A 120940-nucleotide genomic window follows, 5' to 3' on the forward strand; every position below is an offset into this window, starting at 1 on the left:
CAGTCGGACATCCCCCGAGGGGTCCCAGATTGAAGAGGGTGCAGGCCGGGCTGAGGGACCCCCCCCCCACTCCCATGCACAAATTTCATGCACTGGGCCTCTAGTATACTTATATGCATGGCCCATGGACACAGGCAATACTATAGTGAAGACCTTGGGCGGGGGGAGATAAGGGGCTAGGAGGGGGGGGGAATGGGAGACATATGTAACACTATCAACAATAAAAATATAAAAATAAAATTTAAAAAGACAAATAACCCACTTTAAAAATGGACAGACTCTGAATAGATATTTTTTCCAAAGAAGATATGCAAATGGTCACTGAACACATTAACAGATGCCCAACATCATTAGCCACTAAAGAAATGCAAATCAAAACCACAATGAGATTCTACTTCACACCCACAAGAATGGCTATCATAAAAAAAAACACAAAAAAACGCCTGACAGCTTTCATGGCTCAGCGGTTGAACAAGGACATATGAACCAGGAGGTCACAGTTCCATTCCTGGTCAGGGTATATGCCCGGGTTGCAGGCTCAATCCCCAGTGGTGGTGGTGGAGGGGGGAGCGGGGAGGGAGACGGTTTACAGGAGTCAGCCGATCAGTGATTCTCTCTCATCATTGATGCTTCTGTCTCTCTCTCCCTCTTCCTTCCTCTCTGAAATCAATAAAAATATGTTTTAAAAACAAAACACAAATAACAAGTGTTGGTGATGATACAGAGAAATTGGAACCCTCATACACTCCTGGTGGTAATGCAATATGGTGAAGCTGCTGTGGAGAACAGTCTGGCAGTTCCTCAAATGGTTAAACATGCAGTTATCTTATGACCCATATGACTAAGAATGACATACTACAAAATGCACAGATCTCAAGTGTCCATTGATAAGTCCTAAAAATGAATGCATTCCTGCAACCAACATAACAATCATAACATAGAAAATCGCCCTCACCCTATAAAATTCTCTCATGCCCTTTCCTAGCCAATCTCCTCTGTGAAATCCTAGAGGTAATCATTATTCTGGCTTCTAGCTCCATGGAACAGTATTGCAAAAACAAAATTGTTTTTGAAATTCACCTAAGTGGGATAATCTAGTATTGTGACATTGTCCTTTTATCTTAATGCACAATTGTATCCCTATTAAATGTAGTCATGCTGATTTCAGTCTTTCCATACAGCTTGTTGTGAGCATTTTCATCTTGATTCCATCATCCACATCCGCTAATTCCCCCAACTTCAAGCCGTCTATACATTTGATAACTTTTTGTGTCCTTAATCCAACATAACGCAAGAACAAAAATAGAGTCCAGCGGCGCTTAAGTAGAAACCTCCCTTCCAGGCTTAGGAGATGAGAAGCATGGTGGAGGCGCTGGTCAAATGGAGGTGGGCGTCGGGGTGGGGAGAAAAACTGTGTTAATGGAGAGGCCCGAGTTCTGCCTGGAATGGTTGAAAGAGGGAGCTGGTGGCCGGCTGTCCTAGTGGGGATGTGTGCTGGGGAGAGGGCAGGGCTGCAGGGGAAAGGCTGAGAGTCACATGCATAGGAATGAGCATGAGGTAGAGGGAGGGAAAGAGGTCCCCTGGGAAGAACCAAGGGCCAGTCAGTCACCGGCGGTGGGTAACATGAGGTAGGGAATATTGTTCCCATTGTCACATGGGCACACTGAAGCTCAGAGACTGCGTTGAACACCTAATTGGGTGATCCCCTACTTTTTTCTCTTCTCCGAGACCCTTCCACCCACCCACCTATGTGGGCTGTGGCTGGCATGTTGGTACCAAGCATACACCACCACTCCTCGGGCCAGGGTGGACACCTGACCCTGTGCGTGAGGTTGGGTTCCGTTTCTCAGAAAAGTAGATTTGGGTACAGAGACACTTGTCCTCGCTGATAGCCCTTCCTCAAGGTGGGGCGGTAGCACAGAGTGCGGCCGTGTGTGCCGGGCAGGCCAGCTGCGAAAGGAGAAAGGACAGCTGAGCTGAGCGAAGCAGCAGCAGAGAGCGTCGCCCCTTCCGGGAAGAAGAGGAGGAAAGAGGCTCTCCCACCAGCTCCTGGGTCCTCTGAGAACCTCTTAGTCCTCCGCTTAAGTACTCGATTTTGATTAAGATAAATCAAGTGGCTTTCAATGATCGGTGACCAAAGGCGCTTGACTCAGAGAAGTTAAGTAACTTCGCTGATGCCACGTAGCTCCAGAAGGGTGGAGCTGGAGCTGCAAAGCCCACACATTATTGCAACTGCCCCAGCGCTCAGACGGTGCCTTCCTCCCCGAGGCCGGCAGGCAGGGGGAAGGCATGCCCTACCAGGTCACTCCATCTCCGTGTCCCTTCTTTCACACCCAATCCACGTTCCCCAGGAAGCTCCAGGGCAGCCTCAAATGAGAAAATACGTTACTTAACGATGAGAATGTCTAGGAAGGGCAGCACCATTTCGGTGGGTGGGATGGGGCACCAGGGGGCAAGTTCTTGTTTTTACCAAGTCCTGGGTCTCTGCAGGAGCAGGTGGAGCCGTCTCTTTCCCTCCCTGAGACCTGGCTAAGCACATGGCTCGGGCGAGGAGGGGAGAGGCCAGGGAGGAATGGGGACAGGTTATCATTTGGAGAGGGGACTTTGTCCAGGAGGCCTCCGGGCCCACGTCCCTCAAGGGAACGGCATTTAGATTTGCCCCAAATGTGCAGTCCAGCCAGGTGAAGCCCGAAGAAAAGTGGGTCAAGCCTTCTCCGGGCAGATCCATTAGAGGTAGCTGCTCCCTCGGAGCCACTTGAAGTCTGCAGCTCCTGGAGCTCCGTTTATTGACTCTGTTTATTTCTCTAATTTGTCAAGGACTGTCTGCGAGCACGAGCTTGCCTCCTAAGCGCTCAGCTTCCACCCCGCCTTGCAGGCTTCACCGATTTGATTAGCATACTCTGCACTCCATCTTTAGAGTCATTAATGAAAACCCTGATGAACACTGGGCATAAGTCAGATCCCCGGGAGGCTCTCCTCGGCGGCAACCTCTTCTTGCCAAACTAACAACCTAGCAGGGATGGCCCTTCTGTTCAGGCCACTTTGGCCCATTGTTCAAGAACGTCTGTCCCCTCTTTTCATCCATTTACGTATTCAATCACTCATTCATTCATTGTGCTGGGGCTAGAGGTTTACCACAATTCCTGGCAAATGCAAATTCATGGAAAATGCTTTATGAATGCAAGTTATTATAACCGTGAGGTGTTGTGGGGAAGCAAAGATGCACAGGGCAGACCCCAGCCCTCAACAGTAAGCATAGGGATAAGAATAATAGCTTCATCCAGCTGTTGTGGCTCAGTGGCTGAGCATAGACCTATGAATCAGGAGGCCACAGTTCGATTCCCTGTCAGTGCACATGCCCAGGTTGTAGGCTCTATCCCCAGTATATGTTTCTATATCTCTCCCCCTTTCCCTTCTTCTCTGAAATCAATAAAAAAATATATACACTGAGTGGCCAGATTATTATGATCTCTGAACACATAATAATCTGGCCACTCAGTGTGTGTGCGTGTGTGTGTGTGTGTGTGTGTGTGTGTGTGTGTGTGTGTATATTAGAGGCCCGGTGCATGAATTCGTGTATGGGTGGGGTCCGGCCAGCCTGGCCAGGGGGAGGGGACATGGGCGGTTGGCCGGCCTGCCTGCTGGTCGAACTCCTGGTCGTGGGGACAATTTGCATATTAGCCTTTTATTATATAGGATATACACTGAGTGGCAAGATTATTATGCATTCAGAGATCATAATAATCTGGCCACTCAGTGTGTGTGTATATATATATATTTTTTAAGATAATAGCTTCCATTTGCCAGTGCTGGACTAAGTAGTATGCAGATATTGTTCACCCTGTGGTGGAGATTAGCAACTCTAGGGAGGCAGCTCTTGCTAATCATTAAGAGTAAAAATTCTTACATTTTTAGATTTGCCTTCTTGCAAACTGCTGGTGGGAATAAACTTACCTCCTAGGGTTGTTCTAAGGGTTTACGTTATTAAAGAAGTTAATATGGAAAAGGCACTTGGAGCATTTCTTAGCACATAATGAGCACTCAGTAAATGCTCGCTATTACTACTATTTCATGCAATACAACTACCCAATATGAGGATTATTACCCATGTTTTCCAAGCAAGGAAGCAGAGGGTTAGGAGGGTAAGTAATTTGCCCAAAGTACATCAGCCAATAATGGAACCAGGGTCCAAGACCAAGTCTGTTTGATGCCAAATCCCATTTGCATTATTATCATAACCTCAAAAAAAAGAAAATATGCATAAATACTATTTTATAAGATAGAAAAGCAAATGAGACTGTAAAGTGCAGTATATTTTCACCACCCAGAGTAGATTCTCAACAAATTCTACCAAATGATGATGACAAAATTATAAGCACCATACTGAAGTTTTAGGGGAAAAAGTGTTTTAGGGTACCAGAGGAAAGAGAGATCATTTCTGAGCAGGGGAATAGTTGGAGACTTTCATGGAGAAGGTACCATTTGAGTAGGCCTTAGCAGATGAGTGTGAGTTGGACTAAGAGAGAAAAGAATGTGAACCCCAAGAAGAAATCTGTCAAAATGGGATCTTGTGGCTACCTGGGCCCAAATTCATAACCAGAGTCTAGTGGCCACGGCTGAAAGCGGCTCTCACAGAGTCTGCATTTCAGGAAAAGCCAGAGACTGAACTCTCAACCTCCTGTAGCATGCTCCTGCCATCTGAGTCAATTATAAGGGCGTTCCTGGTTTTGTCATTTCACCAGTGGACTGACACCTGCCCTGTCCAATCAGAATTCACAATTATATCCTCATTTGCATCTAAACTGACCAGTCAGAACTGCACTATAAAGACCAATTAGAACGCACAATACTGACTAGTCAGAACTGCATAATTCGAACCAATCAGGACTGCACAAATTTGGAAACCACATTTGCATACAACTGAACCAATCAGGAACCTGGGTGGGAAATTTCTCTATAAAAGGTGGCCTCCCCGTGGTCTCCGTGGAAGGCACTTGTTGTTTCCACCAAGGCTGCATTTCCCTGGTTTGCAAACTGCTGGCGGGGATAACGTTTCTCCTTTTTCTGCATCTCTGGGAATTTTTGTCAACAAAAAAAAGAAGACACTCTTTACAGAGGAAACTGCGTGAGCAAAGGCATGAAGATGGGAGTGTTTAGGGTGTGTTTGAAGGGGAAAAAAAAGTAACAAGAAGTTCCATTTAGATGGTATGTGATATATTTAAGGAACTAGTTGGGAATGCATTAGAAAGTATTGGTAAATGAGGTCTTGACCAAAGCACTGGCTGAAGTAGAGAGATTTCCCATACTCCGAGAGTCTCCTAAAAACACCAGGGAAAGCACCATAGAAGGGGGTTCGGGGATGAGGAAGGGGATTTCTTTAATATTCAGGCAAGAGTAATTGCCAGAACTGTGCAATGGGGCTTAAGTTTGAGGCAGGGGCAAAGCAGGGCTGACATTCAGCCGATACATGGGTGTAAATATGAATTGTTAAAATACTAAAGTGTGTTGAACCTTGAGGACATTATGCTAAGCTATATAAGCCAGTCACAAAAGGACAAATACTATATGCTTCCATTCATATAAAGTATCTAAAGTAGTCAACATTATAGCAACAGAAAGTAGAAAGGTTGCTGCCAAAGGCTGAAGGGAGAAAGAAGGGGGAATTATTGCTCAGTGGGTATAGAGTTTCAGTTTTGCAAGATGGAAAAGTCTTAAGAGATCAGTTGCACAACAATGCAAATATACTTCGCACTACTGAACTAAGCTCCTAGAAATGGTTAAGATGGTGAATTTAATGTTTTGTGTTTTTTACAATAAAGGAAAAGTGACACACACACACCCCCAAAAAAAAAAAAAAACACACACACACACACATTAAAGTGCTTTCCATCCAGCTGGCAAATGGCACTGCCCTGGGCCACCCAAGGCCCCTTCTCCTGGACCCTGGACTCCTTGACATCCTGCTATGAAAGGATTAATGTTTGGCACTATTTTGAAAATCACCCCTGGGGCTATGGGACTTGGCTGGAAGAAGCCTTTGCACAGCATTTTTCTTAAGATGGAAAAACACCACAACTGTATCAATGAAGTAGGGAGGCGGGGGGAGTGTGGCTGAAGAGTGTTGGGAAAGCAAACAGACCAACCACTGCACTCTGGCCTCGTATTCCTCAGGCAGGATCCCTGCGAGAGAGTGCGCATTGCGGGAACTCTCTGCTGAGTCACTGGGCGCAGCCCTGCCCACCGTGAGACTGCTATGTGGAGTCTGGAGGTACCGACCCCGAGAGTCCCTTCCTGGCCCCCGGGGACCACAAGAGTCCATCCACATCAGGACATCGGGCACTGCCACCGCGCTAGGCACACACTGACTGTCCACTTTGTGGACACTGGGTTTTCCTGCTGCCCTCAGCATCAGATTGCCCTAATCTCTCCACAAGCTTGGCAGTGCTGCGGAAAGTGCCAGAAAAAAACAATCCTAGAGAGTTGGTTCTTGGCAGCGTTGGCTCAGTCATTTCTCTTCCTGATGAGCCAGTGGAGAGCTGGATCTGTTGGTACTGGGCCGCTCCTTGCCCAGCGCCCGATTCACCGTCTGTGAGGCGGTCGGGCTTCCTGCAAGTGACAGGAGGGAAGGGGAGGTGGAAGCTTGGGGCCTGCTGTCCCTTCTGCTGCCACTTTCCTCTGCCTGCCCCAAGCAGTGGCCCCGCTCAGCCCTGCATTTCTGCCCGATTACTCCACTCCCCATAGTCACCTCCCTCCTACCCCCGCCCTTAAAGGAAAAGTGACACCCGCCCCCCCCCCCCCATATATTAAAGTGCTTTCCATCCAGCTGCTAATTGGCACTGCCCTGGCCACCCAAGGCCCCTTCTCCTGGGCCCTGGACTCCTTGAAGTCAGGGCCTCCCCTCCCTCCCAAGTAGAGAAAACTTAGAAGACACCCGAAGCCTTTTGCAAGGGGTCTCTCCTGGCAGGGGAGAGGAGAGCCCAAGAAGGGCGGGGAGGGCCTGAACAAGGGAGGGCAGGGGCGGGGGGAGAATGTAGGGGACGGGTTGTGACGATTAAAATGGTCTTTATTGGCATGTCAGCCCTCCACATGCAGCGAGTGGCCACCCGTCCCAGCAGGTTCCTGAGGAAACATATGTGTCCGTCTTGGCCATTTGAACGCCCCCTGCAACAGCACGTGCTCTCTGCTCTGCCCTCGCTGGCCTGGTGCTCACCCCGGAGTCCACCGAGGGCCGGAATGACCGCACCTGTCTGTGTGGAACCCACCTTCCCTTCCCTACCTCGGCGCCTCTCTCCACAGCGCTCCCAGGTCTCGGGTTGCCTGTGTTCACTTGGGAATTTGTTCCAGCCTCTCCTGGGCATCACCAATGTTGGCCTGGCCACCCCCGTAGCCTGGTCACCCCGGGATGGCCCTTTAGTCAGCTTGCCATGGCTGAAAGGGGCCTCTCCTACATGCAGAGAGCTCTTAGCCACACTTCACCAATTCATATTTTCATGGATAACAGCACCTAAGTTTCATAAAACGCCTCAAGTGCCAGGCAGGTGTTTGTATGCGTCACTCACTTACTCCTCACAATTCCACGAGGTCTATGCTTCTGTTAGCCCTGATCGACAGGCCCAGGAAACTGGAGCATAAACATCTGGAAACATACCCAAAGCCGCATGTTAAGGACCAGAGCCCAGATTCCAACGCAAGCCATGAAACTCCAGAGCGCGGGCATATCCCAAAACATCCTGCCAGGAGGCCGCCAGAGTACACAGGACTGGGACCCAGGCCTTTCCTGGAACAGGTGGTGATGGGATGCACGGAGAAGCGCATGAGGAGGCAGCTACCTGAACGAGGGAGGGGGAAGAACACGGAAAGGGGACTGGAGCCCAAGGCCACAGAGGAACTGGGACTCGCTCTCCGTGTTCTCCAGGAGCCGGCTCTGACGAATGGCATGGTGTGGGTGCGAGTGAGGAGAAGAGGAATCTAAGCAGGTGGAAAGAGAGTAAGTGAGCAGAGGGCACCTAGAGGCGAGAAATGGGAGACAGATACAGGTCAGGGAAGCACAATGGGCCCTGTCCAGGTAGCTCAGTTGGTTAGAGCATCATCCTGATAAGCCAAGGTTGGGGGTTCGATTCCTGGTCAGGGTAGATACAGTAAACAACCAATGAGTGCACGAATGAGCGGGACAACAAATCACCCTTTCTCTCTTCCTCTCTCTATATCAGTGATGGCGAACCTATGACACGCGTAGCCATTTCTGATGACACGCGGCCACTGAGGCGGCCGCATGCCGAGGATGAAACATTTGCTGCTCCTGAGGATGAAACATTTGCGAAATAATGTTTTTTCCTCAAAGTGACACACTACCCGAGTTATGCTCAGTTTTTTGGCGAAGTTTGACACACCAAGCTCAAAAGGTTGCCCATCACTGCTCTATATAAAACAACTTCAGAATTAAAGAAGCACAGTGGGTGGTGGAACCAGAGAGCCGGCATCACCCTGGAGTTGCTGACCCCGTGTCCGGATCGCTGACTCGGTGCCGACCAGGCAGTTGCCAACTTTGGCTCTGAGACCTGAAAGCAATCAGTTCATCAGGGCAGGCTTCTTCTAGACCGAGGTTTCCCAAGGGTGCCCCAGGTTCTGGGGAAGAGAGGGCCGGGGAGGCCAGGAGGGAAACCAGGCACTAGCTTTGCCAGCAGGGTCAGAACATGCCTGGCAATGCCGTCCCCTGGCCCCACAGGCTGCCAGGACAGGCCCAGGCCGGGGTGAGGAAAGGGAGGGAGGCCACCCCAAGGCCCCGGGGACGCCCTGTCAACAGGCCAGTGTTCTTTGGAAACACTCCAGACCCAACAGCAGCAGTGAGACAAAGGGTTTCCTTCCTCCTCTGGCATGTCACCAATTCCCTCGGGTTCTTCGGAGCCACGGGTCTGTCTTCATAAGAATCCTAGTCAGACTTTTTCATCCACCCTGCGAGCAGGAAATGGGGAAGGAAGCAAGATTGAAAAGATGTGTCAGCCCTAGCTGGCTTGGCTCAGTGGATAGGGAGTCAGCCTGCGGACTGAAGGGTCTCGGGTTCCATTCCGGTCCAGGGCACATGCCCAGGTTTCGGGCTTGATCCCCAGTACGGGGCATGCAGGAGGCAGCCGTTCAATGATTCTCTCTTATCATTGATGTTTCCATCTCTCTCTCTCCCTCTCCCTTCCTCTCTGAAATTAATAAAAATATAGTAAAAAATAAAAAGATGTGTCAGCGCCTGTCCTGTTGCTGTGGTCTTCCAAGCAGGCTAGACTTCGTTACCGAGCAGAGTGGGGTCAAGGCCACAGCCTGGGGCAAGGCTGTCCAAGACCATTCCTGCCCTGCGGTATCCTCCCACTGTCTGAGGGCTGGTAGAGCTGGGAGAGACTTCGTGCTCATGGTACCTGTAGAACCTGGGCCCAGGGAGGGGAAGTGATTGCCCGAGATCACACAGTAAGTTACTGGCAACGGAGGTGCCAGAGGCTTAAGTGTTCAGTGATCAAACCTACTGTTGTGGAGCAAAGGCGAGTGAATGACCACTGGAGCCCAGACCAAATTAAAATTTAGGGAGCCTTTATTAGTCGGCCAGCCAACCGGGCAACTGCTCTGCCATTCTCCACGCAGGGAGACCAGAGAGCAGCAGCGACCCTTTGTGTAGGACCACTTTTAAGCACATTAACCACATCCTGTTTTTTCAGAGCAAGCAACCCAAGACAAAACAGTTTTTCCTAAGCAACGTCAGGATTATGCCATTGACGATCATGTTATTCACAGGGTCATCCTGTTCCTCAGAAAGCTGACAGTGTTCTATGAAAGAAGGCCTACGTGCTGGGAAGGGGCCATGAGACCCTATCCCAAGGCCTGGCCTGGTGTCAGCACTGACAACTCTATCTGGGGCATAGTCCACAGCCTCAGTAGTGCTCAAAAATTCCCACTCTCCAACACTACCCTCTCATTGCTACATGCACCACGCTGACTCCTGAGGACAGGGGACACTTCCAGAATGGCAGGTTTCAGAGGGAGGGGCAGGTGCACGGGGAGAAGGGGCAGACAGACCGCCAGGGTCTCGCGCTGTGTGATTTAGTAGAGCCGTGGCTGCGGGCCCTGTGTCCTGTGTGTGTTGTCGGGGTTCAGAGTGCGGGCTCTGGGCTCGAACAAATAAGGACCTGAATTCTGTGTGACCCGGGATAGGTGACTCAATTCTCTAAGCCTCAGGTTCTTCTTGTGAAAAATGAAGATGAAAAGAATACCTCCTAGGATCTGGGAGAGGATTAAGTAAAATAATCCACGTAAAGCGCTTAGGACATTTGAAAGCTGGCCCTGGGCAGGTCTGCCTAGGGCCAGCTGGGAGTGTGTGGGTTCTTGATTTCGTGTAGGAAAGATTTCACAACACGAGTCCAGGTGACGATGAGGGAACGTTTATTAAAGCTGGGGACAGTGAGACAAGGAAGGGCCTAGCATAGAAGAAGCAACAGCAGGGAGCCTAGCTGGGCTGCCTTAGCTCACTGGAAAGTCAGAGAAAAGGGGGCCAAGGGATTAGCCCCGGTTAGAGCTGCCGCTCCCCATTGCTCCCCTGGTTGCAAGTCTCCTGGAAACCCTTAGAGTTTAGGAGATGCATGCCCACGGGGGAAATGTTGGGGAAGATGAAGGGAATGTGCAGGCTGCTCCCCAGAGGGAGAGCATGAGCTGGCTCCTTTGGCTTGAGGCTTTTGTCTCTCTTGCAGGCAGGAATCTTAGGGGAGGCCTCAGGAGGGTTTCAGCAGACTATTCATCCGTTTTCTAGGTGTGCTCTTTCATGGTTGTGGCCTCTCCTGATTGGTCAGTGCCTGGGCAGGGGGTCAGCAGTCACTGCAGCTGGTCTTGGCATCGCCCACCTGGCTTTGCTGCTTTTCTGGGCCTCGAGCTGATATACAACTGGGGCCTAGATGTCATCGCTATGGAGGTGACCTCTGCCTCTGCTGTAAATGCCAGCGTGTAGAGCTATCTGTCTCAGCTCCCCTGTCCCCCCGTCCTGGCTGACTGGTCTGTCTATGCCAGCTCTGGGCTCAAACAAGTGTGGACTGGAATTCTGTGTGACCCTGGGTAGGTGAGTCAACTTCTCTAAGCCTCAGGTTCCTCTTCTGTAAAATGAAGATAAAAAGGATACCTCCTAGGGCTTGGGAGAGGATTAAGTAAAATAATCCACATAAAGCACTTAGCACATTTGAAAACTGGCACTGAATAAGCACTTGATCTATGTTGGATCTTGATCTATGTTTTATCTACAGCAGTTATCTGATTTAATTCTCACACCTTTCTTTTAAAAAAGGGAGGATGTAGGCTCAGAAAGGCAATATAATTGTTCAAATTTATCTATCCATTCAGAGTCCTTAAACTCATTCCAAGAGCCAGACACTGTTCTAGACGTGGGATACAGCAGTGAGCAACACCAACAAGAGTCCCTGCCCTCATGGCGCAAAATGTGGCCCACAGCCACGGTTTCCGGGCTGGGTTGGGCTGTGGGCAGCATTTTGCGCCATGGGGTCTTGGTAGTGTTGGCTGCAATTTGGTGGGGTGTCGCTCCGGGACATTAGTGTCCCAGTACACGGATTCATGCACATTGAAAGGAAATTACTTAGAAGAAATATTTTAATATCGCTATTCACCCTTTCTCTATAATAGAAGTGTCAACCAAATTCACGATAAACAATGACAGATCGAAACACACGCATGCAATTGGCACCAGTGAGAGCTTTATATGTATTGTGCATGCACAAGTCAACTTAGCCTTTTATAGATATAGATAAACTTGCTTAATTAGACCTGCTTTCTGGTTTAGCTAAACTTTTTCCAGCCCAGTGAAGCACCCCAACTTCTTTTTTTTTTTTTCCAACTTCTTTTTCAGGTAATTGTCAGCAACACAGCAGTAAATATCAACACGAAGCAGATTATTATTGTAGATCAGGCAGGGAGAAAAAAGGGTAAAATATTGAACTGTAGTAGTGTTTGACTATATTCTGTGCAGTGAGAAAACCTGAAGTCATTTTCAAGTTCCACCATTTCTTACTTCTTTTCAGTCAGGTCAAGTTTCTAAACTTTCTAAATCTCGGTTGTCTTGCTAATGAAAAGAAAACAGGATTCTACTAAGTCTCCTATCTACCTACTCCAGGACTTTTGTGAGGATCAAATGAGATGAGGCACAGGAAAACACTTCACAGACATTTGGTGGAACTGTAAAATGTTTGCACCTGGCAATAAAGCAAGTCGGGTTCCTGGGCTGAAGAAACTCCAAGGAGGCTAGTCACTAGGGAGAGGAAGCAGGGCATTGCTACGTGACATTATTACCCAGCGCCCACAGCGACTGTTTCCAGGCTGGGCTGGGCTGTGGGCCACATTTTTCACCATGGGGTCTCAGCAGCATCGGCTACGATTTGGTGGGGTGTTGCTCCGTGGTGGTGGCGGGGCCTGTGTCCCACTTGGGGGAAGCCAAGTGTTGGTTTGTTGGTGCCAGGTTCGTGGTGCTGTTTATTTTTAAATAGCCAGTGCACATCATGGCAGCTCCTGTGTTGAGTGTCTGCCTCCTGGTGGTCAGTGTGCATCATAGCTACTGGTTGGAGGGAAGGATGGACATTTAGCCTTTTATATATATAGATAGCACAAGACCTGCAGCTATGTTACCTTTATCCACCTCTTCTAAGGAGCACCTGAGAAACTCCTTCCCTGCCTGGCGAGGGGGAAACTGGGCCTCTTTAAAATCCTCCATCTGCTGCAGTAGCAGTGAGGTCCAAATGGGCGGGTGCAGGAGGGGTGGGCCCAGAGGCCTGGAGAGCTGGTCCTGACTTCGGGTCACTCTCGGGAACCTCCGAGGTGCTTCATGGGCTTCCACCCCAGCTCCCCACCTCTGAGGACATTGCTGGGAAGGACCAAAGACAACCGTTTGGAAGGGCTGGCTCCCATTGCAGATAACTGCCAGGTAAACACACAGGCCCACGGCCTTCGGCCTCCGTGATGTAATGGGCCTGCGCTGGCAGAGCGAGGAGATGGCTCACTGTGGGGAGGGGCAGGCTCTCTTCCAGGCCATGATGGTCCACGAAGTGAGTTGCCTTTGCCAAGGTGAAACGGTTCCCTCGTGACTGGAAAAGAGAACTGTCTTCTACTATTTCATAAAGCATTTCAGTTACCTGCGCTGGCACTCCTCTCGCCATGAAACCTCTGCGGCAGAGTTACCATGCTTCTGGGAAAACAGCAGGCATTTCAAAGAAGGTGGGGACTCATGTCAAAGGCGGGGTGGGTGCAGAAGAGGCTGCTGCATAGCTACATGGGGACTCGGGATTTTATCCGAGAGGACCCTGTGCCCAGGTTCCAGACCTGGTGATTTCCTGATCTCACCCATCAGCTGAGAGACCCTGAGCAAGTCAGTCATGACTCTGGCCCTCACATTTAAAAAGATGTTTTTTAATTGATTTTGAGAGAGAGAGAGGAAAGGAGGAGGGGAGGGGGGGGGGGAGAGAGAGAGAGAAACATCAATGTGAGAGCAGACAGAAACATCGATCGGCTGCTTCTTGCACGTCCCCTACCAGGGATTGAGCCTGCAACCTGGGCACGTGCCCTGACAGGGAATCAAACCAGCAACCTTTTGGTGCCGGCCACACCGGCCAGGGCTGGCCCTCAGGTTTCTCATATATAAAATGGGAAGGTAATTGTAAAGTTCACATTCAGCTCCAAAATTCTGTGATTCTCAGTAGAAGAGTTTGCACGGGGCATTTGTAATGTCTGGGATGGCTCACGATTGGGCTCAATGATCCACCTTTGTTTTAGGCCCAGGAACCCCTTCTGAACATTATTGCTGCAAGCCAGACTGAGGCCAAGACAGGGATTTTCACATAGGCAGCAAAATAACAACAACAAAAAACAACAACCCCAACCCCCCCCCCCCACACACACACACACATTAAGGGGGGTGGGGTGGGGGCGGTCATTTTCGCTTGGAGGCCCAGAAGAAAAACTCACAAGATTAAGGCTAGGGACACACACACACACTCAGCCCCTGACTTTTAATATCAGAAGATCACTCTCATAAGCTCCACCAGCAACTTAGCATCCCACTTGGTGCCAACTAAGCCTTCTCACTTAATGACATGCCTAGAGCACTGCAATTTAAAACCCTGGCAACCATGTCCTGTGCCATTAAAAACACACCAACACACAGGCCTTCCTTGAGCCCCTAATATTTTGTTGGAGTTTGCCCCCGCTGTTCCCCCACCCGCTTAGTAACACAAGGCTCTTCACCACACGGCTCAGTCCCCGGATCCTGAATGCCTGCTCATCACTCTCCAGCCTCCGACAAGAGGCCCAAGGTCAGGTTCCATTCACACCCACAGTTTTGCTGACTCCCACCCGAGTTTCCAGGTCACGGTGCTTCCACTGTTCCCCGTCTAACTGCAGTGTGTGAATATGTTTGTGTTCTTGTTTGCATGCTCTCATGCTCCACCAGGTTAGAGACCACGCATGCCTTGTTCAGCTTTGCTGCCTCCGCACCTGTCACTTAGTAGGTGATTAGTTGTTGTAGTGTAACCCCCATCTTACAAAGGACGCCTCAAAAAAGTCAAATTATGGAGTCATTTATTAAAGGCCGGTAGCATACGAGGGGGCTAAAGCTCCAAATCTCGCAGCTCCGAACAGTTTGCCACATCTGGCTTATATTGGCAGAATATCACAAAGGTATCGATTACATCTTTGGGTCTGGAATGAGGAACCTGTTTCGCGAAAAGCATTTTACAGAAGTGAAACTGAGCAAGTTAGTTATCTAAAGTATCTACGAATCACTGAATCCACAGAGACACATTATCTGGGATCGACCACCTGGACAATTTAGAATAATTGTGCTGTCCAGATTCTGGGACCACTGAGTCAACAGGAATGCACTATCTGTAGCTACTGAGGCAATTTAGGATAATTGAACTGTCTTGGGTCCCAGGAATGTGCTTCGATGACCAGTGAGATCACAATCAATGGGATATTCAAACCATCATCAATGGAGTATTGGGATAGCATACATAAGTTCAGAAAATCAAAATAACTTTCTATTGTTTTAGCAAACAAATAAGTACAGAACCCATACTACCATACTTCATAGTAAATATTCGTGGAAATAAGAAGGGCAAGAAGGTAGGGAAGGAGGGAAGGAAAAAGGGCAGTCAGGAGGAAACAGTATCCCCACCCACTCTTTCTGAGCCTCTGGCTGTATCATTCCCGCCTTCATCTTCAGATGGAAAACCTGTCATTCCACTTGGCCAATCGCAGGGATAGTTTTACTAGAGAATAAGCTCAGTGAACTTTGAAACATTTAAAAAAGTCTGTGGTGAAGGGGCGGCATGATGATGTCTAGATTTCTTCAGTATTGACTTTGCGTTTTTCAGACAAGTCCCACTGAGGGTAGGAAGCAGGTCTCCTAGTATTTCAGTCTCTACTGTCGACCCAGCGCTCAGGATAGTTCCCAGGTGAATGAATGACTAAATATCAGAGGGGAACACGTAAACCCCAGCCTCCTTACACCCACTTCTCTAGCACCTCCTAAATCCATTCAGAGACCCAGCCCCTAGCCCCCCACCCCTCCACCCCCACCCCCGCACACACACCTTTTAGACACTAGCTCCTTTTATTGCTGGCCCAGTAAAAACTTCACTTCTGGAAAAAGACTCCTCTCCTTTGTCAGCTGTTTCAGACTGCCCTTGAAGGAAAAATAAGTTTGGCTTCAACTTTTCCCAATGCCCACTTATAGTTCCTCACACAAAGCCCAGACATGTATACTATTTTGTCTTCCAATGGCCAGCTAATTCTCTCAAAGGTAACCTGCTCTCCACCCCCACCCCAACGACTCCACCCCACTACCTCCTCCCCCACTCAGCTTCCAGGGGCCTATGGGAACGAGCCGCTGACTGTGAGCTTTCTACAGTGCACTCCTTAATGGAATAAATCTGCCTAAATTTCACTCTTAAACCCGAGAGATTAATGTTATCTTATTAGCAACACAAAATGGAAAGGACTGGGCTCTTTCAGTGTAATCTGCTTAGTTGCCGAGGCTGCAGGGAGCTTCTCCAAGGAATGTGCTTGGCTTTTGTTAGAGGAAGGGGGCAAAGTCCAACATATTATTTGGCATAAATCTGCCCATCTAATTTAGATTGTGAAAACCCAACTGATTAAGCCCTGGGCCTGTCTTTTTTTTTTTCCTATAGAGTCTACAAATATCATTGTTATTAGGAAATCTCATACCATAAAACTCACTATTGCAAATTTTATTCTCTCTCTCCCTCTCTCTCTCTCTCTCTCTCTCTCTCTCTCTCTCTCTCTCTCTCTCTCTCTCTCTCTCTCTCTCTCTCGCACACACACACACAGCTGCTCTTTATTCTCATCAGCGCCATCTGGTGGTGATTCAAATCCCTACTACTTTTAAAAATATTGATTCCAGAGTGCCTGTGTACTATGCATACATGTTGTATCTATCTTATTTATCTATTGTATTCAAAAATAAAACCTAGAAATTTAAAAAAATAACCATAGTAAACCCATTACATGTTTAACAAACATTTTAATAAAAAATAACCGTATGTTCCAAAACAAAAAATATATATGAAAAAAGAGTGTCATTATTTTACATTTTTGCTCATCCCTTTAATGTCTGGCTTAATAAGAGACAGCCAAATTCTCATATCTGTTTCTGCACTCAATCTGTTTCAATATCTTGTTTTTGGTCGAAACATATGAAGAATATCTGGCCTTGAGGGGTCCCTTGAGCTATAAAAGAAGCTGCGTGGCCACCTCCTCTCCCAGTGCCCCTGGATCTGTCTCTTGCTTCTCTAGTGTTTGGACAAAACAGACCCAGGGACACCCCTTCTTCCAGCCTCCTACCATCTCCCAACCGCTTTTCCAGTCACCACATTGGGAACCACCTCAGTCATGCTCAGCGTCCTCAGACATGCTCAGCATCCGACCAGCCAACAACATTTTTTGAGCTTAACTCCCAGAGAAGAAGCATGAGGGAGCCCAGCGTCTCTTAAAGATGCAAGCATCTCCCCTGTGCCACCCCGGCTTCGACTGCACAGGTGCCTATATCTCCCCTTTTCCCCCCTAACAATCCTTACCCGATGGGGGAGGGAGGGTGTTAATCCCCTTGGAGAGACAATGCTGTGTGAAGCTCTAGCTTCCTGGTGACGCTTCCCAGGTGACCATGCTCACAGTGTCTGACTTCCTTTTGCTTTCCTTCCTTTGTTCATATTACCTAGCTAATCGTGACGATAACAATATCATTTGCTCCGAGATCGGGTCAAGAGAAAGATCCCCATACCCAGAACCCATCCCCCAAAGCCTCACCCCACCTGTTCCTTTCCATGGCTGTGTCCTTTCCTAGAAAGTCTCCTGAGAGACGCAGTTTTTCTCACCACAGAGCAGACCTCCACCTCCCACCTAGACTCACATTTATTTTTTCTCTTTCTCTCCCAGTTATCACCTAACTCTAACACTTATGAAAAAGAAAAGACTTCAAGAAAAAAGCATCCTATGAGGTGAGAAATGCAAGATAAGCAAACTGGCAGAGGATAAAAATCCCCTTTGCATGGGCTGCTTGCAATACTTGGAATCCCCACAACCATGACCACCCAGTGACTATATCCATCTTAGTCATCTTTCAGGTCTCAACATAGACCTCTTTCTTCCTTCCTTCCTTCCTTCCTTCCTTCCTTCCTTCCTTCCTTCCTTCCTTCTTTCTTTCTTTCTTTCTTTCTTTCTCTCTTTCTTTCAATCTATCTTCATCTAGATAGATAGATTGAGATAGAGATGGTGCTAGAAAGATGAGTCAGCAGCAGAATATAGATATAGGTACATAGATACATACACGTAGACAGTCTCTGGTGCCTTAATTGGTTGTTGCCTTACCTGATTTTCCCCCACTAGATGGTAAACTCCAAAAAGGCAATACTTTTCAATCTCAATCACTCTCAGGGGTTTTAAAACATAGGGGGGGATGGTTTACAGATTGTGTGTGTGTGTGTGTGTGTGTGTGTGTGCATTCTTTTTTAAGCGGGTATGGGGCATGCCTCTCCATTGGACACAGTCTCCCCTGCAACCCCCCGCCCCTCCAGTTGTTATAAGAATGCATCCCTCATTGACCTGCCTGGCCCTGAGTGAAGTGAACATTTTCAGCCACACTGCTACCCCAACCAGAGTAGGCCCTCCATAGGTGTTTATCAGGGGAGTGGTCCTGTTCCCTCAGGCTGGGTAAGCTTCTTGAACCGGATGGGAGTCCATGCTTCTTGAACTGACCATCCTTCACTAACCATGGCCCCCAGGACTGCCTTTATTTGCAGGAATCCCTTTGTGCTTGGTCAACTGCTCCAGTGCATCCCAGCATAGGAGGTCTTACCAGGGAGTCTGTGACCTAGAGGGCAGAATCCAAGTCTCTCTTCCTTTCTTCTCTTTCCCTCTTTCTCTTGCCTAATTCTCCCTTGCCTCTTCCTACCTTAATTCAACCACTTACTTTTCAACCACTTAATTAGGTTATACTCAGCTTAGACACCTGGGTAAGTAGCAGAGTGTCTGCTCATAAAGAAGTTGCCTGGCCGGTGTGCTCAGTGGTTGATAATCAACCTATGAACCAGGAGGTCACGGTTGATTCCCATTCAAGGCACAATGCCTGGGTTTTGGGCCTGATTCCCAGGAGGGGGCGTGCAGGAGGCAGCTGATGGATGTTTCTCTCTCCCTCAGCCTCTTCCTCTCCCTTCCTCTCTCTGAAATCAATTTTAAAAAGAGAGAGAGAAGATAACTCTCTCAAGCTAGAGGCCTCTGCTCCTGGAAGATCAATCAGGTCTTATAGGAAATAGGGAAGTGTACAGTCTAATGGGAGGGAAAGGGCAGGGGGGCGGGGACATTGCGGTAGGAGTTTGGGAAGGTAAGCTGGGATCTGATCAGGTTGGGCCCTCCAGGCCGTGCTAAAGAATGCATACCTTTTCTACAGACACTGGGGTAGCATGATCCGACCTGTGTTCCATGGGCCTATTTTCTAGGGCTAATCTTCTATCCCAACCCTTCCCTTTCCCCCCTTATCACAGAGGCGGCTCAGGTGCCTGCCACTGAGACTGCTTAAGGACCCCTCCTGATTGGGTGGCTGCAGTGTGACCATGTCTGAGAGGGGGAACAGGGCAGAGCCACAGAGGCCCACCCTCACCACCACCCCACTTTCCTATGCCAAAACACATTCTCCAACTTGAGCTGGTCGGACTAGATTGGGTGGGGACCAGAGAGGATTAGCACATCAGTCCCAGGCTTAAAGAAGCACATTCCATAGTCAAGTAAACAGGGTGTGGGTGCGTAGGCCTCGCCCCGCTCGGAGGAGAGTGAGCCTGTGTTGCCCTCTAGGAGACCTCGCTGGTACTTCCTCTCTTAGAATGTCCGCTGCCTGTGCCCTCACTAGAGAAGGGGTCAGGGGGAGAGCCCATTAGGACTGGAAGCTGGACCTGGCCCGGGCCCCAATTCTCCCTTCTAAGGCCTGGGCTTCTGGAACATCTGCAGAGGAACCTGGCATCTTTGGAAAGTATCCCCAAACTGCTGTATTCACCATCGTTTTGCTCAGTGTAACAGTAACACGCATTCATTCTTAAAAAGAAAAGTCTTAAAAATTCCAAAAGCAAAAAACATTTTTAGATCATCCATCATACCTTTCCATAAAGATAGCAATGACTGGCTTTCTACCTTTTTCTTATGCCTATCAAGTGTATATATTTTTTAAAGGTGGGAAGAAAAGGAAATAGATTTTCTGCATATAATTAGGATAAAATTGTTTTTGAAATTTTTATATTCTGCCTTTTAACTTATGAACATTTCCTTAATTATTCTTGAACAATCTAATTTCAATGGCTACATAACACCATATACACTGAGTGGCCAGATTATTATGATCTCTGAACGCATAATACTCTGGCCACTCAGTGTGTGTGTGTGTGTGTGTGTGTGTGTGTGTGTGTGTGTATATATATATATATATATATATATATATATATATATATATATTAATTAGAGGCCCGGTGCATGAATTCATGCATGGGTGGGGTCCCGCCAGCCTGGCCAGGGGGAGGGGACATGGGCGGTTGGCTGGCCTGCCTGCTGGTCAAACTTCTGGTCGAGGGGATAATTTGCATATTAGCCTTTTATTGTATAGGATATACACTGAGTGGCCAGATTATTATGCGTTCAGAGATCCTAATAATCTGGCCACTCAGTGTATGGTTGTATCACAAAACTAGAAACAGGAACCCAGCATGAGGCATCACCAGCCATCCCTTCACAAAGGAGACAGACCCTGCGGCTGGGTATGAGAGGGCATCATCTCCTGTCTTCATGCCTTTGCACCCCTCCATCCCTTAGGACTCAGCTCAGGTGCTGTAGCCTCCAGGCAGCCTGTGGATCCCCAGCTCAGGCTGATGCCAATCCAAGATGACCCCCTATCTCCACCATAGCACCGACCACATGATATTAAACAGATTTCTGTATATTTCAATCTCTCCCATCAGACCATAGTGTCTCTGAGACCTGGGCCCCATCTGGACAAGCTGTGACCCTCCTGTGTCCAGCTGGTGTGTGGCACATAGAAGACAATAAATGCCGTGCAGAGAAGCAATGTGTAAGCAGCCTCCTGTGGGTAGGCATTTAGAAGTTTCCTAATTTGTGAAGAGAGCTCCCATGCTCTCACTTTCTCAGATTCTACGTTGACTGAGGGGAGAGGGCGGAAGAAGACCCCAAAAAATTTCATTTGGGTCCTTGGTGGTCACTTGAACCCTCCTGTAATTAATGTTGGGATGACCTGTAGATGAATCTTTGTTTGTATCTGACTCATCCTCATGATACACGTGTAAATCCCAGCCCTTGCTATTGGATAGTGTGGCCTTGGGCATGTCACTTGACTCTGATCCTCATTTTCCTCATGTAACGTGGAGATAATAATGAGACATACTCTCAAGGATGCTGAGATGTTGTAAATGAGATGAGGTAGATCAAGTCCTAGTACGTCATAGCTAATTTTTATTACTAAATGGCGTTTCTGGGCCCATGTTAGAAAATGAATGCTGCATGGCCACACTGCTTTCCAGAAACATGGAACAACGTATACACGGGCATACGGCATGTGGCACTTTCCACAGTGTCTTCTTCAGCAGGGAGTTTGGTCAGTTTTTCATCGCTGCCCAATCTGCTTTACAAAGGTTTGTGGGCCCTGGACAAACCTACCTTGAAATTCAGCGAAAGGTCCTCTTTCTCCTCATAGGCTAAGCATCTGGCACTGTCACCCCTCCCGGGTGCAGAGGAAAGGTATGGAGTGAAATGAAAGGTCACGGCATGAGGGTGTCAGTATTGAAATTCAGAAGCCATTTTTCCACATGCAGCTGAATGATAAAAAGGGGGACTAAAGAGGCGAAGAATGGCCCCAAACAAAATGCTTCCTGTCTGTTTTCACTCATATTCATCTACAGGTCATCCCAACATTAATTATAGGAGGGTTCAAGTGACCACCAAGGACCCAAATGAAATTTTTTGGGGTCTTCTTCCGCCCTCTCCCCACCCAGCCCTCAATCATTCAAAGTTAGAGCACAACGGCAGTGCTGTGATCAGCTTGCTGCAGAAGTGGCCCAGAGAGGTTAAGCATCTTGCCCAAGGTCACACAGCTCATAAGTGTCATTAAGACTCTCAAGACCACAAGGAATCCATGACTCAGAGCCAACAAATCTTGTCTCTAAGTGTGAAACTCCATCTGTGTTTGTCCTCTTAACCCCATTCACAACTCACCAGCAGAGAATGAGAGACAACACACACTTGCTAAGGGCTCTGAAAGCCAAAACCCATGACCTGTGCCAAAGTCAGTTATGAGAAGAGACTGAATCACCTGGACAGACGTCATTCAGCGCCATGCTTCAGCACCGTTCAGCTGGGGGTGCTAGGACCTTCGGGGGGCCTCCTCTCCCACCTCTTTCCTGCACCGTATCCATTTCTCTCTGATTATGTTTTCCCTACATGTGGAAATTCCCCCAGAAACAGCCAGTTACTTGGACATCTTATTTAATTACAAAGAAAAAGAGGGGCAAGGACGAATTTATAAAGCACCACGGTAGACCAGAAGTCATTGCTATACCAGTTTTATTCAAGTTTGTGTGTGCTCTGGCGGTGAGACCAGGCTGAGACCAGCATTGCACTGTAATACGATAAGAGGTTTAGCCATTGAACCAAGCCTGCTTGGCATCCTTAGTCAACAATTTACAGTACCTGGAAAACAAGAAGCCAAAGGAAAGAACATGGAAAGTTTCCTTCAGGACTTTTCTATTTTTAAATATTGTTGACGAATTAACAATAACTTAAATCCCAAAGCAAGAGGGAACTCAAGGACACAGGGTCAGGACACATGGACAGGACATGGACCAGAGAAGACCTAGGAACGAAAATTGGTAGCTAGTGACAGAGGAGCAAAACAAGCACGTGTGCAACCTTTCACCTTACCCAGACTCAAAGGCTCGAACGGGGGGCAAATCCCAAAGAAAGCGAGATAAAACCCATCTCCAGCTCCTTTCCTTCATCCTCTGCAGACAGACACAGCGTCAGACTAAATGTTCGTGTGAGCCAGCGCGCATGTGAGTGTATGTGTGCAGGGTGGGTGATGAAAAGAATTAGAGGAAATTGACAAGTTCATCAGCTCCCTTCTTTGCTACAACTGGGTACCAAGGACACATGGCTCTCAATGCAACAAAAAGCAAAGCCTGACTTCAAATTCCCAATGAGGAGCTACAGTAAGGCTTCCAAACTCGAAAGACTAGGAGGGACGGGGGTGGAAGCTGTGGCAAAGGGCAGTCATGGGGCCCCTGGGGCTGACAACACAGGAGCGAGGCCCACAGGCCTTCGGTGGTGCGGGGAGAATGGCTACGGGATTGGTGCCTTCAACCCCTGCGTGGAACAAACCCCTGCAAAATGGTGGAAACGGTGGAGAGAGCAGCCAGGAGCAGAGAGGAAGTCGGCTGAGCTGGGAGGTTGCAGGTCCTGCTGGGTGAGCCCAGGGACAAAGGCTGATGGATTAGCCACAGGACACGCTCCCCCTTGGACACAGAGCCATCTCAAAGCTCAGGCGGCCTACGCTAGGCCCGTCTTATCCCAGGGCTTCTCCACCGTGGCCTAAAATGTGCTCAGAGGAAAATGAGAGACAACTTTGGAGCCAAGCGGTTCAGTAATGTTGCTTCCTAGCTGTGTGACCTTGGGCACGTTATAGAATTATCTGAGCCTCAGTTTACACATCCTCAGATGGGGGTCATACCTTCCCTCCCAGGATTATTGAATCAAAATAATAATAATAACGGTAATAATAATACCTCTAGGACACCACCGCCCACATAGAGGAAACGTATGGTTTCTTATTCCTTGTTAGCCATGCGGAGACCAGGCTAAGTCTATGCTTCACTCTGACAGGGAGGAAAAGAGCCACGGCCAGCATGGCCCTGGCACAGGAGGTAGAGATAAACGATGAGAGTGAAACAAAGGTGGCAGAAGGATAATGGCCGTGAAAAGGAGGCGATGGCTGGCATGAGGAAGGCTCGTGGGGACCCAGGCACAGCGTAGTGCACTGAACACCTCCAGGCATGCAAGGGCGTGAGGACCCCTCCACCCACCTCAGTCCTTTCTGAAATCTGGGAGAGAACGAGTACGATTTATTCACATCTCCAAGAGTTCCAGGATGTCCCAAAGAGATGCTAGGTGAGAATCAAAAAGGCCCGCTCTCCTGGAATCACAGACCTTGCCCCTAAAACACACACATACCTCTAAGTGGCCTCAGGGTTTTCGGGAGGCTGAAAGGAAGCTGGAGAACTTCAAGGAAAAGTCACCCCCAACTGTAAGTCCAAAGATGAAATCTGCCCTAAGATGACAGTCAGCATGTTCCTATTTAAACGCCAATACGACCAGAAAACTACCTCCTCACGCGGGATGTAGAGCAAGGGCAACCAGGGAAAACAAAACACATCCTAACACCAACTTCAGTTCTGCCTGAGCGGCTGCGCAGACCCAGCTGAGGTGCTCCCGTTGGATGGAAAATTTAAGGGGGCACCCAGGACTCAGTTAGCAAGATAAATCGTATTTCAATGCCGTATTTTAAAAAACTAAAATTAATGGGGAAAACAATCCACGTTGAGCACAATATCAGGATTTTAAATAAAGCCAGGATCTGTCCATGCAGGAGCTTAGGGATGTGGGCAACACATTCCCTCTGAAACTTGGTCTTAGCCTCCAGCAAGTGCAGGCAAGTGCCAATATCCACGCCCCACCCCCACTCTCCTTCATCAATCCCAGCTGACCTCTGGGCCCAGGATTCCTGGATGTCAGCCTCGTGTGCGATCGTAGAAAAGGGCTGGAATGTACTCCAGTGTCTTGTCCTGAGACACCTGTCTAGTTGTCAGGTCCACGCCTGCCAATCCGTGTAGTAAAACTAGGTCATGGGTGTCTGCAGGGAGGGTCAGACCAGTCAGGAGGGAAGATGGGTCAGGAGAAAGGTGGGTGTTTCCAAGAGAAACAAAGAGAGACGTGGAAAAGCTCCTGGCTCTGGGAACCCACTGGGCCCTTCTCTATTCATTCTCTCTCTTTTTTTAGAGAGAGAGAGAAAAAAAAAACATTGATCGGTTGCCTCCTGTAACACACCACATCCGGAGATTGAATCCACAACCTGGGTATGTGCCCTGACCAGGAATCAAACCCCACCACCTTTTGGTGTATGGAGCAATGCTCCAACCATCTGAACCACAACAGCCAGGGCTCATTCTCGATTCCTAGCTGCAGTTGTGAGCTCGAGACCTACAGCAAGGCTCTGGGCAGGGGATGCAGGGAAGCAGAGACCGTGAGAATCAGGAAGGACCAGTCCTACTGGCTCCAGATTAAGGAGGGAGCCCAACCTTTGGAAGAGCAAATGCCAGGGCTCCCTCAGAAGCCCAGAGGCCAGGCTGCTTCCAGGGCCCAAGCCTGGAGATGGACAAAGGCGGGGGTGGGGCCTGTCCCATCTCCTCAGGACAAAAGGAAAACACTCAGTCAACCATCGGAGCAGTCTAGGCTAGGAGGGGCTCACCTGGCCTGCACAGCCAGCCCAAGGCCCAGGGCTGGGCCAGTTAATTAGGCACCTGAGCCCTGTTAATTAGCCTTAATCAGCCAGGACTCCAATTTCTGCCTCCCACCTTTCAACACAGGTGCCTGAGTTGGTGAGCTCCCAGGCAGCCAGGCCAGGAGCAAGCCTCGGACTGAGGAAGCAGCAGTGGGTTGTCCTTTCAGACGTGGATTTTTATTCATTTGAATTGCTGATCTAAGAAAACAATGATTCGTCTGAAGGAAGAGAGGCACATTTGGGAATGTGTGACTACAACTGTAGCTTCACAGGACATCATCCTCAGGCCTGAAGCCATGGAGAGAGGCCGGTGGTCTAGTAGGTGGAAGCATATGAAATTGCTTATTTCCCTATTTTATTTTATTTTTTTTACCTACAACCACTTCCCCCCTCCCCCAACACGTATATAATTTTCTCCACAAAGAGAAGCAATCTAGCAAGGTGAGACTTATCAGCGCTGGCCTGGGACTCCAGGACCACACATTTTAAAGTTAGAAGGGCTTCGTGCTTCGGTAGGGGCGGCACTGTCCTCAGCTCAAGGCTGGGCTGAGGCCCACGGACTAGAAGCGACATCTGCAACCTCACGCGCCTAGTATATGGGCAGCTCAGATCTCCGCATTCCTGCGGCCTCCCTCACTTCCCATCACAACCACCAGCTGCAGGCTGTCCTCTCCTCTGACCCAGGGGTGCAGTCTCTGACAGGCCTCAGGAAAAGCCCGGCCCTCCCGAAACTCAGCACCTGCTTCTTCCCCCAATCCTTCAAGAGGCAATGGATGTATAACCCACGGACTCGGCCTGGGGCAGGGGGTGGGAGGGGGGAGAAAGGGGCACCAGGGTTGGGTCCAGGGTGAAGGGAGTCAATGGGGAAAAAAGGGGACATCTGCAATATTTTCAGCAATAAAGATTAATTTTTTAAAAAATTGGCAATGGAGTGTTCTGACCTGCCTGAGGATGCTACACACCTGAGTCAAAGGCTTAATGAGAGGAAAAGGGCCCGCTCTGCTTTCTGAGGGGCCTGCCAGAAGTGACATTCACAGCCATCCCATCTTCAGTACCCACTGCTCTGTGCTTTGTTAATAGCAAGCTTGAAGAGTTAGGGATGCTCAGGAGGTGCTTCCCTCCTTGTAGGGGAGGGGCGGGCAATGTGTGGACTGTGGAGCAAGAGTGTTGACAAGAAGTCAGGCCTTGCCCAGCTGGCTGGCCTAGCTCAGTGGTTGAGCATCGACTTATGAACCAGGAGGTCACAGTTCGATTCCCAGTCGGGGTACATGCCCAGATTTTGAGCTCAATCCTCTGTGTGTGCAGGAGGCAGCCGATCGATGTTTCTCTCTCATCATTGATGTTTCTATCTCTCTCTCTCTCTCTCCCTCTCCCTTCCTCTCTGAAATCAATTAAAAAAAAAAAATCAGGCCTCGCTGCCCTTGGGTGTCCCACCACGTCCCTGAGCAGTCGTGGTCTGAGGGAAAAGGGCTGTGTGAGGAAGAAGCCCATACCGTGACACATGTCCCACAGGCCAGCTGACCCTGTCCCGAAGATGCTTCCAGGATTTGGCCTGATTCCAGTCTCTAAACAAGTAAGACTCTGGGAGTGACTCCAAGAAATCAGAGACCCCACGCTGTCATTCCGATGCTGGCCCCAGCCACTTCCTCCTCGGTGAGACACGAGTGGTGGGGACACGTTAAGTGGGGGAATTTGGAAGGCGGCTTGTGAACATCAGGTGCTACATAAATGCAGGAGAACAGCACGGGCCTGACCCTGGGCCCTATTAATCGCGCAAAGCCAGCTTCCAACCACTCCTCTTCCAGAAGACAGAGGAGGAGACAGCAGGCGAGTCCCTAGAAGTAAAGGGTGAGAACCACTGCCAACCTCAGCAGTCCGTCCTCACTGACCTGCGGATACTTGTGCTCACTGCCCTTGGGAGGGAAGCAAGCGACGGCGGCCTTTGCAGGGAGGAAATCTGAGAGTGAAGAGACAAGCCCGAGGTCAGACGGCAGAAGCAGAGTGAGGAACACAGCCAACTTGTTCAGGCCTCAGAGCCTGGTGCCCGACTCAGAAATCCAACCGAGCAGCTTTTTCATTCCTCTTCACTTGAACCTTTGTCTTTAAGCCTTTCCCCTTCTCTACCAGCAAGGACATCAAAGGGAGAAGGAAAGTGATGTAATTCTGTACTAGGTCAGGACGAAAGGTTAGCATTATTCCGAGTCATGCCAATATAAGATAGCACCACCATCGTCGTCATCATCATAACTGCCAAACCCTCAGGATACTAAAGGGTGGGAAGTTAAGAGCATTCACCAACGTCTCTTAGAAATAACATATGAGGACATCCAGGACAGCTACTCAGCCCCGGCAGTGGCCTGGATGCCCAAGGGGGTAAATGAAGGATAATCTCTGTTCAGCATCAGTGGGAAGGAGCCAAAGGATCTAAGGATAAGGAGCAGAGAACAGGGTCTGTTTCCGATCAGCATCTTCCATGTAGGAGCACTGGCCAGGAGTAAGGGGAAGTCTCTGAGGAGAGAGGAAAGGGGAAAGGGGAAAGGGGAAAGGGAGGCCCCCTGGTCCCCAGGTTCAAGACCTGAGCCTGACCATGGCCACAGAGGCCAGGGAACCTGAGTGGACAGAAAGTACCTCAAACCTGCTACCCTATAGGATCCTTATCCCAGGGGCCCATCAGAGAGAGACGGTAACTCCATCATCATGGAAACTCACAGAAGCATTTTCAGAATAACCCTGCTTCTGCCTCTGGCAGTTATAGTTCTTCCCTCCGCAGAGACCCAGCCTCTGGCTCCCTCCTGGATGGAGGAGTAAGAACGGCGTTCAACTGCCACTCAATGGCAAGTGACCGTCATTCGGTTTATGCTATGCCGGTTACACTTCCAAGAAAGATGGCTACTGCCTAACAACATGGCAAAAGGTAGAACATGATTGACAGAAACATCCCTGCCTCACACCACAGAGCACCATCCAGAGTCAGCATGGTTTGGCTCACGCTGCAGGCTGCACCCCACATCCCCCAGAGAGCCACTTAGTGGCTTACAGATGTGTTAGTGGCTGAGACTGAAGCTATGCAGAGTCCAGGGAGGGACACAGAACAGACCACCTGTGTCCCTCTCCCCACCAGGAATGAAGAGGAGTCCTGGCTGGAACTGCTGACAGGACTCACAGTTTATCCCCGCCTAGCTAAGGAGTGGGGAATCCGGGCAAAAATAATCTCCTACATGTAGGCTTCACTGAACAAAGACAAGGAGAGGATGAGATGCAAGAGCAAACCCTGGCCACAAAACCAATAGTGCCTCCCCAGCCAAGACTAGGTGGGGCCCTTGAACCAAAGTGCCAGTGGACTCATAAAACAAGGAACGATTTGAAAGCCAAGGTCACCCCTTTTGCCATCCCCATGGCAGGGTGTCTGTCACAGGTGCAGAGAGAGCAGTGAGCGTATTTATCACTTGGACCTGCTTCACCGCTCTCCCCATTCTGACATTCAGACAGCAAGAGCAAGGAGCCTGCAGGCTGGCCACCAGCATCTCCAGAGGAACGTTCCAGGATAAAAGGCGGTGGTGCAACATACAGAGTCTTGAGGGGGGAGGAGCAGGACCTAAGGACTCTACCCCCAATCAAGCTGTTATCCCCACTGTTCCCACGGACGCAGGAGGCCTCACAGTGAGTGGAGTAGTGAAGACGCGCAAGAGAAAGTTCCAGAAGAAGCTCAACATTCAAGTCTAGGAATCAAATTCCAGAAAAGTCAGGGTTGGCCACTGTTGTCCTTCCTACCTGGCTCCAGAGTCCAGCATTGAGGCCATCTGTGCACAGAGACAAGGGTCCTTGGCCAGTGTCCAGTGCCTGGGGCTTGGAGGCTACTGTACACGGGTGGCTCACTAAGCACCTTACAGTCATCGCCGCCGCACTACATCCAGCCACGGAAGGTACTTCCAAGGGCTCTGTTTTACTTCACGGGCATTTCAGAGTGGATGGCCTGGCTGAGAAGGGACACCCTTGCCCAGTTCCAACCCCCAGTGTCGAGGACCCTCCACCCCAACGCCATATGCTATTCTGCTGCAATGCAGAGATATCTACCAACCAAATACACAACCCAAAGTCCACTACTTCCAGGGACTGGAGGAACGCTCGCGGGAAGTGAATGACACATAAAGATCAGACAACAAAAGGGACAAACGGAGGAACTTTGTCTCTGGCATCCCAAGAAATGAATCACGGGATGAGCTTTTGTTTGTATCAGAACCTGGCCTGACCATAGGTGGACCCCAGGGAGGAGATGGGTGCCCAAAGGGACAAGGACAGACAGACTCCGTTACCCTCTTTACTGCAGCTGAACTGTATTTTCCCTAACACCCTCCCCGCCCCCCCAGTTCTCACTGAGGCAGCTCCCCTACCACCGGCAGGCTCAAATCAATAGGTGGGCACCTGAAAGTACAGGGAGGTAGTGCTGGGTCCATCTGTCCCACAGCTGGCATGAAAGGGCTTAGGACTCAGAAAAGCTCACATCCAACAAGACTCTGGTTCGTGGGTGTTGGGGAAGAATGTGGAAGAGGAATAAAATCAATCACAGAACATCCAATACTGATGCGTGGGAAGGCTGAACTCAGAGCTAACAGAGGGCCCCCAGGACAGGCTCTGGGCATACCCAGGGGGGCTGAGGAGAGGGAGCAGCAGACAGATTTGGCTGAGTGACGCCGCCGGGTCACCCTAAAGGCGAGGAAGACTGTGGAGGGTGGGGGACATGCACGCACCCCCCCATCCCCCACAACCAGAGCTGACAGCCACAGCCCCTCCAGTGGACACGGGTAAAGGCCCTGCAGGGACACAGCCCCTCTGAAGTGGCTCTGCCTCCACCCCTCTGTCTTCAAAGTGCATTATCAGTGCAAGAAGCGGGCCTGGGTCTCAGGGGTCCACCTCTGAGCAAGGGCTGTGCCAGCCAGCTCCCCCATCTCCGCCTGCGTCCCCCTTGCCCACCCCGGAGCCTCTTCAGGCTAAGACCAGAACTCTTGCTGGATCTCATAAGGGGCAGGCCTGTGTGCGCTCAGTTCAGCTCTACACAGGGGCACAGTGCTGTCCTGACTCTGGCCCTCTGCGTCCAGGTCCAAAAGCGTCCGCTCGGTGGGGGGCAGCGGCCCCGCCTGGAAGGGGAGCAGAGCTGGGAGCCCAGGCCGCTCCTCCAAAGTGCTGCTGCTGCTAGCAAGGCAGGAGTCCAGGTTGCTGGGCGTCTCGGTGCTGGAGCTGTTGGCCGGGGAGGCGCTACGGGCGTGGCTGGGGGACACAAACCACCAGGGGTCCAGCCGCTGCCGGTTGGCAGAAGGACGTGGCCGAGGCAGGAACTCCAGGGTCTTGGGTCTCTCCAATGTAGAGTCCTGCTGTGTGTTCCAGCGCCTTGGGGTTGGGGGGAAAACTACATTGGGGTCAGGGAGACGGGGGAATTCACCTGGGTCTCGGCTGGGGCTGGGGGTTTTCAACATTCCTGGTCAAAAAGACAAAGGGAGAGGCATCAGATGAGAGTCCCTTGTTTCTGGGCCAGGTACACTCAGCTCCATCCCCACCTTGCCAAGGCCCTACTCACTTGGGATCACACAAACAACAAGTACTTAATGAGCACCTACTATGTACCATGCAGTGTGTTGGGAGGTACTGGAAAATACAATAGTGAACTAGAAGGCCATGGCCACTATATCTGACAACAATAATGGGACATATGGGGGTTAGCCTCTATAATAAAGAGGTAATATGCAAATTAACCCTCATGCCCTCACAATATGGCTGCCTACAACCAGGCCGGCAGGGGGGTTAGTGAGGGATGACCAAATGACTGAACAGCAGGCTGCGTGGGCCAACCAGGCCGGCAGGGGGGTCAGTGAGGGACGACCAAATGACTAAACAGCAGGCTGCGTGGGCCAACCAGGCTGGTAGGGGGGTTAGTGAGGGACAACCAAATGATTAAACAGCAGGCAGCGTGGGGTGACCAGGCCAGCGGGGGTGGGGGGCAGTTGGGGGCAACCAGGCCGGCAGGGGGGGGCAGTTAGTGGCGACCAGGCTGGCGGGGGGGGGGGGTGCAGTTGGGGGCGACCAGGCCAGTGGGGGGGGGGGGCAGTTAGGGGCGACCAGGCCAGCAGAGGGGGACAGTTGTGGGCAACCAGGCCAGCAGGGGGGGCAGTAAGGGGTGACCAGGCCAGTGGGGCAGGGCAGTTAGGAGCGACCAGGCCAGCAGGGAGGGGGCAGTAGGGGGTGACCTGGCCGGCAGCGGGGGGCAGTTAGGGGCGACCAGGCCGGCAGGGGGGGTGAGTGAGGGACGACCAAATGATTGAACAGCAGGCTGCATGGGGCGACCAGGCTGGTGGGGGGCAGTTAGGGGCAACCAGGCAGACAGGCAGGTGAGCGCAGTGGTCCAGGACTGTGAGAGGGATCCCAGATTGGAGAGAGTGCAGGCTGGGCTGAGGGGACCCCTCCCTCCCCGTGCATAAATTTCATGCACCAGGCCTCTATTATCTATAATAAAATGACTTAAGGCAGATGTTGGCAAACTACAACTCACAGGTCAGCCACCTGTGTTTGTCAATAAAGTTTTATTGGAACAGAACCACACCAACTGCCTGCTTTCCCACTGCAGCAGTGGAGGTGAGCAGTTACAACAGAAACTGTATGACCCACCAAGCCTAAAATATGGATCATCTGGCCCTTTACCAAAAATGTTTGCTGACCCATGACTTAAGGAAATGTCTGTATAAACACGGGATGAGAACAAAGCTAGGTGTCAGAAATCTAAAAAAGATGAGTAATATAGGGAGAGGTCACATATTTATGTTTAACAAAAAAATCTAGAGAGGGGAGGGACAGCTGAGAGGTTGAATACAATGATCATTTACAGGCAAATCCCCTTGAAAAGTACTGCATCGTGTCTCCTACGGGATTAGAGGCGGCTTCCACTCAGACCCAGGTCTTCCAGGGAGGAAGGGCTAGTGATGGGAAAGACTGGGAAGGGCGCAGGCATGCCCAGGTGTCACAGGTGTCAGATGGAGAAGGCAGGCCTATGCGCAAGCACAGCGATTTACCTGGACACACCTCCACTTCCGGAAAGTCAGGCATGAGTAAGGGGTGAGTGGTGAAGGGCACGAGGCCTGGGTGGAAGCTTGCCTTATGAGTGTGCCTGTACTCATGCTATAATGAGAGGCGAGAGCACAGCTACATGGCAAAAAACACCCTAGTTCAGGGCAGGTTCCTTCCGGTAACTGCAATCTCTTCCGCAGGGAACAAGCAGAACTAGACTCCCGCCCTCCTGTACCTTGACGCTGGCCCTCTGCATCCAGGCCCAGAGCACTGCCCTGTGCTCTCCCAGGCCCAGGGCCCCAACATCCACAGGAGCCGAAGCCCCGGCTCTGGTCCTTCCTAGAACCTGCCTGTCTTCTTTTGCTCCTCAGGGGAAGACCCCCTGAGGCACAGGACAGATCAGCCATCTGGATTGGCTGAGTCAGAGGAGGAATGGAGTTCACTCCAACATCCCTACTCCTGGGGAGGCACAAAGGCAGGAAAGAGAAGAGAGGAGGGGGCAGGACTCACCTGCTCCAGGGCCGGGGCTCAGCCCGTTGCTGGAGGGGCTCCTGCTGGCCAGGAGAGCCGCTGGCTTGAGGGCCCCGTCAGAAGGGGTCCGCCGGTGACCACTGGGCTGCGTGGGGGCTGTGAGGGTGACGTGGGTGGGAGTCAGAGATTGGTTAGGGTCCCGTTTGAAGCGCTCCACTCGGATGTTGACCAAGGGGTTGTGGGTGCAAGGGGTCGGGGGTGGGGCCTCCACCGGGCTGACAGGCATCTCATACACCACGATCTCATCGCTGTCCGAACGCAGCAGGGAGCGTGTGGAGTTGCACTCGGAGATGGAGGAGAGAGACAGCAGTGTTAGGGAGGCAGAGGGGTCGCCTAGCAACAGCATGGGCTCTTCCTTCTTGAAGAGCTTCCGGGATGGGGGGCTGGTGCTCCGTCGAGGACGACTGGCCCTCTGAAACAGTCCCTCGCGCCTCTTCTTCTCCTCCCGGGCTGGTGGCTCCGGCTCCTCTGGGAGAGGCAGCTGGCACTTGCCAGCTTCCAGCAGGTCAAACCCTAGGCCTGTGGCTGCGAGAACAGCCCCACAGCCAAGCAGAGCCACCTCACAGCGGCGGTGGTGGGTGCCGCCCCGCTTGAGGCTGTTGGTTGGCGTCAGCTGAGGGGTACTGGTGGCTGAGTTGACTGGGGTGGGCTCCTCGTGGGCTCCGTCACTGGGGGGGCCATCCCCATCCTCTCCACGAGGGAATGGGATACAGAGGTAGGACTGGTTGGGTGAATGCTGTAGACGACTCTCCCCACTCCCGGGGCCTTCGCTGTCCTCATCCTCTGTGAAGTTGAGAGTAGACGGGAAATAGGAAATGGGAATGCAGCAGCAACAGTAAGATGCTGGTCCTTCTCCCCAACCCAGGCCTCCTGGCTCAGTGTCAGGGACACAGAGGTCAAATAGTCAGATGGGCGAGATGGGGGACTGGGCATTGAACTAATAGGGCTTTCCCCCTCCACACTCAACTGTGACCAGCGAGAAGTCACTCTCCATTCCAGAGCTGTTTCCCTACTTGCAGAAGCAGATTTGCTAATTTTCTACTTCTTTCCTAGGGACCCTCAACACAAGAAGAGCAGCGAGTTTCCTAGAACAATGGATAGACAGAAACATCCCTAATTTTTTTTTGCACTTTGGAATTGCAAGGGACCTTGGATTTCTAGAATGACAGCCTAGAGATCTGTCTGAAGACTGGGCTCTTGCAAAGGATTAGAATCCCCTACATGGGTGAAGGCCAACCTACTCTATAGACTGACCTACTATGACTTTGGAAATCTACAGAGATAAATAAGAGGATGACTATCTGAGAGAGAGCCTGGAGAAGGCCTTACCCATTCAGTGAGCTCCCTTAAGAGGAAGACTGCGCAGCCTCTGCCACCATCTCCTGTTTTATGGACATCCTACACTGAAATATGAGGAAACAGACCCAGAAAAGGGAAATGCCTGATTTAAGGCCTCACCCTTCCGCACTGCCCTAAGGAGACTCTCACTGGCCCCTTGGGACAGAAGGCCAAGGGCAGGCTCCATGGCAGCAGTAGTGACTTGGGAAGATTCAATGAAATGGGAATAGGGCAAACGAAGAGGGACTCGGGTGGGGGACCAGGATTTGAATAAAAGAGGGGACGACCCCAGGAAGTAATACTGAGGGCCCTACCCAGTCCTAGAAGCTTGGCAAGAATTCCCTGGGGGAACATGGGGAGAGTATAGACAAGGGCAATGCTTACCCATCTCCGTAAGGCTGGTGAACCCTGGCAGCGCTGGGCTACTCCGAGGACCCTTCCCCAGGTTGGGGGCACTGGACGACCACTGTTTGTATCCATCTACCAGGGACTTGAGGCTAAAGAAGGGGAAAGGAGGAAACCGTTAATACTGGTTCCTATCCTTACTCCACCCTCAGTTCCATGGGCCTGTGGAAATGTGTCTCCCTTCATTACACCAGAGCCCTACAGAGCCTTGGGGAACAGGCAACAAACCTTACTGAGCCCACCGGCTTCATGAACAAAAGCGCACATGCTCCAGGGAGAGAAAAGCAGTGGCATGACCCACCCCCTTCGCATGCTGCTAAGGGCTGTGGAAGGATCTGATGGGCAGGCCGGGAAGAGGACAGAAGGAATAAGGACTGCCCAGCACCGGCCAGGGTCTTGCCTGAGCCCATCTTAAGGGAGAGGCCATCCATCCACAGACACTGAATACAACGCACTGGTGACACCAGAAACACTGCAATGCCATGCGAGCCAAGCCCCGGGCAGAGGAGCAGGCACAGACGGCCAGGTCGCTCCACTCACATCATTTCTCCGTTTCTCCGTCCAAGCTTATGGCATGCTCAGGCACCTTTCAAAGCCATTCACTTTCCAAAATCAAAAATCAACCAACACAGCTGCTCCAACCCAGTGCACTTTGGGACAGACCTATGTGGGGAGTACGTAACGCTGTATTCGGGCCCTCCGTTTGTCTGGGACTGGAGAGCAAAAGGACAGGAGCTCGCTTTCATCCCTGGAATCAGCTCACACTAGCAAGCCAGCAACTCCAGACACAGACTGGGAAGCCCACCAACCCCCTTACAGGTGTGTGTGTGTGGGGGGGGGGGGGCCGGGGGGCGGAGTCGGGGGCCCAGAAGCACTGGCCTTTCCCTTGAGGACAATGAGAGGAAGGACAGGAATCTATGCTATGGGTGCCTAAGACAGTGGTCGGCAAACTGCGGCTCACGAGGCACATGCGGCTCTTTGGCCCCTTGAGTGTTCTAACACCACTTCTTCAAAATAGACCCGCCCAGGCCGAAAACCGACTTCTGCGCATGGGCCACAAAGTTTCAATCGCACTGTGCATGCGTGCACACATGTGGTATTTTGTGGAAGAGCCACACTCGAGGGGCCAAAGAGCCGCATGTGGCTCGCGAGCTGCGGTTTGCCAACTACTGGCCTAAGAGATACCAGGATTAGAACCTGAAATGGCTCTCATTTGGGGGCTAGAAAGAGCCATTCAACGAAAGCCCACTCTTCCCAGCTTATCTTGAGGGAGAGAGAAGAACCAACTTTTTCCATGACTTCAGATCTGTTTCATGTGCTATCACAAATACCAATGGATTAGAATACATTCTAGCCACCAGTGGTGTGAACCAAAATACACCGCCAGAGATAAGCAAGCTGCTAGAACCCCTAGCCTGGGACTTCTGCCCGATAATCTTAGGACAACACTGCCTCCAGCTCTGGGTCCAAGGAAATCCAGGTTAGCATAGTCAGAGCCAGAGCTGCAGACCAAAGGATGCATACTACGGTCTCCCTAACACTAAGGGTACTACCAGGAGAACCCCAATAACCGGAGTGATCAGGGAAGTGAAGAACAAGGTAAAGTCAGACCAACACAGGAATTTTCCCAAGGTGCACGATGGTACTGCTTGAAAAATAATAAATAAATAAATAAATAAATAAATAAATAAATAAATAAATAAATAAAAGGTCAGCACAGCTTGGCAATAATGAGGCTGGATTCTATGAGGCGCACTGTGAGAACAAGGAAATGGAAGGGGGATTATTGCCAATACATTTGAAAGGGTGACGATTAGACTCACCCCAAGTGGAAATGTGGAGATTCTGATGGGGTACTTAACCCGTTAGCTTTCTCACGTCTCTGAGGGGATCTTCAATGAACACAGAGAATCAGTAGAGGGCCGAGCAGGTATATCCAGCTCAGCCTCTCCCAGAGGAGACCCCTAAAGGCTGGACTCGAGCTACGTCACCAGCCACCCTCCCCTTGTCCGGTCAGCAAAGCCCACACCATAGAAGGATCTTAAGAAGATGGCCCAGCTTGAGCTGCTACACATCAGGACCGCCCAGTCCCTGGGACAAAGGTCCCTGGGCAGCCACAGCATCATTCCACGGGGCCTTCGAACTCCAGATACCCAAGCTGTCGACAGACAAGTGTATATGTTCCCTACAAATGTGGACTATTATATTTTTAAAATATAGAGATGCAAATTCACTTAACATTACTAAATTCAATATAGCTTTATGTCTATATATTTTCTTTAGCTGACAGGGAACAAACTTAGTAATACTGTCATATAGAGGCTCTCAAAAATTGCTGACATTAAAGAGGGTTGTTTTTTTTTAATTCAAGACTGGGTAGAATCTATTTTATTTCTTAAATAGGAATTGAGAATCATGAAAAATGAAGTCACATATTTTGAACTGCTTCAAGAGTTTTGAGGGTAGCCCTGGCCGGGTAGTTTATCTGGTTAGATCATGTCCCCCATACGCCAAGGTTACAGGTTCAATCTCCAGTTGGGGCATATATAAGAATCAGCCATTGAATGCATAAAACAGTAGAAAAACAAATCGATGCTTCTCTTTCTCTCCCCTCCCCCTCTAAAAACAAAACAAAAAACTAGCCAGGTGGCTCAATTTGTTGGAGCATCATTCCACACACCAAAAAGGGTGCAGGTTCAATTCCTGGTCAGGACACATACCTTAGTTGGAGGCTCGATCCCCGGTTGGGGCACGTACAAGAGGCAACTGATCAATGTTTTTCTCCACATCAATGTAACTCCCTACCCCCCTTTCCTCTCTCTCAAAAATCAATGAAGGCATATCCTCGAGTGAGGATTGGAAAAAAATATATTTAAAAAGAAAGTTTTGTGGGCAAATGTATATAAGGAGGAAGAAAATTCCAAAGTTAATATTTTATACTGCTAAGTAAACTTAATCTATTAGCAAGGGAAAAAAAAATCTTTAAATGAAGCCAAACCACAGAAACAATTGGGATCCTTAGCCAACCTGGTAAGTCCTATCTGTAATCACACTAATGTCAGAAATATCATGGGATTCAGAGGGACTGAGTTTCTTCTCTCCAGCCCAGGGCGCAGAGGACAGACCAAGGGGCTCCTGCTCCTGTGAACTTAGTGCAGCAGAGCAACTTGCCATCCCAGGGGGTCCAGTCCGCACAGCTTAAGTATTTAAATTTTCTATTCCAAGGTAGCTAGCAATCTCCAAAGCCTGGCTTCAAATAGTCAATCCTTTATGAACCAAAGCATTTTCACATTCGGCTCAGATCTGACATAGCGAACTAGATTTTGGACGCAAAATCTTAGTGTTTGGAGGAACACGAAGGCCAATTATAGGTTGAGGGCACCTATAAGTCTACTATTCAACCTTGGAAGCTCTTCGGAAAGCCACTAGAAAGGGTGAGGCAGGTTGCTGCTTATACTCACTCTAGGAAAAGTAAAAAAGCATGGTTCCAGATTCTCACACCAAGAATAAGAAGTATAAACCATCATGTTTGTTCTTCAGGTATGAAATAGAATTGCATTAAAGCATGGGAGAAGCATAGCAAATTTTGCACCTGCTTACGATGAGCCAGCTAATCTCTGGCACTTCACAAAGATGAGCTTATTTGCTCCTCCATCAACTCCATGAGACGGGTATGGATATAATCCCCATTTTATAGATAAGAAAACATAAGGTTCCACAGCTAGGCATGGTGGAGCCAGGATTCGAACCCAGGGAGCTCAGGGTCAGCATCCAAGCTCTTTACTAGTACACTACAAATGCCTGGCCTCTGAAGGACAAGGACCGGGAGAATGTGAGTCCTAAGCCACAAGCCCACAGAGCACACACAAGCGCACCTAAGGCACCAAGACGTGCTTTGTGCTTTGTCCAGAGGGGGCGCTCACACCCATCGGAGTGCCTATGGAGTGGGGCCCAAAAGAAGTTCTAGTGGCCCTGAGTTCTACCTAACTGCTCTACCAGGGCTGGATTATTCTGCCTGCCCCAGCTTCCGGATGAGTCTCCAGTCAAGAGGGCCCCCTAATCCGCTCTTCCTTCTTTCCCCTGAGCAGTTGTGTTGGGGAAGAGCCAGGTTCAATTAAAATGCTCCAGCAGAACTCTGTCCACCTGGCTCAGCCTCAGGGGACGTGCTACTCTGAGTAGCGCTCCTCTGGCGGTCGGTGAACGGTCACTCGTGGTCTACCTCCTGCCCACTACCTCTTCTTCACTTAGGTCTCGTCCATGCTCTGTGGCTGCTTCTGCACTGCCACGGAGAAACTGAGCAGTTACCATAGACACCACACGGCCCACAAAGCCTAAAATATTGATTACCTGGCCCTTTGTGGAAAAAGTATGCCGACCCCTATCTTAGGTGGTTCCAGGGAAAAAGGAAATTGGCAAACTCTGTTGTAAAGATCAAGAAGCTCATAATTTCTGAGGAAGAAGTGAAACACGCACAATAGAGAAAAAGGTACTTCACACAGTAGATTTAAAAGGTGCCCCGCCTTTAAATGAGAATTTCCCATCATCTGGCTCTTACCCTTCGTCGCCCGAGGCAAGCTCCTTCTGGCCCAGTGTACCTGGCCCCCACGTCCGTCCCTTCTTCTTGGAAGCCCGCTTCTCCTCCTCCTCCCCTTCCTCCTTTGGGATGACTGAGCTCCGGCCCCAGGTTTTGCTGCTTTCACCTGGTGTCACTGTGAATAACAAAGGTTGGATGGGATCTGGAAACAGATGGACAGCGCCCCCCACCTGCCCCCTAAACCAGCCTCTACGCGAACCACACACACACACACACACACACACACACACACACACACACACACACAGAGTTGGAGCTCCTGGGAAGAAGTCACACGTCCTTAAAAACTCTGCCCAAGTGGATCCTTCCAGGAAAGTAACGGAGTTCTCAGCCCCCACTCACTTAGCATTCTCAAAGTACCCAACGTGGAAGCCCTTCCTAGCTTCTCATGGGTCCAACGAAAAGCTGGAGCGCAGGCCAGCCAGAGCTCAGCGTTCCAAACAGATCTGACTGAGCCATTTGTTTGGTTGGGTGGAACTAGAGTGTGGGGTGGGCGGGGATAAGGGGCAACGGAGGTGTGGAAGTGCAGGAATTTTTGTAAGAAAAGCAGTGGAAAGGAAGCAAATGAGGGTTTCGAGGCTCCGGAAAAGGCAGTTCAGGGGAAAGGAACAGAAATAGAAGAGATAAGAGGGGAGGAACACTCTTCTGAGCATGGGCTGAAACCCACCTGCTTCAGAGACTTGGCTTATTCCACAAATGAGTGAAGTGAGCCAGTTGCCAAAAAATAAGCAGTTGAGGGAACTGAGGCAAAACACGGAGCATGTGGAAGCCACCGTGGGTTCCGGCCAACTGCGGCCACATGCAAAAGGGAGTCCACTGATGTGATCTGATTTTTCAAGGAAAGCCAGAAATCCAGGATTTTTTTTTTAATGAAATCTCTTAAATCAGGGAAACTAGTTCATTCATACATATATACACACACATGCATGTAACATATATATGTTTGTGTATATATCAATTCTTTTTAATAAGCACTGCCATAAAATTGAAATCAGTCCCCATCTGGCCTATCGTAAAATACTTGGCAAGCTTTCTTAAGACCTACACTTTGAAAACACCCTTCCCTGGGAAGCATGAACAAAAGGCAGACAATGACGCCTCAAATACGGCAGAGCGCACAAGGTGCCCAGGCCACGGTACCAGCCTGTATCTACATCACACACCAAAATGCTTTGTACCCACAGAACCCACAGACCCCTTTGCTGGTATCTGACTATGAGGAAGAGGAAGAGGAGGCAGCAGTAAAGCTAACGGAGGGAGACAAGGGGAGGCTGAGGTTTGCGTACATATGTGCATGTATATACACATTGTCGAGGAGAAGTGGCAGGAGCTATGGACGGTGCAAGCCTGGACCAGTCGGTGGCTGGACAGAGTAGGGGACAGGTGCCCCCGATGTTCTGGCCCCAACTAATTTGGGAAACAGTCTCACACTGGATGGCTCGAAGGCGAGGGATGATGGTGGGGCTTGCAGGAGGGCTGGAGCGGCTGCTGATGAGGCTCTTCCTTTTATCCATGGTGGGGGAGGCCTGGACCGTGAACTTGTGCTGGAAATCTGCTTGGAGAAAGATTAAACACACATGCATTAGCATTTCCCCACAACCAAGTTCCTCCTAGAAAACACACACTTCCTGGCAGGCTTGAGGGACAGGCCCCGTTTCCTAAGAAACTCCTTGTTCACCTGGGAAATGTTCTCTTTCAGAATCATCTCTTTCCCCACAAAAAAAGATGGCAGGATGGCAAGATGAACATACAAGGAGAAGGAAAATTCCTTATGCCAGTGAAAGTCATGAGACAGTGTTCATAAATGGACACAGGTGTAGCAATTACACATTTAGAATAGTCCTTTTTAGATCCTGAGAGTTGTGGACTATTCTAGGAAGTCTAACTTGAAATTCTCCGTTTCATATAATCTATTAGTACACACCCCTCTTCTCAGGGACCCCAGCAGGCAGACTAATGCTTCTCACCAAGTGCAGGCAGAGCAGGGGAATAAGAACGAACCCTTGGTGGGAACCTAGGGACGTGAGGGCCATGGAGCTAATGGTCCGAATTCTGATGCGTTTCAAAGGCGGTTACGGCTCGGCCTAAGCAATGGAAAACGTACAGCTCTGAACTTCTGAGTGTTACTCTCCTCATCGATCAAAGAGGTCTAATAATCACAGCTGCACGTGGACACCTAAGTCTGCCCCCTGGACTGTGATCTCCCTGAGGTGGGAACGATCGCTTCCCCGCACGCAGCAGTGTGCTGGCACATGCCGGAGGCTCAGAGGTGCTTAGGGACTGTGTCGCCTGCAAAGAAAACAAATGCACAAGGAAACCAGCAGGCAGGTCCCATGAACACATTCACTGGCTTTCACTGACTGAATTCCCTTGTCTCTGCGTACGCCTCCATCCTCGTGCTCCAGACCACCCACTACTGCTCCTACAGGGCCCTGTTCCCCGCGTTCCCTGACTTCCAATAAGCTTGCTTCCTGGGGCCTTAAGGACTCGGATTACAGTGAACTTTCTCATCTACATAAACACACACTTGAGCGTTCACCTCCCTCCGTGGGTACCGTGCCCCCCACAGGATTCTAATGCCTCGTTTGCTATTTCTTTGCATTTTCCCGAGTCTGTGCATACCACAAAGGTACCTGTACTCAGCCGACGTGTTTCTGAAAGGATAGGTGTAAATCAGGTTCTTACACGTTAGTCCTAATCTCAACTGCACGCAGTGAACTAATTATTTAAAGGAACCCTGAGACGAGTGATTTTGCAGAGGCAAGAGTTCTCTTTCTCACACATACATACTCCGGAATCTCTGTTCCCCACCATGACACGCTTCCTTCGCCAGATGTGCCTAAGGTAGGATGTGCGTACGTGAGCGGCCATGCTTCTAGCAGCCGGACCGGGCTTGCCCGTCAGGACCACCGCCAGTGTGTCTTCCCTTCACATTCTGTGCCTAGTCACCCTCACAAAGTGCCCGGGACTGGAGTAGCTTTTCAGCAGGCCAGTTCAGCCAGTTTACGGAATGGCCCATTCCAGGCCGGCTCCATGTGGAGACTTCAGGGTGCCGTGTGTCCAGCTCAGCCCCTGGCTCCCGCCCACCCCTGGCCACCCCAGCCCCTCACCCAGTGCCCACATCCCAGTGGGTCCCCGGCCACCCACCCGAAGGGAGGCTGATGCGGTTCCCATCCTTGAGCTTCAGCCGGTTCTTGCGGAACTTGCCCTTGCGTTTCTTCACCCGCGGCTTCTCCTGGCACAGCTGGTGGATGATGATGTTGAGCTCGCGGCCCAGGATGTCGATCTCCCGCTCGGCCAGCTCCTGCTCGCGGCGTCGCAGCAGCTCCTCCTGGTTCTTCTGCTGCAGCGCAGCCCGCGTCAGCTCCTCCTCCCAGGTGCGGAGCTCCTGGGGGCGGCAGGACCCAGAACCATGAGTAGGAGTGGGTGTCAGTGCAGAAAGGTGAGGCCTGAGGGCTGGAGGCTGGTGCTCAGGGTCATCTGCAGAGCGCCCCTTTAATGCCCCCTACATCCAGTCCCCAGCAGAGATGGCAGCACCATAGTTAGCTGGTAAACGAACATCTGACCACCTGGATGGTGGAGAAAGGCAAGCTCAGAACAGTCAGACTGAGGACACAGCTAGAGGAGCCAGAGGCCAAGCTATGGACTGAGAGTTCCCAGCAGTTCCTTGATTATTGATTAAGATTGCTTACGAGTTAGGGAAAAAATTCAGGGTTGGGTAGAAAATATATGTACTTACATTTTACAGATGTGATTCTACTTTAAATTTTTCCATCATGTAAAAATGTGTTTTTTTAAACCAGAGCCAACTTAACGTGCTCTACCTTAAAATGTGCCCACTCTAAATGAATCGCCCTGCCAGCACACCTAAAACATTCAAATAAAAAAAACAGCCCTAGCTGGTTTGGCTCAGTGAATAGAGTGTTGGTCTGCGGACTGAAGGGTCCCAGGTTCGATTCCAGTCAAGGGCACATACCTGGGTTGTGGGCTCAATCTCCAGTGGGAGGCATGCAGGAGGCAGCCAATCAATGATTCTCTCTCATCACTGATGTTTCTCTCTCTCCCTTCTCCCTTCCTCTCGGAAATCAATTAAAAAATATTTTAGAAACACACACAGATTTCCAGAGTGGCTGTTGCAGAGGTAGGGGAGGCATGCTCACTAGGTGAGTGAGTCAGCTGAGGCATGTGGTCGGAACGCTCCTCTTATCTTAAAGGACAGCCATTTGCTCTGGAAGGATGGCGACAGTGCAGCCAAGAGAAGAGAGAACATTTCCTGACATCTTTGCCAGGCACTTGCTCTAGAACCACTGCCACATTAGGTGGGCAGAACCCCCTTTTCCTTCTGCGTGAATTTATCAATGAACCCAGCACGGAGTCCTGGGAAGAGGTGGGAGACATGGAATCAGGAAATAGGAAAGAGAACAAAGCATGTGCATAAAATTTTAAAATATGGAATCTAAACTTTTCACACTGGATACTCCAGGCCTAGGACTGAAGGGGGTGAGGATAAGGGGAAATTTAAGAAAGCTCTCATGTCAATAACCTAGGAGAACCATGTGTACAAAGTGGAATGCTTCTTTAATAAAGAAGCCAGAGCAACACTTCTGTGGTCAAAACTTAAAATTCTCAATGACATGCTCCACTAGAAGGAGTCATTCCGGACAAAAACAAAATACTGTAGATAAGAAACTTATAGAGCTTTTAAAAAAAAGTATGAGAGCACGTATTGGGGAAGCTGAGCAGCAGGTAGAAAGCAGAAGAGAGCACAGAGACGGGAATAAAATGTTCTGGTGGGAGGAGCTTTTTATCCGACTAGTCTTCCATTCTCAAGAGAAGATAAAAATAACCATAAAAGTAATAGAATGAGAAATGAGAAGAGGATTAGCCCCTAGGAAACTGTCTGGTATATGGCAGGTGCTCAATAGTTGCTGAATAACTGCTGGGTCCATGAATGAATGAGTGAATGAGAAAGAAGAAGGAGGCAGAAGACATTTTTATAAATGCAATCCTCCTTTATGGGAACATAGACTCATCATAAGTATCTACGAGATGAGCTTGAACTTTTGAGCTTCTACTTTGATGAAATAAGCTCCAAAGAGGTCAATGGTGCACCTTCCAAATCCTTGGCTTCCCTGTGCCACGACTTAGCTTCCACCATCAGGAAAACACAAACACATGGACGAATCAGAAAAATTACTGCTGGGTGGTTGTAGTAATTTACCATGTGCTGCTAAGTGGGAAAGCTGAACAGTGCAAGCTAATACCAGCTTTTCTAAGTCCTCTCTCCTGCATGCTCTTGTCTAAGGGATGGTTTGAGGCTAAGCTCCTTCCTTTAAGGGAACCCCAACCCCAGTCCAGAGACCAAGCCAGGTCACAATACCTAGAAGCAGTAGGTTGAGCCAACCTGAAGAATAAGCTGAATCACACAGGAAGGCAAGACATTCACAGAGTACTCGCCTAGGGCACCATATACGTGGAAGAACCTCAAACATGGTAAATCCCCTTCTTGTGAAACACCTATGAGGGGTCAACCTCATAGTGTGCCAATCATATTGTCTACATACAGTAACGTAAGAGGAATCACTCCAGAGACAAAGCTCATTATTTATCTTACCCTCACTTGCCCAACTACGAGCCTTATGAGGAGAGGCATCACAGCGTGGTAGTTAAGAGCAAGGACTCTGAACAAACTGCCTGAATTGTGGCCTTGGGCAATTTACTATGGGCCTCATCTGTGATAGGGAGTTAATAGCACCAACTTCACAGGGTTGTATAACATAAGACAATTATTATCTCGTTACGTATGATTATGTAAGAATTCATATAAATAAATAACAGACCATAGCACATAGTACCTGCTCTACGAATGTTAGCTATTGTGAGAATGGGTTTGACTTTTCCTAGTAACTACTTATTGACAAAATCCAACTTTCTTTTTTTTTTTATTGGCTGGTACCCTTATAATTTCATTAATTAAAAGAAATAACTGAGAGTCAGCAATTCAGCAATCTAACAAAAGGCCAGGAACTCTGCAGTTTTTCTAGTTGGAACAGTTTCTTTTAATCGTTCTGCTCAATGGTCAGTGCAGGTCTCTCCCCATCTCCCCCTGAGATCCTTAAAGATTCGTCATCAGCTCACTCCACTCCCCTGCAAAATGCTCACTCACTTGTCAAACAGTATAAAGTTTAGGATTGCTCTGCTGAATAAAAAGAGTTCAATCTCGTTACATCAGCTCCGGAAATGATGTTGAAGTCATTTGTTTAGGGAACAATGATGATACTGGGAAGGGGATGATTTGGGAATCAGAAGACCCAGGTTGAAGTTTTTGGTTCCCCACTTATCTAGACAAGTCACTGACCCTCAGTTCTGAGAAGAAAAAGATAATGACACCTGCCCCACATGACGGTGGCAGGGGCATAAGACTCCTGGATGAAAAGGATGAAAAGGTCTTAGCAGACCTTTCAAGTGAAAGAACTGGGAAGTCATAAAGATATGTGTAATTTTAGCTACCATTATTATCATATTGCTTCCCAAATTCCCATGGTGGGGAGTGAGAAGGGAAAGAGAAATTAACCAGGTCTATATATAGACCTCCCTCCTGGCCCTCGCTGTAGCCCTTAGATTTAGTTAGGCCCCTGCAGTATAAAGCAACACAGCTGCTTTGATTAACTTTACCTGTGGGGACACTGACTGCACCAAGGGCACAGAAAGGGGACATTTACGGAATGGCCACAAAACAGGAAGATGGACCTCTACCTGGCTAAGTCTCTGAACTCCCTGGTTGCCAGCCCTTTTCAGAAAAACATGAAAAATGCCAAACAATTTCAGATCCGTAGTATTTTTAGCCCACATGCTATTTCTGATTCTGATACCAAAAGACACTGGCAAGGTGCTCTGATAACTTTTCTCAATGTCGAAGTACCCGTGCATCAAGCTAACCCCTCGACTAGTCCATTGCAAAGCCAAGACACCTTTCGAGAACCCTTTTGCATTTTCAGCTGGCCGGTGAGACACCACGTTGGTACTTGCCCAATGGTGTGCTCCCTCAGTTTGGACAATGAAGTAGATAGGCTCAAGGAGAGCTCTGGCTCCGACTCCCCCTGCTTATTCCTGCCTTATTTCCAAAAGAAGAAAAAGTCTATACCATTTCAGGTCACACCTGAGGCCTGGAGAATTCTTCCCATGCAAAGCCTGGAAGGAAAGAGCTGCCCTGTTATTGCAAACCAAGCAGGAAGGTGGTCGTGTCAGGATCTGTCCAGAGGCCCCAGCAGAGAAGGCTCACGGATCCAATGCATGACTTTATCTTTTTTCTCTTACCTTTTCTTTGGCCCTGAGTTGGTCAAACATCTCCTGAATCTCATGTTTCCAGTCATCCTGCAGGCAGTGGAAGGAGTCCTTGGGCATTTCAAAGAAACCAGACTCCTCTATGGTAGTCAGCTGGTCCAGGATATTTGTGAAGGGTGGTCGTGAATGGGGGTCGGGATTCCAGCAATCTTCACGAGCACGTGAGCAGACAAAAAGCATGAATGGACAGAGGCAAATGTTAGACTTAGGATATTATGACCTCCTTTACCAGACAACTACCTCTCACTTCTCCTTTCAGAAACAGAGACTGGGATTTAGGTCCACAAACAGGGCTTAGGAAGTAAAGCCAGGTGCCCAGCATCATAATCAAAGAGGGTGAATTTGTTAAGAAAATGCTGCACATGTGCACCCATCCAATGGTGACTATTGATTCAGCACGAGAAAGGCAAGTCCAAAGAGTTCCCTTGTGTGAAGTTCACTGCCACACTTTATCCAGTTACTCACGATTCCAGTCCTATAGTGGGTAACTACACCTTGGGCCTCAATTTTCCAAAACCCAATGAGCTACCCTCCCCCACCTCAATGGGCAATTGAGAAGGCAATGATCAACAGCACTGGAGTGGGAGTCAGGAAAAATGAATTCTTTCTACTTTTAGCTCAGCTCTTACTAATGGAGTGGCCACCCATCCACTTTGCTTTTCTCCGCTTTGGATTTCTCACAAAATTGTGGGGTTTGCCTAGATGACTTTGAGAGTTCCTTTCTTCTCAGGTGCTCTTTATTTCTAGATGTAAGACATGCAGAGGTCCTAAAATAAAAGCTGCTATACCTTCTTCTTTTGAGTTAATAATATGATGAAGAACTGGATAGCAGGCTTTAGTTACTAAGTTAAGATCTATAGTCACTGGAGAAGGACAGAAGGGACAGTTGTGACAGCAACTATCAGGGCGCTAACATCATCTTGAAGTAGCTCTTCCAACCACCTATAGGATTCCTCCTTGAGTGACTAATACTTCATCTCCTCTTTCAGTAACTGATCCTGCAGAATTGGCCAAAATCTATCAAGTGCAGATAGGAAGGTGAACTGTCTCCAGTTTTGTCTTGGCGAGGGATCACTTACCTTCCATGAGTTTGGCAAAAGGTTCTGGGCATGTAGAAGGGATGGGGAGGGCGAGTTTGTTCATGGCCACTCCATAAGCGACTGCCAAGCCATCGATCCCTCGGAAGGGCACCTCACCAGTCAGTAGCTCCCAAAGCAGCACCCCATAGCTGGGGAGAAGAAGAAGACGTGCTTACCCCAGGTGCAGCTGCACTGAAATAGTTCATTCATGCGTGCTTGCTGAGCATGCCACACGCTCTCCAGCATGTAGGGAGACTAACAAAATGGACGTCGTAACGTAATATGAAAGGGGGACCATAAGGCCTTCTGGCAGAAAGCAAAAACTCTGGAGTCAGGCACACTTGGTTTCAAAGTCTGCTCCTCAAATTCCTCACCTATAAAGGGCAAATAACACTAGCAGTCTCTCAAGACTCACGACATTAACTGAGCTCCTCTAGTGTTCAAATCAGTGCTCAAGGGCCACAGCTATTTCGTTGTTGTTATTGTTAATGTAATAAACTGGGAGAAGGGGCAGCATCCCCAAAATACATTTTTTCTGTTTTTTTAAAAAAGTTCGGCTTTAGTCATATATCTATGACTAAAATAACACACACACACACACACACACACACACACACACACTGAGTGGCCAGATTATTATGATCTCTGAATGCATAATAATCTGGCCACTCATTGTATATCCTATATAATAAAAGGCTAATATGCAAATTGTCCTCTTGACCAGGAGTTCGACCAGCAGGCAGGCCGGCCAACCGCTCATGTACCCTTCCCCTGGCCAGGTTGGCCGGACCCCACCCATGCACGAATTCATGCACCAGGCCTCTAATATATATATATATATATATACTGAGTGGCCAGATTATTATGCATTCAGATATCATAATAATCTGGCCACTCAGTGTATATATTTTAGCTTTGGAAACACAGAAAGCTGACCACTCCAAACAAACAGATTTTTTTCCCCTAAAATCTTTAAAAAGGTTTCTTTAATGCCCACTAGGTTGAATAGATTCCTACCCCCATCAGTGTGAGTCCTTAATGGACACCGCTGAGTAATTCAAAGGGGACGTTTCGCCAGGGTGGCCTGCACCACTGGAGCACAGCAGATCACCAGCTGTGAAGACGTCAGAGCTCCCTCCCTACCTTGCAAGTCGACATGAAAAATTTCTTTTCACAGGTCCTAGGAGCCAGAGAATGAGGAGTACAGAGCTCAGCGGAATAACTATTCTATGAGTTCACAATCAGAACTAGACAAAATATGGAGTGTTCAATCCTTCCAGGAATGAGTCAGGACAAGGAAATGTAAGGCCATGAACGGTTGCAACAATGGCTCTTTTCATATTTTCAACACAAACCTCAAATTTTAAAATATTCATCAGTAGTTTACAAACAACAAAAAGTCATATTAATTAAATAAAAAGAAAGAAAGAAAGAACCCAGTATCTATTTTATCGTGGTACCTGGCATGTGCAGGGTGCTATGCCATTTACAAACACCATCTTGAATCCCTACAACAAACCTGCAAGGTAAGTTTCATCGTCATTTTGCAGATGAGGAAAGCAAGCTCTAGATAGGTTGAGCAGCATATATTAAGGGCATACATGAAGTAAGTCATGGTGGACCCTGAGCCACCTTTCCATTCTTTCTCTCTAGAATGCCCTTCTACCATTTCTCTGCCTGGTAAACTCTAATCGTCTTTCAAGATCCGATTCAAATGCACCACCATTTATTCATTCATTTTAAACATCTATTAAATATTTATTATGCATCAAGCTCAATGCCACACACTAGGATACAGGATAAAAGATACAGATCTTGCCCTGGCTGGTGTGGCTCAGTTGGTTACAGTGTCGTCCCATATGCTGAAAGGTCTTGGGTTTGATTCCCGGTCAGGGCACCTACTCAGGTTGCAGGTTCAGATCCCCAGTTAGGGTGAATATGGGAGGCAAATGGGTCAATGTTTCTTTTCTCTCTCTCTCCCTTCAATAAAAACATATCCTCGGGTGAGGATTAAAAAAAAAAAAAAAAGATACAGATCTTATCCACAAAGAGATTAGTGAGAGGAAGAGAAAGAACATCAATTAGAATATGGAGAAGTGAGTCACAACAGAGATACTAAGAGAGCACAAAGGAGGGCCACCCAAACCAGACCAGGGTGGGATGGGAGATTGCTAAACCTTGAGCTAAACCTTGAATGCTGAGTGAAGGAAGAGTGAGTGCTCCAGAGACAGGGATCAGCACGTACAAGCACATGAACTTGTCTTTAAAGAAGCCCAAGTGGTCTGGCATGGCCCCAAAGAGCAACAATGTGCCAACCCATGAGCCAGGGCAGCCAGGGGGTCCCTACAGATGGACCCTCAGAGTGGTCTGGCTAGTCTCCTTAGAGAATGGCTTTACCCCGGTGACCCCTCCAAACACTTGATGTATGTATCTTGACAGGAAAAAGCCTGGTAGACAGTTCCAAAAGTCTTATCTGGACAAGGTGTTGGATTTTAGACTGAGGCTGATGGGAACAACTGGACACATTAGGAAGCCTTGCCTAGCACCTCCAGGTGTTATGCAGCCTTTGTTTGGGCAGCCACATATTGTAGTTGTTTGTTCACCAGCCTATGGGCTCCTAGAGGGCAGGGATAGTAGTGTTTAATCTGCATTCTCAGGGCCTGGCTACATAGTAGGCACTCATTTAGTGAGTGAGTTGGTGGAGGGGTGTGGGAGTGAGTGCCTGGTGAGATGGCCCTGCAGGGTGCACTGGGTACCCTAGAGTAAGCCCTGAATACCACCAAGAATTGCTCTATTACACTTCCTACCAGACCTTTAATGTGACCACCCAGACAGAGCTCATGCATGCTGGGCAGCTTTTACCAAGTGAACTCTCAGCACTGCTGATTAGATTCCTAGGTTAGAGTGACTTTCCTCTTGCTTGCCCTTGGCATTACTGCCCACCTCCACCCTGAGGAAGGAACACCCACGGTCCCAAAGAACCCCTTTCTCCCATCCAGGCAAAGACAAATGGGGTCTGAACCCTAACCACCTGGAAAGACAGTCGAGTTTCAAAGATCCAAACATGCATCCTCTTTTGTGTCCTAGCATCCCCCGGGTGATGGCTCTCACGCGGAGCCCTAGGTGACCCATGGAGAAGTCTCAGGCCACCTGGAGAAGGGAGGAGCCAGGCACCTCTCGGCTTAACAAGAGCAGCTCTGCTCAAACCTGGCTGGCTTCTTTGGGCATCAGCATTCCATTCCATTTGAAGGGCTCTACAACTAAGTGAAATGGGAGGACTACTCCCCCCAAGAAAGACTGAGACAGACTTCAGTCAAATGCCTGCTTTACCACTTACCAGCCATGTGACCTTGGAAAAGCAAGTTCATGTCTCCAGACCTGTTCCCTCATCGGTACAAAGACAGCCTCCCCTACACCTCGCAGAGCAGAGAATAACAACTGCTCCTCATCCAGAAATCACCATCTGTGGCTAGCCAACATCCGTGCTGCCCTCGGAGAGGACCTGAAGTGAGAGTGGCTGGTGGGAGCTGGGGAGAGCCCACCGTGTGTAGAGAGAGCCTTGTTGAAGGGCACCAGCCTTTTGGAAGAAGCCTTTCCGGGGATGACTCAACCAGTCCAAGTTTTCCTCTGCCAATGTTCCTGCTTATTTTTGTAACAGAAGGTGGGTGATATAAATGAAGTCTTGGTGTTCCTTTCACAGGAATAGAGTCCAAGAAAGAAATTGGAGATATACACGTTAGTTGGGTCTGAGCCCCAGGGAGAGGTGGGCAGAAGCCCACTGATTTACCTCAAGTTTAGCCTAATTTGTTGCCCTCCTGGGAGTGAAAGGAAAGGTCAAGAGATCCTTCCAAGACCATGTACAAGCAGCCTGGAAGTACGGTACCCACTAAAACACGGCCTGGGAGCCCCTCCCCCACAGAGAACCGCCAGCTCCCACAGCGCTGCCCTCAGGGAACTCAGCGGGTGTCATTCATTAGCCACCTCCAGAGGTGTGGTAACCTTCCCCTGTTGGGTATGGTCAAAGGTGGGCAAGGGGTGTTTTATTTTTTTCAACTTGAAGAAAAGCATCTGAGTGGATAGCAACCCTTCCCAACCAAAGGCACAGTAATTCTGCACCTGAACTGGACCAAGGACTGTTTTTCTTCTTAACCTGTGTTATCTCTAAATTAGAGATAACCTGTTTATTAGGGATAACTGTCAACTCAGGGGTCCATGCCCTAAAAGGTGAGGTGCCGCCTGAATGGGCTCTTGCACTTGGTAATCAGCTGTGACCCTACATTCAGGAACCTCACTGACTTGTTTACTAATCTTTGGCAAAAACAACTGAACTTACAATATGTGAAAACATTTTGTAAATTGTGAAGTAGCATACAATTCTTCTTGTGGTTAGCTGGATCCTCATTCAAAATGATGACATATTTACTAACGTATTTATGTAACATATACATTGATATTTTTATTGGCAAAAAATATTTATTTATTTTTATTTTTTTAAAATATATTTTATTGACTTTTTACAAAGAGGAAGGGAGAGGGATAGAGAGTTAGAAACATCGATGGGAGAGAAACATCGATCAGCTGCCTCCTGCACACCCCCTACTGGGGATGTGCCCGCAACCAAGGTACATGCCCTTAACTGGAATCGAACCTGGGACCTTTCAGTCCGCAGGCTGACGCTCTATCCACTGAGCCAAACTGATTTCGGCAATATTTATTGATATGCTCATGCAATATTATATTTTAAAAGTAGCTTAAAAACATAATAATCCCATTTTAAGGGCTGGGTGGATGAGCATGTAAACAGGAATGAGTATACCAAAATATTAATATAGGTTATCTTTAGAAGTAAGTTGTGGGTGATTTTCTTTTTCTTTTTTCTTTGTTTATCCATATTTTCTACTTTTTTTCCTATAGTGAACCCATTTTACTACTGTAACTTTAGAAACTTACAATGATCAATAAAATGCCTCCATTTCACCCCACACATGAGATAAACGATGCACAGCATTCAGTATAGAGCCTGGCCCGTAAGCATTCGTAGGCGGTAAATACTGCTACCAGTGTATGTGTGCTGTATGAATAGCAATGGGCACATGTTTTCTTCTGGTAAAGATTCAAGATCATTTAGAGCCACTTAGATGAGCAGGCTTGAGAAGAAAGAGATAAAAGGCTCATTTAATGGGTTTAATAGATTGTGTCCTAGAAAGAAATACTGAAGCAATGGAAGAAGCTAAGGAAGCTAGAAAGAAACAGGGTGAATTATGTTTTCAAACCACATTCATCAGCCACGCTGAGTCAGGAGGCTTGAGCCCTGGGAACGATCCTAATCCCGAGACCCACTGGCAGAGCAGACCATGAGACAAATTCCAAGACACCTCAGCCAAAGTGCAGTTGATTTGAAGTTTACCTCCAAGCTACTCCCTTCAGGTAGTAGAATCACATCATCAGATGCCTCTCACCAGAGGCTCCTCAAGCCTGCTTTCAGGATGTGTGGTTTCAGGGCAAGACCTGGAGGTTAGTCTTGGAACGAGGACACTTGGGGTAAAAGCTGAAAGGTTCTGCCTTGTTCCTTCCGTGATGGACAGAGCCCTGCAATGGCCTTGCCCTTCCTTGCCTGGATTTCTATCACTATGAGGAGACCTGACATTAGGCATCTGGGTTTGCCCTTCCCACTAAGAATGTACCTGGTATCCAGAGGCAACTCTGCCCAAATCATTGCAGCAACAGAAATCTTGGGAATGTGTGACAATTAATCCTGAATGATTTCAGGGCCAGGCTGGGAGAAGAGGCTAGCAGGGATGTAGAAAGTAGAAAACAATCATGCTACTGAGAAGTCATGTTGTCCCGTGAAGAAAGTTAAGATGAAGTTGAGTGTGGCAAGTGGTTGATTGTCCCCCGGAATCCATTCTCTCCTTCTTCCATAGTAAGAGTTTTAGCTGGGCACATGGTTGTCCAGCCTACATTTGTCTGTCTGTCTCCCTTGGAGCCAGGTGTGCATACATAACCTAGAGTAGGCAATGGAGGTGTGCACAGAGGAGATGTGCACTTCTTCTGGGTCATCTCCAAATTAAAGACAAACTGCTGGCCATGGATAAGCTCTCGTTACCCTTCTCTGCAGATTGTAATGCAGAAGCAACAGTCAACTCAGATGGAACCATTCAGACAGCACTGAGAGACCCGAAAGAACCTGGGTTCCTGAACCATCTCACAGGGCACAACTGCCCCACCAGCCTGGTCCAACCAGACTACTCCTTAAAAGAAATACATGTCTAGCAGCACAATTTACCATAGCTAGGATTTGGAAACAGCCTAAGTGCTCATTAGCAGATGAGTGGATTATAAAACTGTGGTACATCTACACAATGGAATACTATGCTGCTGTAAAAAAGAACTCTTACCATTTGCAACAGCATGGATGGGCCTAGAGAGCATTATGCTAAGCGAAATAAGCCAGTCAGAGAAAGATAAATATCTTGGCGGTTCCTCAAAAAGTTAAACATAGAATTACCACGTGACTCAGCAATTTCACTCCTCAGTATATGCCCAAGAGAACTGATAACATATGTTCACACAAAAACTTGTACACAGATGTCCACAGCAGCACTGAGCCAAGAAGTGGAAACAAACCAAATGTCCATCAACTGATGAATAATGGATACACAAATTGTGGTATATCCATAAATGGAATATTATTCAGCTATAAAAGGAATGAAGTTCTGACGCATGCTAACACATGGATACACCTTGAAAACATTATGCTAAATGAAAGACGCCAGTCACAAAAGACCATACATTATATGATCCCATTTGTATGACATGTCCAGAATAGCCCCCTAGAGACAGAAAGTAAGTTCATGGTTGCCGGGGCAGATTAGAAAATGACTGCTAATGGGTATCAGGTTTCTTTTTGGGGTAATAAAAATATTCTGAAAATAGATAGTGGTTACTGTAGGTTGAATGGTGGCCCTAAAAAGCTATGTCCATGTCTTCATACCCAGAAGCCTTATTGGGAACACAATCTCCCCTAGAGTCTCTGGAGGGGGTGCCCTACTGACACAAATTGTAGACTTCTGGTCCCCAAGCTATAAATTTCTATGGTTTTAAGCCACCAGGTTTGTGGTAATTCGTTATAGCGATCCTAGGAAACTAATAACAACAGTGACTGGTATCAAACTTTGTAAATTTACTAAAAACCACTGTCATGCTTTTTTAAAGGGTAAATGTGGATATCTCAATAACGCTGTTATTAAAAATACACACACATACATACAAACACATAAGCTCACTTTACAATACATCAGGAAGCAACAACTTCACAGACTGAGGTACAACGATAACCTACAGTCCTTTCTTTTGCGTACCAAGGTGATGCTACAGTCTCACGGCCACGGGCTGCATGCTCTGCAGATGCTCATCCTCCCATCAGTGGGGACAAGAGTTTTAGACCCATATGTTCACACAAAAACTTGTATTCCTCTTAAAAGGAATACAAAAGTGACCCCGTGGGCTGATATTTATTAGGCAGATGGCTGGTCCAATCTGTGACTATGCATTTCTGGGCACATGCTTGGACCTGTCTTTTCCTACTCCTATATCCACATCAACAGATGGACTAAAAAGGTTAAGCGGATAACTGCAAAGGATAACATCCAGCCACCAAGAAAAAAGAGACAGCACAGTGAATACTTATGGTCCCAGGAGCTTATAGTGAGGACAAGTCCAGCAGTAAGAGCCACTGTTGCTGAGCAAGCCAGGGCGACCCTGGTGAAGGTCTCCAGGAGTGACTGAGTGCCCTCACCCCCCTACAGTACACACTGCCCCTGATCTTCCCTAGGGAGCAATCACCGACAGAGAGGGGCCTGCACAGATGTGCACTTGCCACAGCACTGGAGGGTCTTCTGGCAGATGAAGGCATTGGAAACTGTCCCCTGGCAACTCGGGAATTAGTGTAGATTGCTCTGAAGGGGTCACTTAGACCTACTTGGGGTTCCTGGGAGTCTATGCAACCTCAATTCTCCAAGTCCCGAAGCGTGTGTGCAGCCAAAACAGACCTGAGGGACACTGGCCCCGCCCCCTACACCTTACCTCCACACATCGCTGCCTTTGGAAAACATGGAGGCACGAATGACTTCGGGGGCCATCCAAGCATATGTCCCTGCCGCGCTCATCTTGGTGGTTCGGTGCCATTCCCGAGCCAGGCCGAAGTCGGTGATCTTCAGAATCTTGTTGCTGAGGTCTCCATTCTCCACCTTCTGGAGGATCAGTACTGGGCAAGGAAAGGAATACAAAGAAACCAGAGAGTCTGCCTTAGTCACAGGGAAACCACAAATACAAAGCCCTCCTGACCCACTGTCCTCTCCTGTGCAGGCTCCATCGTGCAGCTACCACAGACTGACTGATGGTCGGAGCCATCACTCTGAACACCTACGAGGCACCATTTTTATGCCAAGTCTTTTATCAGCATTATCTCCAAACCACACAAAGCCTTATGAGGTGGGTACTACTGCCATCTCTGTTTCACAGAGGGAACTGAGGTGAGGAAACAACTTTGGCACCATTAAATTTTCCAGGGCCACCCACCAAAGAAGCTAGGACTGAAACCCAGGCAGCCTGACTCCTGAGCCTTCTCTCTTAATCTTATAACATACGGCCCACTCACCCCCTAAGGAAGGAGCTGAGGTCACAGCTGGCCCCTCTGAGGAGGGGATACTTGGGCTTTCTGTTGGCCAGAGCACGGCTGGGCTATAACCTAAACTTCATGGTATATGAACAATATCTAAATGACGCTATCATTGAAAATACCCACACACACGTACAAACGCATAAGCTCACTTTACAACACATCAGGAAGCAACGGCTTCACAGACTGAGGTACAATGATAACCTAGCATCCTTTCTCAGCCCACAAGGAATGGAGGTGCACGTTGGATCTCCAAGGTTTCAGTATCTGGGTAGTTTCCATGAACCAATTCAAGGTACTTTATTTAAGCTCTTAAGAAAACACATTTTGGAACACAGAGATTTCCCCGAATTCCAGGAACTCACCCCCTACCCATTGGGAACTGGCTGACAGGGTCAGAGGGCACACACACGTTCACACCCATGATGTTCTCTATGAACATGGCCAGGAAGGAAGAACTGGTGGCTGAACTGGTTCTACGGGGCCGTCTCCCAAGCTCTAGCGCCAAAGCATCGCGGTGTGGGAGCCATCCCGGCGTTCCTCGGACAGCAGCTGAGGCAGCCACCTCACGCACAGGACGGTTTCAGCGATAAGTGTGCCCTTGTGGGAGCCAATCTCCCCCAGAAGGACAACAACGCTCATTGACTGCAGTGCTGTAAGCTAAGCCAAGGCACTCTGCGGAGGGGGCAGCGAGTGAATGCCTTGGATCTGTGGAGGGCAAGCCTCCGTTTTCACAAGTGGGATGGTTCCGCAGGCCCGGGGCAAACACAACCGCTCAGGGGCCAGACACTGACCACGTGGAATTCCGAGTTCTGAACACAGGATTCCAGGGAAGGAGGAAGGCTTCTCTGGCACTTGGGCGGCGGGCGGGAGGTGTTAGGGCGAGGGCCTTAGGCAGGTCCTGCAGTCACACAACTGCACTTTTCCTGCCGTGTCCCCCACCCCCAGCAAATGTCCAATAGTTACCACAGGGAAAGGATGGGGGCCAAAGGTCTCCAAGTCCTATGTGGTTCTCAGAAAATCATCAGTAAAGAGGGATTACAAGCAGCCACGGAGCTGGAGGCACAAAAGAAAACAGTGCCAGCCACTCCCTAAACCTAATGGACTAAGTCTCCTTCCTCCACACCCGCTCCCCAGACACAGCCCTCCCCACTCCCTGCTTCCAGGAGCCTGAAAGGGTCCAGGCCTCTGAGTGCTTGGGCAGATAGAAAACACAAAACAAAAACAAAACAAAAAAACCTTTCGTCATGTCATCTACTAAAAACCTTTCCAGCCCTAACTGGTTTGGCTCAGTGGATAAAGCATCAGCCTAAGGACTCAAGGATCCCAGCCAGGTTCAATTCCGGTCAAGGGCATGTACCTTGGTTGTGGGCACATACCCAGTAGGGGGTGTGCAGGAGGCAGCTGATCGATGTTTCTCTCTCATCGATGTTTCTAACTCTATCCCTCTCCCTTCCTCTCTGTAAAAAAATCAATAAAATATATTTTAAAAAAATCTTTCCAGGTTCTTCTGTGCCCCCCCCCCCTCCTCTTTCTCTCTCTCTCCTTGAACAGAGATAGCAGACAAATGTGCACTCTGGTTGCTGACACTAAAGAAAGTGACAGTAAAGAAGCCCACCGAACCTCCATAGAGGGGCCATCAGCTGCTGGTTGTTTCTCCGGAGCCATCCTTAAACCAAAGGTTCAGAGAGACCCCCCCTCCCCTTTTTCATAGGCAACAGGGTTTAGTCCTTTTACCCCAAATCTCCAGGTGGCTGGCCCAAGGCACAGCGGGGAGGAGGGTAAGAGTTTCATGGTATATGCCCAGCCAGTATGGCTCAGTGGTTGAACGTCAACCTATGAACCAGGAGGTCAAGGTTTGATTCCTGGTCAGGGCATATGCCAAGGTTGCAAGCTCGATCCCCAATTGGGGGTGTGCAGGAGGCAGGAGATCAATGATTCTCTCTCATGATTGATGTTTCTATCTCCCCCTCTCCCTTCCTCTCTGAAATCAATAAAAATATATTTTTTATAAAGTGTTTCATGGTACATATGCACGTGGAACCAGCTAAACTTCCTCATACTCTATGCTGGAAGGGGAAGCAGAGAAGTTTAGATCTCCCCAAAAGGACAAGGAAAAGGATTTTTAGCCACTGAATGGCATACTGAAAATGATTTTTAAAACAGACTAGTCTGTCAGTTGGTTTAAGAGGGATGGCAGAATGATGGAGATGGGCAAGAATCAGCCCGGAGATAGATGGTCTGAATCTGAACCTCAAACATTTATCCCAACAGGTTGGGCCCTGAAGACATCTGAGTTAGAAATCCCTGGTGAGGTGTCCTGCCCTCAGCCACAAGGAGAAATGTAATTAGAAGCCAGCTAGTAAACCCAGAAGATGGTTATAGGCAAGGATTTTCAACAGTGTCCTGACATACTGGTATCAACAAGTACCTATTACTAGTAATAATTATGGTTACAAAGTTTGTAAAAGCTTTACCTTTTTCTGTAGTTTAAAAAAAATTGAAATGAAATTCACATAACAAAATTAAAACTTTATTTATTGTTTTATTTTTAAAATATATATATTTTATTGATTTTTTACAGAGAGGAAAGGAGAGGGATACAGTTAGAAACATCAATCAGCTGCCTCCTGCACACCCCCTACTGGGGATGTGCCTGCAACCAAGGTACATGCCCTTGACAGGAATTGAACTTGGGACCCTTCAGTCCACAGGCCAGTGCTCTATCCACTGAGCCAAACCGGTTAGGGCAAAATTAAAACTTTTAACGTGAACAATTCAATAGTACTTAGTACATTCACAATGTTGTACAACCACCACTTCTACCTAATTCCAAAATATTTTCATCACTCTTCCAAGGAAACCCCATACTTTTAAAAAATTATTTCCCATTCTCTCATCCTCCTAGCCCCTGGCAACCACCAATCTGCTTTCTATCTCTGTGGATTTTTACCTATTCTGGATACTTCACATAAATGGAATCCTATAATATGTGGCACATATGGTTACTGCACTTAGCATGTTTTCAAGGTTCATCCACATCACGGCCTGTGTCAGTGCTTCATTCCTTTTATGGCCGAATAATATTCCATTGTATGGATATACCACAATGGAATATTATCCACCTGTCCATTAATAGGCATTTGGGTTGTTTCCATCTTTTGATGATTGTGAATAGTGCTATGAACATGTGTGTACATGTATTTATTTGAGTACCTGTTTTTAATACTTTGGGGTATATACATAGGGGTAGAATTACTAGATTATATATAACTTGAGGCCCAGTGCACAGAATTCTGCACTGGGGGGAGGGGGTTCCTCAGCCCGGATTGCAAGAGGGCACAGGCCAGGCCAAGGGACCCCACCAGTGCATGATCTGGGCTGGGGAGGCACACAGGAGGTTGGCCAGCCGGGGAGGGACCGCAGGAGGGGTCCAGGGCATATCCGGCCCATCTCGCTCAGTCCCAATCAGCTGGACCCCAGTAGCAAGCAAACCTACCAGTCAGAGCGTCTTCCCCTTGCTGGTCAGTGCACGTCACAGCAACTGGTTGACCAGTTGACTGTCTGCCCCCTGGTGGTCAGTGCACATCATAGCGAGCAGTTGAGCAGCCTTAGCATATCATTAGCATACTAGAGGCCCGTTGCACGAAGATTCCTTCCCCTGGCTGCCGGCACTGGTTTTCCTCCAGCACCCGGGACCCAGGCCTTCGCTCTGGCCGCCACCTTCCGTCTTTACTCTGGCCGGAGCCTTCAGTGTTCGCTCCGGCTGGAGCCTTCAGTCTTCTCCGCACAGGCCGGAGCGCCACTCCTGTAGCTCCCTCCACCCCCCACCCTTCCCCTCATAGCAGGCGTCCTGCCCCGCCTGGCTGCTCTGCACCTGTGTATGCAAATTAACCCGCCATCTTTGTTGGGTTAATTTGCATACTCACTGATTGGCTGGTGGCATCGTGGAGGTATAGTCAATTTGCATATTTCTCTTTTATTAGTGTAGATTACACTTTGATTGGTTGAATGGCTGACTGGATGACTGGACACTTAGCATATTAGGCTCTTATTATATAGGATTCTATGTTAAACTTTTTGAGGAGTACCTGTGCATCATTCACAGACTCCCCACTGCCCCATCCTATTGTTGCTAGGTGCTGGGGGCATCTTCCCAATGTTACCTATCCCTGGGGAACTAAGGAGAGCCAAGTGTATAACAAGGAGGATAACAACACTGGGGAAAGAGGACCACCTCAGCCAGGTTCACTAGTGACTAACACATCCAGCTGGTGCTGGTGGGGGACACAGGAAAGATAAGCTCGTCTTTCTTATCTTTCAAGGGCCTCCCAAAAGCTGCACGGAAATATACATGACAAAACTGAACATCAGGTCAGGACAAAGTGTGTACCAATAAGGGCTCAGGTTTTGCTACAGTCTCTAAGATAATCGTGGTTTTCCAAAACTCAGTAACTCAAGAGCATTACCGATATACCATTTACTTAATATTTATTTTTTTAAATTGATTTCAGAGAGGAAGCGAGAAGGAGAGAGAGATAGAAACATCAATGATGAGAATCATTGATTGGTTGTCTTCTGCACGCCCTCTACTGAGATCGAGCCCGAAACCCAGAATCGAACCCAGGACCCTTCAGTCTGCAAGCTGAGGCTCTCTATCCACTGAGCCAAACGAGCTAGAGCTTAATATTTTTCTTTAATTACTTAAAGAAAAAATTTTATAACAAATGGAAAAAAATATTCTAAATATTAGGTACAAATAAATAAAATGAAAATAAATTATTAGTTTCACTAGATACTGCTACTGGTCAAAGTTCTGAGCCTAAGGCCTGTTTCTTGGTTAGAAAAAAAAGATTAGACACGTTAGAGAGGAATAAAGGCCAACTAGCACTAGAATGAATGAATATTGAGCGGTTGAATGACTCTCTATGGGAGTCAACAGTATTTAATACAGACCATCTAAAAGGGCCTCAAGGCCATCCTCTGCTAGGATATCAGGGGGAGAAATGAGCTGGGCAGGATGGGGACAAAGGCTTTGTGCGATGATCTCCTATCATTTAGCTGCAGGCCAGGCCCCCAAAACTCAGCAAAACTGAGGAGACCCCCCCATATGTCTGAATGGCAAATAATGACTTATCATTTTGAGATTTCTTATTTATTTTTCACCTTCATTAGCACAAGGGGCTCGGATTTGCTAAATGCTCACCTTGGCACCAAGGCTCCCAACCCCATTTGGTTCAAATGATTCCCCATCACCTCTCCCAGATTAAGCTATTGGTCTAACTCTGTTTAGAGTTATGTTTTGCTTGGTTTAGTCTTTTTTATCTTAAGTTTATTGTCAAATATGTATACATATAGAAGAATGTATATAAAACATGTATTATGGTTTAAAAAAAAATAAGATGAAAACTGATTCATTCTCTTAGAAGCTCCACGTGACCCTTTCTGTCACAACTCCTTCTCTCTCCCCAGATGTCACACAATCTTCTGTTATTCATTCCTTTACTTCTCTTTGTAATATTACATCCTATGTCTGTATCCCTAAATAAGATATTGTTTGGTTTTGAAAAAAGTGAGACAAGCACAAATGTAGCTTTGTGTACTAGTTTCCTAGGGCCACCATAAGAAATTAACACAAAATTGGTCACTTAAAACAAAGAAACTTATTCTCGCTCAGGCTGGAGGCTAGACTTCCAGTCCAAAATCAAGGTGTGGACAGGGCCACGCTCCCTCCAAGGCTCCAGGGAAGACCCCTCCTTGTCTCTTCTAGCTTGTGGTAGCTGCCAGCAATTCTTGGCGTCCCTTGGCTTAGGGTGGCATAACTCCAATCTCCTCATGTGGCCCTCTGCCCTCTGTGCGTCTGACTGTGTCTTCACATGGCATTCTCATCTCTGGGTGTCCATGTCCAAATGTCCCTCTTCTTATAAAGACACCAGTCATTGGAGTAGGGCCATCCTCGCCCAGCATGACCTCATCTTCACTTGATTGCGTCTACAAAGACCCTGTTTCCTAAAAAGGTCACATTCCCAGGATAGGCCACCAACATATCTTGTTTAGAGGGACACAATTCTACCCGCAATACTGTACAACAGTAAGAATACTGCCTTTGCTAGAGGACGCCTCCCAGAAGGTAATTAGCTAAACAGAGAGTTTGGTTGTGGTCCCAGAGAATTGCCAAGAGCCCTTTCTGGGAAAGCTGATAAGCAAGATCATAACTGAGTCCCAACAATATTGGGTAGGTGGCCACAGCGGGGACATCTGGCAGTGTGGTCATGGGGGAAGGTGCAGATACTGGACATCCTTCGGAACTAGGGTTGCAGGAGTGAGCTCCTCTGATTTTCTGTTTCTGAATTCACTGGGGCCTGCCTCTGGTTCTCAGGATCAGGGAAAGAATACACTGTCTCTCTGGTCAGCAGAGCAAGGAGAGGGGAGCAGGAGCTTACTCAGCACATGAGCAAGACGGCCAAGTGCAGATAGGAATCCGGACCAGGCTCCCCCAGGGAGTCAGCCTCAGGCTGAAGTGATGGAACACGGGCAGTAGGTAAGTAGGTAACGACAGCCCCTTGCCCCACTGTCCATCCTCTATGTCAAGTGCACACCGTTCTCCTGGGATCGCCCTTCCCAGTCCTCGGGGATTTCCCTGCGCCTCTCCTGTGCCCTACACCCCACTTTCTCCTTTGGCTGGTTTCTCCTCTTGCTTTGGTGGTGTGTGTTCTCCTTAGAAAGAGCAAAGTACTTTTTTTTGTTAGAAAATGATCGGTTCCATGCCCATACTTAGTATAACAATGACTGGAGACTTTCCTTCATAAATCTGAAGGCAGCATGCATTATATTCTTGCTTCTAGCACTGCTGTTAAGAAGCCCCCAGCCATGTTGCTTCCCAATGCTCTCCGTATGCCATGTATCTTTTTCTTCCCGGAAATTGTTAGTCTCTTCTTAACCCCCCTCCCCACCCCCATCCCCGTGTTCTGAAATCTCAGAGGGTGGGAATCTAGTGAATACTTTCAAATCTGAACACTCATGTCCTTCAGTTATAGGGAATTTTCTTGAAGTATTTTACTGTTAATTTCCTCCCGTACTTAATTTCCTCTTTCTCTACAACCTCTAGCCAGATAGCGGGCTTTTTAGGCTGCTCCTCTAATTTCCTTATCTTTCTCTTCTACTTTTTCCAGCTTTCTTTCTTTTTCATCTTTTTTGTTTTTTTTTTCCTGAGGCATCGTCACTTTATCCTCTAACCCTTCCATTGGATTTGTCGTTTCCCTATCATGGTTCTAATTTCTAAGAGAGAGCTTTTTGGTTCATTGAATTTTTTAAAAATTGAGTGGCAAGCACAAACGTAGCTGTTTAATATGGGCCCAATATCTTTTCTTTTACCTGCGTGTATCACTGATGGCTCTTCTTAATTTCTCTGTTTTCTCCCAATGTTGTCTGTTCCAGCTACTTTTCCTCCTTGTGCTTTGGTCTCTAATGTACTTTTGTTCAGAGTTGTAGTAATCCTTAGCTGTCTGTTCATGATTAAGAACCGAATTGTGCTTAGATAGTAAAGGTACATACTGAAATAGTTACCAAATTTTTTTTTTCAGGATTCCCCTCAAAATAATCAAGGGTGGGGAATGAGTGGGATGACAGAAGATATAAGATTACCCACGAGTTGATCATTGCTAAAACTGTTTGAGTACATGGGAGGTCATATGTCATTCCCCTTATTTATGTAAATGTTGTCCATAATAATAAGGGGGCGGGGGTAGTTTCAAAACTGGGTAGAACCTCTGAACACACAGGAGGAATCCGTCAACTTTGAACTTCATTGTAGGGAGGTCCAGGTGAGCCTCGACAAGAATATCTCTTGAGCTGGTCAGCTCCCAGAGGGCAGTACCATTCCAAACTGCTAGGAAAACAAAGGTCTGGCTGACAGTGAGCTGGGAATCAAGTCATGAGGAGGGAGAGGTGGTCTCAGAATGTAGGCTTCTGTACAGAAACAGTGACTTCATCTTCCGCCTTTTAAAAAAAATTTTTTAAATATATTTTTATGGACTTCAGAGAGGAAGGGAGAGGGAGAGAGAGAAACATCAATGATGAGAGTGAATCATTGATCGGCTGCCTCCTGCACACCCCTTACTGGGGATTGAGCCAGCAACCCGGGCATGTGCCCTGACCTCCTGGTTCATAGGTCAACACTCAACCACTTAGCCACACTGGCCGGCTCCTCTTTCCATCGTTTAGAATAAAATATCCACACTCTCCATATACTTAGTGTCCCCCAGTCCAGAAACTGCTTCAACCCTACCAAAAGGAAAGGCAGTCAGGTGGCTGAGTGGGGTGCAAAAGGAAGCGGTCCATGGACCCAAAAGCATTTCCTACAATGGCTACCCAATCTTTTTTATTTTAGCAACCTCTCCTCCCCCAATTCACCCCAGTTCCTGGGGTACTTTTAAGGAATCTGTGATACAAACAGATTGGTTCTTTGCTTTCCTCACTGTCAGCTTAAAATTATCTCTCTCAAATGTGCTAAGTCAATTACCATTCACCCACCTGTTTCCCAGCTTTCAAAAGTTTATTGCTGTTATCTCCTCTCCTATTTGCCTTGCGAGTTCCTGTCGTTTCAGCTGGGTTTCAAGAGAGCACAAACAGCTGTAGAATTTGTGTGTATTCAACCTGCCTCCTTAGCCTGGAGCCCGCCTTTGGTTTGTTTGTTTTCTTGGGTAGGGAGCAGGACCCGGGTACAGTCTGTATCCAGAGGTGCCCTGAAAGGGTTTCCCACTTTCCTTGGCTGGGTTCTTCCATCCCCCAATATGCAAATTCTGTACTCCTTCTGTTCCTGCCAAAGCTCAGATCAGCCTCCAGATCCGTGTCACGGCATCCTCTCCCACCTCAATAAGAACAATTTCTGAGCTCCAGCAAGGAGGAAAGAAAAGAGCAACAGATGAAGACCCAGAACGTCTGGTTCTGTCTCCGCCACTGTGTGATCTCCACTGGGATCCCGTTCCCCCACCTCTGACCTTCTCTGTAATTCCCAGAAAGTAGTGTCAGTCTTTCCTGGGCCCAGCCAAGCTCCACCACCCATTTGAGCTGCAGAACAGCTCAACTCAAGGGCAAAGAGAAGTTAGGTAGAGGATTCTACCACAGAGAAAAGCTCCATAGACACAGCCAGGCATAGGAGCCTGAGTCAGCACTGGAGACGTTAGCTTCCTGCAGCTCGTCGTCTCCAGTAGAAGAAGAAAGACCTCAGGCTCCAGCCCCACAGGCCGGACTCCCCGTGGTGCTGACTCAGCAAGAGCCACAAGGAAGAGCCTGACACATGGACCACTACCATGCAGTGAGGACCCGGCCAGCAGGCATCCCCCAGCCTCTCTTGGCCCCTGGCCCCCAGCTCACTCTGTCCCTCCCTGCAAGGCCAAGAGAGGCCAGACTTGCTTACAGAGGCAAATGATTCACCACCTAGACTCCCCGACTCTCTGCCTCAGCAAAGGTGTGGTGCTGCCTGGAGACAGCAGGGAGATGCCAGCAGCCACCAAGGCCCCAGCCGGGTTCAGCAATGTCAGCAGAGCTGCACCAAGTCCACCGGCACAGCCAGCGAGGCTGTGCCTCCCAACAAACACTTGGGCCCAGGCAGCTAGCAGGCCCTGTGGGAAGAACTACAGACGAGCAGAGAAAACTGGGTCTTTGAGGACTTTGGATCTACCTCCTCTTCCATAGAAGAGGAAAATACTGGATGAGTGCAATGCAGTCCTGGAAAAGCCAGAGAACACTCAGCACCGTGACCTTGTCCTGTGACCCGAGCTAGAACAAAGCTGAATCACAATGGCCTCCCTTCCTATACCTGTAACCTGAAAAGGCGTATAGGTGCTCAATAAAGATCTGTCTTGCCCTGACTGGTTTGGCTCAGTGGATAGAGCGTCCGCCTGCAGACTCAAGGGTCCCAGGTTCGATTCCGGTCAAGGGCATGTACCTTGGTTGCGGGCACATCCCCAATAGGGGGTGTGCAAGAGGCAGCTGATCGATGTTTCTCTCTCATCGATGTTTCTAACTCTATCCCTCTCTCTTCTTCTCTGTAAAAAATCAATAAAATATATTAAAAAAAAAAAAAAAACGATCTGTCTTGAATGAGTGAATGAGTGAATACATATCATCCCAAAGGTTTCTAATTGAATCAGCTAAGGCAGTGGTCCCCAAATACCTATCTGAGGGCTGGGTGAATCACCAAAGAAACTATAGCAATGATTCCTAACCTTTTAAAATAGGTCCTTTCATCCTTAAACAAAGTTATTATGATGGCAAATGTACTTTAGTGTGTGTCAATTAAGAAGAAAACAATAACCAGAGCTAATGTTTATGAGGGCCTTAATGTGTGCTGTGCACTGGACTAAGTGATTCACCCATAATCTTACTTCTCTCAACAATTCTGGAAAGCACTGTCAGGTGTGGAGACTGGAGTTCAGAGAGGCTGGTCCACAAGTGGGAGGAGGACATAACCCAGGTCTGAATGAAATCACTGCCGGGGCCACCGGTCACCGTACCAAATTAAACGCCAATAAGAAAAGCACTTTTAAATGCATTGGTATTTTATGAACATAGCAGCACCTACACACATGTGAAAACAGAAATATGAATACTTGCACCTTCTATGAACATGTTTAGATTTGAAGACACCTTGCAGTAATCCCCTCCTCAGGGGTCTATAGCCCATCACTGGGAACCTCTGAGCTCAGTGCCTAGAAGCCCATTATGCAGAAAGCAGCAGGGTACTGCCTCCAGGAAAGGACCTACCTGTCTATACCTGCATCTCACATCCAAGCAGGTGTCACCAAGCCTCCAACTCCAGAGGAGTGGAGGGGAGAGAATCTCCAAGGAAGGGTTAAAACAGAAGGACAGAGTCAGCAAGTTCACGAGAAAGACAAAACAAGTTGAAAACACAGCAGGAATGAACTGCTACATTAGCAATCCTGGCAACATATTGTGGAAGGACTAACGGGGATTAATGAGAGGAAGAGAGCCTGAAATCTGTGACCCAGACTGCTAGTCGCCCTTCAATGGTTATTCTCCCCTCCTCCCGTAGTAACAGAACCCTCAATTTCAAGATGGGCATCTGGCCACCTCTAACACCCATTACATGTCCCTTGCTCCTAGTACAGCCAGGTGACTAAGAGGTATCCCGTGGCTGCTTTCTGTAACCTGCCTTAAAAATACCAGCCCCAGGCCTTTGGCCCCGTTTCTTCGTCCCTTCCTACCTTGTGCTGCCTGGAACATGAACGTGATAGATGGAGGACTAGCTACCAGTTGGGACCATGAGGGTAAGATCAGGCCCAAAAGTTGGCATAGCTGTGAACGAGAAGTTTAGGGCTTATAGAACAGAGATGCCATGCCAACCATGGGCTGTTCTTGCCAGACGTTTATGTCCCAAAGAACCAGACTTCTTATTTCAGCCACAGAGACTCTGAGTGCCCGCTCCTGATAGCTAACGTATACAAAGTCCAATTCCACTCCTACAAAATCTCTTTATAGCCCTGGCTGGTGTGGCTCCGTGGGTTAAGCATCATCCCATGCACCAAAGGTCGCCAGCTCAATTCCGGGTCTGGGCTCGTGCCCAAGTTGGGGGCTTGATCCCAGTAGGGAGTGTGCAGGAGGCAAGTGATTGATGTTTCTATCTCATTGATGTTTCTCTCTCTCTCTCTCTCTCTCTCTCTCTCTCTCTCTCTCTCTCCCTCTCCCTCTCCGTTCCTCTCTCTCCAAAATCAATAAAAACATATATATATATTTTAAAAATCTCTTTACAGTAAAACAGCAACCCAAAATTGAAAATATAAACCAAAAGCAACATTCCAGCCAATAATGTCTCCACCCAATATAGCCAAAGATTTGGATGGCCTCTCCAAGCTGTTATAAAATGAATCAACTTGAAACATGTTTCAACTGCATATTTTTAAAGTAGTATGTCATGTTTTATAATAAGTGTTGGCTTAAATATTTCAAAAACAAAAGGCCACATGTATGGAGGGCCTACAGGCAGTGTGCTAAGTACAGGGTGTTCAAATATAAATTAAACCAGTACCTCCCCTCAAGAAGATCACTAGCTAGGAGGAAGGTTCAGGGAGTAAGAAAGGATAGAACAGGAGACCTTTGATTTTTGTTATAAACCCTGCGATATAACTTGATTTCTAGACTAAATTTTATACATGTGTGACTTTAAAAATACATATCAAAAAGATGTGGCAGGCAATTTAATAATATATGTGACTATGTTAAAGTAAAACATTGTATAAAAAAAGACATCGCTTGATCGTATTTCTTTTTGTTGAGAATATGCTGTCTGTCCATCTATCTGTCATACAGAAAATACCTGAGAGGTAAATACCTATACGTAAATGCTAATAGCAGTTATCTCTGCTAACCAGGATTTGAGGTGACAATTTGTTATACTCATCTATATTGTTGAAATCATCTAAAATAAATGTGTATTTTTGTTAATATAAAAAACAGGTCCCCGTTTCCCCCCTGTTGACCTCTTTTAGCCCAAGCTCCTTCCACTATACCACACTGTTCCCTCTACTTGGGGTTCAAATGTTTAGCAATTACATCGCTACAAGACCTTTCACATCTCTATAATACATCTCTCCTATGTCACAGTGCCACATCTTCATGTTTTTTGTTGTCTTGGGATGGGCTCATATCATAGGTTAACTGGGCAGGCACCTCACCTAATCCTACACCCTGTATGGACAGAGCTGCCGCTGAGAATGGTTTCCTCAGAGCACTGTCAAGTTGGTGATGGCTACTTCCCACTGGCCAGGACAAGCAGGGATGGCTGTCTAGAATAAAAGGGAACTAAAGAGAAGCCACCAAAGCTTGAAGTAAAACCTAATTCTACCTGCCTTTTACAATTAAACTAGAGGCCCGATGCACAAAATTCATGCAAGAGTAGGCCTTCCTTCCCCCAGCTGCAGGCACCAGGGACCCGGGCTTCCCTCTGGCTGCCAGCGCCTGGGCCTCCCTCTACAGGGTGATCATGGGGCGATAGCCAGGCCCCCGACCAATCACATTGCACCCGTCTTGGCTGGCCTGGCTCCAGTGCGTGTCATAGTGTGGTCCCAGATGGCCATCTGGATGGTCGTTCCACTGTTCAGCTGTTCGGTCGATTTGCATATTACGCTTTTATTATAAAGGATAGGAGTGCTTTAGAAGTGAAAATTGTAAATATCTTGGAAGGTCAGACACTGAAACTAGGGCATCTCTGGCAAGGTGTGATGGGCAAGAGCTTGCTGGTGGGCAGTGTCTCACCAGGTGTAATTTAGAGCAAATGTGTGCCATAAGCACCATGGCTGAGGGGTTGGGGAGAGAAAGTGTTTATGGACAGGCATGTAACCCTGCTACAATCTAGTCTGACCCCATTGTAGGAGTTTTGAGCCATACATGCTAGACCCTGTAAACTCAATACCACCAATCATCTTTAAGTTACACCCCTCCAGGTGTTATATCTAGACCATCAGTAAGGTCAGTGGAGAGCTGAGAAGAGAAAACTTACATGTTCAAAAGTACAAGGATAAAAACTAAGAAAGCAGAGGAATCCTGGGATCTTGAAGTTCTGATATCACCATTAGACCTCCATCCTCAAGGTAAGTATGTATTTGGTGCTGAGCAGTAGCAGGTAGACCCAATACAGATGCTCAGCAAAACCCAAAATGAAATGTTCTCAATCTAGGATCTCTACTTGGATTTAGGGAATCCTCTTCCATTATCCCTTCAGTCACCAGGCTGTAAGAACTATGAACAGCCCTTGACTGGCTGATCTCTAACTTTCCACCCATCTCTAGGGCCCTGTTGCTTGGTCCAATGCCTAGCTCTCTATCCTTTTCACCGGGAATCTTCATTCCTTCCCACCCCTACCAAGTCACCATCCATGTCTCTTTGTCCTTTCCTATAATGTGTGCCCTACCCAGGGCTTCATCCCCAGACCAGCAGAAAGGGCCTCCAGAGAGTGATAAGAAAGGCAAAGAATAAGTGTAAACTCCGAAACAGCCACAGTCGACTATGGGAGAAACATTACACACTGTTCATTCACTCAAGAAAGAATCATTGTCCAGCCCTAGCCGGTTTGGTTCAGTGGATAGAGCGTTGGCCTATGAACCGAAGTGTCCAGGGTTCAATTCTAGTCAAGGGCATGTACCCTGGTTGCAGTCTCCTCCCCGGCCCAGGCCCTGGTCAAGGTACAAGTAGGAGGCAACCAATTGATGTGTTTCTCTCACATCGATATTTCTCTCTGTCTTTTCCTATCTCTTCCACTCTCTCTAAAAATCAATGGAAAAATATCCTTGGGTGAAGATTTTAAAAAAATCATTATCCATATTCAAAAATGGAGGGGAAAGTTATTTTAGAAAGGAGCCTTCTCCTTGCTCCATCAGTAAGTCTCTGGGGTCAGTAAGTCTCCCCTACAAGACCAGGCTGGTGCTACTAAAAGTGGTCAGGGTACACGGGGTGGAGTTCTGAAGCACAAGGGTCAGGCCCTCACCAGAGAGTCACATGCCCCAGCAAGTCTCTTGAGATGCCAGTTTTGTCCTCAAACCACAAGACCACACCCTGACAAAATGCAGCAACCACCCTCCTCTCTGGGAAAGAGGCACCACCACCATGGTGGAAAGGGAGTTGGAGTTAGCTAAAGCCTCTAAAATACAACCAACATCCAGGATCAGACCTATAACCAGGAGAGAATCCAGGTTGTTACTCCAAGAGATCAAGAGTCCTCCTTGCGAATATTCCTGCCTGAGAATCTACTGACTTTGGACAATAAGAGATATCAACTGCTTTGGTTATTGGACAAGGTCAGCAATCACCTACATTCGCAAAAGGAAGAGAAAGAGAGAGGAATAAAGAGTTGATTCTATAAAGAAAAATAAGATGGAACTTCCCTCATTTCACATCTCAACTCCCATTCATTCTGGCCATAAGTCAGCACCTATAACCATTACCATCACCATTGCAAGTACTTACGGAGCACTTACTATATGCCAGGCACTGAGCTAAGCATTTTACATGCACTATCTCACTTTAAAACCTCATGAGATGGGTACTGTTTTCATCTCTGTTTACAGATGAAGATGCTGTGGCTGAGTGAAGTGAGGATACTCCTCAAAGTTACATAGTCAGCAAGTGGCACAGCTGGGACTGGCTTCAAGCTCCCATGCTCTTAATGATGACCATATTCTACCCTACCTTACTTGACCACCTACTGTGGAGCACTCTGAAAGTAACAGATGTAGAGAGAAGGGAACGTCTCAGAAGGGGTCACAGAATACACAGCTGCTCTTAGAGTTGTAAAGAAGGGACAGGGCTTAGTCCAGGCACAGACTCAGGAGGAGGCCACTCTCTGTAGGGGGAATAAGGTTATTTCAGGCCAGAGGGAATAAAAACCCTGACACACCTAGCAAACAGTCCCTGGTAGCTGGAGCAGAACCTTCGTGAAGGGAAAGGGGAAAAGGTGGAGCTGGAGCAAAGGGTTGGGGCAGGACTGGAAGACTACAGGCCACACGGAAGAGCTGGGAATCCTGGAGTCAATACATTTTTTTGTTTTGTTATTTTTAAATCCTAAGTCAAGGACATGCTTAATGATTTTAGAGAGTAGGGAATGGGGGGGGGAGGGGAAGAGAGAGAGAGAGAGAGAGAGAGAGAGAGAGAGAGAGAGAGAGAGAGAAATGCCAATGTGAGAGAGAAATATCAATCAGTTGCTTCCCATACGCGCCCCAACCAGGGATCGAACCCGCTGCCTAGGTATGTGGCCTGACCGGAATCGAACCCACAACCTTTCAGTGCAGGAGACAACACTCCAACCAACAGAGTTACTGGGTCAGGGCTCACAGGCAGTTTTGTGGGTTTTTTTTTTTTTTTTTTTTTTTTTAAATTTCTTTATTGATTAAGGTGTCATATATTTGTCCTCATCCCCCCATTCCCATCCCACCCCCCTCCCCATGGATGCCCCAACCCTCTGTTGAACTTAAGCATTGGTTAGGCTCATATGCATGCACACAAGACCTTTGGTTGATCTCTCCCCCCTCCCCCCACCCTCCCCTATCCTCCCTCTGAGGCCCGATAGTCCGATCGATGCCTCCTTGTTTCTGGTTCTGTTCTTGTTCATCAGTCTATGTTGTTCATCATTTCCCCTAGATGAGCGAAATCATGTGTCACTAGAGATATACTTATAAGAATTGAATGTGCGACAAGCAATAATAGTTATGCTGACAGGCAAATGAATCAGTCTGTAGTGAGTTTCTTTCTGGTCCAACAGTTCTTTTGAGCTCCAATATCAATGTCCACCAGTTCCTTATGAGTACATGTCGGCACTGACCCCTCAGCTCTGGATGGTGGACAAATGGTGGTAATGCAGGTCCGACTCCCTCTGGTTTGGTCTCGGCCGGATCCAGGGGCACGGCTTCACCTGGATCCAGGGGCCCACGGCCTCACCCGGACCCGGGATCCAGTCTCACTCGGATCTAGGGGCACACAGCCTCGCCCAGACCCAGGATTCAGCTTCATCCGGACCCAGGGGCGCATGGCCTCACCCGGACCCAGGGGCGCGTGGCCTCTCCCAGACCCAGGGTCGCGTGGCCTCACCCGGATCCAGGGGCCCACGGCCTCACCCGGACCCGGGACCCAGGCTCACCCGGATCCAGGGGCCCACGGCCTCGCCCGGACCCGGGGCCAGGCTCACCCGGATCCAGGGGCCCAGGGCCTCGCCCGGACCCGGGGCCAGGCTCACCCGGATCCAGGGGCCCAGGGCCTCGCCCGGACCCGGGACCCAGGCTCACCCGGATCCAGGGGCCCAGGGCCTCGCCCGGACCCGGGACCCAGGCTCACCCGGATCCAGGGGCCCAGGGCCTCGCCCGGACCCGGGACCCAGGCTCACCCGGATCCAGGGGCCCAGGGCCTCGCCCGGACCCGGGGCCAGGCTCACCCGGATCCAGGGGCCCAGGGCCTCGCCCGGACCCGGGACCCAGGCTCACCCGGATCCAGGGGCCCAGGGCCTCGCCCGGACCCGGGACCCAGGCTCACCCGGATCCAGGGGCCCAGGGCCTCGCCCGGACCCGGGACCCAGGCTCACCCGGATCCAGGGGCCCAGGGCCTCGCCCGGACCCGGGACCCAGGCTCACCCGGATCCAGGGGCCCAGGGCCTCGCCCGGACCCGGGACCCAGGCTCACCCGGATCCAGGGGCCCAGGGCCTCGCCCGGACCCGGGACCCAGGCTCACCCGGATCCAGGGGCCCAGGGCCTCGCCCGGACCCGGGACCCAGGCTCACCCGGATCCAGGGGCCCAGGGCCTCGCCCGGACCCGGGACCCAGGCTCACCCGGATCCAGGGGCCCAGGGCCTCGCCCGGACCCGGGACCCAGGCTCACCCGGATCCCGGGGCCCAGGGCCTCGCCCGGACCCGGGACCCAGGCTCACCCGGATCCCGGGGCCCAGGGCCTCGCCCGGACCCGGGACCCAGGCTCACCCGGATCCCGGGGCCCACGGCCTCGCCCGGACCCGGGACCCAGGCTCACCCGGATCCCGGGGCCCACGGCCTCGCCCAGACCCAGGATTCAGCCTCACCCGGAACCCGGGGCCCACGGCCTCGCCCAGACCCAGGATTCAGCCTCACCCGGACCCAGGGGCGCATGGCCTTGCCCTGACCCAGGGGCACATGGCCTCACCCGGACCTGGGGCCCAACCTCACCCTGACCCAGTTTCCAGCCTCACCCGGACCCAGAGGCGCGCGGCTTCACCCGGTTCCGGGACCCAGCGGGGTTTCATCTTCTTGATCCCAATTCCTGTTGGTCAATTCCCTCTCAGCAATTCCTTCGGCCATTTTCTCAGAGTTCCAGGGCAGCCACCGCAGAACTCGTTGGGCGGCGGGCTCGGCGAAGCTACGGTGTGCCCGGTGCGCGGCGGCGGGCTGGTCCGGGGTGGCTGCGTCGGCCCTTGGGTCTGCAGCGGTGGCCGGTCGCCGAGCGTGCGCACCTGGCCGCTTCCGAGGCGTTGAGATTCTTGAAGGACTCAGAGGTCAGCAAGCGCGTAGTCTCCCACCCCATGTCTCCCAGGGGCTCGTCTGTCCGTGCTCGGCAGCGAGTGAAGCCTTCCCCTCAGCCGGAGACCGCTGGGGGAACTGCGCCGAGCACGATCCAGGCCACCATTGTGTCGCCTGAGCCGTAGTTTTTAAAGTGTGGTCTTTGGGTCACCGGCATCAGCTTCATCCCGCGTACCCCTCTCTTTTATTCTAGTTATGGAGCATCTGCTCAGTCAGCCCTCCGGTGGTTCTGGATGGTGTCTGCTCTGCTCTCCCGTCGTAGTCTCAAAATTGTTGTGGTAGGCAGCAATCAGGCTTCTGCCCTATGCCTCCATCTTGGTCCTTGTTTGTATAGTTAAGTCTTGATTGTTGTTGGTGTCACTGGGAGGAATTGTCCTCCAGGCCAATTGGTCGTGCGGACCCTCTGTGTCTATAAAGGAAGAGTTGCTGTGCGGGAGACACGTTTATTTGCCAGGTCTTGGTGCAGCAAGGCTTTGGCGCTCACTGCGTCTGCCTCTTGAATGTGTCCCTTATGGTAGTGGTTGAAATCTGGTGTCATCTCACACCGACCACTAGATGCCTTCGTTTCTGGGTCTCCAATGGAGTGTAGGTCAGCTACTGCCTGTGGCCCCTCAGCATGAATTACAGCATCACTTATATTCGTGACCTGTTTCGGTGTCTTCCCCTTTTGGCTGCCTCCCTATCGCTCAGCTTCCCCAATCTCCCTAGGTGGTCGCTCTTGATACCCCCCTTTGTGGGCTGAGTGCAAAGTCTTGGTGTTGTTAAGCCTTGATTGCTGTTGGTACACTGGGAGGATGTGACCTCCAGTCCAATTGGCTGTGAGGATCAGCTGTGTCTATGCCGGGAGACAGCCCCATTCAACTAGACTTGCAAAATTGTAAAAGCCTCTGTGTTCAGCTTGGATGGGGCGGAGTTACAGGGCGGAGCCTACCGCCTTGGCTTCCCGTCAGCCCCGCCCTATGAGGTTCCTGTGTCTCAGTGTCCCTCCGTACTCCCAGCAAACACCTCTGAGAGAAAAGCGCCCTGGAGTTTCGCGCGCTGCCAAACAGTCTAGTCTCTCCCCCAATGAATCTGGATTCCCAGATTCTCGCCCAGAACTGGGTTTCCGTGTAGTCAGAATTGGGGCTCACCGCAGTCTGGCGCTTTTGTCTCCTTCCCTCCAGGGCGACTCAGCCGCACAGTCAGCAGCCCATCCTCCGCGCACAATCCCCTGCGCGCCTCCGGTGCTCTGCTCTTCGCCGCCTCTCTGCACCTCTGCCCCACAGCCCAGCTTTCCCCAGTATGAGCCTGGCTTCCCCGGGTCTTTCCCGGAACTGGGGTTCAGTGCAGTTGGAACTGGGGGTTCAGCACAGTCCGGAGCCCTTGTCTCCCTCCCGCTAGGGCAATCCAGCGGCACAGGCAACAGTCCCTCCTCTGCGCACATTCCCGTGCGCGGCTCTGGCGCAGCTCCTCTGTGTCTCTGTCCCACAGCCCAGACTCCCCCAGCATGAGCCCGGCTTTCCAGGGTTTCGCCCGGGACTGGGGTTCAGTGCAGTCGGAGCTGGGGTTCAGCACAATGTGGCGCTTTTATCTCCTTCCCGCCAGAGAACGCCAGCCAGGCCGTCAGCCGCCCCTTCCTCTCCGGCTCCGTCTTCCCCGCACGCGCGCGGGCTCGTGTCTCCGCCCGTGTCTCCATACCTCAAGCTTTTACGGCTTCCCTGATTTTCCTTGTGGTCCTCTCTTTCCTTCTAATTGTGGGCATTTCAGTCAGCCAGCTTTCCTGTGGTTCTGGATGATGTAGTTTTGATTTTTAGTTGTGTTTTTGAAATTGTTGTGCCCGGCTGTAGGTTAGGTGTTTAACCTATGCCGCCATCTTGGTTTCTCCCTTGTGGGTTTTTTTAAGATATATTTTATTGATTTTTTACAGAGAGGAAGAGAGAGGGATAGAGAGTTAGAAACATCGATGAGAGAGAAACATCGATCAGCTGCCTCCTGCACATCCCCCACTGGGGATGTGCCCACTAGCAAGGTACATGCCCTTGACCGGAATTGAACCTGGGACCCTTGAGTCCACGGGCCGACGCTCTATCCACTGAGCCAAACCGGTTACGGCATCACAGGCAGTTTTTAAGCAAGGAAGTGGTATGATCAGATTTGTGTTTTAGCAAAACATGGTGGTTGCAGAGAGACTGACAGCAAGAACAAGCTGGCGGCAAGGACACAATCACCTATTACCATTATCCAGGGGAAGGTGGTAAAGAACAAACTAAGGTACCGGAGATGGGGACGCATGATCAAGAGATGAAGTAATTAATTACATGTACAGGGAGCAGGAGCGGCCAATGAGCCCTAGGAAATCTCCTGGCTTCACATCACTCATTTTCTCCAGCCGGTCCCTGTATGTCACCAATCTTACGGGAAGGTAGGAGGAGGGTTCAGTGAGTACAGGGGCTTCTAGAGGTCCCATCCTCACCCTCCCACCCCCGCCTCTGCGCCAACATCCACCCACCCACTCTTCCCTTCCAACAGGGACCGAAGCTTCCCATCCCCCTCCACATGCTCCACAACCACCTAGGACAGTGATGGGCAACCTTTTGAGCTTGGTGTGTCAAACTTCGCCAAAAAACTGAGCATAACTCGGGTAGTGTGTCACTTTGAGGAAAAAACATTATTTCGCAAATGTTTCATCCTCAGGAGCAGCAAATGTTTCATCCTCGGCATGCGGCTGCCTCAGTGGCCGCGTGTCATCAGAAATGGCTACGCGTGTCAGTGCTGACACGCGTGTCATAGGTTCGCCATCACTGACTAGACACACGGTTCCTCTGTTTCCAGTTGTAACCACCAACTCTCACGTTACTGACTGCTGCCGTCTGGACCATGTGCGGTCCCATAGTCCTGTTGTGCTGACACTATTTGCCAAAGCAGCTCAGTCCTGCATTCATCAGGAACAATGGACTGAGCTTCGCAATGTCAGCCAAGGGCATGCAACAGAGAGCTCAGGGGACAGCACAACCAAGCATGAGGCCAGCGGGGACGGAACTGAAACGTGAGCCAGTGCTCAGACTGGCACCTGGGCCCGAAGCACAGCGTTCAGACGTGGTGGTTAGTTAACAGGACTGTGCCACTGTTCAAGGGTGGCCAGGGTTTCAGGCCACTCCCAACGCTGGCTGGCCAAGGGGAACAAGGAAGGGCCAGATGCATTTGAGTGGAGCAGCCTTCATTATGCGCCCACATCCGTGGCTGCGACATGATTCGACAGCATGAGGGTGGTTTTCTGCTGCCTTGTGGGGCTGAAGCCTAGAAGGGGGCACGGTAGGGAAATACAGTGTTGACAGAGTAACAGCGGCTGGTCTCCGGCAGGCACAGCACAAGTCACCAGACCTTTTCAAGCTATTTTTCAATGACCCTTTTAACCAGCCCCAGCTTTCCACGGGGCCTTCACTTTCATCTCTACCCTGGATGCTCTACCCCCTCTCCCATCTCTCTCATGCTGTGCATAAAGGTTTTCTTACAGACAAGCTTCTTGGTGATTAAAACAGAAAAATCAGTGCCATCTCCACGGCCAAGCCTCCCAGCATGCATCTGCAGGACACCTTGCTCTCTCCAACATCCTAAAATATGACTATTTCAAAAGGTGTCAACGTGGGTACCCACGGCTACAGCCATCTTGTGCAGATTAAGCCCAGATAGCACAGCGGGCACCCATCCCTGTGCTGGCCCAGACACAGATGTCACCAGCGGGGAACACAAAGGCAGGGCAGAGCTTTTGTGCAGCCAGTTTCCTGATGAAAGAACATTTCCTCAAACACCTGTTTGCCCTGAATATCCCCCACCTTACCGGCTCAGACGGACCGAGCAGAGATGCCAGGTCTCTGTCGTGCCTTGCAAGCACGCAGCTACCTGCTGGATAAAAATAATAAAAACAGGGGTGGCACATCAGACCTCTGGCGATGCTGTCAACAAAAAGCCGTGCTTCTTTCTTGGCATGTGGGCATGGGGTGCTGCTGGAGCACAGGCTCTCAGGACCTCGAGCCCCAAGCCTGACCACCAGAGCTCCCTGAGCAGGCATGGCAGGTGGCCTTTTCCTAAGGGCACAGCATCTCCTGTCTTCTGTGCTTTTCTGCAATGTGACTGGACACTCCTCCCACTGAGAGGCGGGTCTCCGTCCCCTCTGTTTGAGTCTGAGTGGGCCCGGACTCACTTTGCTGACTAGAATGCAGCGGAAGCCAGATCAGAACACATGCTGCAGTGTCTGCCCTGTTCGCTTGTGCTTGAAGCCTTGAGCCACCACGTGAGAAGGCCAAGAGCCCTGAGACAGCGGCGCCCATCGAGGGGTTAGAGGTGGGCACCCCCGTCAGCAGTCCCAGCCTTCCAGTCCTCCCGGCCCAGGCATCAGAGGTGTGTGTGAACGAGCCTTTCCGAGGATTCCTGCCTCCATCTCTGGCCTCACCCCGAGCCTTCAAATCTTCCCAGCTGAGGCCCCAGAAACTGAGGAGCAAGAATGAGCCACCGCTGCTAAGCCCTTTCCAAATTCCTGACCCAAAGTCTCCGTGAGATGAAACGGTTCTCGTTCCGAAGCAACAGTAATGGAAACCGTTGGTGACTCATTTGTCGGTCGATGCTCACATCTGCGGCTACCAGAGAAGCAAACAGTATTTTTTTTTTAAAAGCTCCCTTTTATTGAGCACTTACTTAGGGCCAGGCATTATGCTAAGGGCTTACACACATAATTGCACTCAATGCTCATTACAATGCTATACGTAAATACTAAGATTACCCCCATTTTACAAAATGGAGATGGGCTCAGAGGTTGAGGACCTTGCCCAGATGTGCCTGACTGACAGCCCATAACCCTGAGCCACGTTCTGCGATCCAGCCACTTGGACAAGAAGCTGTTTCTGTATGGAAGACTCAGCTACTTGGGAGCACGGGCTTCCTGTCCAATAGCCCAGGTCTGGCAATTTCCTAAAGAAGCCAGGAGACAGGGGCACAGCATCGACAAACACTTGGCCTAGTCTAAGCTGGGGCAGAACCCCCTGCCTAGAAAGTCCCTGCCATGGCCCATCACTCTATTTTCAACTCCCCCTGAATCCCACTCCTTCTTTAAGGCCTAACTCCTCCGCCCAGGCCTTCCAGAGAATTCTGCCTTCTCTGGACACCCTCTCACATCTGTTGGGCACACCATTCCATACCGTCTCCTGGTGCCCTGGTTGCCTGGCTCCTGAGGATGGAAAGAATGTGGCGGAAATGACGTCTAAGGTATGCAAGTGATAAAGTGACCTAACCTGCAGCACCTATACAACAGCAGGCACATCAGCTTCTCACAAGGAGCTGGTAGGCGGCGAACCACAACCCACGCACAACACAAACATCCCAGGCTCCGTGGCCTGCACTTCCCCCCGGGCATCACAGAGGAGAAAGGACTTGAGGGTGGCGGCGGAAGGAGCAGCTTGACCCACCACAGACACCCATCCCCATCACCTGGCAGGCAAGGAAGCCCCGACCATGGAGGCTCAACACAAAGGTACAGAAGTTGCCATTTTGAACCACAAGTCCTTAATAGTCCAGGAAAGCTGAGAAACACCGATTGAAGTTTCCTGTGAGTCACTCCTCAAGCTCCCCACTAAGAGCAAGGAGGGACGAACCCTGAGTACCTCCTCAGGCTACGACTAACTTTGTTCTGACTCACTGTCCTCCAGTCTATGCTGTGGATGCCTTTCCTACTACCTTCCTTCCACCTCCACGCCCACTGGGATGGGCAAGACGAAGTGTGTGCCTATACCTTCCCAGTCTACCTCCAAAAATTACTCCACATATCCCGTTCTCCACGGATGGAGCTGCGGATCTTACTATACTTGGGCAAACTAAAACCACACGGATTCTCAAGGTGGTACATCTCAGTTTCCAGGGGGAAGCCAATCTGTTCCTTCCTTCCTCCTTGCTACCTGGGAATGTAGATGTCATGAGCACGCCCAGAAACTGCCGGGAAAATATTCCAATGCCTGATTTCCTCCCTCGGGGAACTTCCCTGTGAGGAAAGATCTTAGAATATCTCCTTTTTCCTCAACAGAGACGTTCTTATTCTTTCCAGTGACCTTGCCATTCCCAGCCTCTCCTCCAATATACTACATATCAAAGCAGGCACCAAAAAGCTTAGAGGAGCCTGAGCTTAGCCAGATTCATGGTCCATGCCACCCACAGCCATGCATGTAAAGCCAGGCTCATAGGTTATAATCACAGGGCAAGATGCACCCAGTGGGGGGAGGGGGCAGCATCCTAAAGGAAATCAGTAGTTGGACCGTTGACTTATTTTGTCAGGCATCAGGGGGTTCATAAGGTCCACAGAATTACTCTTCAAATCCCCCCCTTTCCTTCCTCTCATTGCCCTTACTCAAAGAAGCTCACAAATTTCCTGCTTAAAATTCCTTTTTAAATAATGATTCTGTCCTGCTGAATTGCCTGATTCTAGTCCTCGTCCCCTTTCCCTCCCTCACATCACAGCAGCTCAAAAGTACTAGTAGCAACAAAGTCAAATTCTCTACAGTGAGATGGGAGAAGGAACAGTGGGGAAGCTGCACTCATAACGGTTTGGGGATGTTCCACCAGCAATTGACCCAAATTGAAGCAATAAAGAATGAATGGTGGAAAATCAACTTTCTCTTTCACGATATTCATCTGAAACTGTAAGTAGCACCACAAAGCCTGCCGTGTTCTCCTCCATGGGGTACAGAAGCGCCATGCTGGTCCAACACGGTTCTTCTGGTTACAAGCTCAACTGCAAAGGCAATCCCTGGGGGAGGGGGCCGGCTCACCGCCAAGAAGACACGGAGCTAAAACCCCGGCATCTGAATAACCACATGGGGCTCTGCCATCAACAGATGTGTCCATATGTTTTTGAATGTTTACATTACTTTTCTGTTTAAAAAATTTTAAATGCCATAAAGGAGCACCAGTGAATTTACCTGAAATTTATAGATACTTCCCTGGTTTAGACAAAAACAAAACCACAACATGAACATAAACAAAAACAAGAGTCCCATAGAGGGGAAACTTCGGTTATGGCCCAACTTTTGGGCAGCTGTATGCAAGCATCACTGTGGTTCAGGACCAACACTAACAAGAAGCAGAGCCGAGGCCACAGAATGAAAGCTGAGGTGCATATTGTGCTTTTGGAGGGGCCCTGGGGAAGGGGAAAATGAGAAACTAATTTGCAGCAAATTGCATTTTAGGACCATGAGGTCCAGAGGTGTCAGAGGCCCCTGGGGTGGAGTGACGGATCTGCTCCCTGAAATTCCAGATGTGGGGATGATCTGCTCCGCAAGACCAGGTTTAAAGTCGGGGACCAGCCTCCTCACCACACCCAGACTCTGGTGGGTCACACGGGTCATCCCACAGAACAAGTTGGCTACAAGAGAGTCTCCTACGGCAGTCTGTTCCCAAGGAACAGAGCAGAAAGAACAGCACACGAGCGCTCGAGAGCCTGGGGTTCAAGCTCAGGCTCCACCATTCTCTAGCTATGTGTTTTAGGCAAGGCATTAAATCTCTCTGAGCCTCAGTTTCCTCTACTGTAAAATGGGGCTAGCATCACCTCCGCCTGGAATACATTAGATATTCTTTCAAATGAAATTCTACAGCACCAAATACAAATATGATTATTCTTCATCCCATCTCTAGAAATATGAGATGGGGGTAGGGAGAATGAAGGTTCATTTATTGCTGTCACCATGAATCACAGGCTAAAGAAAAAAATCAGATAAGGTCACATTACACTAGTAATCTTAAATCATCTGAAAAAAAAGCTTGTGGGAAAATTTTAAGGTTTTTCATTGCTATCCATGGAACTTGATGGTGCATCTTTCCTTGTCCCCAGCTGCCACACACTTGGGATTGACAAGCTAATTTTATTATTAATTTGATCCAAATAATTAGAGTGAGAAGTTCTCCTATGGGAGGAGAAAGGAGAACTACCAATGGCAGAGCGATTGCTACTGACCCACCCCAGGATTCCTAAACTAAGCACAGGTACCAGGGCTTGACTGCTTAAGAAATAAAAATGTTTTCTTCAATTCGATTGGAAAATGGGCAGAAGACCAGAATAGACATGTTTCTAAAGAAGACTTACATAAAAAGATACTCAACATCCCTAATCATGAGGGAAATGCAAAATTAAAACCACAATGAGCTATCACCTCACACCTGTCAGAATGGCTACTGTCAACAAGACAAGTGGTAACAAGGTTGGAGAGGAAATGGGAGAAAAAGACAACCCTTGAATACGGATGGTGGGAATGTAAATTGGTGTAGTCACTCTGGAAAACAAGTAGAACTACCACATGACCCAGCAATCCCACTTCTGGGTACATGGCCAAAGGAAATAAAACCACTACCTAAACGTGATATCTGCACTCCCATCTTCACTGCAGCATTATTCACATAGTTAAGATAAAGAAACAATCTAAATGTCATCTACAGATGAGTGGCTAAGGAAGCTGTGGTATATGTATACAATGCAATATCCTGCCACTTGCGACAACATGGATGAACCTTGAGGGCATTATGCTAAGAGATAAGACAGACAGAGAAAGACAAATACGCTATGATATCACTTATATGTGGAATCTAAAGAAGTCCAATTTGTAAAAGTAAAGAGTAGAATGGTGGTTACCAAGGGCGGAAGGGGGAGGGAGAAATGGAGAGATATTGGTCAAAGGTTACAACTTTCCACTTATAAGATGAGTAAGTTCTAAGGATCTAATGTACAATATGATTACTATAGTTAGCAAAACTGTACTATATACTTGAAAGTTGCTAAGAGAATAGACGTTAAATGGTCTTACCACAAAAAAAGGTAATAGTGTGAGTTGATGGCAGTGTTAGCCCTACTGTGGTGATCATTTTGCAATACATATGTGTATCAAATCATCATTTCTATACCTTAAATTTATACTGTGTTATGTGTCAATTACATCTCAACAAAGCTGGGGGGAAAAGAAATAAACATGTTTTTACTGTTTTTTTCTTCCTGAAAATTAAACCAACTAGAAGAGCCGTGAACATTCTTATCCTTCTACCTAACACAGAGAAGAAAATGATCGAGCTCATGTTGGTGAGCAGCTTTGACCCCAGGGTCTTATCAGCAAGGTCTTATCAGCAAGTCATCCCCATTCCTCAGATGATGTATAGAGCCTCATTCCACCACTGTCCACAGCACTGTGACCTGGCTGGAAAGCCTGGCGGAGGAACAGGCCCTGCTGTCAGGGGCTGCGGGAGTCTGGGAGAAAGAATATTGTCCTGAGACTCAGCAATGTCAACAGCACGACTTTCGGCAAGTCACCCAGCTTCTTAAGTTCCCTTAAGCTCTGACCTTATGGAAAAACATGAAAGAAAGGTAAGCCCTGGCCGGTGTGGCTCAGTTGGTTAGGTACCATCCTATGCACCGAAAGGTTGCCAGTTAGATTCCTGGTCAGGGCACATGCCCAGGTTGTGGGTTCGATCCCCAGTAGAGGGTGTGCAGGAGGCAGCTGATCCATATTTCCCTCTCACATTGATATTTTTTTTCTTTCTCTCCTTCCTCTTTCTCTAAAAATCAATAAAAAATCTAAAAAAAGAAGAAAAAGAATGTTAAGAATGACTGGAAACTGAAGACGACCACTGTTTTCCCCAACCACAAAGATTTTTCCTTCCTCTTATGTTTTGAAGGTTAACAGAATGCAGAAACCAAATCCTATATAATAAAAGGCTAATATGCAAATTGTCCCCTCAACTAGGAGTTAGACCTGGGGAGTTGGACCAGGGGGTGGGGCTGGCCGGCCAATTGCCTCCCCCCCCCCCGGCCGGCACCGCCCCCAACCAGCCCCCCCACCCCAATCGGCCAACCACCCACAGCCACAGCCCCTCCCTCCAGCCGCCCGGCCTGATTGTCTGGATTGGAGCAGGCCGGCCGGACCCCACCAGTGCATAAATTTGTGCACCGGGCCTCTAGTAATATAATAAGTATCTGGAGAGTAGGTACACTATGACTAAAATGGCAGAAGATGCGCTAAACAGACAAAAATAGGCAAATCACATCTACTAATAAAAACATTTACACAGTGAAATCTGGGATAATTTTTCCTTTTTCAATGATGCTTTTTTCCTGTTACACTCCCTTATCAGGTAACAAGCTGCGAACAGTCACACGGATTTGCAGGGAAAGGTCTTAGTTACAATACCCACCATTGCCAGGACTCTGTAGCTGCACTGGTGTGGCCACAGCCCTCACCCCTACCCACCCCCAACCCACGGGGAGGGGAAGAAAGAGCCTTCCCAGGTGGGCAACTGCAGAGGCAAACATTAGGCTTCTGACTCTCTGCATAACTCCAGGGAACACCTTCCCTTAGGATTCCAAGCTCCTAAAGTTTATAAAATGGGTACATAAAAGCAAGGGCTTGACCGAAGCAAACGCAGCTCACTCAGTAAAGGAGTTTGAGTCCATCCAGAAAGGAACTAGGCACAGGAAAGGCAAGACTTCATAGCAAAATTGGAACTGCTGCTCAGCATCTGGACTGCCATATGCAAAGTCCTATGTTGGCGTGATTCGAGGGAGGGGGCAGGGAGGAGGGGAAGATGGAAGAAGGAGCACAACACCTCTGCTGTCAGGAATCCTATTGGGGTTCCTGTTTTCATAGGAAAAAATTAGCAAAGAAAACCCAAAGAACCTTAATCCCATTTGTTTCTAAGAAGTAAACTTTAGGGTAGGAAAGAGTCTCACTTTTCTTTGTATTTCAATTTTGAACTATTTTGACATCTTTGAATTTTAAAAACCCATTGTGCAATTGGAGCGAATATGACTAAAATACTGAAAATGCAGGTACAAGACAAATTGTTCTCAAAAGTACAAGATCACAAATTGTGTATCTAAATATGGAGGGAATAAATGTAGTCGCTGGATTTACAATAATAATGTCAGTATATGGAGTTCTTACCGCATGCCAGGCACCTCTAATAGCGCCACCTAGATTATTTTATGGACATGTCTACCCTGTAAAATGAGATCGGTAGGGTTATAATTATCCCCATTTCACATTTATAGAAGCTAAGGCACAGAGATTCTCATTTGCTCAAGGTCCCAGCTAACAAGAAATAGAGCCAGGGCTCACACCCAGTCTCACCCAGAACTCACGCGGGCTCATCTCCAACGGAAAGGGGGTTCCCATCTAAATGTGGGCTCTATGGCGGGCGGGGGGGGGGGGGTTCTGGCACTGTTTGGAGAATGTCTTGAGGGGGGTAGTTAGTACAGCACCGGAAAAGGCACAGCACCGGAACCTGTGATGATCAAAAGCACACACATTTCTTGAGGACCTCCTACGCGCTACAGTCCTCTTACCCAGATGCTCAATTAAAGCAGTTCTCTGTAACAGTGTTGATTCATAACGTTATCTGAGTCTTGGGCTGGTAAAAGCTATAACCCTTTCCCCCCAAATGGAGATTCCCCACCAGGAGCTTGGCACAACCGGATTTGGAAAAGCAGTAGGAAGTAAGAGCTGCTATACAGAGATGGAAAAGGAGTAATCACGCTCCATTCTCCTTCCAAAAGAAGGCCACAATACTCAAAATAAAATCTCTTCCGCCCACCCTGAATATTCCAGTCTTAAAGGAGACTGTGCAACAAGAATGCTAACGTTGATCTGGGAAGGCTGGGAGGAGGGTTTGAAAAAGGGCATCTATTCCCTTTGACCTCAGCCGCAGAGCGGGGCAGCAAAGAAGGGAGAGGGAGAGAAATATATGGCCTTCCTCCTAGGGCAAAAGCATTTTAATGATCAGCCGAGAGGCCAGCCGAGCCATAAAACTGGCCAGCTGTCCCTTTCAATCAGGCCAAAGGCCATAACAAGACCAGGCAGCATTTCTCAGGGGGCCTAGCACTGCGAGTTAAGCTGGGGCCACAAGAGGCCCAGGCACAGTTGGAAGGGGCTGGCAGGGATCAATCTCCTTCTGCAGCCTCGGCGGAAATAAATCTGCCCATTTCAGGGGAAGCGGTAAAACTACACCTGGCTGGCCTGAGAGACGGCAGCTTAGGGCTGCTGAAAATCCTCATAATAAAAAGAAAAACCCGATTCTATCCTGTACACACACCTCAAACAGCAAGGAACAGAAAGAAGGTTCTCCTACTCCTTGGGAAGAGGAGAGAAAGTGCAGGCCCACTGCTGACTGTGGTTTGTGCGTGACACACCATCTCGGGACAACCCTGCTCCTTTCTGGACTGTCCACGTCGTACAGACGAGAATCCTAGCCACATGCCCAGTGTCAAGGGCTTAAGAAATAGCTTGAATCCAAGTCGCTCTGACGCCTAAGCCAGTGTCCCTTCCATTAGAGCACAGTGGTTCCAAAAAGCAAGCTTAAGGGAGAAATGCTTTCTTCTCATATGAAAACCTTCAAGTTTCCTACAGAGAATAAAAACCCCAGGGAAGTCCGGAAGGAAAGGGCTGTGTAATCCACAGCTTTAATATGTCTCATTTCTGTAGCTCACTGCCACAGCCTGATGGCCTGCAAAGTCTTCCTGCAGTTGTATTGGTGAGTGCAGAACCGAGCACACAATTAAAACCATCTAAACGGTCTTGAGCCCCATCTGAAAAAGCCTTATGTCCGTTCAGAAAAGTGGATGGGAAGCCGGTACGCAAAGCCCTGAGACACTAGGACGCCCGTCACCCAGCTCCAAGGACAGAAGAGTGGACTGTGTCCTGATTGTGGATGCAGGCTGCCCTTGGTTTATGGTAAATCCCAATTATGCTGCATGTGACCAGGGCATCTTCTCTCTGCAAGGCCATCTGTCATACCCTGGGCAGCAAAGGGGGAAGGGAGCACCTGTGGGCTCCTGTCAACGGTCTTCTCACTTGGCGAAGATTCCCCACCAGGCGCCTGGCCCCTGCAACAAGAAGCTGGAAAGAGGGGGAACCTGGGCATGCAGCAGCCTGCGCACAGATTCAGACAGACCAGCGGGTGTAGTCCTCACCCGCTCCCAAAACACACACATTGACACTTACGTCACATGTCAGTCCCGGGAGGGACCGCAGAGACCATCTCATCCAAACCTCTCATTTCACAAACGAGGACCCTGAGGCCCAGAGAAAGCACAAGATGTACCCCAGGGCCACCCAGCCAGTCAGCGCCACTGGGCAGGTGTCCCTTCCACCGCACCAGTCCTCTTACCGAGATGCTCAAAGAAGTTCTCTGTAACAGCGCTGATTCATAACTTTATCTGAGTCCTGGACAGGTGAAAGCTATAACCCTTTCCCCAAATGAACCCGCACACATTTTGCATAGATCCAGGGGTTCAAGGTTAACAGCCCTTCCTGATTAAGAACAAGTGTGGTTCTACAAGAAGCCGATAGGGCATTGAAGGAGACTCCAAGGGCGACCTGGGGGAGAAGCTACATTTTTCTCTTGACTCAGACCACTGACGTCACCACTTTCTGTCTCAGTGTCCATATCCACAGTGATCCTGAGCTACCTCATGGGAATGAGGCGAGCGCCAAGTCAGGAGTGGAAAACTTCCCACCATGGAGGAAAGGAGAGAGAGGCTGTGAAGCACAAATCCTGACCCTGAGCGATGGCAGCGCCACCAGCCACCTGTGAAAGGCGGAGGTCACTACTTAGCTGTGACCAGGTTCGCTTGGGGTTGAGAACTAAGGAAGAGAAGACATGATAGTTTATTCGACTTTCAAGGCAACAGTGGCTCAAACCAGCAGACACAGGTACAGGGGTAAAGGAGACGAGACAAAAGAAATACAGGGTGGGGCAAAAGTAGGTTTACAGTTGTTTATAAGTATCTGAAGCAGAGTTTATTCTGGTATTATTACTATTTATCAATTATTGTGTTATTTTCCATATGAACACTGTTGCCCCACCCTGTATTTAGGAATCAGAGCCCATACACCTTTCAAAACCCTTCTTGCTCTGAGCCCACCCAGCCCTTCCTTCACTGAGGCTATTTCCTCCACGATAACAGCTCAGTCATAGTCCAGAAATATCTACCAAAACCCTGCACACAACACAATTTTCTGCTCCAACTCCAATGCAGGCTTTGTAGGTGCCTAAATATTGCCCAGGACCCCCCCCCCCCCCCGCAAGCCACTCCAGCCCCACTGAGTAAGCTACAGAGAAGCCCCCAGGGTCAGCAAGAGGAAGGGAAAGTGGGCGGCTTCCAGAGCAAACTTGGGGGGGGGGAGGGGAAACAATCCACAAAGAAGCCCCTCCAACCACAGGAAAAGACTGAGGCAAGAAAATCCACAGAGAATGTCAAGGGCACTATTTGCCACCCTCCTCCCCATGGGAGGCCATGCTCTCACTAGGCGTTTGTGTCTGCTAGTCTCCCAGCCTGGAACCTCCCAGCCCCACCTACCCTCCACACTTTGTATCATTAACTCCTCTCTTCAGACCACATCCTCGGCAAACCCTCAGGTATGTCCCTGTGTTAGTCACTCTCCTGTCACCTGCACCTTCCCTCTACTATGCTCACCCGTCATGACAGCATCTGTTTCTGCTTACTGTTCCATTCCCAACACCACACGCTCAAACTGACACCACCAGAACCCCCTTTGTGCGGGAGCAGTGAGGTTCCCAAAGTTAAAGAACTGGAGACACAATGCAACCCGCAGGTCAGACCTCTTGGCCTCACTGGGGTCTTCTGCTGAGGCGTGTCACCTGGCTGGTGGCTTGCTTCATTTCAGCTTTATTCACTTACGTATTCATTTTAACTTGCAGAACAGGTCTCTGTATTCATGGAAAATGCGACCCATCAACTGACCACAACGCTCTGGGGCATGCCTGAGGGCTGCTAGCTGACTGCAGGTACAGTTTCCTGCAACCAAAGGAGAAATCCAATTCGTTGAGCGTTTGTATACTTTTGCCTGGAAAAGTCCTCAAGACACATCTGTCATCCTCCAACTCTCTGTAGGAGGGAACTTGCAGCAAAGCACCCCAAAGACTAGGAATGGGGAGAATAACAGGGAAAAGGATTCAGAAATACCAGAGCCAGGTACTGCTGGAGATGTGTTCATGAGTCATAGAAAAAGTCATTTAAGAACCTCTCAAAAAGACTAAGAATTGGGTTCTCTATAGCTGATATTTGACTGCCTCCCAGATCCACCCTGAGAATGTTCTAGTTTATTCTCCTATAGCAGGGGTGAGTAACATTTTTTCTGACAAGGGCCATTTGGATATTTCTAATATCATTCGCAGGCCATACAAAATTATCAACTTAAAAATTAGCTTGCTCTATTTGGTCAAACATTTAATTAACTCACTCCTAATGCCGTGGCAGGGCCAGACCAAATTATTTCACAGGCCTTATATGGCCCGTGGGCCAGACGTTCCGCACCCGTCCTTCTGGAAAGCTACATTTATGGCTACTCCTCATCCTTTTCTAGGCAGGTCCTTTCTGCCACATTGCTGCTGGCCAGGAGGCCACTGCCTCAGTGGCTTCATCCCTAAGGCAGGAATGTGCTCCACCTCAGGAGGAATGTGTGCAGGAACAAGGACACTAGAGAGTGGAATCTAGTGGGTCACGGGGCTCCATAAGCCTCGCAGCCAGCAAGCTCGCAGCCTGGGGAAAGCCTACACAGGGAGCGCAGCCAGGGGCTGAGGCCAGGGGCCAGTCCAGGTGCACGCCAGGGCTTAGAACTTAGAGCCAGCCTGAGGCAAAGGGCAAGATGGAAGCTCCTCCCACTGTAGGAAAGCAGGTCTTCCTCTTCCTTGCCTGGTGAACTCTGAGAGAAGGCTGGAGACAGGCACAAAGCATTGTGAGCACAGAACGGGGAGGGAGGGCCTCCGGTTGCAAAGGAGCAGCCAATCAAACAACTCAACAAAACTGGACCCGGCACCGTGAAGAACAAGACAGGGCTTCACAAGCTGGGACTAAAGGAACGCCGAGGATGGATGAGACAGGCTGGCAGTGGACCCAGCAGCACCTGGCAGCTGCAACTGGCTGCTATGGAGACACTGGCCAGTGAGAGTCACGGGGGGCGAGCACCTGGGAAGGGTGCAGAGAAAGAAGAGGGCAAAGCCCTAGAGGTTGCTAACGAATGTTGTAAAAATGTCACACGTGGCACCCAGAACAGGTCGATGAACTCAGATGTTAGCAAGGATCAGGGGCCTGGAGATTAAAATGAGGATCCAAAGCAACTTCCATGCAAATGAGGCACGAGGGACCTCCGACAAGAAAATGGGAATTTTTACATTTTGAGATCCTGCAAGTAGACCAGTTCAAGTGCTACTTTATTCACTCAATCATTCATTCATTGAAGTGCCTGAAAACTAAAGACACAAAATCTATTTAGAGACATAGGGGATGCTCCTGAGATCAGAGCCAATGAAAACAGGAGGCCAGGGAGGCAGTTTCGCAGCCAGCTGCAGGCCAGCACAGTGTTTTGCTTTGTTTTCCATCGGCCTGTGTTGGGTGGAACAGACATGCTCTTCGCCATCATTCCCACCAAGCCCTACACCTTCACACCAGCTGCTTCACAAATTTACTGACTGGAAAGCATCCGAGTTTGCAACCACTGGCCTAGCAGATCTAGTCCCTTGTTCCTTAATATTCTTCTACATGCCATCGGGTGAACATGTTTAGCATCAAACAACTACTCAGCCTTGACTACAGTGATGGGCTGTGGGGCAGGAGAAGCAGCCAGCTTTGAGCTGAGCACAGGAAAATGGGTGGTGTTTGGCTAGGCAAAGAGATGAGGCGAGAGCACCCTGAAAGCAAGATTATTCCCACAGCAAGGGTCAGTGTGATGAGGGTGCAGTGGTTGGAAAGTACAGGATGTGTCCCGGGGGAAAGAGGAAACCAGCTTGGCTTAAGTGACAAGTACCTTTGAGGAAAAGTGGGAAAAAAGGCAGCAAAAAACCACATGAGAAGAATAAGTTGACATCCAAAAACAGGAAGGCAGGTGTGGCTAGTCCCAAACCAAATACAGTTCACCACTCACCTGTTCTTTCAACTAGGAAATCAAGAATAAGGTGATCGATCGTACATTAATGAAATGTGGATGCCATGGCTCTGTGAGCAGAGTAGCATCACTTCTAATTACACGAAACTGAAGTACTAAAGGGCCACAGAAATAATGCAGTGAAACACCCCAGCTGCCCAACAGCAGTGTGCCGATGATGGCAGAGTGATTAGGAACACAAGCTGAGGAGAGAGACCTGAGCTCCAAGCCTGGTCTTAGGACTGGCAGTGAGATTCTAGAGTAGTGGCTGACCCCTACCGAGCCTCAGTTTCCTCATCTGTAAAGACACTTATAGCCTTTACCCTGTAGGGTTGCTGAGAGAATTAAAAGAGAATCTACATAAAATGCTTAGACAGTGCCTGACTTAAAGGGAGCACTCAATAAGCATTAGTTGTTGTTATTAATATTATTGTTAGATAAGGGTTTGACTGTTAATACAGGATGGTATATCTAAATAGTAAAATACTGTGGCACCTTTAAATATCTGGTAGTAAAAGAATATTTTCTTACATGAGAAAGTGGCTACAATACACTGACAAGTTTCTGTGGGTGTGGGGGGAATGCATGCTACAAGCAATGATTATTAAGATTTTCTGTACATGACTTGGGAGAGAGAACAAATATGCACAAATACAAAATTTGGAAAAACACACACAGCTTTTGCCTGTATGCTTCTTCCATGTGTCCTAAGAGGAGGAAATAAGTTATCCTCCTATATAATAAAAGGCTAATATGCAAGGGGAAAACCAAGATGGCGGCATAGGTAAACACCTAAACTGCTGCCTCGCACAACAATTTCAAAACTACAACTAAAAGACAAGACGGACATCATCCAGAACCACAGGAAGGCTGACTGAGTGGAAATTCTACAACTAGAAGGAAAGAGAAAAGCACACTGAGACTCAGAGGAGCTGCAGAAGGCAGAGGTACTGAGACGCGCGTGCAAGGAGAGGGCGGGCAACTGAGTACGCAGCTGGCTTTCTCAAGCAGGAAGGAGACAAAAGCTCCCAACTGTGCTGAACTCCAGTTCCGGGCGAGACTCTGGGGACCCAGACTCATTCGGGGAGAAACTGGATTGTCTGGCAGCGGGCGAAACTCAAGGGCGGCTTTCTCTCAGAGGTGCCTGCAGTGATTACCGCAGGACACTGAGACCCAGGGGCCTCTTAGGGCAGGGCTGATGGGAAGCCAAGGCTGTCTGCTCCGCCCTGAGACTCCACCCCATCCAAGCTGAGCACAGAGGCTTTTTCAAGTCTTGTCTCATAAGGGTGTCTCCATCACAGAAGTTCTCCCAGCGTAGACACAGCTGATCCTCACAGCCAAATGGCCTGGAGATCAATTCATCCCAGTGATACCAACAACAATCAAGGATTAACTATAACAAGACTGTGCACACAGCCCACAAAGGGGTGTACCAAGAGTGTCCACCTCAGGTAACTGGGGAGACTGAGCCACTGGGCCCTATAGGACACCTAGCACACAAAGCCACTCTGTCAACTCAGGGAAGCAGCCAAAATGCGGAGACAAAGAAACAGATCACAAATGAAAGAAATAGAGGAAAGCAAACTACCGGATATAGAGTTCAAAACCACGGTTATAAGGTTTTTTAAGAATTTTCTAGAAAAGGCCGATAAATTTAGCGAGACCCTCGAGGATATGAAAAAGGACCAACTAGAAATTAAGCATACACTGACTGAAATAAAAAATAATATACAGAGATCCAACATCAGACAAGAGGATCGCAAGAATCAAGTCAAAGATTTGAAATACAAAGAAGCAAAAAACACCCAACAGGAAAAGAAAAAAGAAAAAAGAATCTAAAAATATGAAGATAATGTAAGGAGCCTCTGGGACAACCTCAAGCGTACCAATATCCGAATTATGGGGGTGCCAGAAGAAGAGAGAGAGCAAGATACTGAAAACCTGTTTGAAGAAATAATGACTGAAAACTTCCCCCACCTGGTGAAAGAAATAGACTTACAAGTCCAGGAAGCGCAGAGAACCCCAAACAAAAGGAATCCAAAGAGGACCACACCAAGACACATCATCATTAAAATGCCAAGAGCAAAAGACAAAGAGAGAATATTAAAAGCAGCAAGAGAAAAGCAGTTAGTTACCTACAAGGGAGCACCCATACGATTGTCAGCTGATTTCTCAACAGAACTATGCAGGCCAGACGGGAGTGGCAAGAAATATTCAAAGTGATGAACAGCAAGAACCTACAACCAAGATTACTCTACCCAGCAAAGCTATCTTCCAGAATTGAAGGACAGATAAAGAGCTTCACAGATAAGAAAAAGCTAAAGGAGTTCATCACTGCCAAACCACTATTATATGAAATGCTGAAAGGTATTCTTTAAGAAGAGGAAGAAGAAGAAAAAGGTAAAGATAAAAATTATGAACAACAAATACATATCTATCAACAAGTGAATCTAAAAATCAAGTGAATAAAAAATCTGATGAACAGAATAAACTGGTGAATATAATAGAATCAGGGGCATAGAAAGGGAGTGGACTGACAATTCTCAGGGGGAAAGGGGTATGGGGGGTGCGGGAAGACACTGGACAAAAATCATACACCTATGGATGAGGATAGTGGGGAAGGGTGTAAGGGCAGAGGGTGGGGTGGGAACCGGGTAGAGGGGAGCTATGGGGGGAGGGGGAGAGGAACAATTGTAATAATCTGAACAATAAAGATTTATTTAAAAAAATAAAAGTAAAAAAGTTAAAAAAAATAAAATAAATAAAAAAGGCTAATATGCAAATGGTCGTGACACCCTCATGCCATAATAACCTATCAGCAGGAGGCTGCACGTGCAGCAAGAGCATGTGGGCAGGCTACATGTGAGGCGGGGTTGCGTGTACAGCGAGGCCGGGGGACATGAGGCTGCATTCCCCACCTGGCACTGGCCGGGGGACGTGAGGCTGTTATTTTTTATTTATAAATAAATTTATATATTATTTTCATATACATTTTACTAATTTTCTTTCATCTCTGACACTTCTATTATAGAGAAAGGACAAATAGCAATATTAAAATATTTCCTCTAATTAATTCCCTTTTAAAGTGCATGAATTTTGTGCACCGGGCCACTAGTTTAATAATAAAAGAACACTGTCTTCACTTTGGGTGAGGCTTTCCATTTTCCAAAGCTTTTTCATATGGCCTCATTTTTACACTAATTTAACTTTTTTTTAAAATATATTTTATTGATTTTTACAGAGAGGAAGGGAGAGGGATAGAGTTAGAAACATCGATGAGAGAGAAACATCAACCAGCTGCCTCTTGCACAAACCCTACTGGGGATTGAGCCTGCAACCAAGGTACATGCCCTTGACCAGAATCAAACCCGGGACCCTTCAGTCCATGGGCCGACGCTCTATCCACTGAGCCAAACTGGCCAGGGCACTAATTTAACTTTTAATGGCTACTATTAAACTGCAATGCTGCCAAATGCCTGTAAGTCAAAACCCTGAAATCCATGTACCTACCCCCAAAAAGACAATCTTTCCTCTGAAAGACCACCGATCACTAACACTGTTGCTAACTATCAGGTTTTCCCCTGTCTCATGGAGCAGAGCCACATAAATCCATTTTTACAGCCAGCACTTTTACAAGCAGTTTCAAGAAGTGATGTTTAAGTTAACGATGCAATGTGGTAAAGTAATATAAGCCATTAGCTAAATCAGGGTCTGAGCCACACATCCCAGGGCCTGTCTAGCCTTGTTGGGCTGAATGATGCTAAGTATCTGAGATAACGGTTCTTCCCAATGTATGTCCCGCATTGAGATTCCACGGTAAGACTGCCAGCTGCTTCCCCACCAGCCATGCTCTCCCTCTTCCTTGGTGACACACCCTGATTATTAGCTGCGCTCACTGCACCCAGAACAAAATCCTCCATCTCCCAGCCTCTCCTGTACTAGCCATGGCTATGTGATTTCATTCTGACCAATTAATGCAAGCAAATGTGTTGTGCTGGACTTCTGGGAGGTTCATGGGAGACAACTTCTGTGCTTCTGCTTTCCTCCTCCTCCAGGCTTGTGACTTAGACCAAAATAATAGCATCTTGAACTGTAAGACAACCCCTGAGGATACTAGCCATGTGCTGGGATAATGGAGTGAAAAATAGGAGCCTGGGTCCCTGAGGACACTGCAGATGCCCTAAAACTCCCCGGACTTCCTTTCAAAGGCAAATGAAGGCATACCTTGTTTTGGCCACTGTTACCTTGTTTTGTTCTTTTTAGGTTATATACAGTCAAACCTAAGCTTACTAAAGATTATACTGTGTATCAACATAGGATACTACATGTTATTCACATTTCACTGCCACTAAACAGCTTACACTTTTTAAGCAGGTGATCAGGATGATATAACATTTTAATAAATCACTTTTTTTGCCCAGCTGGTGTGGTTCAGTGGTTGAGAATTGACCCATGAGCCAGGAGGTCACTGTTGGATTCCCGGTCGGGGCACGTGCCCCTGTTGTAGGTTTGATCTCCAGTTGGGAACATGCAGGGAGCAGGCCATCGATCATTCTCTCTGACCATTGATGTTTCTAAATCTCTCTCCCTTTCCCTTCCTCTCTCTGAAATCAATGAAAATATATTTTAAAAAATCACTTTTTTGCTGAACCTTTTGTAATAGATGTTTATCATCAACTACTTTTTTTTTCCCAACAAGGACCTTCCCAATATATACATATTCTTTTCTCTAGAGGTTCAAAGTCAACTAATACATGTAAGTTGCAGAATTCTGCCCTCACATGACAGTGACCCAAATCCAACTCTCTGGAACCCCTAATGAAAACCAAGGGAGACAGGCCAGTAGCCCCAAGTCTGCAAAGCACAAAGAAGTTGTGACTCTCCAACTGGAGGCAAAGAAGTGGCATAACATTTTAAAAATGATTTCCAAGTCATGTACACACAGCAATGCAATAAGAACTGTGTCATGAAGGCTCCTGTTGGGTATGCTGTATACGATCCCAGGCAAACAGCCAAGGAGGTAAATGCCAGGGAGGTGCCCCACCTCACCTGTGAGATTTATGGGGGCATCAACATCAACACCAACCATGCAGAACAATGAACCTTACACACTTCTGGACATCAGTTATCTCCTGCCACAATACACTGCACTGAAGGCCCCCCTTGGCAATCCTAAAATTCACTTAAGGACAAAGAAAGGACCAGGGCTTCGTCTCCTGGATGACAGAATGACATTCGGGTCTCTTGCCATCTCCTGCAAACAGCAGAACCTTGACAATTTAGCTTTTCCTTCACAAGAGCCTAGACTTACAAACACAAATCTCATAAGGTAAAACCTTGTATTTACAGCTTGAAATTATACCCAAATTTAAAACTTCATATAAGAAATTATTAACTTTCACAATTCCATCATCCTAGCCCAAATTTTTAAATGGGCTCAATTATGTAAGGTTAAAGCACTTTGCTTAGTTCTCCCCTAAAATAAAGAAAATTCAGCTTCTTTATCATTTGTTTGAACCAACACATGTGCTTATTTTTACCCCATCATCCAAAGCAATCTCTAGGTGGAAATCACTTTGAAAAAGGGTCACCAAAAGTTTTAATTTCTTTAATATATTTAAAGAACAGAATTTTGGAAGCCCATATGAGAATAATCATATGTTTAAAGTGATAGAATAATGGCAGAAGGAAAAGAGAAATCAGGTTTTATTTTATGGAACTTAAATCCTTCACATGTATTATATCTAAAATACATACCCAATATTCCATACTCTCACAAGAATGAATTTTCTATTATTAAAGGGGAAGAAGGTGCAGGTGGAAGAGGTAAGGGTAATAAAGGCTACTTACCAGGGGGGTGAAGGGGTCAATCGGGGAAAAAGGAGACATGTATTACTTTAAACAATAAAAAAAAATAGCCAGTTTGGCTCAGTGGATAGATTGCCAGCCTGTGGACTGAAGGGTCCCAGGTTCAATTCCGGTCAAGAGCACATGCCCGGGTTACGGGCTAAATCCCCAGTAGAGGGTGTGCAGGAGGCAGCCAAGCAATGATTCTTTCTCTTCATTGATGTTTCTATCTCTCTCCCTCTCCCTTTCTCTCTGCAATCAATAAAAATATATTTAAGTAAGTAAGTAAATAAATAAATAAATAAATAAATAAATAAATAAAGGCTACTTAACGTAAATTGGAAAGTATATAAACCATATATGCTCTAGAAATGTCTGCAAGAAATGCCAAATGTAATAGTTATATTCCCTGAAAGAAAACATTATGGGTTTCTTTCAGTGCAAGGGCCGACACACTATCCACCCTCTATCCACCAAGTCAAACGGGCCCGGGCTAAAATGCATTACCTTAAACAGATTCACAAAAGCATCAACAGAAAAGTAAGCTACCTCTGGAACAGCCCGGAACAAAACAAAGCCTGAAGGCTTTCTGGCCTCAAAGCTGAAGGCTACAGAGAGCGTGAATTTCCTGGGCCCACCTCACCACCAAAGTCCTAACACCCTCCTCTCTGGACAGGGTGCTCAGTGACCATTTAGCACACTGGATCCTGTTTGCCACATAGTTTAGGCAACAGAGAACACACATGAGCACACAAAAGAAGCATATTCCCAGGACCTGCGGATTCAGCCAAGGAAAGAGACTCAAGTGTCTACCGACTCACCATTTAATTATGTCTAACACTTGCTTTACGATCCAGTTTATGGATTCTGGATGTTTAATGAAGTTGCTTCTCAGTTCCCTGCTATTACACACTAGGAAGTTATGACAATTAATTAACACTACCCCTAGGCTATCAGGAGGTCTGTAAGCCTACCAGTCAGGTCCTGCTCTCCAAGTTGACACTGTCACCTGACTAGGCCTCACAGCTTAAACCACATGCCTCCTCTTCCTTAGAGCCCCTTCTCTGGCGGGTGCCTCAAGCTGGCTGTTTCGAGAAATGCAAACAGGTGGTATAGGTTTGCTTTACCTGATGTTCCACGAAAGAGAAAAAGCCCTTTTGTGATTACAGACACAATTCCCTCAAGTGGAAAAGTAAATCTATGTCATCGTCATTTTTTTGCACAGTACATCAGAATTATACATTGCCAAACTTACCTGCTAATGGGAGCTCAGAAGTGTCCCAACCCCTCAGGCGCCTTATTCTTCTCATCCTAAACCAATTTTCCTGGCACTCATTGCAGCCCTACATCTCAACTCCAGGATGGAATGGTTTTAAGCAAGCAGTTTTCACTGCCCACTAAGGTTCCTTTAGGAATCCACGCCAACTGATGCCCTGGACTGAGTCTGAACGTGCTCTTAAGCCCTCCAGCCCCATCCCTTCATACTCACTGTTGCTGGACTTAAGGTCGCGGTGGATGATGGGGACAATCGCCTCATCATGTAAGTAGTTCATCCCTCTGGCAATCTGCACGGCCCAGTTAACCAGGATGTCTGGGGGAATCCTTTTCCCAGATAACACTCTGTTCAAAGGTCCTCCACGAGCGAACTCCATGACCAAGCAGAGGTTGGGTTCCTTCAGACACACACCCCTGAGAGCAATGATGTTGGGGTGCTTCAGCATGGCAAAGAGCTTGGCCTCCTGGCGTACATTCTCTATGGTCTGGCTGATGTCCTCATCGGGGTCGTGGCGAGCTGCTTTCACGGCGACCTCATCCCCTATCCAGAAAGCACGATAGACCTTCCCAAAGCCCCCGATGCCAATAATCTCTTCCAGGGTTAGCTCCGCAAAATCAATCTCTAACACTGGGAAAGAGGAGGGAAGAGCAAGTCAAAAACATTCCGAAAACACCACTTAATCACCCATTTACCCGGATGAGTAAACGCAGCAAGTTGTCTGTTCATGTGGGTTTTTTGTCTTCCTAATATCAAGGCAACTCCATAAGGGCAGGAAATGGGATTAACTTACTCTCTGCGGCCTTATGCTTTGTAACTGGCACACAAATCTTGGGCTGGACATGGTACTGCTATATGAGCAAAGTGCTATTCTATGTTTTTTTCATGAAAACCCTGTTCTACCTTCTCAGTCTCATCATCTTTACCTGGCTTACTCATACTCATCTCTCAGCTTAGTAGTTTGGCTAAGAAAACAACAACAACAACACACACACACACACACACACACACACACACAAAATAAAAACAAACGAAACTTTGCTAAAAAACTAAGAAAACAAACATGTATTTCTGAACTTTTGGCAAGACCAAAAGAGGAATTGCCCACTGCTTCCTTCCACAGCCAGCCCCATGATGCCGCCATTCTACACTCAGATCCTGGTGGTGCTCCAAACTCTGTTCTTGCTTAATTACAGTGTTTCTATTCCATCTGGGGCTGATATTCACTTGTATTTTGTAATGCAAGTGGCAGTCTGCACAAAGGAAACTCTTAGGAAAAGTTAGTTGTTTTTCGGTATACAAAAAGTATGGCCCATCTTGACTCCAAATGTTCCAAGTGTTCAGACTTATCCCCTCATTGGGCACTCTCCCCAAAGGATATATGGTGCGGCAGGTCCTGCAGACTAGCCATCAGCATCCATTCTAAAATCCCTCCAGCAGGTCTTTCAGGTCTACAGAGGCCAGAAAGCTGAAAACTACATTTCCCAGACTCCCTGACAGCTAGAGTTCTGGATTCGATTAGGTTCTGCGTTAGATGCAGAAGATTTGGAAGGCAGAAATGAAATGGAGACCATCTTCTTGCTGCATCTCCTGGCAAGCAAGGCTGTGGAGAGGCGGCGTTTTTCTGCAACAGCGAGTCAGTGTCCAATCATTCGCTCTGTGGATGAGGAGAGGCATGTTGCAAGGCCAAGTGGTTGCCTAATCTTGGACTGCAACAACAACCGGGCGTTCTTGAACTCCACAGCTTCAATGACAACTCCGGATTCTGTGCCTTCCCAATGAGAGAAGTAGCAGCCTACCTGGTGGGCCAGGTCTGCAAAGTTCTTAAGAGTTTTTCCTACAAGTCCACCTGAGAGTCCCTTCTCCCTACCCTCCCGATCATTCTGCAAGCACCTAATTTCCTGTGCGAGAGCACTTTCTACTTAAAATAGCTTGAGTGTTTCTAGGTCCTAAAATGAAACCTGACATTACTAATTTTTGCCTTATCTCGTCTATATGAATGGGAGAAAAATAGGCCCCATTTTAAAGAGAGATTAGAAACCCTTTTGGAGAAACATATAAGTTATGTTAGGAGTCTCCTGGATCATGGAGGGAAGGAAAGTTCATTGTTTTCTACCAGTTTTTATACTGATGAAAAGATATGTGCCTATTTAACAAATTTGTATTTACACATCTTATTTCTTTAGCTGAATACCTGAATTCTCCTTAAGGGAATGAACTGTTGTATTTTTCTCTTCTACCCTGCCTTCTTCCCTGGGACTGAGGCATAGCTGTGAACATGCAGGAGGTGTTAAATATTTATTTAAATGTATGAGGATTTTAAAGATGTGATTCTGAACTCGGGTGCTGAAAGGACAGCTCCACGGGTGGCGTTTTGCAGAAGACAAAACCTCTGTGGGGAAGGCAAAGCAATCAATATTCTTGCTCTGGGTAGAACATAAACTCTTAGGTTCTTGCTATTTAGTTAAGAAAATATTATGACCAAACTTAAAGAAAAGTATAGAGCACAGCTTACAAGCAGATAGAAGAAAGAACAGAGGAGGTCAGGGACAAGGGAGGAAGGTACTTCTTTCTTCTCCCTTCCCTTGGAAGTAAGAAGTTCCTTGGAGTCAGAACTAGACCTTCAGTTGCGCTGAGAGAATGTGGGGCTGGCTCTCCTTCCGTTCCCTGCTCCAGTCAAGACCTGGTTTTAAGTAAGAATCGGGTCAAGTCGCATCCACCACAGTTTTCCGTTTCTTTGGAAGGACATATCCAGGAATATCAGGAACAAAACCTTATTTCTTTCATTTTCGGAGTCAAAGATGTTATTCTCTCTCAATTGTATCCTTGAAAATGAAATGCATAGGCACAATTGTATCCTTGAAAATGAAATGTATAGGTTCTGGCAAGTGAATGGTACGTATCTCACTCATTCATTTAAAAATCTTAAGGACATATGAAAATGCATCCTTATAAGAAAAAATAAAGTAAATTAGTCAGAACCTTAATTTATGCCCTGCTTGAAAGTAGACACAACCTCCTGTAGGAGAAACGTTTTTAAATGCCTACATATCTCCCAAGATAAAACATTTGGAACTACATTTTTCATCTTTTACTAAAATAAGGAAGATGAAAGACCTCCTTGGTGGTTTTTATTTGTCAGCTCGATGAAGAGCTATACTCTAATGTCCACATTGGAGGGGATAGAAGCACTATTACATTTTTCTTTGTCATAAGATTTAGTAATTTCCACCTCTTTTGTTTTGAGTAAAGTTTGAAACAGAATTTTCCCTCTGAAGCAATATTTAAAACTAAAACAGATCATTGTTAGTGTCTTCTATTCGCAGTCTAGCATCACAATTCATGCTCCAGATGGGAAGTTCAAAAGGGTAACAGGGAAAAGCTGCCAGTGGCTCAACTTCATTCCAAATCTTTGCAGAAAGGTTGTCAATCACCTTTCATTTCTGAGCGACACGACCTGAACTGGTGGACATTAGCCTACAGGTAGGAAGCACACCTGTCAGCAACGTGCCTGGTTCATCTTTACCAAAGCGCTGCAGTGAAATCATTTACATCACCAATCTCCCTCGTGTGTGACTTGCAAGCACCTCTTTATCATGTCTTTATCCCTGGATATTTAACACAGTAGCCATTCTCCACGAGGCCCTGTAATTGCTTTTTGACTGGAATTACATTTTCTGAATTGTCAAGAATTATTTCCAGGCAAGATCAGAACTCCTGATGACACTAAATAAAATAACTCACCAGGACCTTCCAATACCATGTTCTTCAAGTCAATTCTTTCAATAAGCACAAGGTACCGCCTACTCTCTCACCATCTGAGTTCTAGATATAGAACTAATCTAGTCTATGCAAGGTGACTTTTGTTACAGTAAGATGAAGTCCTGGGCACCTAATGAAGGAGTGTCTACAGTAGCACACGGGCCATGTCTGGCTCTCTGGGGGTGGGTGCTTCCAGCCTAAGTCTCATTCTCTCCTGACGGCTCTGACCGCGGGGAGCACAAGACAGTCAAGAAACTGCGTTCCAGCTCGTGAGCCTCACACACCCTTCTGCTCTGGCATTAGCTGTTGCTGAAAAAACAAAAATCAAACTTCACCCACAAAGAACCTCAAAATCTGACTTAGGTTTAAAACGACACTGTTTTCTAACACACCAGACCCTTCTTCCGTATTTCTCCCACTGTCTGACCAAGTTCGTCTTCAACACTATTTCAGACACTAGCCTTCATCTTCCCAATACTAGTGCCAAAAAGATATAATGCCTAGAAACAGCACAAAGTAACTTGTTGCCTCCAAGTACTATCAGATGCAGAAACAAAGTTTTTAATTGAATGAGAGGGAGAGGGAAGCAAAGGTAACTAAAGGTTTGAACGTCAATTGATAGCCACATCACCAATACAAAAAGAGAAAGTAGAAAAAAAACAGGGTAAGAGATTATGATTTTGATATTAAGTGGTGGTATTTAATAAATATCTTAAGATACTAACACAGTTGTTCAAGCGAAAATAAGTTACAGGGCCAGAAGATAACTGTCACAAATGAAATTTTAAAACTAAATGTTTCAAGTTGGGTGGTGATGATTTTTTAAAATCAGCGCTAAGATGCAAAGTGTACAAAATATGGAATGAGGAATGCTAAATATGTATCAACAATATTTTTCTTAACAGGAAAGAAATTAGGGAATCCCTCAAATACAAATATAGTGTAAACGGTACCTGGAGATATCCACATCTTTCTACTAAAACCACCTAGCATCATTGATTGAGGGATTCTAATGGCAGCTTAAATCCTTTGAAAAAAACAAAGGAAATTTCATTACAGGGTGTGGAACAGGGGACTCCTGGGAAACTGGTAAAAACCAGGACACTGGAAGGCAGGCCCTGGGAGGGACCTATGGGCATGGTCCCCCTGAGATTTAGCAAACACCAAATACAGGCAAGGATGTAGGATGAGAATAAAGAAGAAAATGTATTGTCTTAACATCCTAGGTGTCAAGGGACTGGGATTTAGCCACTGTACCCTGACCTCCTGATCTCTCCCGGGAGAATGACTTACTTTTGCCTCTCTAATCATTTCTCCACCCATCACCTGCCCCTCCACACAACACACACCCTCCTCAGCACATTAGTATTCAGTGAGGCTCCAGAAGGTACAACTTCCGAGTTACAAGATTAGCATCCAAGAAATCAACACGACATTTCAAAGACACTTCAGCCCTGAGTTCACACAGGCTTCCGGGACTTGTGAGCCAGCCCAGCCCTGCGGGAGACAACCCCCAACTCCTTCAAAGCAAATGCCTTTAAGGGGCGGGGACGGAGGATACCAGGAGCCGGGAAGTCCTGGACTTGGGGACTAAGGTTACGACAGAAATCACCAGCAAGCTTGCCTGAAATCCTTGCAGATATTTTTTTGAGGGGACGGGGGAGTGGGAGGGGAGATGTTGGGGGGAGGGGGACGGGAGGGGAGTGGGAAATGGGGAGATTCTCCTGCTGAGGCTTCAGGAAGTGCAATCCGGGGTTGCTGCTGAGGTGGTCAGATGAAGGTTGAGAAGCCCAAGCGCCTGAGGTTCCAGGCAAGGCCTGCGGCGTCTGCACGGTACACCCAGCACCCACCAAAGCCCTGCGGCCCGAGCGCGCGCACACACCCAGCCCCAGGTCAACCATCCCTCCACACTCAGCCTAACCCTCCGGGAGGGCTCCCGCCTCTCTGCGACCACCCCCAGGCTCCAACGTCCCCCCCCCCCCCCCGCACCCCACCAGCTCCCCACCAGGGTCCCGGGCCCCGCCTTCGCCTTACACTGAATGGGCGGGTAGCAACTGGGGTCCTCGCCGCCGGGCTGGCAGCGACTGGAGAAGGCGCTGCGCGGGGTCACGTAGTTGCTGGGGAAGATGCCCACGCGCTGGTTCAGCTGCCCGGTCCACCAGCCCTCGTCGCCGGACACCTGCGAGTCCTTGGACAGCACCTCCACCACGTCGCCCAGCCGCAGGGTCAGTTCGTCCTCGCCCGCCGCCTCGTACTCGAACACGGCGGTCCAGTAGGGCAGCGGCGCGTCGGAACCCAGGTCCCCGGGGGCCGCCGCCGCCGCCTCCTCCTCCTCTTCCTCCTCCTCCTCGGCCCCGGCCCCCGCTCCATCCTCCCCCGGCGGGGCGGCAGCGGCGGCGCTCGCCAGGCAGCCGAGAAGCGCTCTGGAGGGCTCCATGGAGCGGCCGATCCATAGGGTGCGGGGCTGCCGCCACCCGCAGGAGCCGCCGCCGCCTATTGTTCATGCGGCTCCGCAGAGCTGGGGGGACCCCCTCCCCCGACAGTGGCCGCAGGTAGGGCCCGGGCTGGCGGGGCGGGAGAGAACGGGCTGCCTGCGGCTGGCGCGGCGAGTGCCACGAGCTCGAGTGCTCACCGCAGCATGGGGGCGCGGCGGGCAGGGGCCCCCGCCTGTGCGCTCGCCCCCTGGGGGCGGCCTGGCCACCTCCGCCGCGCTACCTGCTCACTCAGCCGGTGCCCGCCGCCGCCCGCCCGCCAGCGGCCGCTCCCCTCTCGGCGCCGCGCCCCGCCCCAGCCCCGCCAGCCCGCCCGGGACCACCTGACGCGGCCTGGCTCCGCCCCAGCCCTGCGGACCGAAGGGGCGGGCTCCCCGGCACCCGGCCCGCCCCTGCGCCAACCCGCCTTCCTATTGGATGCTGCCGACCGGCCCGCAGGTTCCCCGCCCCCCCCCCCCCAACCCGGCGCGGTAGGAGCACCCCCGCCCAGTACCCGGCCCGCCTCTCTCCACCCCCTGCGCCCTGGTCCAAGGCCCCCTCGATCCCGCCCTCTTTTGCGGGCTCCCACCTTCTCAAACCCCAGGTCACGCCGTTCTCTCTCCCATTGGCCCGCCGCAGCTCCAACCATTGGCCCGAGGTACCTGTCCATTTCCTGGGAGAGTTCACCACCTCCGGGCTGGAGGAGGCCGCGGCCTCATTGGGTACGTGAGGAAGGGTGGGTGGGTCCTAAAAGGTAAAGCCCAGACTTCATTCAGACCAAAAGCCTGGAGGAGGCCCTTCTCTTTGTTTGCGGCGGGGGGGTAGGGGTTCTGTTGGGCAGTACCGGTGTTTTTTATCCCACAGTGAGCTTCTGAAAACGAGCAGAGGAGAAGGGAGCTGGGTTGCGCCCCCCGGGAGAGCGTTTTCCTCTCCATCTACCTCTTACATTTGGATTCTCCCCTCTTGGATCTGCCTTTGCCACCGTGGTCCAACCAGTTGGATTGGCTCCACCCCACCTCCGTAACCTTTCATTTCAATGTAAGGCCTGCAGGCCCATTGAAATGTTCTTTAGGAAAACTCTTACAACGACAGTTCCCGCCTTTACGAAGAGTGCGCACAGCTTTCCTTGTCCTGGGTTCCTGTGCGAAGAGATTCCATTACAGTGGTTTTTAGAATTCAGAAAGAGAGACCACTTTACAGGGGCTTCAAACTGAGGCTGGAAAACTCTGGCGAAGTTGGCTTGGTCTCTCTAAAGAGACAGCTTTGTTACAGTCGTGCATTTCTTTCGCCTGGGTGAACTGCACCTCTGGTCACGGTGACATATATAAAAATTAGGTTAAGAACCAAAGTAGAGCCCAGCAGACATGGCTCAGTGGTTGAGCGTTGACCTATGAACCAGGAGGACACAGTTGGATTCCTGATCAGGGCACATGCTCAGGTTTCGGGCTGGATCCCCAGTGTGGGGCATGCAGGAGGCAGCTGATCAATGCCTCTCTGTCATCATTGATGTTTCTATCTCTCCCTCTCCCTTCCTCTCTGAAAGAAGGAGGAAGAGGAAGAAGATATATATATATATATATATATATATATATATATATATATATATATATATATGACGATGCTGCAGTTCATGATCAAGGGCTGGCCATTTTCTACATCCTTTTGTTATCCTCCATTTCTCAAACATGAAGAAAGAATGAGATAGGACCTATCTGATAGGTGGTCCCTACTATTTCTTCTGTGCTTTAATCCTATCAGAGCAATGAAAATTTCCAATGAGGTTTTCTGGCGTTTCAAAATAACTGAAGGCTGAAAGATCTAGCCCAGTCTCTACCAAACTGCCTTACCTTTTCCCCTTTAGTGGTAAGAATAGATACAATTTATTTAGCAAGAATTAGTGCTTCACTGAATATTTCTTGTTTAATTTTAGTTTGGGGTTAATGGTTGGACAAACTGGAGACAGTGGGGTAATTGGGAAAGATAAGCAGAGCTGGCATCTTTGGCTCCTCCGCCAGCAGCTGCATGATCTTGAGGAAGTACGTAACATTGCAGTGCAGTGTGTTCATCCATAGTGAGGGGGTGGGCTGGAAGATGTCCCGTGTTCTCGTAGGCCCAGCGCTCTGTGGTTTGCACACCAGTATGGCTACACGGTATACCCACACATCCGAGGTCTTGAAGAAGAGAGATTTGAGTGCTGTTCTGAAGAGCGTCCAGAGGAGTTCTTGAGAAAGGACTTCTGAGTAGATGCCCTAAAACAATGTTCAGATTCTTCTTGTACATTGGATCAGTGAACTGGAAAAGATATGGAGGAGTCTTTGAGTCAATTCTCTAGGTGTTTTTTTTATAATATATTTTATTCATTTTTTTACAGAGAGGAAGGGAGAGGGATAGAGAGTTAGAAACATCGATGAGAGAGAAACATCAATCAGCTGCCTCCTGCACACCCCCTACTGGGGATGTGCCCGCAACCAGGGTACATGCCCTTGACCAGAATCGAACCTGGGACCTTTCAGTCTGCAGGCCGACGCTCTATCCACTGAGCCAAACCGGTTAGGGCCAATTCTCTAGGTTTTGTTTAAGACAAACTATCCCATCCCCAAGCAAAAGAGAGCTGGATAATGGTGATAGAGAGGTCCTTTATGCTTTTAAAAAGACCATAAGAAAAAGAAGGTTTTCTTGAGAAAATTTTATTTTGGAGGAAAATGGCATAGACATACACAGAGAGACACAGAAAAAGAAAACCACTAGAAAGATAAAGAGAAAACCGGTGGTGAATCGCTTTCAAGTAGCAGGATTATGAGTCACTGGACAATTTTTGTCATTTTGCTTCTCAGTAATTTTTTGTATGTGCTACTATATCACTTTGCGGCTCTTCACTTCTCCCCCACCCAGAGGAGAAGGGGAAGATATTCCAGATCCCTCTAACTCCCGATATAATTTAAATATGTAATACCATAGCATGTGTTTAGCACCTCATGAAGAGTCATTCATCAAACATTCCAAGAAGTCATTCAGTAAATATTTGTTGAATGGGTAAGTAATAGGAATTCAAACGAGGGAAGATTCTTCCGGCTAACTTTGCCTAGCAGGGTTTCATGGAAGAGGCAGAACCAAAGCTGGTCCTGGATGGGTACAGGGTGGAGCCAGGAAGAACCTGTGTTCCGGAAAGGAAGGAGGATATGGGCACAGCCACAGAGGTGGGAAAGCTTGAGTAAGGCCATCGGGATGGAATAAGAGGATGAGAAAGAACTCTGAAAAACAGGTTGAGACCAGATTGTATAGGGCCTTGTAATCACTTGATTCACACTAATAATTAATTATTTGTAATGATTTAATGTCCAGTTTGTTTACCGTACGGGCAGGGACCTGGTTCCTTACAGTTCTCCCAGCACCTAGAGAGCGCATAAATCACTCTAGGTATGTATTTGTGACTGAATGGCTGGTGTGAGTACCCAGCTGAGAAGCATGGGCTTTGTTTTAGCAGATAAAAGGTTATCACTGAAGGCTTTTGAGCAGGGCTGTGAGGGGATCAAATGTTGCTGTCACTGCGGACTGGAATAGATGAGAAATGCTTAAGGAGGTGCTTAAGTTGGGCATTGAAGGATGTGTACACTTGATTAGTAAAAAACAGAAAGGTGGAGCTGGAAATTAATGTAATGGGTAGCAATAATAGGAATACCAGCCTGAGAAGAGGAGAGAGTACAAAATGGGAGTGATGGGAAATAAAATGGACTAAATAAAAGAGGGGCAGATTGCAAAAGACTGAAAGCCAGGTGGAATTACCAAGATTCCACCACTATTAAGTTCTAGAGCAGGGGCTGACACATGTCACCCTCAAAAAGGACCATTTTCTCTACCCCACTGAAAAGTATAGCATAAGGCAGGGAGAGTATAATAGCAGTCAGCGATGCAGCTTGGCACTACTAGGCTCACTTCAGAAGATCATGATTTCTTGTGGGTCTGTCCATTAAAAACCATGTGGCTTTGAACAGGGCACCTGGTTGAACCTGTTTCCTCATTTTTTAAATTTTAAACTAGAGGCCCGGTGTACGAAATTTATGCACGGGTAGGGTCCCTAGGCCTGGCCGGCAATCAGGGCCAATCGGGGCCTTCCTTCGTCTGCACTGCCCCCTAGTGGTCAGCGCATATCATAGTGAGCAATCGAACTCCTGGTTGAACTCCCAAGGGGACACTTTGCATATTAGCCTTTTATATATATAGATAGGTATAAAATAGAAAGTGCTTCTTCTAGAGATTTATAGGATGAAATGATACAAAATCTCTTAGCATGCTGCTTAGCATCCACTGACAACTCAACATATTTACTTCCTTCTTTCCTCTGCCCATCACCTTCAGAAACATCCTTTTCTTGCACCCAAGAAAACTACAAAGGCTTCTTGACCGGAAGTTGAACTAGGTTCCCCTCCCCCCGCTTTTTTTTTAAAGAAGGGATGGGAAAGGGGAAAATATGAAGAGAGGAAGGAAGAATGATGGAATTAGGAGTGATTTTTTTTTAGCCTATACTGTTCAGTATTTTCTACCATCAAAATGTACCTATTTTCTAATCAGTAAGTATGTTATAGTTAATGATGATCATGAAAAATTTTAGTGAGCCCTAGCAAGTTTGGCTCAGTGAGAGCATCAACCTATGGACTGAAGGGTCCCAGGTTGATTCTGGTCAAGGGCATGTGCCTTGGTTGCAGGCTCGATCCCTGGCCCTGGTTGGGTGTGTGCAAGAGGTAACCAATCCGTGTGTCTCTCTCACGTCAATGTTTCCCTCTCTTTGCCTCTCCCTGTCCCTTCCACTCTCTCTAAAAATCAATGGAAATATATCCTCGGGTTTAAATGCAAACAAACAAACAACAATTTTAATTATATGGAAATGTGCATAATATGATTAATGAAAAAATAGTGAAAAAAAAAACCCTTTATACAATTCTAGAGGCCTGGTGCACGAATTCGTGCACAGGTGGGGTCCTTGCACCTGGATCATCTTGCCCAGTCCCGATTGAGGCTGGCCGGCCAGGAGGAGGGACCGCGAGAGGTTGGCTGTGGGAGCGCACTGACCACCACGAGGCAGCTCCTGCATTGAGCATCTGCTCTCTGGTGGTCAGTGTGCGTCATAGTGACTGGTTGTAATGGTCACTTAGGCTTTTATATATATAGATGATCAGAAATTGAGGGCTTACTGGATGCCATGATCAGAAATGTGAGTGCGTGTTTGTATAGTATCAAAATCTTTTTTTTAATGTTTTTATTGATTTTAGAGAGGTAAGAAGAGAGAAAGATAGAAACATCGATGAGAACATCGATTGGCTTCATGCTCTCTGCTGGGGATTGAGCCCAAAACCTGGGTGTGTGTCCTGACCAGAAATGGAACCAAACTGGCAACCTTTTGGTATGTGGGACTATGCCCAACCCACTGAGCCACATGGGCCAGAGCTCAAAATCTTATTTTATTAGTTATTTCTGAGCTGAGTGGTGGAATATGGATAATTTGTATTGCCTTCATTTTACCTTTTAAAAAATTTCCATGTAGCTAAAATTACCATGTAATACTTTTATAATTAAATAGCCACAAATCATTTTTATTTTGTATAATAATAAAATAAATTTCAAGTAGAAAGCCTTATTGTTAGCTGGGGAGATGATAGAGGAGGGGGAAAAATTAGAAGTATGACAATAATAATATTAATAACAATAATGATAATGGCTGCTATGAATTGAAGGCTTACTGGGTGCCATGTACTGTCCACAATTTTTTCTATTTATTAGTGTCTTCAACAGCTTTTTCAAGCAAATAAAAAGGTCCTGGAATTTAAACAGTTCATTCCATCCCTATCCTTCCTACCTCCTAGAGGTAACATTCATGGTTATATGCAGACAGATATGTGGCTACATACTTTAGAAGTAATTTAATGTGTCTGTGGCCTCACTCACTTAACACTAGCACAAACTTGTCTTGTTCTTTAGCTTTTCAAAGCTTGATCTTTAAACCATGTTGTGACAAAGATTTAGTTCAAACTTCAGCTCACTGTTTTGCTTTTGAGATTTATGACTTCTAATAGAAAAAAAATACATTTAAAGACTCTTGTTGTCTGTTATTTAAACAAACAGTAATACCTGATGAGAGCAACTCACAGTGAAAAATACTTTACAAGAGCTGAAGCTGTTTGGTGAAGGACTTGACACAGCAATGTCCAGAGACAATAGTAGACAACTATGCCACCTTGCGGTACTGAGGGGGTATAGCAACCTTTTTTAATGAAAAAAAATTTTTTTTTAGGTTTACTCTTTTAGTGCTGAAAGGAACCGTAGTGGTCGCTGGGTGGAGCCCTTTCAATTTGTTGTGGAAACCAAGACCCAGACAAGTGATATCACTAGAGTTTGAACCAAATTGTCAGATGGACCCTCTTCAGATCCTTCTAGCCACACAACTGCTTCCAATTCTTCCACTTAAATCAAGGCTCTCTTCCTGTCAGCGGCAGGGAACCTAAGAACTATCCAATGCAAAAAGGCAATTTACATCCAAGAAAACCGAGTCTTAGAGAAGATACATGATTTGCTAAAGTGTCCACAGCTAATTTGCAGTCCCCTTTTCTTGCCTTTATTCATTTACTAAGTATTCATACCTGTGTCTACTAGGTGTCAGGTGCTATTCAAGGCAATGAACATACAAAAGTAACAAAACAGACAAAAACTCCTTCATAAATCTCATCTTCTAATGGGGGAGACAGAGCAATAAGACAAGCAAGTAAAATACATAATATAATATCATATAATATTAAAGAGGTAAGTGCTAAAAAGAAAAAAAAGGGTGGGATGAGGGAGATGAATGCTAGAAGGGGTTACGTTTCAGGGTGGTCAGAGGCCTCCTTAACAAGGTGACCTTTGAAATAAAGACCTGGAGGAAGTGAGCAAACTAGCCACACAGCAATGGGGGAAGAGCATGCAGGCAGAGGGAACAACAGCGCAAGGGCCGGGAGGCAGAGCAGTGCCTGTGTATTCAAGAAAAGAGCGAGGAGGCCAATCCAGCAGGAATGAGGGTCCCAGGGCAGTAAGAGGTACGGGAGGTCACGGGGCCCAGATCATGTGGGACTTTCAGGCCAAAGGAGGACTTTGGCTTTTACTTTGAATGAGAGGGGAGTCCTTTCGGAGTTTTCTGTCGGGGAGTGGTGTGGTCTGACTGACTTCATAAAACTCGGGCTGCTAGCCCGGCCAGTGTGGCTCAATGGTTGAGCCTTAACCCATGAACCAGGAGGTCACCGTTAGATTTCCCCGTCAGGGCACGTGCCCAGGTTGCAACTCAGTCCACAGTGGGGGCCGAGCAGGAGGAAGCCGATCAGTGATTCTCTCTCGTCATTGATGTTTCTATCTCTCCCTCTGCCTTTCTCTGGGGGGATGTGGGGGGAGGGGGAGAGTGGTCTTAAGGAGTAAGTGAAGTAATACACTAAGAACAGTGTCTGCAACACAGGGAGCCCTCAGGAAGGGCAGAAGTGATTGTATTACCCCTGGGCCCTAGGTAAGCTGAGGCTCTGAGAGGCTGGTCAGTGGGACAATACAGAAGCAGCACAAGCACTAGATCCAGTCACGAGTAGTGCCTTCAATTCCCACGCTTTCCCCACGTGGAGTCCTTTTCCGCCAGGAGTGCTGGTTTTGTGCTAAACACACCAAACCTTCTCACCTGGTCTCCTGGTGCCTGCTGGCTTTGTCTCTGCGAGGGACACGCAGGGATTGCGGGGCAATGACCGCCAAAATAAGCGGTCCTTCTTGGTCACATCGGGGTGGCAAGCCTGGGCCGACGAAGCACCTCTCGTGCTTCTCCCATTTCGCCTTCACCGAAACCCCAGGCGCGAGGTCCTTTTCAGAAGCCCTTTGTGGGAAAGCGGGGCCGGAGCCGCCAAGTTACAGGAGGGGTGAGAGTTGGCTCAGAATCCAGGGGTCCGCCGCGTTCGTGCGCCCAGCAGTTACCTATGTGCGAAAGGCACTGCGCTGTGGCGGCTCCCTTTCCGGACTGCAATAGGACTGGGGGAGGCAGATTGTCCCGCCGCCCACCCCACCCCACCTCCTGGACAACCCACCCCAAGTGTGACACCTGGGGCAGCCCCGCCCAGCGCCCAGCATTCCACCACCCTTCCCTTCCTCCTCCTAAACCAGGCCCGCTGCGCGAGCTGGCAGCCCGCCTCACCCCGGCCCGCTCCCTAGGCCAGAGGTTCTCGCCCAGCGTGGAGGACGGGCTGGGGACGTCTGTTTGGGCCCGAGGAGAGCGCAGAGGAAGTCTGAGGTGTGGACTCAGTCCCACACCCATGCGTCACTATTCCTGACAGGGAACCCCACCCCTTTGCCCCACCCCTCTGCAGCAAGGTCGGGAGTCTGCGTTCCTTCCTTCCTTGCCTCTCGGTGTTCAGATTGCCCTGCTCCACTGCTGGGCCTCCAGCAGTTCCGAACTAGAATTCTTCTCGGGGGGGGGGGGGGGGGGGGTGGAAATTAACAATGTCCCCACTCAGACCTGAGGCTGGGTGAGGGGCTTGGCCTGAGCTGAGCATCCTGCTTTCTCTCTCTCCATCTCTCACTCTATCTCTACTTCTCATCTCTATGTCTCTCATCTCTGTCTCTCATCTCTATCTCTGTCTCTCATCTCTATCTATCTCTCCTTCTATCTTTCATCTCTATCTCTATCTCTCCCTCTATCTCTACCTCTCATCTCTATCTCCCATCTCTATCTCTATCTCTCCCTCTATCTCTACCTCTCATCTCTATTTCGATCTCTCATCTCTATCTCTCATCTCTGTCTCTATCTCTATCTCTCATCTCTATTTCTCTCTCTCTCTCTCTCTCTCTCTCTCTCTCTCTCTCTCTCTCTCTCTCTGATCCATTCCTTCCTTCCTTCTTTTCAAAGAGAATGGTGCACCGAAGGGCAGGATTGCAGCATACACTTGAGCAAGCACCAAAGATCTCCGTCGGAAGGCAGCCTGCACACTAACCTGTACTAACTGGGTGGGCTGGGTTCATATCAGCTGCTGTGCATGCTTCAGGTGTCTTTGGTATGGGGTGTAGATTTGGCTAGGTGTGGACTGTTCTAATTTAAGCCACCGGTTGTAAATATATGTCCTGGTGCCTATTAATAACCCACAGTCAGCACATGTGTCCCCTGTCACTCCAGTCACTCCAACAGTGACCCCTCTCTACCCTGCCCTCCTCCCCACAGCTCTGTGTGCACCAGCCAAGCCCGCTGTGGGCCCTGTGAGCTACAGGATCTGCGTATGCATTGCAGTTTCTCCCCCTTCCTCCCCACCCACATTCCCCCTCACTTGCCGGCTCTTTTCTCCAGGCTGCTACTCTCTTTAATGGCCCTGATACTAGGTCATTAATAGGGGTAGGTGAGGAGGAAGGACAGAAGGAAATAAAAATAATAACAATTTATTCTGAGAAACCCTTTAACGTTACATGTCTGGGTTCCTTCCGGTCATAGGCTGTGAAAATATTGGTTCTGCTTCTCAGAGCTCCCAAGGTCTGTGGTTTGGACAAGGGACCTTTCCACTGGATAGATTGCTGCAGATGTTGAGTCCACGAAAGCCAAGGAAGTTTCTCTTCTGGTCGATGAAGCCTTCAGCCTCCCTATTCTGTTTGCTTCCTCCCTGTCTCAGCTTCTCTCCTTGTATAACCTTCTTCCAAGAAAGGACTTGAAACTTGAAGTATAAGTGAGCAATACCTTAAGTATTACCTGAAATGGCACCAGATTTCTCAAGATCCCTTCTAGCTCTGAAGAAATGGAGCTGAAGAGAGGAATGGATGCTACCCGCAAGTCAGGAAGAGGGAATCTTAAGTTATCAAAGAGCCTTCTGGATTGGTCCCCTGAAATCAGATGGCCACGTGTGGCCTATCCAGCATAAATATGAAGGCTCTGACAATAGCTGACAGCAGCAATAGCATCCTCAGGCCGCTTTGTAATTCCATCCCTTTGTCATCGCCCTGTTATAAAACTCTGCCATTTCTTACAAATATAACTTCTCTGATCAGTGAATTCTTACCCACCCTGTAAGACCGCACTCTCTGGGACAGTTCTGCACCCTTGGACCCTTTTCCTGATGGTCCTAAAGATTTTCTATCTGGGTCACACGGGCCTGACCCACACGTAGAGCCCTTCTCACTTTACACTGCCACCTGCTCCCCTCCCTTAGCCATCAGGTCTTTGAGGAAAGGGACTTGGCCTTCCTCATCTACACCTGACACAATTCCTGTTGGTCCTACTTTGAATGGAGTGAGATCCTAGTACTTATAGAATGATCCGCCATCTATAAAGGTCTCTCCCCTACATTCTCTAATTTAGCCCTCACACAGCCCTGGGACGATGGACACACAGAGGTGAAGTGGCTTGCCCAGGTCATTGGGTAAGGGGCAGAACTGGAAGATGTAACCCAGTTCCGAGACCACAGACCCCAGCTCGCAGGTGTCCCTGACTGCCTTCTGCCGTGTAGTAGAAAGCTTCTCCAAAAGGCAGTGTCCCCCTTGACTCCTTTCTCTCCCATCAAGTTCAAATGTCAGGCAGCCAAGATAGCTGAGTCAACTCTCAAGGAAATGGAAGTTTTGATAACCTGCCTTCCTTACTTGCTCGTCATCGACGAAAGAATGTCCCATCTAAGAAAAAGTCTTATAAGATTTTATTTGAGTCAAACTGACAATTGCTAGGAAGCAAAATCTCAACAGATTGAGAATATGCTCTGGAGAATGGCAGTTTGGCAGCGTATTGTATACATTAGAATCAAAGGGGGAGATGTAAAAGAGGGTTACATGAAGTTTATTGGTGGTAGATTAGGGAGCTGGGAGAAAGCAAAATAGAGAAATCTCTGAGATTGGATAACAAGTAAAACAGAGAGACACATCTTTTACATTGGTGGGTACAGAATGGTTAACACAGCACAGAGAGATGGTAGGCAGGGAGGTTGTGCCCTGAGGGGTCTGGGAAAGGGGATAACTCTGACATACCAAGGGTATGTTATTTTAGATGCAAAAAGACAATGGACAGGCTCACTTAAGGCAAAGATTGAGTTTGTCAAGGGAGCTACTGGCCTAGGACTTGACTACCCGCCATGACCCACTTTTTAAAAAAATATATTTTTATTGATTTCAGAGAGGAAGGAAGAGGGAGAGATATACAGAAACATCAGTGATGAAAGAAAATCATTGATCAGCTGCCTTCTGCATGCTCTACACTCGGGATCAAGTTTGCAACCCAGGTATGTGCCCCGACTGGAAATCAAACTGTGACCTCCTGGTTCATAGGTCAAAGCCCAACCACTGAGCCACGCCAGCTGGGCCATGACCCGCTTTTAATTGGGAATTTTTATGTTCAGACCATCCTGTGTGGTTACCTTTGGTCTTTGAGTTTGTAAGGCTCACCATGCAGGCCTCCCCTGAGCTTGTCAGGGTCAGTGTGTGGCCCCTTTTATCCACATCATCTGCGTCCTCTAGCAAAGACCTTGGACGGCGGAGACTGACCTCTTGGAGGCCACCAGACTTCAGGCTTCTAACATTCTGTGTGTCCTGGAGCAAGCCATTCAATACTCTGAACCTCAGTTTTCTCATCTGTAAAATATAAATGCAGTGTTATAAATACCCACTAGATGCCACCACACACAGAGCCCAGAGCTAGGAACTTGGGATATAGATGCAAAAATAAGCAGGACCTAATCTCTACTCGCAATAAATGTAGTCAGACAGGAGAGACAGGAATGAAAACATAGACCTCATGGCTGAGTGAAATAACGTAGGTATGGAAGAAAGACTATTAATACCTGATTTGCTTATCTCATGGGGTTGTGCCAAGAATCAAATGAGGTCATAAATATTAAGTATTCTTAAAGCACTATGTACATATTGTTCTTTGGCTTCTGTAGGAGACATCAATTGGGCTGTCTGCTTAAATCTCCCTTCTTTTCCAAGAACTGCTCCTGTAGCCAACTCCACGTGATAAGAGAGGTGCCCCCTCCCAAGCACCCTTTGGCCATTTTGGTTGATTGAGTCAAGCTGGGCCTTGGAGAGTCCTGGGAATGGGAATGAAGGAAACTCAGTCTCATCCACCCTGGGCTCTTGATTTTTTTTTGATTTTTTTTTAATCCTCACCTGAGGATATTTTTTCATTGATTGTAGAGAGAGTGGAAGAGATAAAGAAAGAGAGAAATATCGATGTTAGAGAAACACATCGATTGGTTGCCTCCTGTCCTGCATGTGCCCCGACCAGGGCCCCCCGGGCCCGGGAGGAGCCTGCAACCGAGGTACATACCCTTCGGTTCGCGGGCTGACATTCTATCCACTGGCCAGGGCCACCCTGGGCTCTTGATCAGAGGAGATACAAGTCCTGGTGTCATGATTTTTCTGACAAGGTGGACTGAAAATTAAAGAATAGAAGAATAGAACAGAAGTTCAAAGAGAAGGGAACACAGGAGGCAGAGGTCTTGGTTGAAGTCTGTCCCTGCCTGCCAGGAATGACATCCCAGCTAGGACCATATTTTGCTAAAGATAGCATGGGTAAGCTTCAATACTTGCAGCTAAAAGATTCATAATTAAACAGTTTCTAAATTAATATAACTGTGGCTAATGTAGAAAGGAAATCCTTTCTTAGCCCATATAAGAGCTGTCACTCCATTTATTCATTCATTTGTTCATTCATTCATTCATTCATTCAACCAGTCAGACCACCAGTCAATGAATATTATTGAATGCTAAATATTTACAAGGCTCATAAGAAGAAAAAAGGTTGACTGCACCCTCTAGGACACAAACCAGCCACTGGGTGTCAGTCTTTTAACCAGCCATCCCTAAAAGCTCTTGAAATTACTGAGTTATGCAGTGGGAGCATCACTTTTGATATAGGAACTTGCTGTCACTTAGAGGTATTCCTGAGAAATTCTGGAGCCTTAGACACTATGACATTTATCTGCCTATCCCCTCTCCCCTTTCTGGGAGCATAAACTAGACCCGCTCCTACCACACACATACTTCTGGGGGGCTGCCCTATCCCATTCCATGCTCCTCTGGTGAGACTATTAATCACAGGACCCTTCCCCTGACCACAGGGTGGACACGGGACTTAAGCTGGGCAATCAGAATCTCTTTCTGGAGAACCTGAATTTTGAGCTGAGACAAATACAGAGAGTCATCTCACAGCTGCACCACATACAAAAGATCCCCAGGCGCCCTGATGAAGTTACACTGTGTACCTTACCCTAGCCTCTAGTCCAAGCCTAGATCCTATTTTTTTCTTTCTTTATTGATTAAGGTATTACATATGTGTCCTTATCCCCCCAATTACCCCCTTTCCCCCCGCTCATGTCCTCACCCCATTGGTGTCTGTGTCCATTGGTTATGCTTATATGCATGCATACAAGTCCTTTGGTTGATCTCTCCCCCTACTCTCACCCGCCCTATTTTGAAGAATCTTTAATGAATCTATATTTACCATGAGGTTTTGGTGTGTGTGTGTGTGTGTGTGTGTGTGTGTGGTGTGTGTGTGTGTGTGTGTGTGTGTGTGTGTGTGTTTAATGGAAATCTACACATCATTTGACTGAAGAGTGAAGCTTATTTCAGAAAAGCAAGTCTGTCATTTTTTCCAAAGCCCCTATTAGCTCCTTCCATACCTAGTCTCCCTTCTGCCAAGCCACCTAGGGGTCATTTTCAAAGAAAAAAGTACCAGGACCCAGATTCCAGAGGAGGAAGCCAGTGGTACTTAAAGGCCTGTAATTTTTGTCATAAATTTTCTTGATGGACATATGTATTCTTTTTATTCAACACAGATCTCTCATGAAAATGCATTCCTAATCCCATAAAGGTTGCCTCCCAAAGTAACACTCACAGAATCCCCAGTAATGGACCATGAATCCAGCCCCTCATTTCATAAATAAGGAAACTAAGGTGCAGAGAAATGAAAAGGCACACTTACTAACACTCAGCAACTCAATAATAATACTCAACAAGCAACAGCAGACCTAGGACTCAAGTCTTCTTAACACTGGGTTAGAGTTCTTCCCAGTGTTTCACGCCTCCTCGGTGTTATAATGGTCTTACCACACCTGTGAAGGTCTGGGCTCCTAAAGCTTCACCTGTGTGCTTTTCACGTTCACACAGTTGTTTCCTAAGCTCACTCCAAGTGCTGGGTGACTAGGTCAGGAAGGGTTTCCAGCCTTAGACCCATTCTTCCCACCCATTCTTCCCATACCAGGCTTTCCAATAAAACAATCTCAGTGCTGGTGTGGAGTCCAACAGGCCATTGCAGGCTTCCCTCGCTGTCGATTTACGCTGCCCCTTGGGGAGCCCTGGTGCCCCTTCCTGCCTGCTGATCTTAGCTGGAACCATCTCAGGCATCAGAGGTGTAGAACTGTGTTAAACCCCAAGACAGAAGTAGTCTGAGTATGAGATCCCTTTCATTTGAGTAGGGTCCTTGGCCCCCAATGCATATTTCTCTAACCTCTGCCGCACAGTCAACCACATACCTGGGATTAGACCAAACTTTAGCCATGAAACTCACCCTATCTGCTTCCTTCCCCCACTGAGTTATGCAGTGGGAGCCCCATTGGCTTTATTTTTACATGACCAAAGAGCCAACTCAGACAATTCCTGCAAAGCAGAATCTGCCCCAAGGTCCTTTGTTGTATCCATCCTAGACCCAGGCTTCAGCAGGTGCATCTTTTAGGGGTCAGCTTCTCTCTCTATTGAAATAATTGTTTACCTGCCTTGGGTCCTTCTGCCCAAGTATTGGGAGTTTAATAGTATCACCACTGAACAAATATTGAGCCCCTACTACCTGTAGATCACTCTGCCAGGAGCAAGCGGTAAAAATCAGATACAGGCTTTCGTAAATGAAACAGACAAAAGGTATGCAAGGCTGCAATATCCATATCAGGTCTCCTGCACCAAACATGACAGAAAGGGCACGGGGAGAGGGAAAGAAGGGGAGTGGTAGAAGACAAGAAGGAAGAGGCGGTAATCAGTAGTTTGAAGACTGTTTGCTAGTAAAACCAGAACAGCCTGACATTAAGGCTATTTAAGGACAGCCTCAAGAGAGAAACCTTACTAGCCAAAACTATCAAAATAAATCCATTTTCTAAATATGTAGCTAAATGTCCACCCCTCCCCCCCCCCCGCCACAACTGCATATAGAAACATCCTACAGGAATAAATTTTTTCAACACACACGACGCTGTTTCTGTTTGAAAAGTAAAATAATTGAGGTGGAGATGGTAAATGACTTGCCCACTATTGTGCCACAAGGCAGTGAAAACACTAGAAACTGGTTCTCGGGAGCTTCCTGGGAACTGTCTCAGATTGCACAAATGGCTGGCTGTTGGGTGAGCATTGCAGGTAACTATTACTGCATGACAAAACCACCCCAACACGTAGTCACTTACAACAATCACCATCTATTTGTGCATGATTCTGCAGTTGGGACTGGGCTTACCTGGGCGGTTCTTCAGATCTCACCTGGGGTCACTCATGAGCTTGTAATCTTCAGCTGGGTTGACTGCAGCAGGATGATCTAATAGAAATGACCACACTTACAGGACTGGGGTTTTGGTGCTTAGCTGTCAGATTTTCCTCTCCCGGTGATGTCATTCATTTGTCTAGCGCAGGCTTAAAGGGCTGCAGGCGTGTGCCAAGAGTGCCACCGGGGAGACGCAGTACAGTGCTTCTTAGGCCTAGGTTCTGGACTTGCATAATGTCACTTTGGCTGCATCCCATTGGCCAGAGCAAGTCACAAGGCCAGCCCAGCTTCAAGTGGGGAAATAGACTCCACCTCCTGATGGCAGGAGCTGCAACGTACTGTGGCCATGTTTTTCACAGTGAGAGATAGCTCATTTTTACCAGTCCACACACACTGGCTATTATCATTATTATTATTATTACTAGCCAGGAACCCGCCAGCATCCGCTAGCCCTGCTGCCTATAGGGATGGTGGCAAAACATCTGCATCGGAGCTTGGGAGCTTGGAGACTTAGCCTAGCTCCTAGATGATACCCAAACTCCCAGGGCATTATCCCAAATACATGCTGAGATTATAAATGCAGTTGCAGACCAGCAGTCATTGTGTAGACGCATTAGGTAATTGCTGCCTATGCATCCATACACAGGTGCACAGACCAGACATCATACGTCAGTGATGGGCAACCTTTTGAGCTTGGTGTGTCCAACTTCGCCAAAAAACTGAGCATAACTCGGGTAGTGTGTCACTTTGAGGAAAAAACTAACTTCAAGACTCTAGTCGCAAATGTTTCATCCTCGGCATGAGGCCGCGTGTCATCAGAAATGGCTACGCGTGTCAGTGCTGACACGCGTGTCATAGGTTCGCCATCACTGTCATACGTTGATGGGCATGTGATTTCTCAGGTGATACTCTGGCATCTCCAGGCTGGCACGTCATTTCTTCCAAGAGCA

The 120940-nt window shown here is 48.3% G+C and overlaps 1 protein-coding gene across 1 annotated transcript; it reads right to left on the minus strand.

Moving 5' to 3' along the window:
* Positions 1-21940: 21940 nt before the first annotated feature.
* Positions 21941-104820, minus strand: MAP3K9 (mitogen-activated protein kinase kinase kinase 9). The gene is made up of 11 exons (XM_079769217.1): positions 104076-104820; positions 98496-98909; positions 55574-55754; positions 47489-47637; positions 46383-46558; positions 42213-42453; positions 40495-40617; positions 39027-39180; positions 34451-34563; positions 32708-33511; positions 21941-30617 (listed from the first exon to the last, which is right to left on the minus strand). Exons 1-11 carry the CDS (start codon positions 104476-104478, stop codon positions 30133-30135), a joined length of 3243 nt encoding a protein of 1080 aa, XP_079625343.1. The 5' UTR covers positions 104479-104820; the 3' UTR covers positions 21941-30132.
* Between the last annotated feature and the right edge of the window lie 16120 nt (positions 104821-120940).

The sequence above is a fragment of the Cnephaeus nilssonii genome, assembly GCF_951640355.1.
Source record: "Cnephaeus nilssonii genome assembly, chromosome: 4".
Taxonomy (NCBI): Eukaryota; Metazoa; Chordata; class Mammalia; order Chiroptera; family Vespertilionidae; genus Cnephaeus; species Cnephaeus nilssonii.

Excerpts from the sequence above, each read along its gene's own strand:
- MAP3K9 (XM_079769217.1), bottom strand. The coding sequence starts at position 104,478 with ATGGAGCCCTCCAGAGCGCTTCTCGGCTGCCTGGCGAGCGCCGCCGCT. Across the intron at positions 42,454-46,382 it reads AACTCAGGGCCAAAGAAAAG|GAGCTCCGCACCTGGGAGGA; the intron begins GTAAGAGAAAAA and ends TGCCGCCCCCAG. Across the intron at positions 40,618-42,212 it reads CCGCATCAGCCTCCCTTCGG|ATTTCCAGCACAAGTTCACG; the intron begins GTGGGTGGCCGG and ends TTCTCCAAGCAG.